Source organism: Diceros bicornis, chromosome 33 (genome assembly GCF_020826845.1).
Source record: "Diceros bicornis minor isolate mBicDic1 chromosome 33, mDicBic1.mat.cur, whole genome shotgun sequence".
Taxonomy (NCBI): Eukaryota; Metazoa; Chordata; class Mammalia; order Perissodactyla; family Rhinocerotidae; genus Diceros; species Diceros bicornis.
The window spans coordinates 32,142,586-32,263,510 of record NC_080772.1 but is presented as its reverse complement, the minus strand read 5'-3'; the positions used below and the strand labels follow the sequence as shown (position 1 = coordinate 32,263,510).

The 120,925-nt window shown below is 39.0% G+C and overlaps 4 protein-coding genes across 5 annotated transcripts; 3 read left to right on the top strand and 1 right to left on the bottom strand.

The window, feature by feature from the left end:
- Positions 1–17,159: 17,159 nt before the first annotated feature.
- On the bottom strand, positions 17,160–44,020 carry CHMP4C (charged multivesicular body protein 4C). The gene is made up of 5 exons (XM_058528945.1): positions 43,714–44,020; positions 25,201–25,378; positions 23,024–23,138; positions 20,210–20,375; positions 17,160–20,031 (listed from the first exon to the last, which is right to left on the bottom strand). Exons 1-5 carry the CDS (start codon positions 43,901–43,903, stop codon positions 19,967–19,969), a joined length of 714 nt encoding a protein of 237 aa, XP_058384928.1. The 5' UTR covers positions 43,904–44,020; the 3' UTR covers positions 17,160–19,966.
- An 11,425-nt stretch (positions 44,021–55,445) lies between these two features.
- On the top strand, positions 55,446–77,271 carry ZFAND1 (zinc finger AN1-type containing 1). Its single transcript, XM_058528944.1, has 9 exons — positions 55,446–55,504; positions 58,716–58,758; positions 59,698–59,737; positions 62,347–62,474; positions 62,562–62,653; positions 63,432–63,553; positions 74,412–74,567; positions 74,664–74,872; positions 76,854–77,271. Exons 1-8 carry the CDS (start codon positions 55,450–55,452, stop codon positions 74,832–74,834), a joined length of 807 nt encoding a protein of 268 aa, XP_058384927.1. The 5' UTR covers positions 55,446–55,449; the 3' UTR covers positions 74,835–74,872; positions 76,854–77,271.
- Positions 77,272–77,321: 50 nt separating this feature from the next.
- On the top strand, positions 77,322–81,606 carry SLC10A5 (solute carrier family 10 member 5). The gene has a single exon (XM_058528941.1). The coding sequence runs from the start codon at positions 78,586–78,588 to the stop codon at positions 79,897–79,899; it is 1,314 nt and encodes a 437-aa protein (XP_058384924.1). The 5' UTR covers positions 77,322–78,585; the 3' UTR covers positions 79,900–81,606.
- Positions 81,607–85,716: 4,110 nt separating this feature from the next.
- Positions 85,717–104,632, top strand: IMPA1 (inositol monophosphatase 1). 2 transcript variants are annotated; one of them, XM_058528943.1, is made up of 9 exons: positions 85,717–85,786; positions 88,686–88,803; positions 89,185–89,318; positions 91,133–91,237; positions 93,030–93,075; positions 95,371–95,479; positions 96,874–96,982; positions 102,217–102,368; positions 103,226–104,632. In XM_058528943.1, the coding sequence occupies exons 2-9, from the start codon at positions 88,741–88,743 to the stop codon at positions 103,339–103,341; spliced, it is 834 nt and encodes a 277-aa protein (XP_058384926.1). In that variant the 5' UTR covers positions 85,717–85,786; positions 88,686–88,740; the 3' UTR covers positions 103,342–104,632. The 2 variants fall into 2 exon arrangements, with proteins under 2 accessions (XP_058384926.1, XP_058384925.1); XM_058528942.1 differs by lacking the exon at positions 85,717–85,786 and adding an exon at positions 86,174–86,271.
- Positions 104,633–120,925: the final 16,293 nt, after the last annotated feature.

Sequence of the window (120,925 nt, the reverse complement as noted above, 5' to 3'; positions counted from 1 at the left end):
ACTTCCTTAGAGGCCTCATTTCCAAATACAGCCACACTGGGGGTTCGGGTTTCAAAATACAAATTTTGGGAAAGGACACAAACATTCAGTCCATAACAGCATAGGATGGATGTAACATGAAATGTTTACAAAGATATTCTCAGTTTAAAAGATTAAAGTAGATAGCCTATTCTTTCATTTGTTCATTCAACAAGCATTGAGCATCTACTGTGTGTCAGCTCTGGGTTATAAAAAATATTGAGAAGCACGTGATCCCTTCAAGGAGTTGAGAGTGATACGGCTTTTTATATAGGCTGGTCTGTACACTGTGCAGCATTGTGGTAACTGTGGTAATACAGGTATTCACAGTGAATTATTGGGGTGAGAGAGCCAGAGAGGACAAAGATTGGCAAGGAGTAGAAGTCTAGTGTTTCAGCTGCTTCTTAAAAGTGGAATAGAAGGGCATAAGGAGCAGAAGAGTCAGCTCCAGCCTGTGCAAGTGACAAGTATCACCAATTCTCCCTGATTCCTCTTCCTTCATCTCATGCATCAATTCTAGCTCCAAAATGCAGTAGAAGCCCACTTACCTGATGTGATAGGTCGAAGAAGGACACACAAACCATGATAGAAACCTTAAACATTGTATTTTGACTTAATGCACATGAAAGTATATTCATTCACCAACATTCTAGTAGAGGTTTGAGGCCTTTCTTTGGTATGGTTTCACGAATAAGAGTTTCTGGTTCTCTCTTACTAAGCCATAGGCCTAATGCATTTTCTGATTACTAGCTTTTGTTTCTGTAGAGTGAAGACATGAGACAACTATGAAGGAATCTGTGACAGAAGGCACAGTTTTCATTATTTTTTTTCAATCCTGTACTGCTCTCTCGCCTAAATTTTTACCATGCATTTCTTTCCAAGTCATCTGACCTAGTTTTCCCTAGAAATGATCGTTTGTTCTCATATTTCATTATTTCAACATACTGTTAATAAACTTATTTAAGATTTAGTTTTGTGGACAGCTGGTGCACACAAATTTGAAACAAAACTGCCTGGTAATCACACAACTCTCCTGGGAGGGAACAGGCGTGTGCAGGTGTTCTAAGAAGGAGCCAACTAGCCAAGAACATTCGGGGTGTCATGAGTGTCAGCGCATCTTATAGAGAAGATGGAGAAGATTGATCCGCAGGTTAATGAAGTGTGTATAGTGAGGTTGGGGAGCAAGAGGCTGGCTTACCTTATACCTTGAATCTATCCAACTTTTCATCTCCACTGCCACCACCCTGGTCCAAATCACCAAAATATCTCAAATGATCGACTGCAATAGTATATTGACTGATCTTCCTGCCTCCACTTTGCCCCACTGCAATCCAGTCTCCTGTAATAGCCATAGTGGTTTTTGTGAACACCTTAAATCACGTGTTTTTTCTCTACTTAAAAATTTTCAAAGGTTGCCCGTTGGGTTTAATATCATAACATTCAGACTTCTTTACATGGCCCCCAAATATGATTTCTCTCCGCCAACTGCTCTCCCTAATGCCAGCCCACATGGCCACTTTTCTGTTTCTTCAGTCTGTTAAGGTCTTCTGCTTCCTAGCCTTGTCATATGCCCTGTCTAAAATGCTATTTTCAGAACCCTAACTGGCTGGCTCTTCTCTTCAAGTCTTAGGTTAAATGTTACCTCTTCAAGCAATCTAAAAATAGTCCTCAAATCAGTCATCTTAATCTCAAATTTCTTATTTACTTTCTTATTGTCTGTTTCCCACCTGCCCACCTCTCCAGTGTTTCCCCCAAAAGGCAGGGCTTTGTCCATTTTCCTCTAATCCCTTCCCCCCTCCCAGCTAAGAAGAGGACCTGGCACACAGTAAGTGCTCAAAAGTATTTATTGAAAGGGGTGAAGGGAGTTATATATGGGGTGATGGACAAACAAAAATGTACAACTCAAAATTTCACAATGTTAGAAACCATTAAAACATCAATAAAAAAAAAAAGTATTTATTGAATGATTAAGATTAAAAAGCCCTGAAATAGGGAAATATTAGAGAAAATAGAGGTGTTTGGAAAGAAAATTTAAGTCTTGGAGATTGATACTCTCTGGGTAGATTGTTACGCTACTAAGGAAGAGACTGACACGGAGAGGAGGAGGGTTAGGGAGGCAGAGGGTGGATTGAGTTTGGGACGTGTTGGGTTTGAAATACTGTAGGCGATCCAGGTGGAACTCTCCAGCAGGCAATTGGAATACAATCATCCAAAATTCCGGGAGAGGCCTGCCTTACAGAACTGAAGTCGGATTATAGGAGGTATTACCCTCCTTGTTCTTCCCCTCCTTGCCCCTAGGACAATGGTCTATAACATATTAGGGACTCATATGTTGGTGGTACTGAAATGAAGACGACCAGAAATGCACGGCTCCATGTGCGCTATGGTGACAAGCGTCATGGAAATATGCCTGGTGGGCCCAGGTGTCTCATCCAGGTAATTTGTTTTTCATTCTGTAAGTAAGTTGTTATCGTAGAAGATCATGTTTTTCTTCCTTCAGAGGAGATACAATAATAGCGCAATATCATAAGCTTTTGTCTTGTTTTTTGCTTAATAATATTTAGTATTTAAAGCAAAGTTAAAGAAAAATAAGAAATTCAAATAGACAATAAAATGAAAAAAGTTGGATCTCACTAGTAATCAAAGAAATATAATTGCAGCTATAAGAAGACAATATATTGGCTGAGAATTTTTTTTAATTATATTTTTACTAGAATGTGAAGAAATGAAGGCTGTATTGCTGGTAGGAGTGTGAACTGGTTTAAGACTGGTATTTCTGGACCTAATTTAGCAACATACAGCAAAACCCTTAAAAATATTCATAGCCTTCAACTCAGCAATTACACTTCTAGGAACTTAAACTAGGGAAAGATATGTAGTGTGTAAAGATTTAGCTCAAAGGATATGCATCACATTTATCACAAATACTTCAACCAAAGTCCCCAGTGTTAAGGAGATTTGTTAATTATTTTATTTTAAATATTTTATTTTAAATATTTTGTACCCAAGGAAGTGACGTTGCAGAAGAATATTTAAAGATATTCATGATATACTGCTAATTGAAAGAAGCAGATTACAAAACAATATGATCTCACTTTTATAAGTATAAAGGTATACATTTATGCATTTGTATACAGAAAGAATAAGTGTAGTAAAATAATCGCCATGGTTACCTACTTGATGAAATTATGAAGGAATTTTATTTTCTTCCTTTTATGAATCTGTATTCTCTCAGTTTTCTACAATAAGCATGGATTACTTTGTAATTTTTAAAAATTATTTTCAAACTAATAACAACATGTATATTGCCCCACCATCTACTATCCATTTTCTTACGGCAAATTCCACAACCTGTCTGTCTCCTGTAAAAGGAAGATAATGCAACCCAAACTACAGCATTGTTGTGGCCTGATGGAGTGTGAAAATGCTAAGCCCAGTCTGTCACATAGTAGGCACTCGTAAATGAGCAGGATCTGACATCTAACCTCCTACACTGAACGCCATCATCATTGGCCATTCAGGAGTCCATCTGTAAACCTTAAATACAGTGGAAATCTTTTATTAAACTTATGTTGATGGAGGGACTGATGTTCATTAACTAACCATATTATTCCATCAGTTACCCTATATTTTAAATTTTGAAGGCTTGAATCAGCTCTACCTGGCTTCCAAATGGTTTTGTTCTAACCACATTTCCAAGTGATGCATTCGGTAAATGGTGGTTAATCAAACTACACTTAAGATGCCTTTTTAATCTATAAGATATTGGAAATTTGTATAACGTTTGCAGTGGGACCAAACAGTTTCCAACTGTTAATCAAACAAAGATAATGTAACGACAGATATTTATCTGGACAGACAGAGCTTGAGGGATCTGGACAGACAGAGCTTGAGGGAAGCAGTTTAATTAGAGATGAAAGTAAGTGAAGACTTTCATAAAGAATCTAATGGGAGATTTCGGGGCCAGCCTGTGGCTTAGCAGTTAAGTGCACGCACTCTGCTGCTGGCAGCCCGGGTTCGGATCCCAGCACACACCGACGCACCGCTTCTCCAGCCATGCTGAGGCCGCGTCCCACATACAGCAACTAGAACATACAACTATCTACTGGGGCTTTGGAGAGAAAAAAGGAGGAGGACTGGCAACAGATGTTAGCTCAGGGCCGATCTTAGCAAAAAAAGAGGAGGATTGGCATGGATGTTAGCTCAGGGCTGATCTTCCTCACAAAAAAAAAAAAACTGAACAGACCTAAGTTTGGATTTTGGCTCTGCTTCCTACCAAGTGGGACAAATTACTTTGTGTCTCTGAGCCTCAGTGCTCACTTAAAATGGAGATAATAATAGTGCTCACCAGTGCGGTTTTGTGAAAGGCATACATTTGAAAGGATGTGTCAAGGGCTCAGCTGTGGGCCTGGCGTCTCCCGTAGCCTGGATATAGCACCATAGCCCCAGGTTGTCAGGGATGTTGTGCTGGTGCTAAGTGAGGCAGCGTGCGGTTTTCTGTGCACACGTGAATTTGTGTGCCAGTCAGCCACTTCTGCGTCACCCGGTGCCCACCACACTGTGTTGCAAAAAGATAATTCAGTCACAGTCTGGAGACTTAAGAGAAGAAAGCTACCTGCAATGCTGAACGACCCATATCCCTGCCTTTCGTAGTCTTACTCAGTGATGGTGGAATCTCTGAATAGATATTTTCATGGAAATATATTTTTAATGCACACAAGTTGACAATAAATTGGATCTCACCTCTTCAACCTCATCTATCACTCTTCTTGTGCCCTAGCCATGCTAGCCCTTTTCAGTTCACTGAATGTTCTAAATACTTCCCCACCTCAAAACCTTCAAACATAACATTTTCTCTACATTTTCTTTCAATAGGAGAATAAAGCCAAAACTTAGAGAAATTTCAACTTCTGCTTCTGCAATCTTTCCAATAAGTCTTGTTCCATTAGTGATGCTTACAAATTGGTTTATAAAAACTGAAAGTTAAAAGGAAACTTCCAATGTAAATGCATGAAACAAATAAGCACATTATTTAAAGACACAAAGAAATAGAGAAATTAAGGAAGTTGATCTATTCATTGTCAGATATCAAATTCCCTTAAACTTATTCTTGGAAGCATTTTTCTTTTGGCTCAGTCTCACCTTTCAAATATGTTAGAGGAATAATATTTATTTAGTGTGCTGTCAAGGTGTAAAAAGCTGATATGGAAGTCACTTCCCAAATTTATTTTCAAGGTACAAATGGTCACCGTGACTAAGCATACAGTGTGCCTTGTGCCTTGGTTGGTTCCTCACTCGATTACATAGGGAGTTTTAAACTTAAAAATGTTTGAAAATAAACGTTATTTGAGCAACTTGATTCCACTTTTTTTCCACAAGCTTTTGCTGAAGTGGGAGGGGACACACTCTAAGAAAATTGCATTTTGAGATATGGAAATAAGAATTTCTTTTAACCAATCAATATACCTGTGCATGCTGCAATTTCTCCCCATGTCCGTGGAGTTTCTGGGAAAATGGCAACAAAAACACAAACTACACTGGCCTTGGATGCTATCAACTGGAAGATCTAAGAAACATTTTAGGTATTGCTCTCAATTACCCAACACCTTGTAATCTGTATACACTCAGGCATTTAATCAGCAAACATTATTGGCCGTCTGTTGGGTGCTAGGGCGTGTGCCTGACGTGTGCTGCCGCGAGCAAGACCTTTCATGACCCGCTGCTTCTCCAACCCCCACCATGAGCACTGAACTGCGGACACGCCACGTCCCAGCTCTGCATGGGATTTTCCCACCGGGGAGCCCAGGCAGGTAGACCCATGGCCCCTTGTCCTTTCCTCTAATAGAACACTGACTCCTTTGGGCTGTACTCATTTGTTTTAAGTCCATGCACCACATTAGACTCTAGATAGCCCTTTAGTGCTTGTCCCATAACAGTGCCAGCATATACATGGCAGGAGCTCCATAGGTATTTGTTGCATATGAATGGACTGTGACCAATCTTGGAATTAACATTTAAAGATAGGATATTTGGAACTCAAACCCTGGACAATTAATACTTTTTAAACTTCTCACAAGCCAGCTCTGGTGGTCTCGTGTTTAAGATCCTGTGCTCTCACTGCTGCAGCCCAGGTTCATTTCCCAGTCAGAGAACCACACCACCATCTGTTGGTTGTCACACTGTGGTGGCTGTATGTTGCAGTGATGCTGAAAGCTATGCCACCAGTATTCCAAATACCAGCAGGGTCTCTCGTGGTGGACAGATTTCAGCAGAGCTTCCAGACTAGACAAACTAGGAAGAAGGACCTGGCCACCCACTTCCAAAAAGATTGGCCACGAAAACCCTGTGAATAGCAGTGGAGCATTGTCTGATAGAGCGCCGGAAGGTGAGAGGATGGTGCAAAAAGACTGGGCAGGGTCCACTCTGCTGCACACAGGGTCACTTGGAGTTGGGGAATCCACTCAACAGCATTAACAACAACAAAACTTCTCACAAGCAATATGGACCTAGGGCCTCTATTATAACTGGAAGTACTTTTTTTTTTGCTGAGGAAGATTTGCTCTGAGCTAACATTTGCTGCCAATCTTCCTCTTTTTATTTGAGTCACCACCACAGGATGGCCACTGACAGATGAGCAGTGTAGGTCCACACCCAGGAACTGAACCCAGGCCGCCGAAGCAGAGCATGCCAAACTTAACCACTAGGCCACTGGGGCTGGCCCTAGAAGTACTTTAGAAAGTAGTTCATCCAAACTGACCCTCGGGCACAAATTCCCTTCATAACAAATCTGCCATTCCCTCAGAAGCAACTGTGATCTGGAAAGCTCTCCTGCAGTGGTTGTAGGGGGGCAGTTTGCAGACAGACTCTACCTGGCTAGATTAGAATCCAAGAACATTTATGCCTGTCAAGTCTTCTGCTCCAAACCCCTCGTATTACAGACAGAAGATTACATGAACACAGGGGGTGAGTGGTAGAGCATCATGGAAAACAAGGCTCTTTGGCTCCCAGTCCGGTGCTTCTTTATCTCACACAAATCCCTCCTGTGTTTGGTCATATCCATAAAGACTTCATGGAGGGTGGATCTTAGCCATTGTCTGTGAATTACAGTTTTCCACAGCCAGTGGAGGGAGAGATCTCAAATTTGTCCCCAGTTCCAGGTTTCAGTTCTACCTTTTGGGCTTAAGTTGACAAAGAGATTGGTGAAGAAGGGTCGTGAGTCACATTTTAACACTAACAACCAAGGGTCAACAACTTCCAGCCTGAGCCTGGCTGCAGGTATCTCCTCCACCTTCCTGAAGTCTTTGAAAATTACTGCCTTTTCCAATGCCTGGAACCTCCTAAGAAAGGAGAGCTGTTTCTCTGAATTAACTGAATTAAATTCACATTTACTGGAATAAATGTCACTCCGTGACTGCCAGTGTGCAGTGAAAACCCTTCTCTCTGAGGCTGCCAGTTAGAGAAGCTACCTCTACTGTGTGCATGGCTGAGCAAGATTGTTGGGTCTTGTAAATTCCTTGAGAAGCAGTAGTAGGCTTCCCAGTAGACCAAAGCATCTCCCAGCTACCGCAGTCGCAGGCCACCTGTCCTTGGGGAAGAGAGGACCACCCCGGGTATCACTGCAGCCCTGGTATTGTCACTGGCAGCAGCACCTTACTCGTCTGCAAGATGCACCCAAGTGTGAGATGAAGCAAAAGCAAGGATTCCAAAGACTGTTTACTTTCAGGCTGGCTCAGTTAAACCATATGGCCTGCCTTGTTGCTAGTTTATACAGAACCACTTTCAATTCTAAAGTTTCAATTAATAAAATCCAAACTGCTATGGGTGGGAACACAAACGAAGCTGCCTATGGCTGATTTCAGCTAGCTCTTACTCCTCGCCTTTCCCACGAGCTTAGCGTGCCGCCTAGCGGGGGCGATGAGTGGTAGCACTCGATAACACACTCCAGAAACAAACTACCAGGGGAGATGTCAGGATGCTGCAAATGGAAAAATCCCAAGGTCTCGGGAACCGGCTGCTGTTTTACGAGTTTGTCAGACCTAAAGGAGATCCATCCCAAGAAGCTTTATCTTGAGTGCCTCTCTCATCTAACAAAGTGTACTAGCTGAATCTAGTATTCATCCCACCTAGATCTCAAATAGCTCAAATAGGAGTGTATTTCATTTACTGTAGAATATTTTGGTGAATTTTTCCCTTTATCTTCATAAGATAGGCACATGAAATCGACCCTTACCTTACCCATTTTTATATATAAAATGCAAAGAGCCATTATCAACTATTTTTGAGTTTTAATAAATTTTTCAATGTTTACTTCTATTATTTTTCCTGTTTTTCACTACGATGCCAACTATACAACGTTGAAATATGTCTATTTCTAAATAAAAGGTATTCAATAATTCTGTACCAGAACTATTCCCTATATTACCTTTTTCATTTTCCCACATTCTCTTTATTCCTTTAAAAAAAAACTTTTCTTATTCTTTAGCTCCCTTTTTTTTTACTTCAGCTAGTTTTCTAAAAGTGGTATGTTTGATAACTTTTTGTCACCTTATTTTGAAAAAATAAAATTCTTCCTCTTTAGTCCATGTCTTCCTTTTGACGGGGAGTTGACATTCTGGGACAAGTGACTTTGTTCAAATAATTTAAAAGGTGGAAAGCTGCTGCTTGACTGGATGGAAATGGGACATTTTTCCATATGGTCAAAACATTTCATAGACGCTCAAAAACCTCCTGGATTTTCTGCTGTTCATCCACCTCCTTCTGCAGATGCAATTCCCATTAACTAGCCAGTCCTCTTTCATCCCAATCTCTTCTCTCTACAGTCGCAACTCTGACTCTTCTACAGGTTATCCTCTGCACTCCAGCCCTGGAATAATCAACTGGCACTAAAAACATCAACTTTGATGTCCCAAACCAAACTGATCCCTTTCCTCCCACCCCGGTCTGCTCCTCCTCCTAATATCCCTCATCTTATAGAAAAGGGCATCACCATCTGCTGAGCCACTGAAACCAGCTATTGGGGGATTTCTGTGACTCCTCGGTCCCCTTCGAACTCCCTCCACCGCCAAACCCTATTGCCACGCTCTCAGTTCACCACGGCCTCAGTGGGTCTCCCTGTATTCACTTTGCCTCTCTCCAGTCTATTCTCTATTTTTGTGATACATTGAACTTTGTCAAATGCGAATTGATCACCACTTAAAAATCCTCCATTGACTCCTCAACACCTTCAGCATAAATCCAAACTCCTACACCAGGATGTCTGAGACTTTCATCACCAGGCTGTCTTACACCCAATGTTCCAGCCATCCCAGACTCCAGCGTACCCTTTCACACCTCTCTGCCTTAGCTACTGCCCACTATGTCCTCAGGCTGGTTCATTCAGTGCTTGACTCCTGCAGCAGGTTGTCCAGGAGACCAGCCTAAGGTAGTGTTTCAACACTGAAGCACTTCTTACATTGCATCACACTGTCTTTTTACGTGTCTGCCCTCCCCCAACTAGGCTCCTTAAGGGCAGGAACTGTTGTTGCTCATTTTTGAAAACCTCATGCCCTACAGAGTGGTTGTTGTATTTATTGGAGAAGTTGTGAACAAGATGATGATAATGGAGAACTTTGTGACTTCTTACCATGAGCCACGCACTACAAGGATGTTACATGTATTGTTATATTTAATCCTCATATTGACCCTATAAAGATATTTTTAAAATACTTATTTTACAAAAGAAGAAAATGAGGGTCAACAAAGCTAAGTTATCTAAAGTCGCTGTGATGGAAGCTGTAACGTACCTTCCAAATCCCCCTTCAAGAAAGGACTTACCCCTTCATCTGCTTGAAGTGTTGTCTGTGGCAGCCCTCACCCGAGACTATGGCCCTCTTTTCAGGGCAGTCGCGTTCGATGACTTATCCCCTTGGGGATTGCCCTCACTCAGACCTCACCTCAGAACATCTCATAGAGGGCTAAGGCCTCCCTTGGGACTGCATGGCAGCTCAACTCCTTCTATCCAATCGTTCTTCCTTCCCTTTCTCTTTTTGGATGTTGATGCCAAAAGCACTTCTTAATAAACCTCCTGCACCATACTCTCCAGCTCAGAGTCGGCTTCCCAGGGAACCGGGCCTGTGACTTATTAGCAAGTCACACAGCTAATAAATGATGGAGCCAACCCTTGAACCAGATGGTCTAAATCAGCAGCTGTGCTCTTGACCTACCAGACTACACCACCTCCTGTGATAAACAAGCCTTGCTTATCTTTGTATCCCTGGAACTATGCGTAGGAACTCAATAAATATTTGTCAATTCACTTTTTTATCTGTTTTTTGGTATGGTTGGTTAAGGTCATTCATTTACAGTTCTTGCCCTGAAGAACCTCACAGTCTAGTCTACTGCCACGAAGGGCAGGCAAATTGTATTCCAAAGTTCATGATTTTAGGCTCAAGTCAATAAATGGTAAATTTAATTACTTCAAACAGTTGACAAACATTCACTAATTTTAGGCTTTGCTTTGTTTATCAATATTTTAGAAACTCAAAATTTTAGCAATTATGTTTCTACTCCTTCAACACAAGCCTGATCCAAGTCTTATTTAATAAACACCTTTAAAGTCATTAAAAAGAAAAACGTTTTAAGAGAAGGAGCTCACAAGCACATAATGATCCTGAGTCTACAGGGAGTGTCTCTGTCACAAGTTTAGCTTCTCTGCCCTTTAAAACCTGCACCACGTGACTTCAAGCACGCAGCCCTGGGAAGCCTCGGGCGATGGCAGGGTGCTTTAGATCCTGACAACAAACATCTTCAGGAAAGAAACCAGAGTAAAAAACAGCTCAAATTCCTTTAAACCTGAGTTTTAAAATATGACCTTGAACTCTTCCCTCTTGTCTAAGAAGGAAGCTACAGGAGGGCTAACTTTTCAAATAGGGTCTGAGAGGAGCATTCTTTCCTAGTGTTTGAACTGTTACTGGCGTAATCTTTCTGGCTGAGGTTTGCTTTCTTTCTCTGCCAAAAGGAGGACTATTCTTTAAAAAAAAAAAAAAAAACTATCAGAAAAATAAATACTTAAATAAATATTTAAAAACCCTGTCAATCTGGCCCAGTTTCCCAGGAGCTCGTTACATGGTTTTAGGCCTACGTAATTTTGCATTGTCCAAGTTAAAATAACCTTCTAGGAGCAATGCCAGTAGAGAAGGTAGAGTGACTTCACACTATGGCGTGCTCACGCCCTTTCACAACCCGGCTCCTGCTGCCCTCTACAGCCAAGAAACGGCAAGGAATGGTCCTTTCTTAGGTTCTGGAACTATTCCTTAAGGATTTTATGCCTGTGTCATCTTGTGAGGGAAGTAGTGGTAACAACAGAGATAGTTACCTTAACTTTAGGAAGAAGTTAAGGATATAGATATTGGACTAAAGGAGACCTGAATTCAGATTCTTAACCTTAATTTAGCAATTGTGTGGCCTCAGGAAGTTGCTTAATCTCTTTGAGCCACCTTCAATTTTACTGTTAATGGCTACTTAATTAATTAATACCTATTACATTAATACCTACTTCATAGCCCTGTTTTACAAACTAAATGAAACACTGAATAAGACCCTTTGCACTCAGTTGGCATACAGATAGCATACAGCAGATGGTGATAATTGTTACTTACAGTCCTCTGTTGCTTTGAGCATTGACAAGAGCAGGAAGAAAGCATTGATTAAGTATTAACTTTGTACCAGGTACCACACTCACTTTACATACATATTTCCATTCAACTCTCATGACAATCCAGTGAGATCATTGATGGTATTCCTATTATATCATTAAAAAACTTCAGCCTCAGAGAGATTAAGAAACTTCCCCAAGTCACACAGCTAGACTGTGACCTACCTAAAAGCAAGATCTGTGTCTTGTTTAAACCCACAACATCTGTCAAGTAGTCTTTGATGAATGACTACACGAACAAATGAACGAGTTGGGGAATGTATAAACTAAATATAAGCCTTATTTCCCATGTAGTGCAGATTTTGCATATGTCACATTCAAGGAAACAAGAATCTTACTGAAATGTTAAGAAATCATGTGGATTGTTATTATGGATTCACAAAAGGTGCAGAGAGTGTTACACACCACTTTATGCAGAATATATTGGTTTATACAATATATTTTATTTCCAGGTGCTTAAGGAAATCTGTGTCCAATTATTAGCTGACTGCTAATGGAACAGAGACTTCAAAGGGCACACACAACAAAGAATACAGACTTCACAAAATTAGTTCAGAAAAGTAACCAAATAAACAAGTACAAGAAGCAACAAAAACAAACACTAAGGGATGGCTTATAATATTCAAATATATAATATTCAAAATGTCCTGTTTTCAACAAAAAATTGTGAGACACACAAAGAAACAAAAAAGTATGGTCCATACACAAGAAAAAAAGTAATCAATAGAAACTGTCTCTAAAGAGCCCAGATATTGAATACTACACAAAGACTTTAAATTGACTATTTTAAATATGTCTGAAGAGCTAAAACAAACAATTTCTAAATTACTAAAGGAAAGCATGAGAACAATTTCTCATCAAATAGGAATTATCAATAAAGAAAAAGAAATTCTAAAAAGAACCTAAATAGAAGTTCTGAAGTTGAATAATACAATAACTGAAATAAAAAATTTACTGGAGGAATTCAACAGCAAATTTGAGCAAACAGGGAAAGAGTCAGTGGACTTGAAGATAGATCAATTAAGATTATCTAGTCTGAAGAGCATACAGAAAAAATGAACAGAGCCTAAAAGACCTGTGTGACAACATCAAGGATAGTAACATATATGTAATGGGACCACCAAAGCGAGAGGAGAGAAAAAAGGGCAGAAAAAATATTTAAAGAATAATAGCCAAATACTTCCCAAACTTGGTGAAAGACATGAATCAATACATCCAAGAAGCTCAATGAATCCCAAGTTGGAAGAACTCAAAGAGATCCACACTTAGACACATTATAATCACACTGTCAAAAGCCAAAGACAAAGAATCTTGAAAGCAGCAAGAAAGAAGAGACTCATCATGTCCAAAGGACCCTCAGTAAGATTAACAGTTGATTTCTCATCAGAAACCCATGGAGGCCAGAAGGCAGTGGAATAACGTATTCAAAGTGTTGAAAGAAAAAAAACTGTCACAAGAACTCTATATCTGACAAAACTATTCTTCAAAAAGTGAAGGAAAAAAATTAAGACACTCCCAGATAAACAAAAATTGAAGGGGGCCGGCCCCATAGCCTAGTGTTTAAGTTCAGCGCACTCTGCTTCAGTGGCCTGGGGTTCGGTTCCCGGGCACAGACTTACACCACTTGTCGGAAGCTATGCTGTGGCAGCGACCCACATACAAAATAGAGGAAGATGGGCACAGATGTTAGCTCAGGGCAAATCTTCCTTAGAAAAAAAAAAATATAGAGAATTTATTGCTCGTAGACCTGCCCTATAAGACACGCTAAAAGAAGTTCTTCAAATTACTAGACAGTAATTTGAATCAACAAAAATTAATAAAGAACACCAGTAAAGGTAACTATATAGGTAAATATAAAAGACTGTATTAATGTACTTTTTGTTTATAACTCGTCTTTTTTTCCAAGTTTACTTAAAAGACAAGTACATAATGCAATAATTATAAATCTATATTGATAGGCACGTATATATAAAGAGGTAATTTACATAGCATAAAGGGGAGATGGAGATATACAGGAACAAATTTTTTGTATACTCTTGAAATTGTTTGTATTAATCTGAACTAGTTTGTTATAAATTAATGTTTTATTTGTAATCCCCAAGGAAATCACTAAGAAAATAAAATTACATAGTAAAAGAAACTGCAATGAAATTAAAATGGTACACGAGAATATAGTTATTTAACGTTTATTTATTAACTTCCTTAAAGAAAGAAGTAATGGAGGAATTGAGAAAAACAGACATAAGACATAGAAAACAAGCAGCAAAATGACAGATAGCATAACTACATTAAATGTAAACAAACTCTGCAATTAAAAGGCAGTGATTGGTGAGTAGATAAAAAAGCAATATCTAATTACATGCTGTCTACAAAAGACTCAAGTTAGATTCAAACACAGACATAGATTGAGAGTAAAAAGATATAGAAAGATATTCCATGCAAACGGTAACCAAAAAAGAGCTGGAGTGGCTATACTAATATCACACAAAATAGACTTTAATGTAAACATGTTGATATTGAATAGATGGCAGGAAAACGAGAGGAAACCTCTAACTTGTGGTTGACTGGAGCTTGGGATAGAGGTTATAGCTAGAAATATACATGATGACAGGGACTTTGTTTTATCAAACTTTAATCCTCGTGCTAACTCAGAGCTTAGTGTATAAGAGGTATTGAATAAATTTTGGTTGACAGAATGAAGAAATTTATGTATGAACTCTAAGTCATTCCCATAGAAGTGACAGTGAAGCTATAATTTAAAATGAGATCTATGAAGAGTATAGAATGAAGAGAGAGCAAATAACTAAATCATGGAAAATGTGGGAAAGATTCATATTTATGAGGTGGGAAGAAGACTGAGTCATTCAAAGAGAAAGAAAGGCAAGAGTTGGGATTAAGAAAATACAAGAAATTTATGGAGGGCAAGGAGTAGCAGACTTTCAAAAGAGCGCAAGACCAACACATGTTGTATTAATACAGTGTATATATAATCTGTATATAAGCATATATAATCCATATACACACATTATATTACATATAATCAAAATAATCAACCACATACATGTCACTCTTTCAGTGCTCCACAGTGAAGCCTGAATTGGAGTTTTTTCTGCCTGATGAAAGGGAACACTTAATCCTTCTGATATCCTAAATAATAGTGTATATATAACCTTCAATAGCCTGTGAATACTAGAAATGTTCAGGAGAATCATTGATAAAAGAGGCATTGCCTATTTGCTCAGTGTTCGGACATCTCTCTTCTAAACAACTCTGCTGCTTTCCCCTGTCTGTACTCCCTTAAGGTATCCTAAGTCTTTTTCTTCTGAAAAATAGCTCAAATGTCTTGTATATATTGCAATAAAACTTGTGTTAAGCCAAGAAACAAACGATGCAAAGTGAATTTGAAGCTGGAGGATTTTAGCTATCTTAAGAAATGCTTTCTGCAGCAGGAACACTAATATCTGTCTTAAATTAAGGAGATAGGGGAGAGGAAATGGAGAGATGAAATAGAAATTGACTAACATTTCATCAATGTATTCCCTACGGCTGTAATGTAATAGTACCAAAATATCCTTATTAGTCCTAGCTTCTCTGGGTTTTCCCCTTTTTGTTCTTTCTTCTTGCTTGGATTGCTACCTTTGACACATTATGCAATTTGTTTTAGTAAGATGCATACCATTGTGGTGTATAATCTATTTGCCACTCCAGTTTCTACTAAATAAATCAGTGCTCAGAATCTGTTTGCCAAGAATGAGAAAATGCTGCAGTTCAGATTTAATCATTCTCAGTTGTTGAGTGAACATCTATCGTTCGAGTTGGTGTTCTTATGTTTTAGGTGGCCAACCTCCAAATCCCCTTCTTCAGGTGGGAGCAACTGATTGTGCTTTAGCAAACCTCCCTTCCTGCTTTTCAGGTCATGGGGGTCTAGATGTCTGACTCGAGAGGTAGTTACATGAGCCAAGCTTTGCCAATCAAATATTCTGGCTCTAGAATTTGACTCTCAGAACAGAATATCAGCTTGTGCAAAATGGTAGTAGCTCCCTTTTCCCTACAGTTGGCTGTTCAAAAGAAGGAGTCCCTTAGGTGTGGCTACACTGCATCCCAGAGCCTCTCTGGTTTCTGATCTTCCTCTAATTTACATTTTAAGTATTTTCTTTGGTTCTGAGAACTATCCAAATCACTTCCGATAAAGCCAAGTTTGAAGTTTGTCTCTTAAGTTATCTTGAATGTGCTTCTTACAACCAAAAGGAAATGAATAAAAAAAAAAACTAACTAATATACTGGAAAACATTTTATTTAAAAATGCCAAACATAATAAACTAACTATTCAGCACTACCCAAACTGAGGTCCACACTGAGGTGCCACTGTGATGGAGTGAGACCAATTTTTAGCAAACACTTCAGAATTTATAACTTCCAAACAAAGTTTTCCCATTCTCAGGATGCCTTGCTGGAAACACCTTCAGATGTCTGATTAATAGCTTTATTCTTTTTAACACCGCTTCAATCCAGGGATGATTTACTTTTACAAGTCTTCTCTCATTTCTTTTACTCCTTCCTCACTGTCAACAGAGGGGCAGTATTATAATTTTATCTCAAAGTATTTTTATTTCTTTTCAGAGTAAGATGTCACCTTTGGCAAAATTTCTTTTATTTTTAACACTTTAGTATTTTAGTACTTCATATCATACATTATCTGTACACTCATTGATAATGAGGAATTGATCTTTTTGCCCACGACTAACCAATAGAAATATAGTGTGAGACACGTATAATTTTAAATTTCCCAGTAGCCACACTTAAAAAAGGTAAAAATCAGGTGAAATAAATTTTAATAATACCTTTTACTTAACCCAGTACATCTAAAATAATATTTCAACATGAAATCAATATAAAAATATTAATGATATTCTGCATTCTTTTTATACTAAGTCTTTGAAATCCAACACGTTTTACACTTAAAGCACATCTCAATTCAGATGCAAATTTCAATCAGAAACACTAGGTCTGTACATAGATTTTATAAATTTTACAGTTGAAAAAGTAGATTCACATACCCAAGTTGTTCCAAACATAAAGTTTTCTTATAACTGAATTGAGTATTAGTTTTTAAATTAAATTAATTACAATTAACTGAAATTAAAAGTTCAGTTTCTCAACTGCCCTCGCCACATTTGAGGTGCTCAGGTCAAGTGGCTAGCGGATATTGTTTGGATCTTGTAGGTCCAGTGGAACTAACTAGGCACATGTGTTTAACTAGGTGGGGAGAGGTGTTTTAACATTTCCCAATAACTTTTATTATTGAAAGATATAAGGACTTACGCTTGAGCTATGTTGTGCTTCATTGAACTGTGAGTTTATAGTTTTCACAGAACTGGGAAATTTTTCAGCCATTATTTCTTCAAAGGTTTTGTCTACCTTACTCCTTTCCCCAAAGACCCCCCCAAACCATCCACCACCACCATTCCAGGACTCCAATTACCTACATGTTGGGCAGCTTAATATGGTCTCACACCTTACTCTTGCTCTATTTTTTTTTCAGTCTTTTAGAATAATTTCTGTTGCTATGTCTTCAAGTTCACTAACTTTTTCTTCTGCAGTGTCTAATCAGATGTTAATCCCATCCACTATACTCTGTATTTTTCATTTCAGATAACATATTTTTCATTTCTGGAATTTCAATTTGAGTATTTTTTTTATATCTTCCATTTCTCTCTTTATCATGATCATGCTTTCCCTCCTTTCTCAAACATATGGAGTATATTTACTATAGCAGTTTCAACAAACATGTGGAGAATATTTATAATAGCTGTTTTAATATCCCTTGTCTTATACTTCCATCATCTATGTCATTTCTGAGTCTGTTCCTACTGCTTGATTTTTCTCCTGGTTATGGGTTGTTTTTTCCTGATTCTTTGCACACCTGAAAATTTTTGACTGGATGACAGACTTTGTGAATTTTATGCTGTTGGGGCCAGGTTTACTTTGGTTGTTTTATTGTTGTTACTTGTTAGCTTTTATATTCCTTTAAGTACTTTAGAATTTTGTTCTGGGATGCAGTTAAGTTACTTGGAATCATTTCTTCCTTTTGAAACTTGCTTTTAAGCTTTTTAGGGTGGGCCCAGAACAGCCTTGAGTCTAGGTATAATTTGACCTCACTACTGAGGCTGTACCCTTCTGAGGACTCTGTCTGATGCCCCCTGTATTTGGAGGTTATTCCACTATGACTAGTGAGAACACAAGCTATTCCTGGCCCTGTGTGAGCTCTGGCAATTGATCTCCTACTTTTTCCCAGTGCTGTTTCTTGGCCTCAGTAGCATCCTCATAGATGTATGCAGATCAATTCTCAGCCAAAGACCTGAAGGGACCCCTCTGCAGATCTCCAGAGTGCTTGCTCTCTCTTTCTCTCTCTCTCTCTGTGTAGCAACCTCCATTCCAAGAGTCTTCTGCACAGATTTCCTCCGCTCAGTAAAGCCACAAGGCTCCGTCTGGGTTCCTCCTCACCTGTGAAGGCAGTGAGCAGGGGCACTGGAAATGCTCACTTCATTTGTCTCTCTCTTTCAGGAATCACAGTCTAGTGCTGCCTGTTGTCCAATAGCTGGAAACTGTTGTTTCACATATTCTGTCTGGTTTTCTAGTTGTCTGAGGGTAGAAGGTAAATCCAGTTCCTATTATTCTATCATGGCCCAGGAGATGTAAAAACTTAATAGTTGTTCATTTAGTAAATATTTATTGAATGCCTACTGTATAGAAGGAACGGTGCAGAGTACTGAGAAGAGATACAGTATTGAACTGAAAGAGATATGGCCCATGCCCTCATGGTTATGTGGTAACCATACAGGGAAGAACAATAATAATTAAGTAATCATTCAAGTAAATATGCAATATAAACCATGATGGTGATAGAAGAGAAAGCAGAGTGCTATAAAAGCATATAAAGGGGAGACTTGATTTATTCTGTACAATCGGGAAAAGTTTCCCAAAACAAAGGACACTTTAACTAAGATTTAAGGAATAAGTAAGATTTGGTATCTGAGTTGTGGAGGGTGGGAAAACTACTAAGAGAACAGCATGTGCAAAAGGCCTGTGGCAATATGGAACCATTAGAGATCATCAAGTCCAACCCTTAGATTTCCCAATGAAGAAACAAAGGCTCAGAGTTTATGACATGCCAGTCATACTGTCTTAGTGGCAGAACAGGACCTAGAACCCAGGACTCCTACCTCCAGGTCCAATGCTCTTTCCATTCCCCTATGTCACAAAGCAAATGTAGGGAATACTATAACATTTTATATAATATTTGTCATTTTATGGTCCATGATATATTATAGCCAATATATAATTTTGTAATTTACTTTCCTTTAAAAATAATTATGGCCAAAATTTTCAAGATATACTTTTAATTGCCTATATTTTTATGTATTTACAAAGAATATGCTGTAAAGTGTAAATAAGTGTACAAGAGAGCACAAAACAGAAAAGAAGGAACATTCACACATTTAGCACACTGAAGCCATAATGGCATCATAATGGCCCGGGAGTGTTAATGCAGCTCCCTAAGTGGCTAAATTATACCCAGGAGATGCCAGCTCGGCAGTGTAAGCTGTTAATGCTCTCAGACATTTTGGGTAATGCATCCATTGCCCCATTCCAAGCTTAATTGGCATAATAAATGTCAATTAAAGCTCCTTTAAGATTTTAAACTGCAAAACTTAAGTGAAACCATTTATGTATAGACTCACACAAGATGTCTCTACAAGTCTCTCCTAAAAGAGACGTTTTACATGGTGTATTTGCACTTACTGTGGGCCGCATCTCTTCTAACATGGATACACACAGCAGACGCATTTGCATAGAAAAGAGAGTGATTGTCTCCAGCGATTCTAAACCTATCATTCTTATATGGCTTATAAATTGTTATATGTTTTATATGTTCGTAGAATTCAGTTTTCTTTCAACAAATATATAGAGAGCACCAATTATGTGCCAGGACTGGAAATACAGTAGTGAACAAGGTAGAATTCCCCCTCCCATCAATATAGAGGGATCTTCTGAGACAGTAGGGAGCCCCTTTCCATCCCTGATTCTATGTCTATACATGCCTCGTTTTTTAACTTCTACTTATGAGGCTTAAGACAATTATTCATCCAGTGTAATTATAAAACAGAGTCTCTGTTAACTTCCGAACTTGACAAAAATATTTTTTATGTCTTATGTACAGCTGTTAACGTAGGTGTCAAAAAATTCCGTTTTAGCTTAAGTAGCCCAGGCTGACAATTGTTTGATATCATCATCTTCCTCTGCTGCTCTTCTGGAAGATGCTGGAATGTAAAATGGGAAAAAAATTAGTAACTGATGACATTCACACTTTCAGCACAGAAAACAAGTATGAATTATGTATGAAAAGGTGTACATTTATGAAATAAAAAATAAGTGCAAAAAGACCTGCTATTACTTTAGGCAACTATCTGAGCACAAATGATTGAGGTGGGGACAGACCTGCTCGGGATCTATGCGCAGTGGAGGACAAGCCTGGCAATCTACCCGGCATTCTATCTGGTTGTGCTGGGAGGGAGGAGGAAGGCACATTTGGAAGTCGAATATTTGTCATCTTCTTATTTAATTCTTCCTGCTCCAATTCTTCAAGTTCTGCCATCAACTCATCCTGAACATAAGAGAAAGAAAGAATTAGGGAGTTAACGTTTCAAGAAGTGGGTTTCCTCTAACACAATAACAAGAACACCTGCTACCCAATTGATATGTGAGAACCCAGTGAAACGGAATATTTATTTTAGGACTAAATCTTTTTTGCAACACTGAGCAATGATTAAAAAATGAATATTTTGTGTTGTGCAAATTTGTTGTAGTTAATCATATGATACTTCAGTAAACAGTTATTCCACTAATTTGTGCTAGCTGAATATACAACTTCCACAGTTTCTAGGAAATTTACACCTTGCCTGTCATTTTTCCAATGTGTCTTTTCTTTTCTCCTGTTAAACATTAAGAATCTGTGAAGCTTTAATTGGAGGAAATAAATATTTTCATTTGGGCTAACGCTATTGAAAATAAAACAACAGGTATAGCAAAACCACAACATATAGAAGGCAAAAAGAATCAAAGATACCATGGTTCCTGTGTTAAGTCATCAAAGCCAATACAAATCATGCTGTGCGTTTAGGGTAAGAAAACTTCAACTCAAGGTAGGTACACTGTATTTCTTTCTTTTAGCAATAGTCCCAGAGAGTCTGGTTTAATCCTAGTCTATTCTCTGTCCCAAGAACCTTACAGAGGTAAGACTAGTTTGAGACTTTAATGGTGTAAGTCACCTTATGACAGATCTGAGATGACTTGAAGTGGTTCAGATCTAATTGGCTCTCTGAGTCCTCAGGCCGAGTCCATCCCCCCAAGAGAGGTTGGGAGTCAAAACTAAATTTGTCATCATTGGAATTCTGAGGTTGTCACTCTCAGAAATAACCTACGACACTCTTATGTTCAACTAAGTAGATTCTTCATTTGTTCATTCATCCATCATTGAACAAATTTATTGAGAGCTCACACCTGGTCAGGTATTGAACTCAATGCTGGGGATACAAAGTTGACTCAACAGTCCCTACATTTAAGGAGCTTATGATTGAATGCGGGAGAAAGGCAAAAAACAAATAATTATGCTATATTAAAATAAGGGTGACAATACTATGGGCCAAGAGAGGAGATACTTACGCCAACTACAACATTTGATCAAGTCAGTGGGTATCAGACATGCAGCTAGCTGAATGATTGTCTGACCACTGTTAAATCTACCTCATGAAAAGGAAATAAAACATGAAAGGGTATAGCATTGGGCCGTGTGAAATAGTATAGTCAGTGTAGTTGTGTGCTTTCCGGCTCTCCACCGGCTATATGAATAAAGTGCCTTCAGAATGAATACTCTGATGTCCTATTCCTACTCACAAAACAATTAGGAACAAATATAGTAAATATCATAATGGTGGAACTCACTATCCTACACTGCATGTTTGCCCAGAATTGCTGAATAGTTATCAACATCACCAAAAAGGTATTATTTTCTTTAGTAAATATGACAACGACAGAACAATTATCTCCTCCATCCTTTTCAGCCTTCAGGCACCAAACACTTATTCAGTCATGGATAAAAGAATTTTAGAATTTAAGAAACTTTAGAGATAATCCAGTGATCCAGTAATTTTCCTTTTAGAGATGAGAAAACTAAGGGTCAGAAAAGTGAAGGGACTTACACAAAATTTGGTAAGAAAAGGCAGAACCCAGCTGTCCTCATGAGCCCAGAGATCTTTTCACCGTATCATAATGCACTCATTAGATGCCTATAAGTCTAACCAGAGCTTGGCAAACTTTTTCTGTAAAGGGCCAGATAGAGTATTTAAGGCTTTGCAGGCCATGTATGGTGTCTGTTGCACAGTCTTCTTTGCTGCTATTGTTATTGCTGTTATTGCGTTCTACAATCCTTTAAACACGTAAAAACTATCCTTAGCTCACAGGCCATACATAAACAGCCCATGGGAATGATCTGGCCTGAAAACCAAATTTTTCCAACTCCTGGTTTATATCATTTTAAAAAGGTGTTGACACCAAGTCTCATTTTCTGGGATTCCGTGGAAGTACATCTTACTCATCAGATGTATCATTCTTAATACCACGTAGAAGTAGGAAGTCAGATTCTTTTCCATGCTAATCCGAGAGCTGGAAACATTTCAAAATACGTACTAGTCCTACTTTCGGTGTGTTTTGAGTGGGACAATTGAAATTCACAGTGCAGACACAACCATTATAATTATAGTCTGTATTATTGGACTGATTAATCTAAAAGGAATGTGTGCATTAATAATGCCACTCCACGTTTATTTTGTTTTATAGCCTGAGAAATAAACAGAGGCAGCCTAACCTCTAATTTAACAACTACAGAGCATGATACGTCTGTTCCTTGCAGAGTGACACAGTCTGCTTTGTTTTGCCCAGATGTGCGAGCACTTCATTCCTCGTAACGGGGCTTCAACTATTAAAAGTCACTAACTTTACATAACCACATGCTGTTTTTCCTTAATAGCTGAAAACTTAATTAGGGGGCTGTTTCCCAAACTGTATTAATCTTTCCTTTAAATCAGAGCTACCAATACCTCATTTCCCTTTTAAGGGAAGTACATTTCTAACAAATATCATTTATTCTTTAGTGATATTTAAGAAAGTACTTAAGGAAACCTGCCTGCTATATACAGTGGGAGGCTGCCCTTTCTAGCAGCCACAATCCTCCATTCTTTATATTGTGTTACCCACCTCATCGAAGCCATCGCTAAATCCAATCCGCTGAGAAAATGCTTCTGAGATTTCTTGGGCGATATCCTGTTGCTCTGTGATCTCTTGCATCAAATCATCTATTTTGTTCAGGTCCCTGGGAAATGATATTTTGTTGAAATATTTTAGAATTTTATTTTAAAGTTATGAATTTAGATATAACCCCCCAAAATGAGTCAATTTAATATAAACTCTTAGTCATTTCAGTAGGATAACAAAAATTCCTGGTGGTAACATTTATCAACTTTAAAAATTAATAATCCTGTATATGCATACATAGGACACATGTGGGGCATATGTTAAAATTTAAATATATGCTGCTATGTATCAACTCTGCAGGAAATGGTGCCATGGACCACCAAGGACCGCCATGACAAGATAAGCTGTGGCAGCTCCCAGCAGTTGCTATCTGACAGCAGCCTTTTGTAGAAACTCAACTCTGGAGTGAGAGATCTATTTTCTAGAATTCCTAATAGCTCAGAGATCCTGACTCCCTGAGAGCTTTCCCACAGCTGCTGAAGCCCTGGGAGATGACTGACGAGAGCAGGATTAGGCCCATGAAGCCCTCAGAAGAATCAGCAATTTCAGCAAAGGAATCCAGGAAGCCACAGGCCCAGGATGCACAGCTGCTTCAAAGACAGTTTCTAACACCTGAGCCCCACTGGCACCTAACCAGCAGCCTATGCCGTCAGCGCCTGAATGCCTGGATCTGGATTGTTTCTCTGGTATCCTGTCTCTCAATCATTCCTCCGACTCTAAAACTAGGCTAAAGTGAGTGGATATCAGAAAACTGACAATTTTCCTATTATTAAGTAACCTGAACACTGAAATTTTGATTCCCAATAGAATAAATCTTTTGCAAGTTTCCCAAACTCTATAGGTAGGAAAAGCTGAGTATTTTGACATAACTTCATATAGTAATCAAAAAGAATACTTTTATCTTATTTCCAGTTCTTATATTTATAATGAATATACAAGGAATATATTTATCAAAAGTATGAGAAAGGTACAGCTAAAGTTTGGGCCTGGGGGTGAATTTTTCTCAAAAGGAACACAATGGGATGCTCTGCTAAACTACCTGGAGAGAAAGGCTATGATTCTGTAATACATTCCAGCACCCAGCTTACAGCAATGATAGAGGATTTTGACTCTGTTAACGAATCTAATGATCTTTCTGAAGTTGTCAAAATGACGGCTGGTTGTCAATGAATTATCAAGGCAAGAAAATGTTAGTAAAGATGTCTTTACTGACCCCAGCCTCCTCCTCTCCCACCTTTTCCCATCCATGGAAACTTCTCCACATCCCTCAGGCATTCATTGCTCTCATGCATCTTTGGCCCAGACTTCACTACCATATTTAATTTCAGGAAAGGGTCAGGTCCCAGGCATTGATTTCCCAGTATGAATATATACCAAATTGTCACTAGTCCCATTACCACTATGAATATTGATTACCAATTCCTTTCTTTCTACCAGAAACTATGCTAAGTGCTGTATATCTAGCATCTCATTGAATCTCACAATAACCACATGAGGGAATACTATTATTATCTCCAATTTATAGATAAGGATGCTGAATCAGGGAGAAGCAAAGTAATTTGCCCCACAGCAGTTGGTAGTGTAACTGGGATTATAACCCAGAAAATCTGACCCTCAAATCCATGCTCATAACTATCATTCTGTGTCAATGGCTCTCAAACATTGGTTAGTATCAGAGTCACCTGGGGAACTTGGTTATAAACAAAAAAGCCTAATCCCTACTCTTCTTCAAGGAGCCTGGGCATCTGTGTTCTCTTTAGTGTGATTTTGGTTCCTGCTGAAGTTTGACAACCACTATTCCATAGTTCTTACACCCTCACAGATGTCGACATTTAAGCCTTTTTAAAATTATGAAAGGAAAGCATTTACAGGTGGAGAGTCCGACAATAGCGAGGTGACTGGGAAACATTAAGGATGTAATGAATGTCTTTCATATTTCCATGGTCTTTTATTTTTGGCCATTATAACATCTAATCTTTCTGTGAGAGAGCATTCCATTCCAACAGGTCCAAGAGCCTCAAATGAGTAAGCCCATTCCTGCCAAAATCATCACAGAGTTCCAAAGGCTCTTCCCAACCCTGAGGGAATTTATGACTCAGAGGGAGACGGATGTCACTCACATGTTTTCATGAACTGCTTTCATCGCTTTTGCCGCCAGGCCCATGTTCCTTAACACCTCGGTGTTGCTGTGTGAGTTTTCCAGGGCTTCTCTTTGGAACTCAATGGTGGAAAGTGTGCCGTCAATCTGTGTGAGCTGCTTCTCAAACCTCTTCTTTCTCTTTAGTGCCTGTAATGCAGCTAAATAAGAGAGAAGCCACATTTATAAGGAGAGAGCCAAAGTCACTTCCTCATGAGACATTTGCTCAGCACCAACATGGACTCAGCATTGCTGATACCTACAAAGAGGGTACCAAATAAATCTCAGAAACTTAAGGGTAATATCTTTGCTTTCAACCATCTGTACCAACTACCACTCCCTCAAACATTTAGTTATTCTTTTCTTCCCAAGATCTGGCAAGTGTAAGAGAATGAGAAGTCAATTTTCATATTCCATAAAATATACCAAAGAAGCGTTTCTGTCAGTATAGGGTTTTAGAAAAAGGATAGACGAAAATATGAGTAAAAATCATGCAATAGTAAAATAAAACTTTAGAGGGAGAAAGGACTTTAGTGACTGTCTATTGTAGCTCCAATTCCTTATTTCAAAGGCAAGCTAACTGAGACCCAGAAAAGTTATGTGACTTGCTTGAAATGAGACAGAGAGTGGCAGCTGGAACCAAAACATAGGATGGCGAGCTGCATATCTTGGTCTGAAATGATTACAAGATGGCCAGTAAGGTGACTTCTAACCAAGAGTGTCCATGAAATCAACACTGCTAGTGTCTTACTCAAGGATTAGACGGCACACTGGTAAGAGAAAAGAGTGAGAGAAATGATATCCAAATACCCTCCCATGAGCACTTGAGCAAAATAACTTGCTTCACTCAGAAATCAAACAACTAACAAAGTCCTTCTGACTGTGGCGCCTTGGAAGGCACTCAGAAAAAGACCCTAAAATGTGAGTTTTGATAAGCATTTAGGGAGAGGGCATGAAAAGAGCAGCAGAGAAATGTTAATATAAAGATAAGTGATAATTAAATAGAATTGACGAAAGAACTCAAATAGTATGGTTTCAGAGCATGCAAGTTATCGCAACAGAGATTTCTGAGCAGCCTTTCTTCTGACTCTGTTTTAGTGCATTTCTTCTTGTATCTCAACAGATTTGTTTATTTATCCCAGTGCTTTTTGTTTGTTGCACAAAGACTCATAGCCATTATAGTTTCTTGGTGGATTTTATTGGTGATCAATAAGTAAATATTACTCTCTGTTCATTTAATCTTTTTTGCCTTAAATTCCATTTTGTTTTATATTAAACTAATATTTCAGCTTTCTTTTTTGTTGAAGTTTTCCTGTAATAATTTCATAGAGACCTCCATTTCAAAATTGTTTTTTATTTGCTCTTTTTTGGTATGCCTATTACAGATAGCATATACTTAGATGTTTCATTTGTGTGATTGCTTTTAATCATTCAGATAGTCTCTATCATCTTTTAATGTAAGATTTTAACTCACTCTTATTTATTGTGATAACTGATATGTTATCTAATATGGTCTTTTTACTGTCATTTTTTTGCGTTTTTCGTTTGCTATGCTTTTTGTTTTCTTCTTGTTTTCTTGTCTTTATGTAGATTGATCAAATTTTCTTTGTTCATTTTCTTCACTTTTAACTGTTGGATAGTTATATATATTAAATTTATTCTCCTAATAGATATACTTGTATTTAAAATATATACATAGTGTCGGCCCCGTGGCTTAGCGGTTAAGTGCGCGCGCTCCGATGCTGGCGGCCACGGTTCGGATCCGGGGCGCGCACCAACGCACCGCTTCTCTGGCCATGCTGAGGCCGCGTCCCACATACAGCAACTAGAAGGATGTACAGCTACCACATACAACTATCTACTGGGGCTTTGGGGAAAATAAATAAATAAAATTAAAAAAAATAAAAAATAAAAAAAATAAAATATATACATATAATTAAACTTAAGTTTTCTATCCATGTTGAAAATTAATCAGTATCTATAAAATTTATCACCCCAAAATAAGATTCCTTTATCACCCCAACCTCCCAATTTTTGATTGACATAATCTCCAATTTTATTAGTTCCAGATGATTACCAGGTTTTTTTTAATTATTCTTTCAATTTTTAGGGAAATCGTTCTTAACAATTGCATTAAGCTTCATAGACACAATTGCAACACTTATTTACACTAAACTATAGTGTTTGCTGGCTTATTATATTACTATTGTTTCTTGTATCTTACACTGTCCTTTCTCGGATTTTCTTTTTATTTTACTGGAGTAAATATTAAAGTATTTTTCAGAAAAGATGCAGAGATATAAATTCTCTAAACACCTATAGGTCTGAAAATGGCTTCATTTTGTTTGAAACTTGAATAATAGTTTGGATTTTTACAGAATTCTAGGTTCAAAATATTTCAAAAATTTTAAGACTCTATTCCATTGTTGTTGGATAGCCAACATTTCAAAAGTTTGATAATAATATTATCCCCCTCCCTTTGCAGAAAATCTGATTGCTTGTTTCCTCTCTGGAAACATTTAAGATTTTCTTTTATATCTTGGAGTTATGATATTTCACGAGTAGAGGTGCAGGCACCCACTTTTTATTTTTTGCTTTTCCCAACTAAGCATTCAGTGAGTGTTTTTATTCTAAGAATCAAATCTTCCTTCAGCTTGGGGAAATTATCTTCTTTAAATTTTTTTTGTTACTTCTTTCCCCTCCATTATTTCTGTCTACTTTCTTCTAAAATCTCTATTTATTCTTATATTATAATCCACACTGCTCCCCCTCAACCATTCTCTCTGTTTTCTCTCTTCTAATATCCCAATAAGATGGATATTGCAGTCCTTGGATCTATCCTTCAATCTACTAGTTTATCTCTCTTTTTGTTTTATGTTCTGGGAAATTCCTTACCTCTGTATTCCAGGTCACTAATTTAGTCTTCAGCTATGTTTAGTCTACCTTTTTACACTTTTCCTTCTTTATTTTTTAATTTCTAAGAACTTTTTCTTATTCTCTAATTGCTCATTTTTATGGCAGCACATTCTTGTCTTATAACAGCCTCTTGAATCTCCCTGAAGATACTAATACAAGTTTTGTTTTTAACATTTTTTATTTTCTACATTGTCTCTCTTCTCTTGGGTTCAGTTGTTTGCTTATCTTGAGCCTTCTTTTCCATACAATTGCTTTTCCTCAAAATTCTTCTGATCTTCTATTATAGGTTCATATTTATAAGTGTAAGACTAAAATAGTTAGTATAAGTAGCTGTATCTCTTGTTGATCTGTAAGTATGTTTTCCCGTGAAGTTTCTCTCCTGAAAGAGAACGTATCCCAAAGCTCTGTAGAAGAAGGTGGGGCATGCCCACAGGCAGGCTTCTTTCCACCGGTAGGGAGCAAATAGACAGGCTGGGGATTCCTACAGTCACCAAAGAAAGGCTTTATTTTGGGTGTGGATGATTTTTCTATATTTCCTTCATGAGTGGTCATTTTTCTTCCCCACCCCTCCCTGCCCGCCATAGAGGTCCAGGGTTATCTCAGGCTCCGCTCTGCTTCCCCCTCCAGGTGAAATACCACAACTTGAGTCCTTGCTGAACACCACTTACGCTTTATTTATACAAAAGTTTTTATTTGTTTAATCTGTCCTTCAGGAAAGAACTAAAAAAAAAAGCCATCTGGCATAAAGGCCTTTCTACAACATCACACTGTAGGGAGGCTCATTACACTAGTGACCAGAGCTGTATAAGGGTTCTCTCCCACACACAGAGAATGGCCAGTTGACCCTCTGTGCTATCACTCTGCCTGTGAATCCATGTCTACTGCTGCCTTTATCACACTGGATTATAATTATTTGTAAACTCTGTTCTACCTACCTCCCCTACGCTAATTAGAAGCCCTTTGAGGAAAGATATAGCATTTGATTCATCAGTTTTCCCAGCACCTCGCCCAGTTCCTGGCACATGACCAACAAAACACATAACAAAACCTAACATTCATTGAGTATTTACTATATGCCAAACTGGTGCTAAGTGCTTTATGCGCACTGTGTCATTAACTCTGACAAAAACTCCAAGAGCAGGTACTATCATTGGCCCATTTTACAGAAGATGAAGTGAATGAATATTAAATGAACAAACGTGATAACTTTGTGCACTATGACAGCATGGTCTAACAGAAAGAGCATGTTCTTCAAGGCCAGAGTGTGAGTCCTTGTTTCATGACTTAATAGACGTATATTCTTGGGTAAGTCGCTTCCCTTCTTTGAGCTTCAGTTTGCCCTTCTGGAAATGGAGATATACTCCCCATGAGGGTGGGTGATTGTTGTAAGAATTAGTGATAATTTATGGAAAACACCATATACAATCCTTGTGCATGGTAGGGACTTAGCAACTAAATTTTATTATTAATAATAGTGATTTATATAATATTCATTAATTAATGAGACTGTATATCTTTTTCTGAGATCATCGAGCAACAGGTTACCCGTTTTTTTCACCATAACTCATAATAGAAACATAATATTACAAAACAGCTCCACGCTTCAATAGGTGCAGTACATAATACTATTCAGCAGAGTATCCTCAGAAGCTAAATTCCAAATACACATCTCCACCCAACATACCCAGAAGTGGAATGTTCGAAGTGTGTCTCCTCCCTATCTTGTCAGGCCAGTTCAGTGTCTATACTTATTTGGAACCTAACTGGTACCTATGACCCAAAAGCATTTTCCTTTTTAAAATTTTTTGAAGTTCTCTGTTAAAAAATATGCCATATTTCCCAGTAAGAATTGATCTTAGATTACTTTCTGAAAATCAAGAAATGCAAGTTGGTATAAAGGATAATGTTATAGAGTCACTAGACCTACATTTTAATCCTACCTCTGCCAATTAATAACTGTGCATAATAACCTTGGTATGTGACCTTAACTCTTTTTAAGTGATGTTCCCTCACCTGAATGATGATAATAATAACAACAACAACAACAATACCTAGAAGACTACAACAGAACATTGTGCTCTCTGGAGACAGGTTGCCTACTTTCAAATCTGGGCTCCATCTATCCATAGATACGTGCCCTGACCTAAGTTGCTTATCGGAAAATATGGATATCACTCATTTAGTGGTTCAGGATTAAATAAAATAACATATGTAAAGTGTTTTGTGCAGTGCCTGGCACATAACGAGTGATTACTAAATATTACAGATCTTCATCATCATCAGACCTTCCTTCACAGGGTTGTCAGAACCATATGGTGGGAGCCACAAGGTATAATGCCTAACCTTGAAAATACTTGTTATTAATAACAATAAGTTCTAGTTTGAACACAGTGTTAAATGCCTATGTTAACATATGGTTTCTGCCCTTGAAAATATTGGGGAGAAATCTGAAAATTCACCAAGAGTTGAGATCTCAACTTACACTAGAATTCCCACAGCACGAACTACAGGTTGGTCTCCACTCAGAGGAAGCCAGGCAGGTGATGAAAATAAGTGAAGCAGAGAGAAACTAAGGGGAAAGGCCTCCTTTGTTTTCTCACCCGTGAGAGAGAGAGAGAGAGGAATGTTTTTCTATTACAACAATAAAAAATAGTGCAAGAGTGATGATAAATGGAGGTGGACACCGGCCCCAGCATCAGAGAGCCAACAGGAAGAAGAGGGAATCGGGTGAGCAGGAGAGCATAAGCCTGATCTAGTGGAAGCAACACCGCTGGGCTCCAGCCCACAGCTGCCATGCAGACTGCAGGTTCAGCCTTCCACATGTTCAAAAGAAGCAAAAAACCTGGATTTGCACGCAAAATCCCCCAAATTTAAAAGGTGATTTACATTTTTTTTTAAAAAAATCCTGATGTGAGCAAACCCAGTGATTTCTGCCTGGCTGGATCTGGCCCCTGGACACCTAATACTTCTTGTGACTTCTGCCCGGCACAGTAAGCTTCTCTCGAACACTAAGACAAGAGGCTTCTGCTCCAAAGAGTCAAGAAGTGAATGTGCAGAGTCTCCCCGTGAGCTGTGTCTCACGTGGAATGATGATGCCGCTGGCCCGCCAGGAGCTGGAAAGGCGTTGACTTGTTTTTTAATAAACAATTTAGGAAAGAAGCAACTGTATTTTTTCAAAGATACGCAAATACGCAAATGAAGCACTGCTCCTTGGCAAAAAAAGACATTTTCAGAACCATGTAATTTAACCTGTGTAGAAGACGCAATTCAATCTCCCAAACTCCTGTATGTGCTTTTAAGCAGCTGGTGTAACCTGGACAACACGCTTTCTAAAACAAAGGAATCTATTGTATTCCTCTGTGGGGGAGAAACAGCCAGGGGCTTTGTCTCCTCACATAACAGTGATGTTCCTTCAGCTGTGGAGTTGCAGAACAGTGTCCTGTATGCACCGCTGCTAAGGGAATCACGAAGAGCCCTCACTACAGCCCATCGAGGATTGGGACTGAAATGTGAGAATTACCCACTTGAACCAAAATTCAAATAGCCCTTTTCACCTTTACTCCACTATGCTGCCAGCAGAGCAAGGCTTTCAGTGACCTATAAAAATAACTTAAAACAGCAGAAAAGAGTTGCTGTTTCATTGATCATACAATGTATAGGGCATCTTGGTTTTAAAAGTCAATCTATTGTCCTTCACTCATTCAAGGTGTATGAATACGTGCATTGTTAATCCATTAGTTGGCAAAAAGGAAGAACCTTTTAGGAGCCACCATATCCAGTGACTATAGATAAACCTGTTTGTGAAGCACGGCCCCAACGGATGAATGGATAAAGAAGATGTGGTGTATATATACAATGGAAACTACTCAGCCATAAAAAAGACAAAATTGTGCCATTTGCAACAACATAGATACACCTTGAGGATATTATGCTAAGCGAAATAAGTCAGACAAAGATAAATACTGTATGATTTCACTCATGTGTAGAAGATAAATAAACACACAGATAAGGAGAAAAGATTGGTAGTTATCAGAGGAGAAGGGGGTGGGGGGAGAGGAAAAGGGATAAGGGGGCACATATGTACGGTGACAGATGGAAACTAGTCTATTGGTGGTGAACAGCATGCAGTCTATATAGAAACTGATATATAATAATGTATGCCTGAGATGTACACAATGTTAGAAGCCAATATGACCTCAATAAAATAATTTAAAAAACAAAAAGAAAAATGAAACTACATTACGACAGCTTTTCTCTCTCCCAGAAATGGAAGATCTCTAGAGAAGGCCTGAAAGATGAGACTCAGAAGAGTAATCCCAGAGAGTGCTTAAGACACAGATGTCACACATAATTGGTTGTGTCCTCTCTTGCTTTTAACTGGGAAGTCTCATAATCACATTTTTATGTGAGAAACTTGAATGTAAGCCCTGTTCTTACTCAATACAAATCACTTCATTAATTAAACAGTACTTTCTATTTATGGCACCTTGTTCTAGTTCTCAAAAAAACAATCTGAAGAAGTATCAACACAAGCATTTCACAAATGGAATAAAAACAAAACGTTGCTGTTCAAACTCACGGGTTAGACTAGAAACAGTTGGGAGAATACCAGAAAATTCTGACATTCATTTGGCCAGGGCCACCCCATTTTGAATTTCCCTGGCCTTCTTCACTTTTAAGACACATTCTTTATCCATTCATTTCCATTACCCCACAACTATGTACTGAAGATCTGCCACATGCCCGGCACTGGGTCCGGCACTGCAGGGACAAAGAAATAAGGCTACCATCTCAGAGGAGGCAAAATATAAAATGGGCATTCAATCACTTATTCATCGTTCAACAAGCATTTATTAAGCACCTACTGTGTTATAGGCACTGTGTGCAGGGATACTAACATGCGTAAGTTACATTCCTCACCTCCGGTAGCAGTGGAGACATAGAGGAGAATAAGAGACATGTACAAGGTAGAGGGGCTGCACAGAGGACTGTACAAGCTCTCTCTGGAGGCTCAGAGAAGGCTTCACAGAGGAGCTGATGTAGGGGAAGCCGGGGTGACTGTCTACACATCTACTCCAACACGCTGCTCAGCGAGGAACACAAATGACGAAAGGCATTCCACAAAGGATTCCTTCCAGCCCCAACCCTCTCTCCCACTGCAAATCTCCTACCAAACAATGTGAGGTTTCTGACTGAGCTATTAGAAACCAGGAACAAAAAACCTCAAAACGAGCAAATCACACCAGCTTGCCACACTAGCTGGATCTTCTGAGTAACCTCCATAGTTTCAGAGGTCTCACCAATATTAAAGGGCATAAAAAGAGGAAAGAGCAAGCCAGAAGAAGACTAGAAGACAGCAATGATGTAGGGGGATTATACAATGGCAAAGCAGATGCCTGAGAAAGCAATGAAAAGGATGAGATTGGAGAAAGTAAGTAAGAGATAGTCTGAGGAAAGGGCATTTGGAAGTGGAATATTGCTGTAAGCAAGCCAGTAACACTAGGCTGAATTTTCTGTAAAAAAAGAGATGGTCATTCATATTATAAAGTGTAAACTATAAGAAAGAAGATGATCAGCGCCCCCTTCCCACCTCCAGAAAGACAGCAAACGGACAAAGGAAGTTAAAGCTATTTTCCAACATTCTAAAGAGTTCACGGTTACTTTTGGGGATGAGGCAGTTCTGACCACCAGGACACTGCACAGAGATTAGTAGCGGAGGTAAATCGGAGAGAGGAAGGTTACGACCTAAAAGTGCTATCTGCCTTGTGTTGTCAAAAAAGGAAGAAAGGCTTGCATAAAAGACATTTTAAATACCCACTGAAATTCTTATTTCTTATACTAATTGCTTCCGAGGTCAACTGCCAGGCAAGAATTAACCTGTTATTGGAACGACATACCAATTATTAATTAAAATCAACTTGATATTCTTTGTAAAAACCCAACTAAATGTTTGACACTGGGCAGAATATATGACTAATTGAAGGAATGAGTTTTTTACTTGCTATTAATGTTATTAGTAACCTCACAAATTGGTAACCTTTTTGGGCCTGCTAATTGTCTAGAATATAGGAAAAATAGTATGAATATGAAACCAGCAAATATTAAACAGAAAAACTCAGAAATAGCTGATTATGCTTAATTCTACACATGTACTTATGGATATAACTCTATATTGGTTATATATACATGTGTATACCTGTGTACAGGTATACACATGTACTTATGGATATAACTCTATATTGCACGTGTATATGTGTATATAGGTGTATGTCGGTGTGTATGTACATATTGGTATGCATGTATATGTGTGTATGTGTATATATACATGTGTATATGTATATATGTGTGTAAGTGTATATGTGTGTATGTGTATATATATATGTGTGTATATTGTATGTATATGTGTATAAATGTGTGTGTGCTGTGTATAATATGGTTCTATTTTGTGCTTATAAACAAGTATTTCTTGTTCATTTGATGCACCAATATTTCCTACTACTGTGTCCATGGCTTGCAGGTGCCCCTGAGAACCAGCAAACTATATCCACATAGCCTCTTTCAGTTCTCATTATCTATAATGCTATGACTAGTCATTTGAGATCCTATGATCAACAAATCTTGGGGAATATATAGCTCCTATCCTCAAGGTGACTATTCCTATTTGAAATTCGGAATAAGTTTACCTTGAAATTGGTGATGAACTATAATATTCTTTCATTTTTCAAATATAAGTGGAACAACAGGACCCAGTAGAGCATGCTAGTTTACATAAATAAAAGTTTTCAAACTGCTCACAAAATGATAAAACATAGGCTCTTGTATATGTGATCTTTAAAATATGTATAAATTGGTTTAGCATAATCATAATATTTTTTCTTGCTCTGGTTAACACAGTAGAAGTTTTAGGTTAGGATAATATCTTTGTTCCAACTCCAAGGTTATATTTACTTTCACTTTACACGTATTAAACATACGGCAAGAAGTGGTACTGCAAATAGCACTGCCCACTGAGAAAGGTCTGCTGAGCAATGTTACTGCTGTAGCAAATAAGACGCACCCACTATAAACACGAAGCATATAACTCTTTGTGAAAGAACCAGAGACTCACTAGAAATTCATGTTCACATATAGAATAAAATGTCCAAAGCATATCAAATACTTGTTTGCAGAATTTTATTCCTCTAAATTTACATTTAAGCCAAATATGAAAGTATAAACTTTATTTCATTTAAGCTAGATGGTGGACATTAAATTTTAATTTTTAAATAAAGAATTTAACGTCTAATGCAGAGATTCCCAACTTTTCCCAATGGAGAATAATTAATTTTCCCTTCCTGTAATTTTAAACTCACCATTCTTGTTTGCTCGCTTTTCTAGGTTTGTTTGGTTCTGAGGGTTGTAACTACAGTGTTGATATTTAAGTCACTAGATTACCAGATTGAAGAGAGTTGATGGAGGCTTCACAGAGCAGATGACAGTGGGGGCTTCCAGCTGTCCCTCATCCTCTCCTGGAAACACCCACAAGTTAGAAATACCTGGGAAAAGGACTGAGCAGTGGGGGAAAGATCCCTAGTCCACACTTAGGAGGTCTTCCCGCTTTAATGCATGATCATATAAACTCTAGACTAGGTCCTAAATATTGCCTACAGGAAATTCCCTATTAGCACCGTTTGTTTGAGGTAAGGAATCAAAGTCTCTGGTACCGAACATCAGTTATTCAGGAAATGGCTTCCTACATGCTTTATATTTAACCCAGACTCTTGCTTTTTTTTGTTGTTCCTTCTTCTTCTGCCAACTTTTAAGCCAATTAGAACTTCTATCAAATGATAGTCAGAAAAAGTAGGAGAAACTAAAATTACCAGTATGTACTAAAAGTTCTGGTTACAGTTTACTAAGGCAGAAGATTGAGAATATGACTTTAAAAAATAAATATTCAATATTATCTATAAGTATCAGCAATAATTTTGTTTCTTAAAAACACAATAGATTCACATGTACTTAAGCATATTACAAAAAATGAATACCAAAATAGATCATTCAAGCCCTTTCCAAACCTGACCCCTAAGCAAAGCATCATAAACCTTAAAAACTCATGGGGCTGGCCCGGTGGCATAGTGGTTGAGTTCGCACGCTCTGCTTCTGGTGGCCCAGGGTTCGCAGGTTTGGATCCTGGGCGCAGACCTACGCACCGCTTATCAAGCCATGTTGCGGCAGGTGTCCCAAGTAAAGTAGAGGAAGATGGGGTGGATGTTAGCCCAGGGCCAATCTTCGTCAGCAAAAAAGTGGAGGATCGGCAACAGGTGTTAGCCCAGGGCTAATCTTCCTCACACACACACAAAAAACTCAGTGTTAGCTCCCTTGCCTTATATCTCACAGGTTAGAGTATCTTGTGTTTCTTTTCTGTTATCTTGACAACGAAATCCCCTCTGAAATAAGTAGTCCTAATTACTGAGAAACACACAAGCAATAATAAGTACACCTGAGGGCAAGCTCACAGAAATCTCCTGCCATAGTGTCGTGAAACTGTACAAATCATATGACTTTGGCAGAATCATGGTGTTGGTAATAAATTTTCTACCTTATTGTGGCTAATCTAATAAACTGCAAAATAGTATAAATCTAGGAAAATTATATTCTTTGTTTAATATAAGTATTTCCCAAAATGTTGTGCTCTATTATCCAGCTTTGTGGAATTTAAATGAAGAATAATAACAAACGTTCCAAAATTTATAATACTCCTCCAAATTAACGAAGGAAAAAACAAACTAGATGTAATGTTACATAACACAAGAAACAGTATCAATTATCCTTCTATAAGTAGTTACAACACATCAGCAAACTGTCAAAATCTGTGCCACAGATACTTGAAAGAATGATTCTAGAATAGAAATACTCTGCACTATAGTTTCTGAGGACTTAGAAGAAAATGGTAACTAGAAGGCAATATGAGTTCACGAAGATGGAAAATACCAAACTAATCTCATAGACTTCTTTAATTTGGGTTACTGGATGCTGACTCGAGGAAAGACCACAGACCATCACTGTCCTTCTAATCTTATGCACATCAAAATCATCCGGAAAGCTTTGAGTATCACAATCCCGAACCTGATCCCAGATCTCTTGAAACAGAATCTCCTGATGTGGCATTTTAAAAAGCTTTCCAGGTGAACCTGATGAAGCTAACACACTACCAGTTCACAAAACCAGCACTTCTGAACCAGAGGTATGCAAACATAGTTTGGTTTTAGGAATATAATTCATAAGGTTTATTGAGGCATTTTTTAGGGAAAAGAGAAAAAGTTGGAGAAATAAGATGCTACAGGCTAAAAACGTAGGTCAGGTGTATTCACAGCTAGAGGAATAACTGAACTCACTGAGCGTTGATCTGTCAAACTGGTAATCAGGCCTTACCTGAATGTTAGATGAAACATTGTTGCTCTCATGCAGAAGTTATCCTGAATGAAGTCTCTAGTGGCATGCCATGAGAGTCTGTCCTTGGTTCTGCCTTATTCAATATATTTTAACAAAGACTTTGACAACAACAAAGTCTGCTGATCAAATGTGTAACTGATTCAACTAAAAAAAGCAGCTCATATAAGATAATGAAATTAGAATTTTAAAAATCTTCAAGATTTCACTGAAAATGAGATGATATTTAATAGAAATACATATAAAATACTAAATGCAAGCTTAACATACTGATTTAAATAACGGGGAGGTGGGTAAATCTGCCTGAGATTTTTAACTCTTTCCAAATCCAATTGGGTAAAGCAACTGATATGGCCTCTGAAAAAGCATATGCAAACTGAAGCTGTATTAAGAGAACAAGAGAGATAACAAACTCAGGGCACTCTGTGCTGGTCAGTACCTAGGTGTGTGAGTGAAGGTGTACGTCTACGCAGGATCCTTGCCAGGGATCAGAGGGGAGAGGGAAGTAGCGGTGAAGGGACAAATTTTAAAACTACAGCCTAAGTGAGCAGGGCTCCCAGGGCTGGTTCAGATGTTTTGGGTTCCCCCACGATGGGGTGAAAGCCTAGGGGCAGCTCCTGAGGTCGGGGAGTAAAATCGGGGGTGGAAATTGAGGGAGGGTCACATTTCCATTGATCTCTCTTTTCCAGAAGAGAGAAGGGCAGTCGACTGGAGAATAAGACCTGGCCCAGATATGGGTTGTTAATGCCCCAGGAATAACACTCGTTCTTTCCCCTGGCCTCAGAATACACAGAGCGTGGTACAAAATGATCAGATCATCGGAGGCAAACGGAACACTTTACTGTAATGCTTGGTTGTAATTTGAACACTAGAGACCTCTGAGACCCTTCATAAGGACTGTGGAGTCGTAGTACCATAAGAACTTCCCTAAAGAAAACTAACTCAGGTGGCTAATGAGGACCTGTCAGAAGCTCCAGGAATGTTTCTTCGGCAGTAAACAGAGGGGAAGGGGGACAGAGATTTCTCATCCAGGTATCTGAGAGATGCAGGACAAGGAGAGGAACAGTAGGAATGGTGAGGGAAGAAAACAGAGCAAAGAGTAGTGGCTTCCAGTTTAACAGCTACTTGAATAACACATCATAGGTTCTCAAACGGCAGTGGGCATCAGAATCACTGAGTTATTTGTTCAAAGTTCAAAATTAGAATTTTTAGGAGGGTACTTGTGAGTGTACAATTTAATGAACATCTTCAAGGAATTCTGATGCAGGTGATCTGAGGACCGCATTTTGAGAAACTCTCTTAAGAAAGGAGGTCACCAGGTAAGTGATAGCTCCCAGGGAAATCTGCACCCCTTGGGGTCCTGCAGTCTCTCTGTCTCGTATTACCTGACCATGTTTTGCCCTCACTGCTTTGGCATTCAACGAGCTGACGCGGATGTGGTTCTCTTTACACAGAAAGCCTTCTGGTCCCCAGAGTCTGGGATTACAGAATTCAGGTCTATGACACCTATAATAAAAAGCAAACTTAAGATCCCAAGGAGGCTCCAACACCGAGCTAAACCAGTGGGACTGTGCACACACTCCGACTCCAAGGAAGACCAAGTCTGCATCATGACTGACAGCAAATTCACCCTTGCCAGAAAGCAGCCCAGGCTTCCAAGTGAGCCACATATTCAACTAGAAGACTCTCTGCCTTGGGGTCTCTCTCACCAAACAGACACCCGATGAAGAGGAGGAATGGCCTCAGCAGAGGTTTTCACTGGAATCATGTGTGATAATACTGAGTAGGCATCTGGGCCAAACTCACATCCTCCGTGTCTCAACCTTTCATCTCTATCGGCCCTGTGGCCTGAGGCCTCCTGATAACAGGACTGGATCCACCCCTCTTCACATAATTACACATTTGGTGTTCCTGCTCAGCCTGGGACAGGGTAAGCAACAGGTCCAGGACTAGGGTGAGGGGAAAGAGAGGCACCTAGGGTGCAAATTTAATGGGGCACTCACTCTCAGGGTCGCACAAGTGTGCGCGGGCGGCTCACTTGCCTCACCCCAAACTTCAGCACAGCAAGGGGTAACTGACAAAGTAACAAAGGTGGGGTCTTGGGACCAAGACTCAGAGAAGTGACTGTTGTCCCCAAATATGAGAAAAGTCTTCCTGTGACAGATGGAGTAGATTTAGTCCATGTTATTCCAGAAGACAAACTTTGGGCCAGTAAGTGGAATTTACTAGGAAGCTAGTTTCAGCTTTAAAAAAAAAATGCTACTGTTATAACATTGGCTGATATTTATAGAGCACTGCATGAAGGGCGTTACACAACAATGTCATCAATCCTCACAACTCTGAGAATTAACCTTATCATCACCACCATGCAGATGAGGAAAACGAGAATTAGAGATGCCAAGTAAATGGTCTGAAGTCACAATTTCTAAATGGTAGGGCAGGGCTGGGAATCACACCCGGGGCTGTCTGCTTTGAAGTCCAGGCTCTTCACTCCAACACTAAGTTACTTTCTATGAAATGTGTAAAAATTGGACCGAGATATTATATTGAAGCAAAATGCCTATGAGCAACTCAGCGATATTATGAAAAAAAAAAAGAAAAAAAAAAGACCTCATAAGGGACGTTAGAACAGTTCCCCCAAACCAGTGTGGCAGGAGGGGTTTGCAGTGTGCTAAGATATTGCTATCTTCAGCTCCTGAGGCCACCAGCCTGGGGCATCAAGAGTCGCCAGGCTGGTCTCTGGTTATCCCACTGAAGCATACGAATATTATCAGTGCCCACGGGTGCCACAATAGGAGAAAGGTTAGGAAGCACTGTAAGACTAAGAGGACTTGTATTTCTACCTCATTAACATTACTATGCAGTTAGGTTCCTAATCCTTAACCCCGGCCACAGGGCAGAATCGCCTGGGGGCACTTTTAAAAACTACTGATGCCCAAGCCTCACTCCAACCTATTATATCAGAATCTATGGGGAGGAGGGATGGGACCCAGGCATAGAGGTGACCCAAATATACTGCTCTAAATGACAGTGCTCAGCAGAAGTAGAAGAGAATTACGTGATGTGTAAAAAGTTGGCTTTTCCGCAAAGCAGATTACTAGCTATAACGCGGGAGTTCTAGCATAGTAATCTGGATAAATTGCATGAAGGAATCTAACCTCCTCAAGTTTTTAAGCAAACTATAAATCTTGCTCGACTGTTACTTTTTAGACCAACAGGACTTTGAAGGTCATGTCTGTTGAAAAACCAGTTTGGTGGTACACGCTCAAGTCCTTTTTGGTGGATTACAGTAACTGCCAAAGAATTCTGAAGCGAGAAGAATTAGCTACCACTGCACAACCTTGCTACGAGCTACAAAGAAAGCAGGTCTCAGACTAGGTTCTGCACCTGCACTTATTAAATAAACATACATTAGCGAGGCAGGCAAAAACAGTTTGCCGACCTGTTCCGTGAGCTCAATGAAGTCCCACCTCTATGTACTTTTGAGTTCAATACACCTTGTATGAAAGGCTCACTGGAGGCAGACAGTGACATTCCCTGGCAGAATGCTGTGCCGTGGGGGAGGGGCGTGCAGTCAGAATCCACCTGAACCAAGGACTGGACACTGCACTGATCTGAGATCGAGTCTCAGGTACCATCCTATCGCTAACTGAGTTATACACCTAGTACATTCTTATCGCCTGTTCTTGCATGAGGAGCAAGAAAGCGTCTCTAAACTATTTTAGCCAATCTACATGTTTAGAATACCCACAGTTCCACCAAGGAGATCCCATTTCTAACACTTATTATGCTAATTTAAGAGTTACTCATTTTACCAATAAAACTCATTTTTGACATTCAGAATGCTAACTGGCAAAACCTCTGTTGTTGTAGAGAAATAGATCTGAAGAATTTTTACTGGCTGGGAGTATGGCCCTAATACTAGCTGGCCACTCAACTAGTACTCTTGACAGCACGTTAGCTGACCAACTACCCTTAGAAGTAAAATTTGAACTGCACGTCTATTATGTCACTCTGATTATCACGTAAATTACAGCCATTCTAGCCCTGACATTGTGTAGCACAAGGCCCATTTAATACTAAGTATATTGGGCCTTATGTATGTGAAAATATTTCTTGGTGGCTAATGGAAAACAGAAACTAGGTGTATATGAAGTTACCTGGTTTATTTGGAAGATGCTGATACTAACAATGTTTCCAACACATGGTCTGTGATCAAATTCTTTCAAATGACCTCGTACTAACCAGCCTCTTGCTACCCCCAGGGCTGCTGTAGAACCAGGCCTGGGCTAACACCAATGAAGTTCCCAGGGATAAATGACAAAGAATAAAGGGCTTTTCTGACACCTATTGATATTTGGTGTACACCAAATATTTGGCACTTAATACTTGCATCTGTAACTTCTCTACTTTAAGGAAGTTAGATTGATGTTCTTAGTGTTGTCTTTAATTTTTTTTTTTTGGTGCCGTTATAAAGTCTACTTGTGTACACTTTAGTGCATTGCCAATGGGAGAACGTTTCTGTATTATTTTACATTTTTGTCTTCTGAAAGCAAATCCATATTTTTACCACTTCCAAGAAGCAGAAGTTCAATTTTTCAGATTTTTTAAACCAATATTTACTGAGGAAACACTGTAAATAAAGCCACACACAGATCCAAATGGATGACAAAACAAAAAATAAAAAAACCCTTGACAGACACTAAGCAAATGTCAGAGAACATATCAAACGAAAGAAGAAGGGCAGAGGAACAGAACCACCAGCGACTTTTTAGCAAGCCATAATGACACAGTCTCTCTTTAGAAATTGCCTTTCAATAACTTCCCAAACTATTTTCAGACATAAAGTAAAAATAGAAACCAGCACTTAACTCTAAAACATGCTATCATGTGGACAAAAGTTATATGCAGCAGCAGAGAAAAATGAAACTTGTCGTTCTTATTGTTGGTAATAAGTGGGTGCAAATGTATCAGGCACATTTTTATGGGAAGCAGCAGGGTTTTCAGGGTCAACTCCAGGAGACCTTATCCCTTTCCTGTGGTAAACAATGGCGGCATCATTCAGGCCAGCTAAATCTCCCAAGGCCTCATTATGACTAAAGAAGTCCTACTTAAGGAGGCAAGTTCAGGATCTGGTGGGGAGCAGAGTCCTGTATTGCCACTTCTCTGTCAGGGTCTACCAGGGACCTTGTGTTACAAGAGCAAATCACTTCGATTTCTCGAAGCTGGGTTTTTATACGCGCCATGGGTGCTGCTTAGAGCTATTCTGGATAGAGAGGCATGGACCATGAGGAAAGCAATTAACTTGGGCAAAGAGTAATATAGGGTTCAAAGTGCGACAGAAGCACCAAGAATCATTACTGACTCAAAGTCCCTCGTGTGTGGCAAAAGCCAGTGATGGGAAATTTAATATTTAATTCCTTGACTTTGTTTTTTTGGTATAATACCTCAACAGTACAACAGCCAACCAAAGTCTTCAACAGCGGAGGCGCAAGGTAAACCACAATGTACTAGAATATACTTTACTGGAGATTTATGTGCAGGTTAAAATGTGTGATTCAATATACAAAGACACAATAGAAAACTTGACATTTAGGTTGGATTCTCAGGGCTGGACTAGGGTCAGGCACACCAGCAGCAAAATTTAAGGGAGAGCCAAAAAACTCAGTCATCAAGATGAATAATAGTTTAACGAATATTTTTAAGACTCAAAATTAATATTTAAAAATCCATGATGAACAAAATATTACATTTTAAAAAGAATTTTAAAGATGTGCCGTGCCGAACACACAAGAGCCAGAGGCAAAAGAAAAAGAATCAATAATATCCATCCTGCCTTTATTTAAAATTTCGATCTTTTGTTCACCGTGGGTATTTTGCATTAATTCTGAGTTTTTTAAGTATTGCATAAAAATATTATTCATCTTGATTCCTGAGATTTTAGGCGCTCCCTTATATTTCTCATCTAGGAGCATCCCTTGCTCAGCTCACTCCAGTCCCAGCCCTCAGGGTCAGTGCCAGTTCCTAGAAAGGCTATGGGAACACACCGGGCGGCCTGGGGGACAGGTGCTGCGGCGGGACTGGACGCCCCCAGGGAAGGGCTGGAGGCAGGAGGGCGAGAGCTCAGCCTGGGGCCAGACCCCGAGCCTACCTCGCTTGTTCTGCGTGCCGTGCCTCCTGGCCAGGCTGAGTTCCCTCTGGATCCGACTCTCCAGGTACTCCTGTTTCTTGCCCAGCATCTCCTCCGTCTCCCGAAGCCGGGCCAGGGCCTCCTGGGGGCTGGGAGCCGCTCGGCTCTTGGAAGAGCCTCCGCCTTTGAAGAACTTGCCCAGCTTGCTCATGGCTGTGAGCGGGCGGCTCGGGCGCCCCGGGGCCGCGCCTGGGGAACAGGGGAGCAGGGGAGCGAGAGCGGCCTCCGGTCTCGGGGGCTCCGACCCGAGAGGCGGCGCTCCTGGGACTCAACAAGGCGTCGGGGCAGGTGACACACACTCCTGGGCATTTCCTGGCGGCCGGCTGGGCCCCGCCCCTCGGCGCGGCTAGGGCGGGGAGGACACTGGAGTCGGAGGTGGCCGGCCGGCCGGCGCCACCCGAGCCTCCCTCGGGGAGTTGAAGGAGAGCAGGGAACAGAGTTGAGAAGACCCACAAGACTGCGGCAAAGCTGCTGCCTTGTCCCCGCTGGGGATGCACCCAGGGCTGAAGACCTGGTTTGTGCATGGCTCAGAGAAAGCAAACAATGTTCCAGGCGTCTCGTGCGGGGCCTGGGAGCGTGTGGATAATAAGTGCGCTTTGCCTACCCAGATAAACGAAGTGCTTTATTCCATACGTGTTTTTGTTTGCGAGTGTGAGTGAGCACAGTGTTCCTGTGTTCGGGTCTCCGTCCTTGTGCAAAGGAATATTCAGGTGTGTTAGTCTAGGTGTATGTCGTGTGGGTATGAGTGCAGGGGCATGGGCTTCCAGGACATCTGTCTGCCACTACGATGGCGGTACTGGGCAAGTGGCTTCCTCTAGGAGCAGCTTGTCTCCGCACATGTAGAATCTGGGCAGGTTGATGTGTACCTGCCTGCCAGTTGGTGTAGGTCAATTCTAGATCATCCTTACATGGCCGTAAGTGGGTGAAAGATGGTGGTCATCTCTTGTCCTAATGTCGGGATTTCTGAGTGTGTTTGGTGGTTGCATTCAGTTCTGCAAGTAGGACTCTGAAGCATCAGTGTGATTGCCAGTGTATCGAAAACCTTTCACGGGGCGCCTTGTGTTTGGATCTATGTCTAATGCCTTTACAGAGACATCTAGGTAACAAGAAAGAGAGAATGTCCTAGAGAAAGGAAACGTTCTTTTGTTCATGCTCACTATCTCCGCAAGTAAAGAGTTTGGTAAATATATAGCAGCATATAATGATTATGGATGATGCAATACAACTGAAAACTTATGCTGAGCACGCTACAAAGAAGTAGAATGTGGAATTGGGTTTATATTCTAGATTTCAAGGGCTAGTATATGCCCCACATAATACAGCCCTATTTGAGCAACATTACCCAACATCACCAGAACCTATTTGTGATCTTTAGCTAACCACTGATTGTTAAAGGAGAAAGAAAGCACCATTACTATGACAAATACACTTTGATACCCGAGATCAATAACCCAATTTTGTCTGCCGTTACGCTAACACAGAAGCCAGGTTGATCCATTTTATCCAACATTGGTATAGTCAGCATCAAATTATGACAGAGAAATTGAACATTTTCATAGAAGGCTTACTAGTATATATCTTACACACACAAACATGTGAACTTATCATTTCCCAATAACTACAGCTGGCCACCTCTTATCATTTCCTGCCTGGATATCCAAAGCACTTTACACATATTTTGCTCTAATCTTGTATGATTGTAAACTATCGTAAGTATTGTATTTCATTATTATCTAAATATTTCATGCATCTGTTTTGAAACTTATTTTCTACCTTAGGTTATAAGCCCCTTGAGAGTTGAGAAGTAGCACATATTCTGCTATGGTTCCTATTGCTGGTCAGTTTAACCAACCTTTATTGAGAGTATTCTATACAGAAGGTACTGGGAATGCAAGTATAGTCTGCCCTCTAGGAACTTATCTGCTAGTGGTAGTAGTAAGAGCTGCCATCTTTTGAGCACCTACCATGCGGCAAGCACACTACATGCACTATTAATAATCTCTACATAAACTGCACAAAATAGGTATTGCTATTTCTATTCGACAGGTGAAGAACCCAAGGCTCAACTGGCAACTTGGCCAAGATCACACAGGCAGTCCAAGTGGAAGAAGTCTTTTGGTTTTAAAAGTTTGGTCCTTTCACTATTTACATGACCTTCTTTCCCTCTGTGTGGCTTGGTCCAGAGGAGAAACCCATTAAGTATTTAATTAAGTAATGTGGGGGTGAAGAGACTGGTATGAGGCATTAACTTTAAGGGATCCTACAAGCATTATTGAATTTATGGAGGGGTACATTTAAGTAAGAACTTCTCCAGTGTAGTAAAACATTCCTTTGTGGTTCACTAACCACTGTTTTTTTGTTGGGAGAATGTTGAACAAGTGGAACAGAGGGACTGAAAGTTATAATGAGGAGTTGCTTAACCATCCATCCATCCATATTTTTATTCAACAGATGTTTTTTGAGCATCTCTATGTTCCAGGCATTATGCTAGATGTTGGGGAGATGATTCAGAACAAGGTAGAGACATTTTACAGTTTAGAGAAGAATACAGGAGTTAAGCAAATTATCTCACAAATAATGGACTTTATAAGTTAAAGTTCTAATAAGTTCTATGGAGAACTTAGAAGTACAGAGAACTACAAGAACAAATAATAGAGAAATCTGATCTTGTCTTAGGAGTCAAAAAAAGGTGACCTGAGAAAATGACATTCAAGCTGGAATTTGAATGATGAGTAGAAGTCACCTAGGTTTAGAGAAGGAAAATTGGTATTCCAGGGTAAGTAATCATTCATTCATTCATTCATTCATTCATTTATCCATCATGTTTTCTGAGTACATGCTTTATACCCAACACAAATCTAGATGCTGGAGATTCAGCAATAAAGAAAGACTAAAACCCATGCATTTTTGGAGTCTTCTTTCTAGTTAGGGGAAGACAGACAATTAGTTAATTAAGTAATGTACTATACGGTTATATGGAGAAAATAAAGCAGGTAGTTTTAGAGAATTGAAATTGTAGACAATATGTGCAAAACTCTTGAGTCTGAAGTCTTCGAGTTTGAAAGAGACCAGGGTGGCTGGAATTGGAGACAGAAGAGGAGAGAGCTGAGAGATTGCCTTTAAAGGTAGGCAGAGTCCAGATCGCACATGGTCCACATGATGTGCTAAGGATCTTGTATTTTATCCGAAGAGAGAATGAAAATCAACCAGAAATTAAAACAGAGGATTTAGCCATTAATTTATAATTCAGTGGAAGAAAATCAATTTTACCCAATTTAATGAGTAGCACTTTTGGAAGCACATGCGGTGTGCAAAGCAAGATACATTTGAATTAAAAATCATTTCCTTCCATTAATACATAACCTCAACAGGGGAAAGATAATACTTGCAAGCAAGAAAACCATCCAAATATATATCAGTGTTTAATCCAGCAATGGGATATAGAGAATAAAGTTTTAAATCAATGATGTAGAAGCTGAAAATAACACATTAATCTTCATTCAATACTCATCCTACAAATGTGGTTTCATAAAGAGTTCTCAGCATCTAGTGTATTTTTCATTTTCTAATCTCGATTGATCTCAGCTAATAAGGAGGCTGTTGTTCAAAAGAATGATCTTGTTTAGGATGATTTACCGTGGTTAAGACGGCAAAGGAAATTGGAAATTTATAGATCTGTTAAAAAGACCTAGATGTCAGCCTAATTGATACATTTTGGCCACCCCTTGAAATTACATCCATTTTCAGAATGCCAAATGAACTCTCTAAAGCAACAGAAGAAGAATTACCCTTTAAACATACTGCAGAATCATCATCGAATAGTTATTTATTAAGCAGCTCAACAAGCATGTGCACATTCTTTTCATCAGCAGTTCTTTTTGTTTCTTAGAGCCAAATACTCATTGTATATAACACTCAATAATGAGTATGAATAATGAGTATGAAAGTAGCCATTATGAAAAATAATAATTTGGCAAAAATAAGTTTTATTGCCCTAATTTGTAATGAAGATATATGGTGCCTGTGACTTAGTTTTGCCTGCTTAGCTCTTTATCCACGTTTTCTCATATCTCTGTCCCTCCCTAATCAGAAAGAACTTAAAGAATCTAAGGGTTATCAGATTTGGCTGTAAAATGTTTTCTACACCGATCACTTACTGGATATAAAGTGGGATGTACCTCAATATCTACCTCAATATCATTCCTACTGCATAACTTACCCAAAGTTGATTCTTACACCTTCCTTTACCTCCAGAATTTCGTTATACCTGAGTACAATCACATGAAATTTTGTACCTAAGCGAGGAACACACAAATTGTCTCCAGTCCAGCTCCCTCTCTTCTCAGTTGATGATAGTTATAAAATTCCTTTTGCTCAGGCCAAAAACCTGACACCTTGACACCTCTCTTTCTCACCCCACATCCAACCCATCAGCAAGCCCCATGTGCTCTGATTACACTCGCCACCACCAACACTGCTAATACCCTGCTCCAAGCCACTGTTGTCTCTCATGGGTCAAAACCCACCATTGACTCCCCACCTCACTCCAATAAAAAGCCAAGGTCTTCACAAATGTCTTCAAGCCGCTACGTGAAGTGCTACCGACCCGCACCCTCACTTCACTGGTACTTTCCTGTCCACATTGCCTCCATTCCCCCCGGTCCACTCTGCTCCGGCCACGCTGGCCTTCCCACTCTGGCTAGGATGCCCCAGCACATTCACCGCACAGCATTTGCGCTGGCTGCTCTTCTGTCTAGAAACCTGTCCCCAGACATCCATTTTATTCACTCCTTCACCTACTTAGGTCTTTATTTAAGTGTCACTTTCTCATCCTATTTAAAATTGCAGCTCTCTCTCCTCATCTGCTTTCCCCCACAGAACTCCTATTCCCTTTCCCAGCTTTATTGTTCTTCTTAGCACTTTACTGCCATCTATCATATGCTGTTTGGGTTTGTTACTCTGTTTGTTTTCCATACCCCTTCCCCACTAGAATGCTTCGCATGAGAGCAGAGATTTTTTGTTTGTCGTGTTCACCAGTGTATTCCCAGGTCCTAGAACAGACCCCGGCACATCATGGGCACTCTGTCAATATTTGTTGAATAAACAAATGAATGAATGAAAAAATACACATAAGTGATAAAATATTCAAATGATGGTATAAAATATGAAAATACTGGGAAACAGATCCAGCAATCTGTGTCATCATTCTGACACAGAAGAGACATCTATGCTTCTAAATCTCTGAGACCAGTATGCAAAGGTTCTCACAAAATTTCTGGTCATCTTAACTGGGGCAAAGGATAAAACTCTGGACAAATGTTGCACCCAGCACTTGAGAAGGAAATTACATAATCATTTTCTCATATTAAAAATGTACTCTCTAGAAACTAATTCATATTTTAAAATACTTGATTCTGTTTCACTGGTGGGAATTTCAAGGAGTAAAGTTAATAGTAGCTGTTATTGCACCATCAAAACAATCCTATAGTTAATTAATTATATATGATTATCCAATTGGTGCCAAAACACAATTTAAGCCATCATTTCAAAATAATTTTGTGTATGCTTATCAGGACAACAAAAATTACCTCTCTAAAGAATAATTACCTGTGAAAATGTTACAAAGTTTCCTTCTGTAGCAAACTGTTGCTAAAAAAGATGCTGCTTTCCAAAACACACATATGCAGCGCACGCGCACACACACACATGCACACTCACACTGGCTGCTATGATAATAGTGGTGATGGTAGTCTTGATGATGGGTTTTTCTTTGCTTCACACCCTTCCTCAACTCTACAGATTAAGCCCTAAACATTATAAATGCTGTGGGTTTTTCATTCTTATCCATCCTGTTGCCTTCCTTTGAATATGTCCCCATTTGCCTCTTTCACGCTTGAAGTGTGGTACTCAGAACTAAGCACGTAATTCCAGATGTTTGTAACCAGTTAAGCAGGGTGAAACAAGCTACCATGTTCATGTTCCTTGTTCTAAAGATTCCATTTGTATTAATGCCAATTAAGATTATAAAGCTGTAGGGGCAGCTGTATGTCAATGTTGACTTGTTCATTTATTGATTCAGTGGACAGATATTTTTTTAGGCCTTACCATGTGTGAAGCACTGAACAGTGAGCTGGTGATATAATGAATAAAACACAGTCTGTTTCCTCTAATGATAAAGAAGAAACATATACTAATTAATATACACAAATATAAACTTGGAAATTTTATAAATGTTACAAAGGAACAATTCTGGAAAATATGAGGGTGTATACTGGGGTAGGTAAAATAATGCCCCCCCGCTAAGTTGTCCACATTGTAATCCCTGAAACCTGGGACTGTGTAACCTTACATGGCAAAAGGGACTTTGCTGTGATTAGGTTACAGGTCTTGAGATGGGGAGAGCGTCCTGAAATATCCAGGCAGCCAATGTAATCACAAGGGTCCTTAAAAGAGGAATGGAAAAGGGTCAGAACCAGGGGAGGAGAATGGTGGAAGGTGGAGGAGTGGAGAAGGACCGGAAAAGGCAGATGTTTGAGGACGTCACTTTGCTGGCCTTGAAGATGGAGGAAGAGGTCATAAGACAAGGAATGCAGGTAGCCTTTAGAAGCTGGAAAAGACTAGAGCCTTCGGAAGGAACACAAACACATTGGTTTTAGGACTTCTGACTTCCAGTACTGTAAGATAATAGATTTGTGTTGTTTTAAGCCACTAAATGTGTGGTAATGGTTACAGCGACAATAGGAAACCAGTACATATAACAAAGGACCTGATCCAATCTGGGGCAGGTCCTAGAAGCCTCTTTTGAGAGTTGAAAGATGAGGAGAAGATAACCCGGCAAGTCTGAGGAAAGGAGAAAGTACTCCAGACTAAGGGACTAGTCCTTGAGGTTGGGCAGGAGGATAGCTGGTAAGTACTGTTAGTTAAGAGGTCAATGGGGTGATGAAGGGGGACAGAGGTTTTAGATGCCGGGGACAGGGAGACAGAAGTTGCGTCATTTTTGTAAATCATTTTATGAAATGGAGATAGTATCTATCTTAAAGTGTTTTGTGAAGTTTAAATGAAATGATCCATTTATGAGCCTGGTACATAATAATCAAAGAATTTTAGCTGTTATTATTGTTACAGTTTGAATTTACAATGTTCAAGATTTTATTTAGAACATAGCATGCAAGATAAACCGATATAAATCGGTTTATACCGATTTATAAATCGGTATAATATAAAAAGAGACATAAATCTATAGAGAAGCGCATAAACATATAGAGGCAGATTAACAAAGAGTCACACGGTGAACATCTCTATAACCACAACCCAGGTCCCTGTCCTCATGAAGCTTACAGCTGAGAGGAGGAGACAGACATTGACCAAATAATCATACAAACAAATACAAAAGTGAGTCTGGGACAAATGCTTTGAAGGAGATACAAAGAGTGAATGTAACAACAAATATGCTAGTAACAAAAAAGAATTTCCTAAGGAAAAGATACTTGAGGTGATAGCTAAAGGAAATGCAGAAACGAACCAGATCAAATGGCTGAGGGGAGAGCAGTCTAGGTAGAAGGAACAGCACCTGTAAGGGGCCTGAGGCTATGGGGAGAGTGAAGAGGCCTTTGAGAGATGAGTGAGAGACAGATAAGTTGGGCCAAGATTTGAAAGACTTTCAATGAGAAGCAGAGACGTTCCTCCACAGACTATGTGAGCTCCTTGAGATCTGGGACCACATCTTATTCAATTCTGTGTCAAACCTAGAACAGTATCTGATATGTAATAGATGCTCAAAACACTTTTTGAATTGAGTTGAGTGCACACTTTATTTTGTAGCTAATAGAAACCACTGCAGATTTGTTTAGTCAGGTAAATTATAATACTGCCAGGTTAGTGCTGGTAAGAAAAGATGTAGCAAGTGGTACTAGAACCTAACGTCCCGGAGGACTGAATTTTGCCTTCCCAGGTGAAAGGATAACAGAATTACATTCTGAAGGTGAAGTAAGAGAGAAATTTGTTTCCCAAACTGATCTGATGATCAGAATGAATGTGAAGGCACTTGTTAAAAATATAGCTTCCTAGGACCCCACCCCAGACCCTCCAAATCAGACCCAGAGAGGAGTATAGGCAGCCCTATTTATTAACAAGCACTCTACCTGAATCTTATTCCCCAGAAAGTTTGGGAAACCCTGGAATAGAGAACATTCAAGGGAAAAGAAAAGGCATGTGCAAAACTATGAACATATGAAAGAGCCAGAAGGTATGTTCAAAAAATGGTTGGAGAGTGGGCAGCCTGAGGGGGAGTGGTTATTGTTGAGGCTGGAGATTGTGAAAAGCTTTACCAACAAAGCTTTTCCTTACTAAGCTAAGGAAACGTGTGAATAATGGAGAACCAATGCAAGATCTTAGGCAAGGAAGTGAGTTTTGGGGGATGAATTAACCAGGAAAACTGAAGAGTACAGGTTTGAGAGACATTTCTGAGGCATAATTGATAGCGTTTAATAGCTTCTTCCATGAGAGAAGTAAGAAAGGAGAGGTCGGGGATGAATCCAAGGTTCCTAATGCGGTAGACTGCCTTACTCAGGGAAGGGGTGATATGGTAAGAAAGCATTTCAGTTTGGACTTAAGTTTTACATGACAAATGACACCACGTGAATATGTCTAACCGATAGTTGGAAATAGAGACCTGCAGTTTGGGAGAAAGTTCTCAGGGCTGAGAATATGAATATAGGAGTCATTGGAACCGTTGGAATTTCACTTGTATGAGGATGTAAATTAATAAATAGACAAAAGACAAAATTATGGGGAAACAGGCATCTTTAAGTAGCACCTAGAGGAAAAATCAGCCAAGGAGACTAAACAGAGATGGAGGAGCTAGTGACTACAATCCTGACTACTCTGATTATCTAACACCTATACCCCCAGGCTAACGGAACTGAAAAAATAAAAACATTTCCATTATGATTGGACTGCTAAAATATATATTTGCCACCTGCCTAAAACACTCAAACACTTAGTAAAATTCTAGAAAACCTGCTATTGACTGACCCAATCAGCCAAAATAAACATACAAAATCCAGGTAAGCCACCGATTCTTAGGTTCAAGAATAAACAAGTCTTTGATACGTGGATTTTAGTCCTGGTTCTTCCACTAATTTGGGCAAATCATTTAAGTTCTGTGAACCTGTTTCCTCATCTTAAAGAAAGAAAAGCTAAGGAGGCTGGGGTAGCCAGAGGATATCTTAGGTTGCTTCCAGCTTTAAAGTCTAAATTTTCTCTAGAGACCCAAGGGAGTCTCAGATGGAAATCTTAAATAGGGCGATCTTGTTCAAGGGCAAATCCTGAAGGAATGACACCTGTTCTCCGGTCCACCCTTCCCCCTTCCCCATTGCATATCGATCTGGGGATACCCAGAGTCGTACACGAGGTGTTACTTCTCCTGTTCCTGTTGTCGCTGGCCCAGTACCCTGCCCAGGGCCCCGGGCCAGAGAAAGTGGGTCCTTGGGCACCCGCAGGAAGGAATTCAAGCAGGAGCCACAGAATAAGACAAAGACAGTTTTATTAAGCAATTAAGCAAGACTTGGGTAAGGGAAAGGGACAGGCTATGGGGAGCCTGGGCTGTCTTGGAAAGCAGAGAGAGCAGACTCGAGTTGGGTCATGGGGGATTCTTTATGGGACCTCAAAGGGAAGTGCTCACAGCAGTTGGGGCTTGGACCTCAGGACGCGTGACGAATTGGCTGATTGGTTCTGGAGCTGCATGCTCAGTTTGTGGTCCCTCTGCAAACTGTGTGGTTTGCGGCAGGCCCGGACGGGCTGCTGACTTGCTCCGTGTTATAGGAGGTGTGGCCAACTTCGGATGTGGCTTCTTGTCTGTGCAGACTTGTTTTAACCTAGGGCCCCACCTAGCCCACGAAGATGCCTGTCTCACTGTCATGAGGACAGGTTTGTCATCCATCCACCCTGAGTTGTGTCTATGTGGCATCAGTGGGGTGGCCTCCATCTGTACTCCATCTGGAAGCTCTCTCCTTCCTCAGTCCCTTTGCATCGGCTCATCCCACACATGAGCCACCCCCACACCCCACGAGAACCACTACACGCTCTTCTCAGGTGGTCATGTTCTGTGAGCCTGATACTGGTTCAACACAAGGTTGACATGAGGGGAGCCATATTGTAGAAAAGAAACCCTGTTGTAACTTTGAATGACCTCTGATTAACTAACCCAGACACGCTCTGTAGATTTTATGGCCCCTCCCAGCTGCTATAAGTTGATAACTTTGTTCTTTTGAGTTCCTTAGGAATGTGATGACCCCCAGGCAGAGAGTCTATGCAGATAGCCATCACCAATGACAACTGAAAGATCAGGGTATAACCGAGTTGCTCCAGTCCCTGATGCATATCCAGTAAAACGAAAGACTATCAGGAACTAAGACCAGATATCTGCCCCCACCTGGAGATCAGATGGATGCCCCCATCCAGAGTGTAGATGCCTCCCCCACCTGGAGACCAGCCCTCTATATCACTGGCCTGTAGTCTTTGTTCTATAAGATGGTTCTTTCAGACATTAGTTGGCCATCATCCTTCTTGCTAGCAAGCTGTAATAACAAGTCGTTTCTCTCCTACCTCCCTGCCTATTTGATACCGAACCTAGTGGGCTCACCTCCTGGTGAGTTAAATAAGACTCCACACCAGTGGAACTTGTCTCACAAAGTAAAGTGTATTTGCAGCAAATAGGAGGCCATGAGGACTCATTTCCAAAGTCATGGCATCCCTGAAGGAAGGGAAGCAGGAACTTTTATTTGGTTGGGGAATGAATATTCAAAAGGGATTGACGGGTATTCGCTTGCACAGGCTCAGTTGGAAAACCTGCTTCTGCATACACTGCAGATTATGGTAGAGGCTTAATCTCCTCCTGAAGAGATCTTTGTATGAAAATTAAGGCAAGGTCATGGGTGTAGCCCTTGTAGGGAGGCTTGGTTAGCTTCAGGGTGGTAGCTTGTGTCTTATAAAAACAGTTAAATGCTTCCAAACCCACCCTTGAGTTCCTCTGGGCACTAGTCAGTGACATCTTGACTACTGGCACATCTTATGGCAGGCAGGTAACAAGTCTGGGCTCTCTAAACTGAAGGTTCCCTACACATCGGACCTCAAGAGCTAGAGACTTTTTTTCTACTGGAATTAAAAAAAAACAAAACAAGAAAACTTCGCATTTTAAAAAGCCTAATGACTCCCTTGCAAGGGGCATTTAAACTATATGATCAAGTAACACTGGTGTGGCATGAATCAGGAGTTAACAATCCGTGTCCATCCCCTTCCCTCGATTCTTGCCCATACTTGTGCCAGGCCCAGTGCCGGGTCCCCAAGTTAGTTAATTAAGGCAACAAAAAGAAAAGGCAATCCTTGTGAGACCGTCCCTGATTCCATCTGCAGCACGGAGGGAACCTCAGCACGCACTCTTCCAAAAAGGCAGTTGAGCACTTCCTTAAGAACTAGACAGAGGCCTCTAGGCAGGGGAAAAGACAAACAGACCAACTCCCCTTTCTGTGGGACGCCTCCCTGGAAAGCTGCAGCACCGCCCTGGCCTCCTGGCAGCCCCTGCCGCTTCCGGCTGGAGCTCCGCCCCCACCTGCAGGCCCCGCCCCATTCCCGGCAGGCGCCGCGCATGAGACGTCGCCCCGCCCCTCCGGCACGCCCCGCCGCTGGCGGCGCCGGGAGATGGCGGAGCTGGACGTGGGGCGGCATTGCCAGCTGGAGCACTGCCGGCAGCGAGGTGATCGAGGAGGCCCGCACCCGCTCGTCCTCCGCAGAGCGGGGCGGCGAGTGAGGGCAGGCCGCGGGGCCGGGCGGAGTGTGAGGAGGCGGGGCGGGCGCAGCCCTGGTGGAAGAGACTTGCGGTCTGCTTGGAAGGACCCGCGCGGTTCCTCAAGACGTGCCGTGCCGCGCTCGCTTGGGTTTGCGCGTGCGCCTCGCCGAGCAGAGGCGCCCACTCCTCTCACAGGGGCGCGGGGAGCGGGACGCTGAGGTCCCGAGCGCCCGTCTCGTCCCGCCGCTGCTACGTTGGGCCAAACGTTTCTCAAACGTTTTCTTTGTTTGTCCGTTACTAGTCTGTCAGGCGAAGGAGTTGGGCGAGGCCAGTTTTTCACCTGGTTTTCCCGAGCTCCTCGGGAGAGGAGCTTCTGGTGAGAAGGCCCTGAGCTTTAATCAGAAGGGTGTTGATCCTCAGGCTGGTTCTCGGGATCATCTTTACTCTCTCCAGCTCTGTCATTCTTTGATTCTCGTCATCGTCGGTTTGACAAGTATTTAACGAGCATCTGTTTTGGTGCCGGGACTACTTCAGGGTATAAATACGGTGTTTTCCACAGAAAAGCTGTCAGCCTAGGACGCTGCGTTTTAGAGCGTTAGTAATAAGGTGACGTTTTCTCTCCACTGAACTGAGAGGCCTTGTGGTCCACACAGCCCGATCTGACAGCCAGTGGTAGTGTGGCCCAGGCGTTAGGATGTCACACATCTGGAACGGGCACGTTCCAAGCGTTAGAGCCGCAGGGAATGCTGTGTCTTTGTTACCCGGGTTTCCCTCCAGTGTGTCCTGTCACGTCTGGCTCATACCACGTGGAGTGACAGGTTTCATCTCCCGTTGCAGCTTCAGTCACTGGGGGCAGGTCCCTGAATCACTGGTGAAGGAATCTGAGGTTTAGTCCCGAGAGGGTGGGAGTGGCACTGTCGATTTGTGACACCCGCAGTGGGCCTGGGCAGAGGACGCTAAGCTAAGCTCTTGTTCCTTCTGGCACTCTGTATATGTATCTTTTCCTGCTGGCCATAATCGCTAACCATTCAGCTAAGAACCTGTTTCCTTGACGATCTTTCATGCAGAAGCTTAGCCAGTTGGGTTTTGACTGTAAGTTATGTATATCTGGTGTGTCTGTCTGATTACCCCTAATAAGTCCGTGGTATTTACCGTTTGTGACGAAGTTCATCTTCCTTTCCATTTCAAGTGTCTCTTAAAGTGTAAGTGTCTGAAAAGAGGCGAGAGTCTAGATCTTTTGGACTTCTGGAGAGGGGTTAAGCTTTAGGGTACTATGTTAGGGGAGTATCCTAAGTTTCATTTAGCTTCTGGATGGATAGAAGGATGGTGTCAGGTGTCAGGAAATTATCCTAATCTTAAATCTTTCCCCTGGGCCCTCCTGGTTTGCATCTAATATTTAGTTGGTCACCAAAAGCCTCAAAATAGCAAGCATGTACAATTTTTCCAATTTGAAGGAGACATAAAAGGTTTGGGGGTATTATATACTTCAGTTGCCTTCTCTTGTTGACAAATATCTGCATACTTTCTTGGTGTGAAACATGCTCACAGTATCACGCTTTCAAAACAACAGTGACCATTCGTTAAGCCCACTTCTCAGGTAGAACTGTATTCGGGCCCTCGTGTCCCACAAGCAGAATTATCCAGGGGTTTCTCTGGGTAATAATAGGACCTCTTCTTTCTGTTTCAGGTTAAGATACCCTGTAAGATGAGATATTTGGGGGACAATTGTAGCTTTCTCCAAAGTGCTGTGCGTTTTGTTTGCACCTGGTAACGGTGTGATTGGCTATATCCAGCCTCACTTGGCTGTATCCTGTAATTTCATATGAGGTACCTTGAAAACCGTTCAGAGAGTGACTGACTGTATCTGGTGACTAATGGTCAGTTGCCGCATCTGAGGATGGATACTGGCATGTGCTTTCCAAAATCTCAGTTCCTGACTTAGTTGTTACTTAGTCCTACCTTAGTTGTTCCCAACAACAAGGAGGGAAACAATTCAGGACTAGATTTTGCGGTATCAGTCAATGCATCTATTGAATTTCTTTGAAAACATCTCCACTTAGTGACCACAGGATTTTTCTGAGTTGAGTATCTTCAAAATAAGTTAACTGTAGTTATTTTTATTATAGTCACCATCTTACTATTCTTATCTTTCACATATATCTTATTTGGTTGTTTTTTTGTGTGTGTGAGGAAGGTCAGCCCTGAGCTAACATCCATGCTAATTCTCCTCTTTTTGCTGAGGAAGACTGGCTCTGAGCTAACATCTATTGCCAATCCTCCTCCTTTTTTTTTTCCCCAAAGCCCCAGTAGATAGTTGTATGTCATAGCTGCACATCCTTCTAGTTGCTGTATGTGGGACGGGGCCTCAGCATGGCCGGAGAAGCGGTGCGTCGGTGTGCGCCCGGGGTCCGAACCCCGGGCCGCCAGTAGCGGAGCGCGCGCACTTAACTGCTAAGCCACGGGGCCGGCCCTCTTATTTGGTTTTTAAAATTACCCTGTGAAGTAGATGTAGCATATAGCATAGATAGAGATATATATACACATATATATGCACACACATATACATACAGACATTATATGCTTGTATCTATTTATTTCTATATTACCTAATAATAGAACTTTGGTTTTGTGTGCATATAAGTGGATATATGCATTACATACTATATCAAATAAATAATAAGTAGATAAATAGATAGATAAATATACATATATATAGATAGTCTCCAAAGTTCTACCATTAAGTAACTTGCCTAGCATTGCTAGGTTAATTAGCAATGAAATCAGTATTGAAACCCAGGTTTTTCACTTCAAATGCAGGATTTTTACAATATACAGTCCTCAAAAACAATACCTAGTAAATCTGGGAAACAAACAAACAAAAAAAACAAAAAAACAAGTTGTAAATCTGGGAAACAAACAAACAAAAAAAACAAAAAAACAAGTTTTTTTTTTTTTCTGATTTAGCATGTACATTTACCTCCTGATAATCTAGTTACTTTCTTTCAGAGTGCTGGAGGTTGCGATGGCTTTTGTTTAACCACTACTTGCTGCACCAGGATATTGCACTAGGATATTCCCCTTTAGAGGTGGTTCAGTAGTTTAAGATTGTTTTTACTTAAGAAAACTAAATCAAAATCAGATACTGACCAGTGCATATAACATTTTCCCTCAATTTTAGATTTTCTTCCGTTTGTATGTGATGGTTGTTCGGGAATATTTTGGTAAGTTAAGTTTTTATGGAGGATTTGGGAGTAATTTTAGTGTTTGTAACATGAGGTTTATTTCTGGAAAGCAGAATGATTTAAAATAGTTCTTACTTGAGCCATTGATATTTGATATTATGGTAGTTACTTGGGAGAAGAAAATAGACTAGTCATAGGCTCTGATTACTTATACATATATGTGCCTAATCTTTAAACTTCCAGAAATGGGGTTCTGTGTGTGACTTTCATGTAAAGGTTATATTTGTGTCTTTTAAACACAAGGAGAGAACATATCCACCATATAAAGAACCAGTTACGATTATTACTCTCATTTGAATTAATAAAATGAAAAGAGCCCCACCTATCCATTTCTTAAACTGGATCCATGTGTCCTCTGCACACACATCACATGCAAAGTGAAACTTGAGAACTAATCAAGGATTTTGGAAAATGTATTTTCTTTGCAATTAAACTTTCATATATCTGCCATTTAATTTATTAAATAGAGCACTGAAAGAACAAATTCTTTTCAGAAGATAATTCAGAAAGATTTATTAGAAGTAAATAAAAGTAATACCTATTTTTAAATCATTCAGAACTAGAGTGCTCCTTTGATGTTTTTTTACTGATGGTCTTTGAGAAATAAAAGGAATCAAAAGCTTCTTCGTATTTTCTCACACCTTAAAGCACTCAAAGTAAAGGTGTTTTAGAGTAGTGAATTGTTTTTACTTATATTGAAGTTGAACAGTTGTGTTTTAAAACTTTTGAGACTGTAGATGCTCCATCTTTAATTTATCTGACATTTCAGTTTATTCTTATATGCAGAGTTCTTAATGTAGTGTGATTGTAATTAATCTTAAGGGTACTAACCTTTAAAATGTCTCAAATTACTGCACTTATCTGTAAGTTCTTTATTTGATCTCATTTAAATAAACACTTTTTTTTAAATCATTTAAGCCTTGAACACAGAAGCAGGGAGTCACATGGCTGTCCTGAGGTATGTTAATAATTCTCCTGTCTAATAAAACATGTTTCTATTTATGTACTTTCGTTCAGCATTTGATTAGATTTAAAACCAGTCAGTGTGCCATAGATTAAAATTTGGCGTACTAAACTTATTATGTAAAGAGGCTCTTACTGCATTTATATTATTTTTCTCAGTTTGTTTTAAAGCAAAATTAGTCTACTTGGTATTTATAAATTTTTATTCTTATAATTCTTATTCTTTTACATTTCACTTCTGTTTAGTTAGGTAGCCCACTTACAGCTTTAGGCTCTGTATTTATAAATCTACAATGGAATTAACATCCTCATCATATACTCCTCCCAGTTTTCCTTCATTTTTGTGTTCGTTTTGCCTGGTGCCTGGTGTTAGGATTCTATGGTATTAAATTGTTCTGACTCAATCAGCCTTGGACCACCAGAAACAAACCTGTAGTCCAAGAAAATCCCCACCCTAAATCTGACCAAATTGAGAGATTAAAAAAGACTAGCAGATAGAAGCCAAAATATGATATTTATTACTGATAAAGGATAAATTGAATTATGGAGCTTAATGTAGAACCAAATGGGTCTGCAAAGGAAATCCAGAATTTGGCAGATTTGCCCACCAGTCGCAGCAGTGCTGGACCAGGTTAGGCCTCCTGCTTGAGGGTGTTTCAGTTCCAAGAGGGAAAAAGAGAAAGCTGAGCCCGCCATGCCCAATGTAATTTTCTCAAATTGAACAATTAGATAAGTTGCTCTACCTCCCTTGGGTCAGAGAGAGGCGGGAAGTTAAACTGAATTTGCTCTATGTGGAAAGAAGCATTTGCCTCACACTTTTCGGTTGGTATTTATTCCTGCCCACCATTTACCAAGTGCTTTACCAAGGATTTTTACGTCTGTCCTCTCAGTTATGGAAAATTAAAGTTAAATGAGTTTCAGTCAAAATCTGGCCCCTTGAAGTTTACGGGATTTATTTGAGGAAAATAAAAATTAACTAACATGTTGGTATTTTGCAGAATTAATTAGAAGGAAATACTCATTTAGAGTTATATAGTAAACATTCTGATGTTTCTTTTTTTTTTTTTAATTTTTTGTTTATTGCAGTAACATTGGTTTAAAACATTGTAAAAATTTCAGGTGTACATCATTGTACTTCTATTTCTGCATAGATTACATCATGTTCACCACCAAAATACTAATTACAACCACCCCTCACCACACACATGTACCGAATTGTCTCTTTCACCCTCCTCCCTCCCCCCTTCCCCTCTGGTAACCACCAATCCAATCTCTGTCCCTATGTGTTTGTTTATTGTTGTTATTATCTACTACTTAATGAAGGAAATCATACGGTATTTGACCTTCTCCTTCTGACTTATTTCACTTTGCATTATACCCTAAATGTCCATCCATGTTGTCACAAATGGCTGGATTTCATCGTTTCTTATGGCTGAGTAGTATTCCATTGTGTATATATACCACATCTTCTTTGTCCGTTCGTCCCTTGATGGGCACTTAGGTTGCTTCCAAGTCTTGGCTATTGTGAATAACGCTGCAATGAACACAGGGGTGCATGTACCTTTACAAATTGGTGTTTTCAAGTTCTTTGGATAAATACCCAACAGTGGAATAGCTGGATCATAGGGTAGTTCTATCCTTGATTTTTTGAGGAATCTCCATACTGTTTTCCATAGTCGCTGCACCGGTTTGCACTCCCACCAGCAGTGTATAAGAGTTCCCTTCTCTCCACATCCTCTCCAACACTGATGTTTCTTATACAGCTTGTAAATCTGCCCTGTGCGTTCCTTTTTCTTATGATATAATTTGATTTCTATGAATGTCTCTCATGGAGTGTCTCTTAATTAGATCTTATTATTTAAATAGTGAGGTAAAAATTTTACTTTTAGAACATTGGAACAAATTTGGAAAAATTGTTAAGAAATTAATTCTAATAAGATGTAACTATCATTTATATAGATTATAGATTTGGTTATAGATTTCAAGAAATTATTTCCCTAAGTTCATTCAACTCTAGAAATCTAGTTACTTAATACTCAAAATATACTGGTTGATTTGGATTTTTTTTTAATCTTATAAAATTTTGTCTTTCTCTGGTGTAATATTTGCTGGTAATACAATATTAAATACAGCATAGAGAATAGTATATCATTATGAAAACTGTCTTTAACCCTCTGTATCATGGATAAACATAATTTTTAAGCATCCTCTTATATACAGGTAACCACCTAAAATTGGTGTAGAAAGTAGGTATGACTTGCTGTTTGAGGCTTGATGAGATGATTACCTCAGCATATTATTATGCGAGCATCTTTGTGTGGGACTTTTACAAAGTGGAAGACTAAAATTATAAAAAGTAAGTGAATAGTCATTTTAACTTGACTTGGAAGATAAATATACAAGAGTAGGGAAACTGAAAAGGTAGAGCAGTCAGCACAGCAATCATTTCTCATGCAAGCGTTTATTAGAATCTGTTATGTGACAGTCTGTAAGTTGCTCTTATAAGTTATGCAAAATGCAAAAATGATATCAATATCTAAAATAGATTTGTTGATTTGCTTTAAATGTGAAATATAATGCCATTTCCCCTTGTTACATTTTCAGGTGACTGTAATCAATGAGAGACTAAAGTCAGATAAGCGTACATCTCACCCATGCTTGTTCAAGGCCTGTGCTGAAAGAGAGCTTGTGCCAGTTATGTGTCCTTACTGTGAGAAGAATTTTTGCCTGAGGTGATCACTCAGAGGATTCAAACTCTGTATATGTGTTTAAGTCATATGCAAATACATGAACTAGTGTCACTCTTCTATTGCTTGTAGACACCGTCATCAGTCAGATCATGAATGTGAAAAACTGGAAATCCCTAAGCCTCGTATGGCTGCCACTCAGAAGCTTGTTAAAGACATTATTGGCAAGTATCTAGAAAGCTTGTTTTGTTATTTCCTTACTGCTGTATACTCTGTTAGTTCCAGGGCTCCTGTCTCTTATGTCAGCTTGCCAGTTATGGACGGTCTTATTAACAGCCCTGATGGTTGTAACTTGCTATAGATTTTTATGACATTCTTGTGACATTATTTCTCACATGGCCTACCTAATCAATGAAAATTCGGAAATCCTTTGGAAGTACCCTACCAGATGTCTTTTCTGGGCCACTTATATCAGCTGGTTAACCATCATGGCTAGGAATGGTATTCATGAGGCCAAAGTAGTGGTTTGCATTCTTTAAAGACTCAACTTTAAGCCTAGTCAGCTGGCCTATGAATGCCACTGATAATCTGAGGTCTGAGGAAAGAATGTATCTGTGACTTAGTCCAGTCTCTCTGCCAGCATGTTAGTTCATTAGAATTTTCATTCTATATTAAGGATAGTACTTTTATTAAAATTTTCTATAACCAAATCCAAAAATTCCCTGTAGAAGTGTTAGTGATTGCTTTGGATTAAATAGGCTTAAATTGGAAAGCACACAACAGTGAGTTTTTGGATGTTTAGAGTACTTAGGTCAACTCAGTGGTATTTTTCCATGGATCATGTAAGTATAATACCTACAAAATGAATGTGGTCTCTGTATATCTCTATTATGTGTAATTCGTGTATGTTTCAGGGCTGTAATTAATAATAATAATAATAAAACTCTGAAAAATGTAATGTAAAAGTATGTATGTGTTTATACGCTTATACCTGTTTCTTAGATTCCAAGACAGGAGAAACAGCAAGTAAACGACGGAAAGGTGCAAAAAATAGTGAAACAGCTGCAAAGGTAGCACTGATGAAATTAAAGATGCATGCAGTTGGAGATAAATCATTGCCACAGGTGGGTCTTAGAGATTTTGCAAAACAAAAAACTTGCAAACATAGTTTGAGCCCCCATTTTACTCTTCCCTGCCATCAAATAACAACCAACCTGAACCTGATGTGTTTCATTCCTAATATTACATGGTATATGTCTGCCTAAACAATACATAGTTTTGTGAATTTTTTCACTTTATAGAAATGGCAGTGAACCATGTGGATCTTTGTTTAACTTATTTGTTTTTTCACTTGGCATCATGTTTTAACATTTGTCCCTGCTGATATGTTCAGTCTAGTTCATTCATCTTGATAGCTGCACATTATTCCATAGTATGAATATACCAGTTTATCTGTTCTCTTAATGAACATAATTCAGATTTTTTTCCCCTGGTTTTTGCTATTATAAACTGTTTGACAGTGAACGTCCTTGTCTACATGTGGGAACATTTCTCTAGGGCAGTCCCTTTAAAACTCCATAATATCAATTACATTTTATATAACAACCCAGTACATATAAACATACGTGCACATTCATACCTACATATCTTAACAAGGTTTAGTAAGTAATACCTAGCCTAATAGCTATATGTCATTTACTCTGATATTTTTTATTCTATTTTATTTTAAAGATTGTTGATTTTATAACCCCTGAAGGATTGAGACCTCTAGGGAATATACCTGGAAATAGAAAAGCTGGGTCATGGGGTGTGCTCATCTTCAGCTTTACTAGATATTGTCAACTTTCTGTTGTCAGCGGTTGTACTGATCTATCTCCTTCCTGTAGCATCTGAGAGTTTCAGTGTTTCTTGCCAACATTGGGTATTATGCATTGTTACCGATCTGATGGATGTGAAATGATATCTCACTGAGATTTCAAGTTGAATTTCCCTTGTAACTAGTGAGGTTCAGCTACTTTGCATATGTTTATTGGGTATTTGACTTTCTTCCATGAATTAATTGTTCATATCCTTTGCCCGTTTTTTCTGTTGGGTTGTTGGCACTTTTTTGTAGGTTTATAAGATTCTTTATATGTTCTGAATTCTAATCCTTTTTTGATTAAATATGTTGCACATATCTTCCCTCAGTCTGTGGCTTGTCTTCACTTTGTTTTTGATCTCTTTAGTGGTCCAGACTTCTTAAATTTTAATATACTCAAATTTATTAATGATTTTCTTAGGATTCATGCTTTTTAAAATAAGTTGTTTTAAGATATTTTCTTATATTTTCCTTTAAAATTTTAAAAGTTTTATTTTATTTTTTTGTTTAGCTCTTCATTCTATCTGGAATTTAATTATAAGTAAGTAGAGATAGAGATTTCTCCCCCTGCCCAAATGGGTTACCTGTTGTTATAAGATATTGAAGAGTTCATCCTTGTAATGCTACCTCTGTCATACACCAGACTGTTCTGTGGGACTAGTTTGAGAATCTCAGTTGGGTTCCTTTAGTCTATTTGTCTGTCTGTGCATCAGTATCAAACTGTCTTCATTATCGTAGCTTTATAATCAGTAGGACAAGTCTCTCCACCTTCTTCTTTTCTTTCAACTATGTCTGTTCTTGGCCATTGATGCTTTTATAAAAATGTTAGGGTCACATTGTCCTGTTCTGCGAAATCGTGATTTTGATAGGAATTGTGCTGAATTTTAGATTAGGGACAGTTGACATGTCTATGGTTTTATCTTTCCAACTTTATTTAGGTCTTTTTTTATGTTTTTAAGTAACATTCTATGATGCTTACCATATATATTTGTATATCTTAGGTTTATTCTTAGGCTCTTCATAATTTTTGCTGCCATTGTAAATGATAACTTGTTTAAAAAAAGTGTGTTTTGGGGGCTGGCCTGGTGGTGTAGTGGTTGAGTTCGTGTGCTCCACTTCCGTGGCCCGGGTTCGCAGGTTTGGATCCCGGGTGTGGACCTACACACTAATCGTGAAGCCATGCTGTGGCAGTGACCTACATACAAAATAGAGGAGGATTGGCGTGGATGTTAGCTCAGGGCGAATCTTCCTCAAGCAAAAAGAGGAGAATTGGCAACAGATGTTAGGGCCAATAGCACAGGGCGATTCTTCCTCAGCAAAGAAAGTATGTTTTCCTAATTGGTTATGGCTGGTTGTCATATGTTGTCCTTCTATCCAGCAAATAAACTCCTAATAGTTCCTGTAGTTTGTAGATTTTCTGGAATGTTTTCTGTATAGTCATATCTTCTGCAAATGACAGTTGTTTTGTGTTTTTTCAAATTTTCTTTCCTTATACTTCACCTCCTTCTTTTTCTTCTTCTTTTCTAAGAAAGCGCATTGGCTAAGATCTCCAAAACAACGCTGAATAATATGGGTGATGGCAGGCATCTTTGTTATGTTTCTGACTTTAATGCAAATGGTTCTAAAGTTTCATCATTAAATATTATGTTTGCTGTAGATTTTCGATAGTAGCCTTTATTGGGTTAACAATATTTCTTTCTCTTCCTAGTTTGCTAGAAATATATATCATGAATGGGTATTAAATTTTACTATAAGTTTTTTTCCTACATCTAGTAAGATGATCATGTTGTTTTTTTTCCTTATCAATGTGGTAAAGTACATTGGTCGATTTTTCTGTTGTTGAATCACTCACATATTCCAGAATGAACCATTTGACTCTGTTATATAATTCTTTTAAAATGCACTGCTAAGTTGACTTGCTAATGTATTATTTAATGTTATTTAGTGACATTCATAGCAAGATTATACTCGTAAAATTAGTTCCGTAGCTTTCCCTCTTCTGTTCTTTGAAGGAGTTGTAGAAGGTAGGGCTTATTTGTTCTTGAAGGTTTGTTAACGGTTGTTATAACCTTCGGATCTGTTGCCTTTTTTGAGGGGAGAATTTTAAATACTATTTCAAAGTGTTAAGTAGTTCTTGTTTTATTTGGACAATCTATTTCTTCTGAAATAAATTTTGGTAAATAATATTTTTCTTAAAAATTCCTATTCGATGTGGATTTTCCACTTTGTTGTTATAAAGTTGTTCAAGTTATTCTCTCATGTTTTAAAATCTCTATTAAGTCTTTAGTCATTCCATTTCATTCTTAATATTTTTCATCTGTACTTTTCTTTGTTTTCCCCTTGAAAGGTCTTGCTAGAGGTTTGTGTTTGTTTTATTTATTTATATTTTAGTCTTTTCAAAGAACCATATTTGGTTTTATCGACCTCTATTATTTCTTTGCTTTCTATTCACTAAATTCTGCTCTGATATTATTTGCTTTTCTCTACTTGGTTTATATTTTCTCTGATATCCTTTTTCTCACATTGAATGGTGAACTTATCTATTGTCAACCTACTTGTTTTGGTGTGTTTTTTGGGTAGCTTTATTTTGATGCAGTTTCAAACACAGAAAAGTTGCAAGATAGTACAAAGAATTTTTCCATATCCTTCACCCAAATGTACCAGTTACTTACCTTTTGCCCTATTTGCTTTATATTTGCAGTATCTCTCTCTGCCCATGTGTATACATATGTGTGTCTGTGCTTGTGTGTGTGTGTGTGTGTGTGTGTGTGTGTGTGTATACTAATTTTTGGTTTGCTGATCTATCAGTTTCTGAGACAGATGTGTTAAAATCTCCTATTGTAGCTGCTGTTTTGTCAGGTTTTTTTCTTGTAATTCTAATGGTTTTGCTGATTTGTGTATTATCAGCTGCATGAAATTCCATCATTATATCTTCCTTAATGAATTTTGCCTTACATTCTAGTTTGAATTATAATAATATTGTTTCGCTAACTTTCTTTTGGTGAATGAATATTTATTATGTCTTTTTTTCCTCCCTTTTATATTCAACTTTTCTGTGTTGTTTTGTTTTAGGATGTCTCTTGTAAGCAGCATATAGCTGGACTTTGTTTTTTTAATCCAGTTTGATAGTATCTCTATTTTATAGGTGAGTTGAATCCATTTATATTTATTATGATCACTGATACATTTGAATGTATTTCTTCCATCTTATGATTTTTGCTCATCATCCTTTTCGTTTGATTATTTCTATTTCCTGTCATCTTTTCTGTTGATTGCATTTTCTATATGCCCTTTTAGTGTGCTGGTTTAGAAACCATTGATTGTAGTCTTCTTCTTTTGGTAATTATCTTTACTATTTTCTATTTTTGAGATCTTCTTTATTTGATGTTTTTAAATTTGCAAAGGTACCCTAACGTTTGTAACTATTAAGAGATATAAACAGGAAAATCCAAACACACCCTCCTGGGCCTATTCCCTTCCTGTTAAGGCACTGGTTCTCAACTGAGGGTGATTTTGCCCCCCCCGGGGACATTTGACAATGTCTTAAGACATTTTTGGTTATTACAACTGGGGATGGGGGTGCTATTGATATGTAGTGGGTAGAGGCCAGGGATGCTGCTAAACATCCTACAATGCACAGAATAGTGCCCACAGTAAAGAATTTTCTGGTCTAAAATGTCAAGAGTGACAAAGTTGAGAGGGCCTGCCCTAAAGTATCCAATAACATTATTCACATTACAATTATGTACTGCATAACAACGTTTCAGTCAGTGAAGGATCACATATATGACAGTGGTCCCGTAAGATGAGTACCATATAGCCTAGGTGTGTAGTGGGCTATACCATCTAGGTTTGTGTCAGTATACTCTGATGTTCGTACAATGAGGAAATCGCCTGATGACACATTTCTCAGAACACATCTGCATTGTTAAGTGATGCATGACTGTACTTTGCAATTCTTTTGTTACTTAAAACATAACAGTAAAAACTTCTATAGCACTTACTTTTGTTCCAGTCCCTCTTCTAACACCTTTAATCCTCACAACAAGCTTGTGAGATGTGTCTCTGTTTGACATATGAGAAAACTGAGGCGCAAAAAGGTTAAGTAACTTGCTAGTAACATAGCTAGTAAGTGGAGAACTACAAATTGAAACCAGGCAGGCTGGCTTCAGAGACCGTGTTCTTAACATGCTTAACACCTTGTCATGGAGCAGTCCTCAAGTCTGTAGATATAACCTTTTCCCCTGCATCGTTCATGTTTGTGTGTGTGTGTGTTTATAGTTGTATGTACTTACACATAGTATACACACACACACCCATGTATATGTGTGTGTATACATGTATATAACTTTACATAAATGGAAATGTGTTATATTTGTGTGTGTATGCAAAGACATAAAGGAGTGTTTTTTCATTATTTTATAAAAATGGCATCATATTCGTTTAGTCAACACACTTTGAATACCTGCTATGTATCAGGCTCTGAGGTTACAACAGTAAATAAAACAAAATCCGTGCCCATATGGAGTTTATATTCCAATGAGATGATACAGATATTAAATATGTACTATGATGTTGGATAGTGATTAAGGCTATAAATAAAAATAAAGTAGATTTCAGGTAGATTATATATATTTATCTCTGAATATCCTTTTCATTGATGTCTAGCAGAAATTCCCTCAAGTGAGCTGGTATGGCTGTAAATCATTTTCTTTCAGAGCTTGATGATATTTGTGGTGCGATATGTACTGTGAATTATTTTGCTATTTTCCTATTGTGGAACATTCACTTCGTTTCCAGTTTCAGCTACTATGCTAACTAGCCTCAGTCTGGTACCTTTATTTCTGTGAGATAAATTCCCAAGAGTGTATTTGCTGGCTTAAAGGGTATGTGTATTTTACATTTTAATAGATGTTGCCAAGCTGCTTTACAAAGAAGTTGCAAGAATTCACATTTCTACCAGCATTTATTATAATAATCAACCTTTAGTGACTGATTACAATATGCCAAGCATTGTTTTGTGACTTTGGATTTTTTATCTCTTTTAATACTCACGACTCTTCTGTAATATATTATTATCCTCATCTCACAGATGAGTAATCTGAAGTTGTGTTAAGATCACTCAGGTGGTGAGAGCCTGCCCTCCTACCCAGTTCAATATACTGCCCGTAGTGGCCATACATGAGAGTGCTCTTCTCCTCCCATGGTTTTCCAGTAGCAGTTTCATTCTTTTGAAATGTTTTCCAGTCTGATGGCTGTAAAAAGATATCTCCTAACTGCTTGCATTTGTGTTTCCTTGACTACCATTCAGTTTGAGCATCTTTTGATATGTTTGTTGGCCATTTGGAATTGCTCCTCTTTGAAATGCCCATGCATGCTTTTGATCATTTTTCTTTTGGGTTGTCTTTTTATTTTGTTTGGTCAACTTATGGAAACTCTTGGACTATAATAGACATTAATCCTTTATAATCAATCTGCTTTGCTTTTTAAATCTATCAAATATATTGGTTTGTATCTTATGTATCTCATTGACACTTATATATCTCATTGACATATCAGTATTTTAATTTTTTCTAAGGTATGTCTTTTCTTTCATTCCTGTTGAGGTTTTCTTTAGGATTTTTGGTTTTTGCATACGTCTTTAGTCCATCTGGCATTTGTTTTTAGCATATGATATGAGCTAAGGACCCAATTTTATTTTCTTCCAATTGTGTAGACAGTTTTGCCATCACCAATTATTAAATAAATCATCTTTGCCCTATTGAATTGAAATACCAAAATATCACTTTCATGATAAGTTTAAAATTTATTTATACCAGGTCTGTTTTTGGATTTCCTATTCTATTCCACTTGTCTGTTTTTTTACTCATATGTTAATACCAAATTGATTTGATGCAGTAGCTTTATAGAATGTTCTAATATGTGATAATCCCAGTCCCATCCATAGTTTTTCCATATTTTTTCTTAGCAGTTTTTTTTTTTTTTTTTTTTTTTTTTTTTTTTTTTGATATTTTTTTTCTTTTTTTTTTTTTTTTTTTTTTTTTTTTTGTGAGGAGATCAGCCCTGAGCTAACATCCGCCAATCCTCCTCTTTTTTTGCTGAGGAAGACGGCCCTGGGCTAACATCTGTGCCTATCTTCCTCCACTTTATATGGGACGCCGCCACAGCATGGCTTACCAAGCAGTGCGTCGGTGCGCGCCCGGGATCCGAACCAGCGAACCCCGGGCCGCCGCAGCGGAGCGCGCGCACTTAACTGCTTGCGCCACCGGGCCGGCCCCTCTTAGCAGTTTTTTTTGCTTTGTACATGCATATGAACCTTATGATTATTATATCCAAATTTAAAAATATATATCTCTTGGGATTTTTATGGTTGTCGCAATGGGACAAGGTTTTGAGTGACAGACTCCAGCAGATACCGTTAAAGAATATAGGCTCTTTAAAGGTAAAAGTGGAGACACTGAGAGAAATCATTCTCAAAAGCAAGAGGTAACACTGCGTGGTCCTAGAAATGTGGCTTGCCATGTCCCCCAAAGTTTCCCAGGAGGATGTAAGCTGTGAGTAATAGTGCCTACAGGAAGTGAGGATTCTACCCTTTCTGAGAAGCCCCCTTTGCCATTCTCAAGAGAATTGTAGACCTGCTTAGTTTCTTCCTCTTTGTACTGGGCGTTCTGGCTCCCTCCCTGCTCACCAGGAGCAAGTAAAGGAGCGAAAACCTCCTCAATATATTACTGAGTGACTTCTGTGAAGTGAGGTGAAGTAAAATTCAATGTCCTGGCAGCATCTAGTAGCATGTCCTGACTGAGGACCATTCCTGAAGGATTCTTATTAGATTTGCATTGTATGATATATATTAATTTTGAGAAAAAACACATTGTCTTCCTATCTAAGAACCTTAAATGTCTTTTCATTTATTCAGATCATATTTTATTGCCTTCTGCAGCATTTTATATTTTTTTTCATTTTAGTCTTATTCCTTATTTGTCTTCATTCCTAATTATCTTATGGGTTTTGTTTCCATTGTGAACTGAATATTTCTCCCCACCTTTATTTCCAGGTACTAACTGCTAATATGGAGAAAAAAGGTCTTGATTTCTGTAAATTTATCTTATTTAGTCACATACTAAATTTTAAAACTAATTTTAGAAGTTTCTTTTTCCCTACTAGTGCCTTTGATTTCCTAGGTATACAGTCACACCCCATTAACAAATAAATATAGCTTTAATTTTTATTTTTCAATAATTACACTAGTTATTTCATTTTCTTATACAATATTATCTAGAATCTCCAATATAATGTTTTATAATAATAGTGATAACAGGCGTGTGCTTACATCTTTAATTTTTAATATATGTCATTAAATACCAGTTTTTCTCTCAAAATCTAAAATTACTTGGTATTATATCCTCTTGAATAAGACAAGGAACTTGATAGGCCTATCCAGTTGAATATCTCCCATTCCATCATCTTTGTTCACACATAAAGATTATTTTTAAGTCAATAGCTATTTAAATTTACCAACATATTTTTTGAGTTTCTCCTTTCCTTAGGACTCACTTTTATTTTTGCTAAAGTACGTTCTTTAGTTCATTCATTAAGAGTCTTTGTTGCTAAACTCTTTTAGTCTTTTTTCTCTGAAAGTGCCCTTATTTTACCTGCATTTGAGCTAGATTGTCTCTTAGACTGTCTCAACTCTTGCAATATACTGTTCGTCGGCCTCTGTAATCTGTTGTTGGGGAGCATCTGCTGTCTGTCTTATTCTTGTTGCTTTATGGGTAATCTATCTTTTTTAGGTAGCTTTTAAGATTTTATCTATGATATTTTCCAGTTTCAGTGCCATGTTTCTAGATGTGGATTTATTTTAATTATCTAACTTAGCCCTTGAGGTATATTATTAATTTTGATTTATCTCTTTACTTTTGGAAAATTATAGTCATTTTCTCTCTGTATATTGCTTCTCCACCATTCCTTTTCTTCTCTTCTGAAACTGTTTTTTTGGATTTATATTTTGGAAATATGGAAACATATATATGGGATTTATAATTTCTATTTTTATGTCTATTTGTGCTGCATGCTGCAAGCTGGATTCTCAAATCCATCTTCCAATCAAGCCTTTTTATTGAAGATTATAGAAGTTTATCCTGTTTGATTTCTCATTTCAGAAACTATATTTTTAATTTTTATATTTCTAATTGGATCTTCATAGCTTTTCTTATTTCATTTCTGCCTGTTTTGGTTTCATAACTTCTTGTTCCTTTTTTATGGATATTATTCCTTAATTTATATCATTGTGCATCCTAAAGAACTCTTTAAATGTCTTTTTATAGTTCGGTTAGTTTCACCTGCCCATAGTAAGTTAACCTTTGATTTGTTTTGAAATTTCGGTTTACGGATTCTACATGTCGGTCTTGAGTAGGAGGTTCTCTCTGTGTCTCTCTCACTGTTCTCGCTCACCTCTCCCTATTCAGCAATTTTGCGTTTTCTTCTGCTGGCCCACCTACCCAGGACCTCCATTCCAAATCTTAAGTTTGAGATTGGCAGTTTGTACTTATGCTCTACAGAAATTTTCGGATTATTACAGATCCATTTACTGAGCTGGATGACCTTGGCTTTATTTACTGTCAAGAGTTTGTAACTCTGCTTTTGTGCCTCTTTAAATATCGTTCTTTGTAAGCAGTAGCCTAAGTCGTTGCTCAGCACTTTGTTCAGCTGCCTCCTTCAGCTCCCTTTCCTGGAGCGCAGGTGCCACACTAGCCTCTGCTTCTAGCACCCAGGTGCTTCATCTCTACGCAGTGCTGTTGTTCCCCGTTAACCCGCGAGCCAGCCTCCTCACTCACCGCCTCTTCCTCTGCTGGAGCCCTGAACGCCTGTGGCTCAGCCTGCCTAGCACTTTGCATTTCTGTTTCATTTTTGATCCTCAGACATATTTATCTTTTTTTTTTAAATGAGGCTATATCTTTTTAACATTCTCTTATTTATACTCTTGTTATTTTGTTTTTGGAGCAGGGATTATTAGGTTATAGAGTTGGCCCAAAGCTTGAATTTCCAATGATTTCATATTTTTCCTCTTAATACTCGTTATCTGTAATAACACACTCCACTGGTTTTCAACAAATTTAAATTCCTTAGTGCTAAGATGAGAATTGTGTTGAATCTAATACTTCTTAAAATAATTATGATCTTTCCTCTACAACTTAGAGGTGCACCTGTTATACCAAAACTTTTATTGTAGCAAGAATTGATCTATAAAGCCAGCACTATTTTAAAGCAATTTTTAGGAACTAGGGAAGCTCAGAGGCCAAACACCTTTACTCCTATTCTTTCTTTCCTGCAGTTGTTAATTTAGCAAGAAAATGAAGTATAAGAAAGGATATAAGGTATAGAATACTAGAGGAAGCATCTCCGAATCTTTCTCTTTTGTTGATATGGTACTTGTCTTTTTTTTTTTTTTTTCAGTTTCTTTGTTCTCAAACCCTGCTGTCTCTAAATACGTGGTGAGGTCTCTCACATGAAAAGAAATGTTATATGTGTCATGGATCTTTCAATTGCATGTGACGGAAGCTTGATACCAACTAGCTTAATCAAAACAATATTTTTTTTCATGTAATGGGGAGTGGCATTGATCTAGTCTCAAGGGATGACTGAATTCTAGGACTCAAATGCTGTTGAAAGAGTCTGTTTGTTTCCTTGACTTCTCTCTGTGTTGGACTCCTTCTTTCCCATTTGAGGAGACTTTTTCCACATTGCTTCAGGAATGGCTGAGAGGCATGGGGGATAGCTGCAGGCAACGCCGGGTTTAATTCAACAAGACTTAAAAAACTCCAAAAAAAAAAAGTACCCCCTCTTCCCCCTAGCTTTTGAGCGTAAAATCCCGGGAAAAGACCTTAATTGGCCTAACTTAGGTCACATGCCTGTCTTTGTACGGATCACCCTGGCCAGGGTCTGGGGTCCTGTGCCCGTGCGTTTGGAGAGATGCTGGGGTACCATGATTGTTATTCCCACTAAAAGCTGCATCATTAGAGGGAAATCGTTCTCTGACCAGAAGAAGAGATGAAGAGATGTCACCAGACAAAAACAGATGTCTATTTCATATATATAATGTGTATTGTAACTTTTTATTTTTACAGACAGAAAGAATTTATTTTCAAGTTTTCTTACCTAAAGGGAGCAGAGAGAAGAGCAAACCAATGTTCTTTTGCCGCCGATGGAGCGTTGGAAAGGCCGTAGACTTTGCAGCTTCTTTAGCCAGTCTTAAAAATGACAATAACAGGTTAACAGCTAAGGTAACAACTGGTATAATAATTTTTCCCTAAAAATTTTAGGACACTCTATGTAAGCGTGTTTATTTTTTACAGTCTGGTGTATTTCTCTCTTAACAGAAATTAAGGTTATGTCACCTGATTTCAGGAGAAGCCTTACCCTTGGATCATACTTTGGAAACTTGGATTGCTAAGGAGGACTGTCCTTTATATAATGGTGGAAGTGTTATCTTGGAATATCTTAATGATGAAGAACAGTTTTTAGAAAATGTTGATTCTTACTTGGAATAGTCATTCAAGGATTCAAGCCAGAAATCATGAGGAAAATTGTATGTTAAATCAATTTCTTTTACTAAAAATACTATATATTTTCTTTTCTTTTTAAAAGTTGCTTTTTAACTTATTTCCATTATGTCATAATTTACAGTATCAGTTTGTATTAAATTGAATTTGAGTTTTTGTGTTTTAAAGTTTAACTATAAACTGACCCTCAATTATTAGCAAATTCTTGTGTTTAATTAGCTTTTATTAGGTTGTGCTGTAGTGACAAGAGCAAAGGTATTTTTCTCATTTGATTAATGTCAGCTGTTGATTGCCTGTGACTGCTCTGTGTCATCTTGACTCCAGGATCCAAGCCAAAGGAACAACTCCTTTTTAGGACATTGCCATTCTTATGGCAGAGGAAGAAAGAGGTGACTGACAGACATGTGGGTTGACTCTTAGAAGATACATGTATCACTTTTGCTTTAAGCAAGTCACATGACCAAGCCTGGCATCATGGGCCCGGGAAGTATAGCCTTCCTATCTACCTACATCATGATGTATAAATTGATGTGTGTACATGAATCCTAGAAACTTAGAGGTCATCTCGTTCACTCTTCTCAGTTTTTGGATGAAGAATCTCAGGCCTAGGAAGGAGAAATGATTTTCTTGGTGTCACCTAATTGCTTTGGGGTATATCTCTGTTAAAGAACCCCCCTCCAGTGGGATTCACCTTTTTTTTTTTTGTATGAATGTATTATAAGTGAGAAGATAGATGGGGTAGCTCAACTTCCTTAGAGGCTCTTTATATATACCAAAGCAAAAATGTGCCAAACATAACTACATTTTACCAACACATTAAAATTAATGCTCCTGACTGATGTATTCCATCTGTACTCAACAAAGAACTACTATAGAGAAGGAATAGAAACTATTTCTATTTGTTCTTTTTCCCTTTTCTATTTTAATTATGGTAGACACATATTGTGGCTTAAGGTTTAATTAAAGGAATAAACGCAGAATGTTCATTTCATCTCTAATTCTTTCTTCATATTATTTTCATGCAAGGAATGGAGATAACATCTCACTTTCATCAAGGCTTATACATTCATTTATTAACATAGTTATTTGAGTACCCACTAAATGTAAGGATCTGGATTCTGATTGCCATGGTGGATACAACAGAGATGTATATAGTACATATTCATAACTATAATACAAATCAGTGTGGCAAGTGCCAAATGAATAGATAGTAAATAAGTGTAACTATATTCCAATAGTTTTTTTTATCAGAAACTATAACACTAGAAGTGGAAATAATCCTTAAATATATTCTCAGATACCAGAAAGTTTTAATACAAATTAATACCTTAGCATCTGTCATAATTAATTGCACATAGTAGGTGATCAACACATGTCTTATGAATTGAAATAAAGCTAAATATATGAGAAAAAAATACCTATGGGGCTTGAGAAGGCAGGGAGGTAAGGCTGGCAGAGATTCAGTTAAACCTAGGGAGAATGAAGAAGAGGTCCTGTTAATGATTAGACGGAAAAGACACAAAGTGGCATGGAAGGAATGACTTAGGTCACTAGTGAGCTAGGTCAGATCCCAGATAGTGGAGCAAACTACTCTGGAAGAGACCCAGGTACTAGCATATTCAGGGTCTCTAGGGACTAGGGGCTCCAGCATGAGTAGTCTCCTGAAAAGAACAAGGTTGTGGGTGAGAGAGAAAGTCCCTCTACCTTCTCATTTCCAAATTACTCTGAAATCACACAACTTTCTCAGGCTTTCGTTTAGGGCTTTCAGTTGAGTATGCTTAATGAAATTTTAGGGTTTGACTGCCCCCACTCCACCCTACTATCTTTCCACCTTCTGGCGGACAACTAGAATTATAAGTAGAAAACCCACAAATAGAAAAAAAATAGTTTTAAATTCAGATAAATAGTTGTAACAATACTATGGTACAAATGAGCTTCAGTTTAAATGTAATCAGTCAGTAAATACATGTGAATGATAGATTATTAACCTTTTCTCATATCTGTCAGATTTTATTCCCTGCAGTTTTCAGAGGAGGAGGAGGCTTGGAGAACCTGAAGAAGGGGAAAGGTTGCAGAAAGAGGAATCTGAGGGAAACAAAATTTACATTCCTCACATCTTTTACCTGGGCTACAAAAATTGTGAACTAAGATATTGGGTAACATAACTGTAAAGATAGATTTGGTTTCATAAAGTTTTTGTTTTATGTTTGTTTTTTTTTTTTGTCTTTTTAAACCAGGAAAGTTCCCTGGGAATTTATGAGATACCACACAAACATTAGTTCCATTCCCTGTGTACACTGGTATAATGTATCTTGTTTTCTTGATGTGGTACATAGAAATACAATTTATGAAATGTAGAGTCTATTGCATTTGAAAGATTAACCTACATAAATAAAATTTTTAAAAACTTGTAAAAATGTGCAATAAAAAATTGCTTTGAAAATTTTTGAGGAGCAAATATTTTATGATCTAAAATACTTAATACAATCTGTCATTGTTGCATTTAACACAGATTGTGTCATGATTACATAAAGGATCTGCTGAAATGGTTATATGTTCAGACTACCAGATCTGTAGGCTCAGTATTAGACAGTTGTAGTGGGTTTTTTTGTTTGTTTTCTTATTCTTTTTTTTTTCTGCTTAGCATGAGAATGCCCCCTTATTTGGGAAATACGCAATTATGTGAGTCTGTAGTCTGAAGTCTAAAAACCCAGAGATTTCCCTTTATTCCTGGCAGCCAAGGCACAGGCATATGACCTACGTTGGGTCAACTGAATGTCCTTGCCCCTCGCTGTGAATAGGGAATAGTATTACGAGGAAGGAATAAGAGATTAGAATTGGTGCCAGTGGCCTTCCATTGCCCCATGGAGTCAGGGTCCAACTGTCTAGCAGCAGTGTCCCCTTAACCAGGCTGTGCCTTTGGCCATGAATCCAGCCACCTGCTTTCCTTAGGTTCCCAAGCTATCTGGTAACCATCCAGGAAATTGTTTTTCCACATAAGGATACCAAAAACAGTTTCAGTTTTTGCCTAACTGTTATAGTCACTCTTTAGAGTTGTAGGAAAACTACTAGCAGCCTAAGGATATATCAAGGCCAATTTATGAGCTCTGTAGTTTTTTAAGTAATGATAAGGGGCCATGTAAGTAGTGATAAGCGGTGGTGATGATAAGACGAAGCTCCAGGAGGGCAGAGATCGCATCTGGCTTGATTACTGTGGTAATCAGCCCGGAGCTCACTGCCCCAGCAAACATGTTCAGTAGTTATTTATTTGATTTTGACTTTAATGAATAAAATAATAACACCCAACCCTAGGCCTCCTCAATATCTATTTTAGATTTTTGGATCCTGACTGCTTTTAGTGTAGATTTTCCTTAGGAAGGAAGAGAACTCAAAGTGATGACGCTAATGTTTTAAATGCAGGTAAATAAAAGGCTGTTTTTTCATTGACAGAAATGAGGAAGTCAACAGGAAAGAGATCAGATTTCTACTTTGATAAATTGAACCTATTAAATGTTTTGGCTTTTACCATTTTCATAACTACAGGTTAAACAGGTTGTGTCACTCACTACATAGCTTTGTATTTGTTTGAAAAGTACAACAGTCCCTCCTACTGGACTTTGATCCAGCAAAAACCACTGTTACCTAACAACCTCAGACTGTCACTAGAACACCAGTACGAAGAATCTTCTCTAGTTATTTTTAAACATTTTTGCATATATAATTTATTTAAGCTTCCAAAATGATTAGAAAACTTCTTATTGTCCTGCTTTTGTCGTTTGTGACTCTGGGAGAAGCAAGGAAATCATTTCTCAGTTTTCCGAATATAGAAAAGACTGAAATACTATTTTTCACAAAGACTGAAGAAACCATCATTGTAAGATCAAGTTACAAGGATAAATGGCCAAACTCTAGTTACCTCTTCGTGCAACTAGAAGATCCTAAAATGCTGCGAGTGGTGAATGTGACCAAGATCTTATCGGATGTTACAAACTTTACCATAAACCTAGTGACAGAAGAAGATGGGGAGACAAATTTGACCGTTCAACTGTGGGATTCTGAAGGTAGGCAAGAAAGACTCATTGAAGAAATAAAGGATGTCAAAGTCAAAGTGCTCAGACAAAGAAAAGACAATGTTTTCCAGGCATCAATGCTTATTGATAGAAATATCCTAATGCTTTTTCTACCAGTGATACTGTTAAATAAATGTGCATTTGGTTGCAAGATTGAATTGCAGGTGTTTCAAACAGTATGGAAGAGACCTTTGCCAATAATTCTTGGGGCAGTTACACAGTTTTTTCTTATGCCCTTTTGTGGATTTCTTTTGACTCAGATTTTGGCATTGCCTGAGGCACAGGCTTTTGGATTTGTAATGACCTGCACATGCCCAGGAGGGGGTGGGGGCTATCTCTTTGCCCTGCTTCTAGAAGGAGATATCACTTTGGCCATTTTGATGACTTGCACGTCAACGTTATTGGCCCTGATAATGATGCCTGCCAATTCTTATATATACAGTAGAATATTAGGGTTATCAGGTACATTTCATATCCCTGTTTCTAAGATTATGTCAACGCTCCTTTTCATACTTATACCTGTATCAGTAGGAATAGTCATCAAGCATAGAATACCTGAAAAAGCAAACTTCCTAGAGAGAGTAATTAGACCTTTGAGTTTTATTTTAATGTCTGTAGGGATTTATTTGAGTTTCAGAATAGGATTAATGTTTCTAAAAACAGTTAGCCTAGAGGTGCTTCTCTTGGGTGTCTTGGTTCCTACTTTGGGTTTGTTGTTTGGGTACTCCTTTGCTAAAATTTCTATGCTGCCTCTTCCTGTTTGTAAAACTGTTGCTATTGAAAGTGGGATACTAAATAGTTTCTTAGCCCTTGCCATTATTCAGCTCTCGTTTTCACAATCCAAGGCAGACTTAGCTTCTGTGGCTCCTTTTACAGTGGCCATGTGTTCTGGATGTGAAATGTTACTGATTCTTCTGGTCTATAAGGCTAAGAAAAGATGGATCCTTATAGAAGAGAAAAGAAAAAAAATTCCCCTGGTCTAACAATTAAAGCATTATTGAATTCCTACTCTGAATGAGGTACGCTGGGAGACTCAAAAGAATATCTAAAATGATACCTGCCCTCAACCCACTTATGATTGAAAACTTGACATTAGGGGTGAAATATATATGTAATCATGTGTGCTAAACACCCAAAGAATAGTGCAGTCAATTAATTGTATGGGAATTCAGAAGAAGGAAACCACTTTTCAACTGTTGGTTTGGAAATGGTTTTACAGTTGGATTTGAATATGATACTTTATGATGGTCTCTTAAGTGGTAAAGGGCAATTAAAAAAACTCCCCCTGTAGTGATTATGATAATATCCCAAGTATTTACAGAACAAGTGTCCACATAATAAGCATTCAATAAATGCTCCTGCAGCGAGTGAATATGTAAATTCCTATTTGGACTCTCTTTGGTTCATGATGTCTAAAACTAAATGTAGCATCTCTGCACTTACAGCCATGCTTCCTCTCGTCTTCCGCATCTCCCACTAAAGACATTACCGTTTACTCTGAAACACAAGGTCATCTCTTCCCCTCTTCTCCTTTCTTCCCTCTTCTTTCTTTATAGTCAACCTATTGCCTACAGAAAATTCCCCATAATATCTTTTCATCAGTCTCCTCTACATTCCCAGTACTGCTACTTTTGTTCAGTCCTCTATTGCTTCTTCCCTAAACCTTTCTAAACTGGCTTTTGGCCTCTGTCCGCTCTCCAATCACTGTCAGATTAATCTTACTAAAATCTAACTTTGATCATGTACTTTCCCTGCCACAAAGCCTTTTTTTTTGCTTTTTGAATAAAGTCTGTATTCCTTAGTGAGGCATTTATTACGCTCTGCTATATGACCTCAATCTGGCTTTCCAGTTTCATCCTCTCTCCCACTTCTGTACACACAGCCCTTGCTCCAAGCAGGATGACTTGGTATCTCATGAATATACCTTTGTTCACACTGTTCCTGCAACTTGAGGGGCCCGTTTCATCTCTATCTAGATTTTAACCACTCTTACAGACCTGGCTCAAATATCACCCTTGCTGTGAAGCTTTTGTTAATCCCTCTTAGCTACCAGTAAGTTGAATTTTCTCTAAATTCTCATAATTTTTTGTACTCATAGTATTTAGCCAGTCTGGCTTGTTTTACAGCTGTGTTCCTGTTTTATCCTTTCTATTTTGCTGTAAATCCTTAAGCATGAGAATTATAAACATTATATATAAACAATATAATATGGTAATATGAACAATATTCATTTTGATAGTCCCCATAATATCTTAACACATTTCCTACATGCTTGTTCAAATAAAATATTGAAGCACAGACTAGGGCCCAAATGAATAGTGTGCTTGTTTTTATACCACTTTTGAAGTTTCAATGGCAATTTTTAGTATTTAGTTCCAGTTTGCACTCTTCTCCAAAGAGAGTGTGGGCATCAAGAATGAGAAGTATAAATCTAAATAATCCTGTTGCCCACATTTCCTAGCCCTGTAGTTGTAGGCTAATTACTTAATCTCTCTGTAGTCCACTTTCTTCATCTAAAAAATGGGGATAAGGGTGTAAACTCCATCAGACTGTCGTCGGAAGTAAATGAGATCTTACTTACAATGTACTTACAACAGTGCCTGGCACACAGGACGTGCTCAGTGAGTGTTAGCTGCTATCAGTATTTCATCAGAGTTTAGATTTCGGACCCTGATGTATCTGCTGTTGGTTCGAAACCAGTCTGATGGCTACATGTGAAAGCTAAATCTTTGAACTTTTTCCTGTTAGTATTATTTACCATTTTATCCATAGTATGAGGGCATTTTTGTTTACTTTGCTAGCTGATAAGACAACCAAAGTTCTTTTTTCTAATTTCACCAAATTCAGTATATGAATATGGAGATTTATAACAGACCTAGTTTGGCATGGTGGTGGATGGTTCTTATTCACTTTATAAAATGATAATTACCTGCGTGGAATATTTCACTCCTGAGTCCTTCAACAGAAATCTCCACTTAGGGGATTTAAGTATAATTAAGTTTGCCCAAATTTAACTTACATACATTTTCATGAACATATTTTACTAATTGGGAGACAAAAAGCTGCCTTTCTAGTTGCACTTTATCATTAACCTTGTGACCCCAAACAAGACACTTCTCTGTACTTCAGTTTACAAATCTTTAAAATGAAAAGATTCGACTGAGGCTTGAGATCTTGCTTACCTCCTTAAGTCTGTGGTTCTGGCATAAAATTGGGACCTAACCCCATGGGCAGGGTGATGGGGTAAAGTGAAGAAGGTTCAGGTTGACGAGAATAACCATGCACAGCTGCTGCCTTCTAGTTAAGGCAATAACCCAAATTCAAGCTTCTTGAGTGCAGGGATCATATATTATTATTTTATTTATTTATTTATTTTTGGTGAGGAAGATTGGCCCTGAGCTAACATCTGTTGCCAATTTTCCTCTTTTTGCTTGAGGAAGATCGTCCCTGAGCTAACATCTGTGCTAGTCTTCTTCTATTTTGTACGTGGAACACCGCCACAGCATGGCTTTGTGAGTGGTGTGTAGTTCCACGCCCGGGATCCGAACCTGTGAATCCCGGGCTGCCAAAGTGGAGCGTGTGAACTTAACCACTAAGCCACTGGGCCGGCCCCGTATGTTGTTCTTTGAATTTCCTTCAGTGTTTCTTTGAATTTCCTTCAGTGTTTAGCACAATGCCTTGAACAGAGTAGGTGCTCATTAAATGTTATTTGAATTAATCAGTGATATCTATAAACGTCAAGATGGTATACTCTGGAACCAGACTATGCCTGGGTCTGCATTTCAGTTCTGTCGTTTACCAGCTGGATGACATTGGTCAAGTTACTTAATCTCTCTATGCCTAAATTCGTGTGGAAAGTGGGGATAATGATAGTACTTACTTCATGGTATTGTTGTGAGGATTAAATAAGTTAATATGAGTAAGGTCCTCAAAACAATGCCTAACACATAGTAAACTCATTACTGTCACTCTATGCATATTTGAATGACCTTCCACCTTAAAAGCAGTTGAATATGCATGGATGGAACTTGGAATATATTTTATTTCTCTTATAGATGTATTGTAGAAAACTGAGATTTTTACATAATAAAATTTGTCTAATTTGGATTGGGATGAAGTTACTCAAGTTATTCTTTTTTTAATAATGAGATGCATGAAGCATGCTAATTGGTTAAGTTCATACGATGCCTTTTACACCACCATGATGGGTTAGAAAAAAGATCCAGAGGTAGAGGGGTTAGGCTAGTTTTTTAAAAAGTTTGTTTCCAACCCTTAAGAGGGATGATTCTATAATACATTGCTCCTGGAATAAAAATTGTATGATATATATTTTTATATCTGGGAAAGCTGTTGGCATTACAGGGGCATGTCAGGATGTTAACCAATATCTGCAACTCCAACCTGTGTTAGGTCAAAACATGAAATCTTGTTGGGGATCCTGGAGACTCCACCTCGAGAACCTGCAAGTCGTGTATGTAGATTTTATCATTTTTAATCAAAATCCACTAAACAGCTAACTGTTAACTGAGGAAGTCTTGTTATGTGGAAGCTGATGTTTTTTTAGTGAAAGGAGGTGCCTTTTAAGAGAAGTCAGCTCCGGAGACTAAGTAGAGGTGGCAAGATACCCAAGACTGCTGCGGGAGGAATCACCTTGGTGGTCCCTCTTCATCATGCAAATACAGGACAGTTGGGCACCTTGCCCATACAGAAGGATGACCAGACCACTCTGTGGCTTGACAAAGGCCATCCTTCCCCAGAACCTTCTCCGTGTATCGTCACGTGTCTGGGAAGTGGCAGGGGCATTGGATCTCACCTGTCTCCCATTTTGAGGTTTAGTGTAACTAGAACCTCTCTCATGGATGGAAGTCAGCTGGCAGGAAAGGATGTCAAAGGCCCCCAGGAGAGAACTCGCCATTAGGGAAGGCTAGAACCCTGACCTGGACACCACGCCAGGGAGGAGGTTTTGTCCTGGCACAGTGTATGGCTGAGGCTGGAACCTTTCCTCTCTCTACCTCCCAACCACCTTGGCGTGGCAGATGATTTTTAGGATTGGGAACAGTGAGTGCAGATGTGACTGGAGCTTTAAAAATTGCCCGTTTGGGAACCTAAGAGCAATGCATCAGGTCCTGAGGACTCTGCAGCCATCTGAACCACTCACCGCACCAGACAAAAATCTTCTGGATTGTGTAGGACCAGTTTGCAACACTGCCAGAACCGGATCGGAGCACTGGAGGATTCTCCATTTCACTCTCAGTCAGGCCTTTGGAAGCTGAACGGCCTCTTTGGACTCAAAAAACTCCAATTATTTGAGAACAATTGTGAGGTAGCAGCTGAGGCCCTTAAAAAAAAGATTGGACTTCCTGTACATCTGAGGTGGGAAGTTTGAAATGGTTTTATTTGAAAGAATAAATACTTGATCTGTCTTGTCTCATTGCTTACACTGATTTTAGCAGCTTTATCAAATCAGCGGGACCACGTTCATTTAAAGGAGGTTTAAAGAGGACTCTAACGACATTTCTGCAAATGCCTAGAAAATTTTATTTGGTTACGAATCAACACTTTTCAATCACGTAGTTGGCAAGATTTTTATTTTAAGATGACTGATAATGAATAACCAAAAAGCTAATTTCTGAAGTTTGTGTTGTTTTTTTTTAAATCAAGAAAACAAAAGCATCATTTGCTAGACAAATCAAGGTATCCAAATCAGATACTTAAGGCATCATGCTTTAGAAGAATGAAAACAAAGTTCTGGCTCTTCGTAAGGTTTGAGAAGTGGTCCCGCCGTTCAAGTCATTCATCTTGGAGAACTGTTTGATTTGTAACACGTTGGTGACAAGACCTTCACTTTTGATCAAATTATGGGAAGCAATCACTTCACAAGTAAGGAGCTTTTAACCCGCTTTCCTGGTCCTGTTGTGGCCAGGACATCTTATATTTGTGCAGCGCTTTTTGTGTTATAAAAGTAAGACTTTATACACCATAATGCCAGACCTGTTATTTCAAGAAAAGGAAACATTTTAAGGAATAGAACAGTCCTTGTCTCTCATATAATGCAACCTCATCGTGCCATGTACTCTGTGAGCGTGGACTTTGGAGTCAGCATATTTCACTCTTTGCTCGTCATGCATTCCGATCCGAGGGCAAATCACTTCTCTGAGCCTCAGGCTCCTCATCTGATGAAACTAATCACACCTTTCTCATGGAACTGTTGCAACGTTCAAGAAAATAGCGTATAAAAAACACAATTGCCTGGAGCATGGTAAGTCCTCAAAAAATGATAACCAAATGAAGCATTGAGAATAGGAGCAGTTGGTTCTGGCCATCAATTTATCTGTCTATATAGCTATCATCAATTTATCTAATATCTAATAATCTAATATCGCTTTATCTACCTATCATAAGTTTACTATAGTGTGTATGTATATATGTACAGTACAAGTTTACCTAGTATATGTTTAGCAAATAAAAGTTGCAAAACTGGAGTCATACCTCCAATTTGTGTTTTGTCAAGAGTAGTATGGAATAAAAGAAAGAGAAAAAGAAAGTGAAGTGGGAAAATGGGAAGGAATGGGCAAAATAAGGAAGAAAGAAATTTTTAAAAAATTTACAGAAGGAAGTGCAGGCAGCAGAAAGGAAGTTAGAAAAACCGGAGACCAGCTTCCGGAAGCCTGGGCGGGCCAGGATAAGGAGGGGCGGGGCCGGGCAAGACTGCTAGGGGGCGGAGCTAGGGGGCGGAGCCCGCGGCAGCCACGCCCTCGTGGGCGGGCCACGGGGCGGGACTTCCTGTCCGGACTTGCCCCGCTCCCTGCGGAAGAGCGGAGCCGCGGATCCCGCGGGTTGTCCAGCGAGCCGGGTGCCCTGCAGCCCGAGGTGAGACCTGCGTTTCCGGGACCCCACGCCGCCCTCGTGCGGGCTCGGCGGGCGCTGCGGGCCTGGGCGGCCCCTCCCCGCGGGCGGCCGCCGTGGGTGGGCGCGGTCGGCGGTGCGGGCGGGCGCCCGGGGGCGGAGGCGGCGGTGGGGGCGCCTTCATGCTGAGCCCCGCCGCCGGGTGACACCGGGGACAGTCCCCACGTGCTGTAGCGGTTTCGCCCACGCGACCTCCCTGAGCCCGTGCGGCAGCTTCTGGAGAGTGATCCCCCCTTTGGCATTTTGCCGATGCCGGAGAAGCTCAGAGAGACCTGGAATATTCCCAGCGTCACCTGGTCCCACAGGCAGCCCCGGATCCCTGCTGTCGCGGTCGGGCTGCCGGGGACAGGCACAGAGGAGGGTGGCACGGCCCCCACCGCAGGAAGGTCGTGACTACGACGGACACAGTTGGAAATGTCCCAGGTGTTTGTGTTTTTGGGAAAGTGAAGGTGAATAAAATATGCCCCCTTCAAACTGGTTGGGAAGATAAGGCATGCACACAGATGACCTGAATGTGAGGAAGACGTTGCGGGGGGCCCCAAGAGTAATGTGCAGAGGTTATGGGGTCTTCCAGGCCAGGGCGTCCTCCGAGCTTCTCACTGCGTGTTCCCTCTTAAGGAATGTCATTCAGCCCCAAGACTCACTTGCTGCCTATTCGCATGACATACATTTATGTCTGCAGGCCATACCTCTCCTCTGAGCTCAAGATCTCTATATTCACTTGCTTCATCGACATCTCCTTTTGTTTCACGAAGGCCCCTCATCCTCAACTAATTAAACTCTTGATCTCCCCACCTCCTCCCCAAATCCCAAACTTGACTCTGTTCTGTTGTTCCACCTCAGTAGATGTCACCATTATTCATTCACTTGCCCAAGTGAGAAATCTGGGCATCATTGAACTCTGCCTCTCCCTCATACCCCATATCCAGTCTGTTGCTAAGTCCCCCCAACTTGACCTCCCAAACCAAGTATCTCTTCTCTTGGTTCCCTCAACGTCTCTACCTGCCACCCTCCCCCAACAGGCAAGGTTTAAGCCAACAAGTCAACCATGAGGTGTTTCTCAGACTACTGCATCCTAAATCTAAATCTCCTAACTGATCTACCCCCTTGTGTCTTATTTACCCACACCCACTCTCCACTCTCCACTCCACCCTCCAACCCATATGACTCTCAGATCTTCGGTTCAAGCCCTGCACCAGATGATCCCCACTATCTCCCCAGTTTTGTCTCTCGCCTTTTTCCCTGGATCTCTGAGCTGTCACTCTTAGGCCCCTCAGTTACTCTTCATGTTCCAGGCGTCCTGCGTTGAGTGAGTTAATGCCTGTTCACTTGTCCTTCAGATCTTGGTTGATTTGTGTCCTCAGGGAAACCTCACCTGATCCCTAAGACCTCGGCAGAGCTCCCCTGTTATCTGCTTCCCGTTGCAGTTCTCCTCCTTAGCCCTTATTACATTTGTGATTTGGCTTGTAGTCTGTGAGTTTTTTGATTAATACTTGACTCCCCACTAGAGAGTAAGTGAGAATGGGCCTCTTTTTCCTCATCATGATGCGTGTGCATCATGTAATAGGTATTCCACAAATAGCTATTGAGTGATTAAACAAACAATGGCTCTGGGTGGAGAATTCCTAGAAGAAAGGGCAGCTTTTGAGATGGGCCTGGAAGAATTGGTAGGAGTTGTATCAAGTGCTGTTAGAAGGTGGAGGTAGGTGTGGCTTGAGCAAAGTCTCTGGCGAGAAAGCAGATGTGTTGTGAGAACATCTAGTCCTGTTAAGCCTAGAAGAGAGGAATGGGAGTAAGAATGAAAAAAAGAGTTTGGGAACAACTCTTGAGGCACTTGAAACAGTTACTTCTGTAACTCAAAAGGCGGCTTCCTTTTTAAATGTTTTTAAATGCTGGTATCAGAAACAGCTCGCTGTATCTGTCCTTTGCCCTCCCCTCCACTCCTCTCCCCCTTCCTATACTGTAAGCACCATGGGAGGGATTTCTGAGTAATCTTCAAGGTGGAACTCTGTGTCAGTTATTCTGTTATAAAGGTGCCAAAATGGGGTTGCTTTATAAATGATGCCATATTTTTCTGAGTCTAACAGCTTAAAAAGCTTCTCTGTCCTAGGTACATTATTAGAGTGTGGTCAAGCCAGTGGTAAGTTATTTTAGTCTCTGTTCAGAAGTCAGTGGAAAGCTGGAAAGTTCAGAAGACAAAAATACGTTGTTTTTTTTCCCCCTCTCTGAAACTCAGGGAAATAAATTTCTTTTTTCTTTATTATTTTTTTTAATCTTGGCATTTTCTTTCCTCAGAATGTTATAATAGAAAGAGCAGTGGACTTTAAAATCAGAATTGAGTTCAAATTCTGTGTCATCTGTCTTATAACCTTGGACAAATTATGTATCATATCTGAACTTAAGTTCTTTATCTTTACAAACTCATTTCAAAAAAATTCGCATGTGTAAAGCATTCAACTGCCTGACATACACTTAGTACGTGTGCCGCTCTCCTTGCCTTCAGCTTCTTTAATTCCAGTATCCCAGTGTTCTTTCTCTTATTTTTGCTTTATTCTGCACCCAAACACGCACTTATCTTTTAAAATATTTCTTGTGTCCTTTCTTCCCCATACCCCAAACCAGTGTTGTTTTTTCAAATGTGATATGATGTGGGCCCTTTGGGAGACACTTCCGTAGAATATTTTTTGTTATGAAAATGTTTCTACAATAGAAGTGAGGAAATTTAGGTAAAAAATGTTTTTTAATAGACCTATGAGTAAATCTTGAAAAAAATTGAACTCCAGAATCAGGAAGAGGGTGAATCATGAATGACAGTATTTTGCTAATTGAGATGTTTTTGTGAACTAACTGTTCTGTAGTTAAGACTTTCAGCGATTTGTACCTGCTTTGTCCTGGTGTGTGTTAAGTCTGTTCAGAAGATGGCTGACCCTTGGCAGGAGTGCATGGACTGTGCGGTGACACTAGCAAGACAGGCTGGAGAGGTATGAGCTAAAATCTTGCCCGCTGTAATGCGATGGATGTGAGCAGCGTGTGGCTGCCTTGTTCAGTGAAACATGTATTTTGATTAATCCGCATATGGTTTCATTTTACCCAACACTTTAAGTGGAGAGATCACTCTGATTTTATGTCATTAAACTTTTTGATGACAGTTGTGAATCTGAAATAGGATGTAAGATTGTATGGTTTTGTACCTAGAAAGTCATAACCACTAAAGGCTTATTTTATATACTACGTGGTAAGAAAATTTTAAGAGTATCGTTTACGACAGATGGAATGTTTTAAACCATTTCTACATCTCATCTTTTAGTTTGATTTAAAATGACTAATGCTTTTTCTGTTTGCTTACCAAAAAATCTTTTTAGGTGGTTCGTGATGCCCTGAAAAATGAAATGAATGTTATGATTAAAAGTTCTCCAGCTGATTTGGTAACTGCTACTGACCAAAAAATTGAAAAAATGCTTATCTCTTCTATAAAGGAGAAGTATCCATCTCACAGGTATTTCTTATTTCTGTTTCAGTTGATAAAATAAAACCTAGTTTGGAGTCAATATACTAGATACAAATTTTGATTCTTGATGTAGAAATTGACTTCAGTTAGCTTAAGCTGAACAGAAACTTTATTTGGAGGCTGTCAGGCATCTCAGGAGCCCCGAGAGCAGGGCTCAGGCAGGGACTGGGGGGGGGGGGGGCAGAGCTAGATGCCTCAGGAGCCGTTGCTTTGGATGCGGTCGGTAGCCTCACTCTTGACTCTGCTGCCTTTGGGTATCTTTACCTCATTAGCTCAAGAGTACAGATCCAAGGCAAGAATATCTGCTTGCTGAGCTCAGGTTGTTTTTCCAAGCTCCAGCTGCCAGGGAGCAGTGAGTAGGGGATATGTGGACTCCTTCATAGTAGGAGGAGGGTTTGGGTGCTAGGAAGCTGATGTGACCAATATCTGCTGTAGGCATGATTTAGAAGTTCAGTTTTCTTCTCTCTATTGCAAACTCGTTTATGTGGGAGAGTGGTGGTAGCTTTAGGGAGCTTAAAAGAAAATACTAGATCAGAGCCCTCTTACAGGCACAGAAATATAGCAAAAAAACATTCTCATCATTTTAAAGCTTTAACACTGTCATTCCCTGCTTCTTGGTCATGCCATTGGCCTTTACTGGTGTTTTAGCCATTGAGAAGAAAAAATGTTTACGGCTGTAGCTAAATATACTGCCTCTCAATAAAAAGATTTATATCCAAGATAAAAGAAAGTCATGATAATGATTATTAGGACAGTTCAGTATTGAATAAAGGAAATGAAAAAGAAAGTAGGAAAGGAAAGAAGAAAATCAGTGAACTCAGACACAATTACTGAACTCCCCTGAGATTTATTGCACAGCGTGTGTTAGGAAGGCATGTAGACACAGTCATTTTGGTGGGTGATTTGCTCTCTCATTGACTTATTTAACGTTCTCTATATTATTTATTGCTGCCTAGCAAATTACCCTAAAAACTTAGCAGCTCTAGACAACAAACACTTATTATCTTGGAGTTTTCTGGGGTCAGGAATATGGGAGTGGCTTGGCTGCATAGTTCTGGCCGGGGTTTCACAGAGTTACAGTCAAACCATCGGTCAGGGCTGCGCTCGTCTCAAGGCTCAGCTGGGGCCGGCAGATCCGTTCACATATGTGATTGTTGGTGACTTCACTCCTCATGGCTTGTCTGCTGGTGGCTTCCCTTGGTTCCTTGCCAGGTGGGCCTCTCCACACAGCAGCTCATTACATGGTGGCTGGCTTCTCCCAGACCAAGAGAGGTCAGGGGAGGGAGGGAGAAATAGAGTGAATAAGATGGAAACCACAGTGCCATTTTGTGAGCGAGTCTTCAGAATTGCCCACTGTCGCTTCTGCTTTGTTTTGTTGGTTAGAAATGAGTCACTAATTCCAAATTCACACTCAAGGCAAGGGTTGTTAGGCCCTACCTCTTGAAGAGAGGAGTATGAGAGAATTTGTGGACTTGGTCTTAAAACCACATTTCCTTAATAAGTTCTCATCTGCAACAAATGCCCTTTTCAGATGTGTGTGCACACACTTGCGTGTGCCTTCACTTCTCCTGGTATTGCATCTGAGAGTTGTGAATTCTGTTATTTTTCACATGACTTTGCTCTGGGGGAAATAAAGCTTTCTCACTTTCATCAGTCTGAATGAAAAAGGAACAACAATAGAAAAGTGTGGTGTATAGCCTTTTGTTATGTTTTATAGTAGACACTGTAGCTAAGGAAATGTTAAGATTTTAAAATTGTTGAAAGCAGTGTAGAGATTCGAAGTTTGTCGTTCTTGCTTTTAGTTTCATTGGTGAGGAATCTGTGGCAGCTGGGGAAAAAAGTGTCTTAACCGACAACCCTACGTGGATCATTGACCCTATTGATGGAACAACTAACTTTGTACACAGGTATGTTTTTAAAATTTTAGTATTGTAGTTACTGTGTGTGTATTAAGTGAGTGGACACTTAGAGTACTCTGTTCACAAACGTATGTACTTTAGAGAATTGTGTAGTGTGTGGAATAAAATGTGTTGTGCAGAATTTTCGTTAGATATGGAAGAGGTGGTGAAATGCTAATGTTGTGGACCTGTCTTGTGCAGTGAAGTGCCCTGTTCGCCATTCTTTCCCTAAGTGTTGGCGCCGTGTAAACATGTAGACAGGCAACACTGCTGCCCTGAGATCAGTTGAGGAACTAATGGGGTCCATACTGGCGTGTTGTCTATATAGAATGGGTTCAATCCAGGAGAAGAACTGTTTAAAAGAGCATGGGTTTTAGGATCAGCAGACTTGGGCTTGAATCTGCAGGCTTTTTTGTAGGCTTTGTGACCTCGGGCAAGTTACTTAATCTTTCTAAACCTTAGTTTTGTTGTTCTTTTCTCATCTGTAAAATGGGCATATTAATGGTACCTGCCTCGTAGAATTGTCTGTTGTTGGGGCTCAATGAGTAGTACATTTATATAAGAACTTGTTTAGTGCCTGGCACAGAGTAAATCTATAACTCATAAGTATATACACTAGAAGAAAGCCTGATGAAGTTGCCAGTGAGAGTTAAAATCAGCCGCCTAATTTAGTGGGATTACACCAAGGTGTTACATTTCCAATTGCCACGTAGCTGTAGATATCTTTACTACTAGAGAATTGTTCAAGTCTATAAAGCTAAGATTTAGAATCTATATCTGATAGAATGTCAATGTGGAAAGATGCTCATGATATATTGTAACACAGAGAAGATTATAATACAGTGTGTATAGTACGATCCCATTTTTGTTAAAATAAAAACTCTTAAATATTTTTAAAAGTTTTTCTTTTCAGTAGTTATGTGAATCCATTTTGTCTGTTTTCTTCACCTTGATTCTCTTCTGAGTCAGAAATTACAACCTCTGTGTTCAAACTGTCATGTAGCCGTAGCAATAACGTGGCTAACACTTTACTTTTCAGATGCGAAGCTCCAAGTTTGATGTTAGACTCGAGACAAGTAACAATGTATTCTGTACAATTTAACACCTGTGTTTATAAGTCCTGGCTGTGGGAGAAATAACCAAAGAAAAGAGACTTTTCTTTTTAACCATGATCAATTAAAAATGTTTCTTTTTGGTTTTGTTTTGTTTTTTTGTGAGGAAGATTGGCCCTGGGCTAACATCCGTGCCCATCTTCCTCCACTTTATATGGGACGCTGCCACAGCACGGCTTGACAAGTGGCATGTCAGTCTGCGCCCGGGATCCGAACCTGCGAACCCCGGGCTGCTGAAGCAGAGTGCGCGACCTTAACTGCTATGCCACTGGGCTGGCCCCAAAAATGTTTTTTTTTTTAATTTTTATTTTTTGAAAAAAATATTTTACATAGTTACTATATTAGTGGTATTCGACATTCAAAAGATATAAAATGGCATGCAGTGCAAAGTGTCCTTCCCACTTCTGACCCCAGTTTCTCAGGACCCATCTCTGGAGGTGACCATGTTGTCAGTTTCTTGTGAATCCTTGCAGAGATGTTTTGTGCCTGTAGAAGCATCCTGTGTATATATGTCTATATATCCTACCTGCCCCCTATCCCCACTGTTTACACAAAGGATTGCATACTATGCACACTAGGAGAGGAGGGATGAGACTGTTCCTATGAAAAATTTTGTAAGCAATTATATTATGAAAAAACATTGAAAATAAGTTCTATCACGGTAAATTTGTGTGTTTTTTCTTTTAAAGATTTCCTTTTGTAGCTGTTTCAATTGGATTTGTTGTAAATAAAAAGGTATGTTGTTTAAATTTATGGTTGGTAAAATGCCTTGCTGTCATTTTCTGAGAAAGAGTAAACGTGTCTCCATAATAAATTTAGATTTGTCTCTATATTCAATTTATATAGCTGCGTTATTTTGAAATAAGCTACAGGACTGTTAAAATTATCATGATACTTTTTCCAGTGAAGAAAATGTGATGTTTTCTGAGAAGCAAGAGTTATAAGGAAAAAAATACATACAAGTAACTGAAATATAATTCAGTACTTAATTACCATTATATATGTGATAGAGTCAGATGTGCTGGGAATTGACATGTGATCTAACATACTTAATGGAAGAACTGAGATTTGAGCTAAGAACGCTTTAATAGGTATTGGTGAAGGGGGCCATTGAAAGACCAGGAAGTAGTGGTGGGGACCATAGCATGGCTGGAAAATGCAGAGTATGTTCAGAAACCCAATACTGGCTGTATCTAAAACCCAGGAGAGTATAATCTCTAGCTGTTGCATTTCCTTGTTGTTTGGCTGTTTGGTCAAACAATTAATGATATTTATTAACATCTTACATACCTGTCTTCAAGGAGCTTGTCATATATTTGATCAGCATGTACACAAAAGAGTTAAGAAATCTCTGAAAATAAAAACGCAAGTTAGTGCAAATGAAATCTTAGGCATAGGGTTGTGTTAATCAGTGAGAAGATCCAAAAGGAGGTAAGTGAGCATTTAGCCTGTAATCAGCCCTGGGCTCTGTGCCGTCCCCGCCATTGAACTCCCAGTTCAGTGCAGAGGTTAGATGTGTGAACAGATAAAGATAACATGTGGTGGAACTATGGAAAAAAATACTGTGAGAACATGAAGAGGGTGGGACCAATTCTGCCAAGAGTGGGTTGGAGAAATCTTCACAACAGAGGAGGTCTTAGAATTTGGTCATATGAGTTGGGTCTTAGAAAATTAAGGGTTTGCCAAATAAAGAAGGAAAGGAAAGCATTTTAATTAAAAAGAACAGCTTGGAGAAGACCATGATGTGTGAGGGGACAGTGAGATGGTCATCGTGAGTGGAGCTCTGGAAGTGGCAGGAGCAGAATCGATGAGCTAAGTTAGTTGTGGTCTTTTGTGAGATTGTGGCCTATCCATGCCGGAACATTTAGGTTCTGTTTTGAGGTGGTGGGAAACCACTAGAGCTTTTTAAGTGCAGAGTGATAGATAATTCCAGCAATGAAGAGCTTATACCTGAGAGGCGAGTGATTCTGACCTAAGATGGGGCAGTGAGAATAGCCGAGGAAATGCCAAAATCAGGAAGTACATTCAAGGTAAAATTTGAAGGAGGAGACTTACGGGGAAGAACTGAGGCATGATCAGGCAGTGAGTGATTTTGGCCCTTTTGGTTGAGGTTTCGAGAGACTGGGCTCTGAAGCACATGTTCTTACCTGTGGTGACGGGGGTGATGGGAGCCGCAGTTAGAGGGGGTAGTTGACTTTGTGGACTGGAAAGAACAAACCTGTAAGAATATAGAGAGCTAAAAGGGAGACGGAAGAATGAGAAAACCCTGAGGTACACATCTTTTAAGTGTTAGGCAGAGAAGAAGCTCCTAAAAAAAGTGACACCAAGACAGATTAATGAGCGAGGTCGGAGGCCTGAGAGCACTGCCGTGAACACGGAGGTACTGGATTGCGTGGTGAAGAAGCACCATGGTGGCCAGCAGTCGACACTTCTTCAGAGAAGGCATCTGGCCCCTAAGAGTGCAGCAGTGATCTCTTTGCAGGGAGTTTTAGAAGAATGCTTGGTCAAGGCAGAAGCCAAATTGTAATGTATTAAGAGGAAAAGAGGAGATGCAAAGTGTAGACTGCTCTCTGGCAGTGAAGGAAGAAGGAGAAGGTAACATTCTGAAGGTTTTGTAAGGGAGGGAGAAATTTAGTGAGAAGGTACCAGAATTGATATCCAAGAGAAGAGGGGCCAGTTGACGGAGCCAGTTTTCCGAGAAGTGTGAGAGGGTAGGAATCATAACTCGGGAGGAAGGATTCGCCTTAGAAAATAGGAGGGATCTGTCCTCCTCTGAGGCGAGAGGGAGCGAGGTCAGGGTGGGTGCACTTAAGTTGAGAAGTGGTGGGATGAGAGCCGGGGATTCGAGTCTGAGGACCCCTTTCCTCTGATTAAGCTGGAAATTAGCGTTTTAAGTATCTCACAGGTTAGCCATTTGAAAACATTATTAGTCAGTATTCCAGATTTTCCCGTTACTCTCACAGAAAAGATATTGATTTCATGAAGAAAAGCACTCAGATTTGGTAAGGGAAACTTGCTTTCCTTCTGCAGATGGAATTTGGGGTTGTGTACAGCTGTGTGGAGGATAAGATGTACACCGGCCGGAAAGGGAAGGGGGCCTTCTGTAACGGTCAGCAGCTGCGGGTTTCACAGCAGGAAGGTAGGTTTATCCTCTGATTTTGGGTGTGATTGATGTTAGGTACTCATATTTTATTGTTTTTGAATGTTAACCTGTGGAGTTCTCCAGGTGTTGAGTGACTCATAAGTTGTGTTTATTTTCTCTGCACTTTTTATTTCCACCGCAGTCTGGGATGTGGTGATGGAAGCAGGGAGGCAGGGGCACCTAGCAAACAGCGCTGCAGGCCCCGCGGCTTGCTCGGTGCTGGGGAAAGGGCTGTGAATGAGAGTGGCTCCCTGCCCTCGTGGAGCTCACGGTCTGTTATGGCAGCCACTGCGTCTCAGATTCTTTGTAGAATTCCTCTGATCTGATGCCACTGGGACCAGTTATTAGGCAGTAAACCTGAAAAAAAAAAAGTTTGTTGAAGTTGGAAATCATGAAAAATGATGCATATACGTGATTGGCATTTTAAGTCTCTCTGTGTGACAGCTGGTTGAGGTTGGAGTCCCCTTTCTTCCGTACACCGTGTCCAACATTTCCCATAGTTTGCTCTTCAGATTCTAAGTGCAGCAAGAACTTACACATGCTTGCAAAGCAACCTAAATTCAGAATCCTCCTACACTTTATAATCTTTCTCCTCAAAAACTTAGTTTGAGAACAAATTTTTATTTTACTTCCTTTTTATTGGACTGTAAGACCCCGAAGATTGGAAGTTGCATCCTTCACATAAAGACGTGCATTTTAGAATTGAAGGAACGTGGTAGCGTTCATAGAAACAACCCTTTCCATTTTTTATAATTTTTTTCACTTTGCATAATATTTAATTAAATTGTGTGATAATTAGAAGAAGTACAGCAGTTGTAAACATGTTCAGAACCAGCTGGTAAGCATACTTCTCAACTGGTGGGAGGAGATGAAGTGGAAAGTATTCTAGAGAGTAGCCTGTTAGCCCAGAGAGTTGAGTGTGTCAGGAATTTAGTCAAGAGGTTTCAAAGAAGGAGTGGGAAGCATTGGATAATCTGTCAGGTTAGTAAATGGAGGTCAGATAAGAGAACTACCACTTAGTTTTAACTTTTATTTCAAATCTATATATAAATTATTTATTGCATTTAATTTCTAAATTCCACTTTTAAATATTTAAGGTATTTACTTATTTCCCACTAATGATATCATGCATGCAGGGAAATTGGTTATATTCTGCACCTTTTGGGGGATTATCTAAGAAGCTAGACTTTTTTTGATGATTATGAAACAACCACTTAGGGATAATAAATTTACCAGGACTTTAATATTTAAAGGCTTAGAAGGAAACAAATGTGATACAACTAAGAAGAGGGATAAAAATGTCCTATTTTATTCTGAATTACAAGTGTCAGGTTTTTTACTGGAATTCTTATTATTAAACTGTAGTGATTATTTAAAACATTTTCTTTTAGATATTACCAAATCACTCTTGGTGACAGAGTTGGGCTCTTCCAGAACACCAGAGACTGTAAGAATTATTCTGTCTAATATGGAAAAGCTTCTTTGCATTCCCATTCATGGGTAAGCCCTTTTCATTTCCCCCTAAAGTTCCAGATAATGTAAATATTTTAAGGAATGAATTTCCTTTAGAAATGAAATTTTTTATTAATAGACATGGGATCAGTACCATAATTCTAATTTTGTAATGTTAAAAACTTTTATTTGAAAATAATTTTAAACTTAACAAAATTTGCAGAAATAAAATAATACAAAAAAACAATAATATACCCTTTACTCAGGTTCACCTATTGTTAACATTTTACCCCATTTGCTTTATCATTTTATCATTCCTTCTGTGTGTGTGTGTGTGTGTGTGTGTGTGTGTGTGTATGTACGTACATGCACACCTTTTCTTCCCTAAACTGTTTTAGGGTAAATTACTTATGTTAATGGCACTTTGCTCCCAAATATTTCAGTTTGTTATTTCCTAAGAAGAGGGAGATTCTCTTCCATAGCCTTAGTACATTACTGACTTCATAAATTTACTTTTTATCTAATCTACCATCCATATTCAGTTTTGTCAGTTGATCTAATACTATCTTTTGTAGCATTTTCTTTCCAGTGCAAGATTCAGCCTAGGGTCAGGGCTTACATTTAGGTGTCAAGTCTCTTTAGCCACCTTTGATCTGGAATATTACCACAGCCTAAGAAATTACCCACTTCCTCTAAATTTTCAAATTATTTGTATAGAGGGATGAAAGGTAGACTCTTATAATTTATTTCTTGTTTCTCTGTATTGGTAGTTATTTCCCCCTTGTCACTTCTTGTTTTGTGTATTTGTGCTTTCTTCTTTATTAAAATCTTGATTAAATTACTTAGTGGTTTTTCTATTTTAGTTTTTTCAGAGAACCAGGATTTTGATTTATTAATCTGATCGACTGTTTTTTTCTTCTCTCTCTTATTGTTTTCATCCTTGTGCTTTCTTCTGGTGCATTTTGTTGTTTTTGTTTTGAGTAGAGAATTTATTTATTTTATTCTTTGATTTTTATTGATATAAATATTTATGTGATGAATTTTTTCTGACTACTGCTTTAAATGTATCCCATAGATTCTGATATGTAGTGTTTGCATTATAATTATACAAAATCTGTAATTTCCATTTGTGTTGTTTGTATTTCCCCTTTCACCCAAGGGTTGTGTTCTTAAATTTCCACAAGGAAATTTTTTTTTTAATTTAATTTTTAATTTGTAGTTTCATTACATTGTAATAAATCTACCTTACGGGACCTACTGATGTTTTCTTTGTGCCTTAGTACATGATCACTTTTTGTGAAAGTTCTATATACACTGAAAAAAAGTATATTCTCTGTTATCAGGATGTAGTATTTGATATATAGCCAAAGATCTACCTTATGATGTTTATTTTTTTGTCTATTTGATCTGTCTCATACTGAGAGTGATGGTCAAGTCTTCTGTTATGAGTGTGTTTCTCTGTATTGCTCCTTGTAACTCTTGTAGCTGTTATTTTATGTAGGTGGAAGCTGTGTTATTTGATGCCTCTTCATAGCTGTTAGACCTTCTTGTGTAATTTTAACATTAAACAGTAGCCTTTGTCTCATTTCATGCTTTTGGACTTGCAGTCTACTTTGACATCAGAATTGCAATCCCTGCTTTCTTACTGTTTCCATTTGCCTGGTGAATCTGTCCACTCTTGTTTTTAGCCCTTGTGAATCACTGCATTTTCAGTGTGTCGCTTGAATGCAGCATAATGTGCAGTTTTACTTATAATCAATTTGAAAATGTTTTCCTTTTAATAAAAAAGTTAGGCCTATTCCTTTGTTGTTGTGACTGTTTGGTCTCAATTCTGTCATGTTACCTTATGTTGTAATTACCTGTGTATTATGTTGTAGTTGCTGTGTTTATTTGTGAGTCTCCTCTGCTTTTTTTCTTTTCGTATTTATGAAAGGTTAAATTTTATTCTAGTGCGTTTCTTTGGTATTAAAACTTTTTATAATGCCCCTAATACTCTCTTCTTACTTAACTATTTACTGTCTCTAAAGGTTCCAGAATTGTTTGGCTTCCACCTGTTGCCTATATAACAGTCAGTGATTTTACTCTACTTTTCCCTTTTTCTCTCTCTTCGTCCTGTTTTCTAAGTTGCATTATTTCTACTTTGCCAGAACATATCATTATTACATATTCTTCAACCCAGGGTGCCACCTTTTCATCTTAGTTTTTCATTTGGCTTTATAAAATGCTTGTAGTCCTCTTCTCAAGTCTCCCTGTCTCACAGTCCAGCCTGATTTGTGGGTGAGCTGACTGAGATCCAGAGAGGTGAGGTGGCTGCCTGAGATCACACTAGAGATCACACTCTGCTAGAGGGCAGAGTGACTGGCGCCCTGACTTCCAGACTGTTTCTCTTTCTCCAGTATTAGACTTTTCTTTTGGGAGTCAGACGCTTAATGTATAGTTTGGCCATTGTACAAACAACAATTCTAGGCTATAAATCTGTGATCTATATAGTAATGACTAAGTGAAAGAGAAGAGTCGCTGTCAAGTAGCTATGGAACCTCCCAGAATGGTGTCCTTGAGGGGAGAACAGGATGATTAAAAAAGCCAGCAGCTACAGTGTCCTCTTTTGAAGCGTGGACTTAAATTTGGGCAATAAAATGATGATGTTAGCCATAAAAGAGCTGGAAGTGCTTTACAACTTTAACCTTTTATTTTTCCGTTGACTGAAGTAAAAATAAACAGTAACCTTTTATTTCGGGATCTTTTCGAAAGTCTAACCAGGAAAACGTTACCAAGGAGAGTACTGATTTATTGATTTGTCCTGATCTTTTGCATTCAGCTGATTCTTCAGTATTTCATTGTGAATTCAGAAGGGTTACTCATACAAAACAAAATGAAGCTAAAGAGCTTCATTCACACCTGATGTGAGTGAATGCCTTAAACAAGTAGAGACAGTCTTCTAGGTTCCTAGTTAGGAAATGACATCTATGAGGCATCATTATGGGTCCATTTCCTTTGTTTAAGTTTGGGGATTCATTTAGATGAAATGCATGCAGTGTCTGTTTACTTATATGTTTTCTGGCATCATGGTTTAGGGAATAATTTCATCATAAACAAAGCTACTCTTTATATCGAGGCCCTTTTATATGCCCTCTGCTAGATGCTTTACATCTGTCCTCTATAATCGTTACAGCAGTGGTCCAGGGTAAATTGGAATCCCCATTCTGATGCCAAGAGCACTAAAACTTGAAGAAGAAACTTTTCAAAATTACAGTTTTTAAGCAGCTGAGCAACCTCAAATCTTTGTGATACCGAAGATAGTCCTTTTTACTCTATACCAAACTGGCTCTCTGGGAGGATTAGACTAAGATATGATTCACAACACATATGCAAAATCTAGACCACAGCCTCTGTTGTTGGTAATTAAGTGCTCTCTTTGGTAATATTTGTCCATAAAAGAATATGCTGTCCTGACTGCCAGAACGCTTGCCGAGAGCCCATGATATTATTAGAAGTAGACAGAAGTCTTGCCAGTAGGTATCGTTATTTTTCTTCTAGCCTAAGATTCTATCTCTGAATAGAAAACCAAGGGATTATTTGTGAAAGATTTTCGTAATTGCTTTCTATAACCTGAGATATGAACTATCACATATCCCATCTGAAAAGGGGGAAAATAATACCATTTATAAACTAAAAAATCCCCTAAAGTTAATTTGGTTTTATGTATTTGGAAAGCAGTCAAACATTGTGGAGATTTATTGCAGTTGCTAGTTCGTTCTTAAATTTGACGTGCAGTAAGAACATAGGCAGTAAAACATATTTGAAATTAAAGGCATCATGTGATTCTAATCCTTTTTTAAAAAAATTGCTTTGGCATGAAGGATGTACTCAGGTGCAATAGTTTTTTATTCTTTAGGTATAAAATCATTCGTCATTAATTTCCCATTGTTTCTTTAAAAATGAACTGTGAAGGATCTCATTGAACAGACCTCACTGCCTTGTTTTCAGAGGTTTAAACAATTACAAAAGTAGTTTGAGTAAAAACCGTTTGCAAGTAACTTGCAGACATGATGACCCCTTTCTCTTAAACACTTCAGTGTGTGTTTCTTTAATAAAAGGGGCATTTTCTAACATAACCACAATACAATTATAAAAATCAGGAAATTAACATTGGTACATTACCTAATATAGTGATCTATTCAAATTTTGAAAAAATCAGACCCAGGAACCAATCCAAGAACATTTATTGCGTTTAGTTTTCATTTCTTATCAATTTCCTTTAATCTGGAGCAGTTGCTTAGTCTTTATCTTTTATGACCTTGACATTTTTGAAAAACGTAGGCCAGTTATTTTGTAGTGTCTCTCGTTTTGGGTTTGTCTAGTTATTTCGTAGTTCGTGTCCTGTTTGGGGTTTGTCTGGTTATTTTGTAGTGTGTCTCTTGTTCTGGGTTTGTCTGGTTTCCTCATGATTAGATTTAGGGGATGTGTTTTTGGCAGGAATGCCCCAGAAGTGATGTGTCCTTCTCAGTGGATTGTATCAGGAGGCACATGATACTTTTGTCCTGTCATTGGTGGTGTTATCTTTGATCACTTGGTAGCGGCAGACCATTGTGGAGATGCTGTCTTTCCCATTGTAGTTATCATGTATCTACTACAAAGAGGGGGAGATACTTTGACACTGTCAATATCGATCTTTTGCTGGTTCATTTTGGCATTTATTGATGATTCCTCCCTGCATCAGTTATTACTGTAACGGCTGTCAGGTAGTGTCCAGACTTACCTTACTTGGTGTATTTCCAAGGATGAGGTGCTGTGAGAAGGCAAACCTGAAATCTCTTATCAGGCAAGCCAGGTCTAAACAGAGCCAGGCTTGCTGCTGTCCCTTTAGTCACGGGTACTGACCGCATGCAATGGGAGTGACCATTAGTGGATTTTACCCCTCCTAGAGACTACCTGTATTGTAAGGCTGTGGTCCCTGGGTTTACACAAATATGAATATATGTGCTTGCCATTATACTAGAATTATAGCATTTTCTTCCTTTTTTTCCCCCTGAAAATATCATTGTTTTAATGTTTACCTTATTAAATGATTGCTTTGTGAGGATTAATTATATAGTGCACCATGATAATTAGATTTTAGGTATTTTTATTTAAAAATTTTTATTTTAAAAACGGCTTGTTTTTACATTTATTGTCTGGATTGGTTCAAATTATCTCAGTCAACACCTAAACTGAAGTTAAGGAGGAATACCTTCTTTGAAAGAATAGTTTTTTCCAGTCTTATTTGTAAATGTTACTGTTAGGATTCGAGGTGTTGGGACAGCAGCTGTTAACATGTGCCTCGTGGCGGCCGGCGTTGCGGATGCGTACTACGAAATGGGCATTCACTGCTGGGACATGGCGGGAGCTGGCATTATCGTTACTGAAGCTGGTGGAGTGCTCCTGGATGTAACAGGTAAAAGGATGAGACAGGAGAGCATTTTTCTCTTAGTTGGACTTTCCTCCCTATATGGCTGTTTTCTTTTAATGTTTGATATATGTTATGCTTCCACTCTTAAGGGCAAAACAAGCCATGTAATTTTCTGAAAAATCAAAATAAACATTAGGAGATAGAGGCAAGTATAAGACACTAATGGTAGTGTGGGAGTGATGATAAGTGGCTTGGCCTCTGCAAATGTGAGTGTCGGGAGCTCTTGAGAGGCTATAGAAAAAGTCTAGAAGGTCATGAATCTGAGAGTTGTACCGAGAGCCCTTGGAATGGTGACCGAGGTGGTGGTTGACGGTGGACTTCCTCCACCATCACTTTCTGCCTTGGGCCTAGAGAGCTTAAATACTTTCTTTGTACTGATGGTGAAATTTTTAAAAGTGAAGGATGAGCCTGGGTTGAAAGAATTCACCCAGTGATCTGGGAGAAAGACAAGAAAGAAATAAGGAACTGGGAAGGGAAGTGGTATGAAAATGCATTGGAGTCAAATTTCCAGTCCACAGATTCCCAGACATTAAAGAGGTAGGAGGGTAATAAAAAGAAGAAATAAAAGGAAGACATAGAAAAAGATGACACTTTTCTGATTTGTATGATTGAGACCCCCCCATCCCTCCAAAACTGGTATAATATTACTAAAATAAATGCTTAGGAAATCATGTATATATTGCCAAGTCTTAAACATTATGGTATGTGATGGAGTAGATTTTTAAAAGATAACTGAAAGTATTAAAGTGTTATGATTGACCATAGTACATATTGCTATACTGGTTTAAAGAAATTATTTTTGTACAAGATATAATCGTTTCCCATATTTGGTTTGATTTTAGGTGGACCGTTTGATTTGATGTCACGAAGAATAATTGCTGCGAGTAGTAAAACATTAGCAGAAAGGATAGCCAAAGAAATTCAGATATTACCTTTTCAAAGAGACGATGAAGATTAATTACAGCAGACTCATATGTTCAATGACAGTTGCATCTCCCCAGGTTTTGCTGATGCACTGATGGGGTTACAAAATTTAGGACACCTGTTTCAGATGTATAATATAATTGGTTTAAATTGTCATTGATGTCCAGATTAAAAAATTGCAACTTGTTTTATATTTTACTAAACTAGGTATGAAAAAATAGATGAAATGTTTGTTTTATTGCTTTAAAAAAATTTTGCACGGAAGAATGTACTTTGGGAAAAATACGCAGGCAGTTCATGAGATCGGTGTCATCAACTGAGACAGTCAGTTAGCAACGTAGCATTTCTAAGTATATATGAGCCTCTGAAGTTTTGACTTACTATTTATACACATAAGCATTCTTAATTAGAAAGTTAACTTTTTGGAAAAAATTTTCTCTGTAGTGCCAAAAGCCATATTTGATTAAATTTGTAAGAATATAACGAATATTTCCTAGACCAAGGTTTCTTTGTTTGCAAAGAACCTGGTTGTGTTCATCAGTGGACACATAGCACTTAACACAGGACTTGTCCAACATAGACAATCCAAAAGTAAGCGTTGAAAGAATGACTGTTTAGAGGGTAGCAGTTCCTAGTTATAACAGACACATAAAGTAATGAGCTCACTGTCTGTAGTTTTACTTCAGGTTTTGAAATAAAAATTATCTAGTCATCCTTTTCATCTTTCACATTACCATTCCTTCTAACATTTCATATAACCTTACCATTTCAATTACCCTAGCGCCAGATATCATTCCTAATTGTGGGCATTTCTGCAGTTGATATGGTTTTCAAAACACTGCGTTACAGTATTTGTTTGGATTCCTTTAAAGTCCCTATGTAAAAGCAAAGAAACTGTTTCAAAAAAGCACCCTCATCAGGTGTCTGATATAATTAGATACAGTAAAATTTTTTTTTTATTTTGAGGAAGATTGGCCCTGAGCTAACATCTGTTGCCAATCTTCCTCCTTTTTTCCTTTTTTCTCCCCAAAGCTCCAGGAGATAGTTGTATGTCATAGTTGTACATCCTTTTCGTTGCTCTACGTGGGACGCGGCCTCAGCAGCATGGGTTGATGAGTGGTGCATAGGTCCACGCCCAGGATCCGAACCGGTGAACCCTGCGCCGCCAAAGCGGAGTGCGCAAACTTAACCGCTACAACACCAGGCCGGTCCCTCACTAAAACGTTTTACTAAATTCAGGATTTATGTTTTAAAGGTGTTCAGACTGGTCCGGTTGTGCACAGGAAACCTAGAACCTGCAAATATACTGTACTGTTAATATTGAACTATTTGTTTCTTCCTTATTTAGCTTTGTTGACACTGGATTCTGTTCAGCCCTTAAATATTCCTTAATAGTCTCTGGCTTATCAAACTCAAAAAGAAAATTGTTCTGGTTCATAGATATTTTTAAAAGATTAATTTATTGCTTAGCCTTGCTCCTTGGAAGTGAACAGACTATTATGTTTTGTCATAGGCTCATGTGAGCCTTGTATTTGATGAAATGAAAAGTGCATCATAAAGTCTCCAGGGTCAGGGGTTATTTTATTGTTGTGTGCATCCAATACATTAAATGCGTATGATACTAAGATTTGAGTATTATAATCACTGGATTTGCACTGTTGGTCATGTGCAGTAAAAACATCTCATACTGTATTATTTCAAGACAGGTTGTTTTTGCAATTAAGTTTATTTTAATTGAGATTATCATGAATAAAATTTTAAATTAAAAGTATAATTGCTATTTATGTGATTAAAATTTATAGTTTAAACTATTTTTAGGAGTTTTGTGTTGAGGTATAAATATTTGATACTTGCACTTGTAATTGAATGTATGTTCTTGTTTTTTGCCTATAGTTCTCCCAAGTTTTCTAAAGACTTTTAAAATAATTTTTCAGTAGGTAGCTTTTTTTCATCATTTTTTTTTTTTTTTTTTGTGAGGAGATCAGCCCTGAGCTAACATCCGCCAATCCTCCTCTTTTTTTGCTGAGGAAGACGGCCCTGGGCTAACATCTGTGCCTATCTTCCTCCACTTTATATGGGACGCCGCCACAGCATGGCTTACCAAGCAGTGCATCTGTGCGCGCCCGGGATCCGAACCAGCGAACCCCGGGCCACCGCAGCGGAGCGCGCGCACTTAACCACTTGCGCCACCGGGCCGGCCCCTTTTTCATCATTTTTATTCTAAATGCAGTTAGATGTTTTGTGGCTGAAATTTCTTTAGACATTGAAAAAGGGTGATTGACAAGTGAATTATCCAACAACAGTTTAAAAATCTTTTTTTGAGTAACAAGACTTCTTAGATGTAACGTGTAATATATGTTATAGGCAGGTTATATAGTCTTCCTGTATGTGTAAACACACACACACACACACACACATATGCATAAAATAGACACACTTGAACACCATTCCCCCTTTCTGTAAACAAAACGAGCTCATTCTGTCATGTACTTATTTGTGAAGCCTTCTTTGGCTTCCGTTTGACTCACTAGTGTCCCTGGATATGGTTGCAATGTCTGGGTCAGTAGTTGGCCTGTGATATATATCATTTTGACTCAGTTGTCCTTAGTTTCAAGATCTAGTCTGGAGCCTAAGAGATCATGTTTAACGAAAAGAATAATCATTTCAAACTGTTTCCTTTTGCTTCAAGTTCATAGACCCCTATCTTTGCCCTGCCTTGTTTTAGAAATGTAAATACTTTCTATTGTTATCTAGTTAATACATGTACATAGTTTAAAATTTCAAATAATGTACAAAGCTCAGACTGAAAAGCAGCATTTCCCTGTCCCATTCCACCCCACCCCTGGGTCCATCTCCCCAGATTACTGTAGCAGTTTCTTCTGGTATTCACTTCCGTCCTTTTGGAGACAGATATGTTCTGCTACCTCCTCATTTATTGACTTGATTCATCATCTGTTAACCCGCTATTATGGAAGATGAGATTTTGTGCTCTTAACTCACCCTGTGAGTTACCTTTACTCCTTTCCATCCTACTAGTATAGTAATATCTTGTTGTTGTTAAATTTATGCTCAGTGTTTAGCATACGACTTTTAGTCACTGATGAGCTAACTAGCTGTGTGTGGGGATTACATTTCTTTCCTGTGCAACTTTTGTTCTTCCTCAAATTAACAGATTTTCCACGAGATTGTAAACCTCTTTATTTTCCATTCATTCAACCACAATCGGGTATTCGTTCTATTAGTACTATTTTCTTTTCCTCCTGAAGATACGTCTTTGGAGCCCTTTCCTTTCCTTGCAGTCTGACTGGTTACTGGCGGGGTGTGCTGCGTCGTGGTCCTTCTGAGGCTTCCCTTGGGTTCAATCATTTGCGTCCTGGATCTTTCGTGGCTTATTCTCTCATTTTGGTGAGCCCCTCTTCCAGTGCTTTCTGTGGAAAGGTCCTTGGGAGGTGACCTTTTGAGATCTCCCCTGTCAGAAAGTGTCTGTTCCTTTGTGCTTCCCTGATAGTTTGGCTGAGTCTAGCATTCTGGGTTGAAAAAAGTTTTCCCCTCAGAATTCTTTTTTTTTTTTTTTTTAGTGGGGAAGATCAGCCCTGAGCTAACAGCCATGCTAATCCTCCTCTTTTTGCTGAGGAAGACCGGCTCTGAGCTAACATCTATTGCCAATCCTCCCTTTTTTTTTTCCCCAAAGCCCCAGTAGATAGTTGTATGTCACAGTTGCACATCCTTCTAGTTGCTGTATGTGGGATGCGGCCTCAGCATGGCCGGAGAAGCGGTGCGTCTGCATGGCCAGGATCCGAACCCGGGCCGCCAGTAGCGGAGTGCGCGCACTTAAGCGCTAAGCCACGGGGCCAGCCCCTCCCCTCAGAATTCTTAAAACATCACCCCACGCTCTTAGGTTTAAGTGTGGCTGATGAGAAGTCATTTCAATTGTCAGTCCTCTGAGATGTAGTTTTTTCTCTGGAAGATTTTAGGGTTTTCTCTTTATTTCTGGAGTTTTCTAATTTCCCTCTGAAAAGCTCTGATTTGTCTTTTTTTTCATTCATTGTGCTAATTATTCCTGCCTTTTCTTGGAAAGTCCTCAAGTCCTTTAGTTGTTTCTTTCATAACTTCCTCCCTTCCTCATTCTCTGTTCTCTCTTTCTGGAATTTCTGTTATTCAGGTGTTGGGCCTCACACATTGATCCTTTGATGTTCTCTGTTTAACATCTTTTTGCTTTTGAGTTTGAGGGATTTTGTTAACTGTCTTCCAACCCTGCTATTAATTTTTTTTTTTTTTTTTTTGGCTATCGTTTTGCATTTATGTATTCTCTGGTCCTTTTTTTTTTTTGAAAGGACCCTATTCTTGCTTCATTGATTCAATATGTTATCTTTCTCAGGATATTCTTTTTTTGTATTATTTTAATGTTATTCTATCCCTTTATTCTATCCTCTGCATTGTCCTTTTCTTTCAAGTGTCTCAGTTTTCAGTTTTTTTGATTTGATCTCTCTCTCATTTTCAAGGATTCTCGATTATCTGATGATCCTTTGTTATGAAAACATAAGATTAAACTTTGTGGGCTGCAGGTCAAGCATTGCTTATAGGGAAGTCTAGAGTCTTAAATGCAGAGCAAGGAAACAGTAGAAGGATTGACAGGGAAGAATAAAACTAATTCAGTCTATGTGATTGTCCACTTAGAAAATCCAAAAGGACCCACAGACAAACCAGTCCAATGAGTGTCTTTAGTGATGTCACTGGAGGTGAGGTCAATGTACAAAAATCAACTGTATTCATATAAGCTAGCAACACATAAGATAGCACTTAATGAAGATACCATTTATGGTAGTATAAAAAGAAAGCCATCAGATACCTAGGAATTAGTTTAATGGAAGATGTGCAAGAGCTCTACACAGAAAAGCTGCAGAACATTACTGAAATTTTAAAAAGATCTGAATAAATAGAGTAATGTACCATGTTTATGGTTTAGAATACTGAGTATTGTTCAAGTGTCAATTCTTGTCAAATTGATATTGATTCAATGCAATCCTGATCAAAATTCCAATAACGTTTTGGGTGAGGGGGTAAGGTGGGAGGGTTAGCAACCTATATGGAAATGTAGAGAGCCAATAATAGCAAAGACTATCCCAAAGCAAAAGATCAAAGTTAGAAGATTACACCACCAGTATCAAGACTAATTGTTACAGAGCTACGGTAATTAAAACAGTGATATTAGCACGAGGATAGACAAATAGACTGATGGAATAGTGTCCAGAAGTAGACCCGAACACATAGAGCTGTCTAGTTCATGATAAAGGTGTCACAGCAATGTGGTAAAGAAAGGATGGTCTTGTCAATGAGTGGTGTGGAATCAATTGGATATTCATATTAAAGGGGAGAAAAAAGAATCTTGATCCCATCACACTATGCACAAAAATTAATCCAGATGGATATTTAGATTTCTAAATATGAAAGGTAAAACAAAGCTTCAGGAAGGTAGCATGGGAGATTGTCTTCCTGACCTTAGCAAACAGGACTTGGTAAATAGGGCACAAAAAAGCACTGTCTGTAAAGGAAGATGATTAATTGGGCTACGTTAATATTAGCCTATCATCAAAATACACCAGTAAAATAGAGGGCAATCCACAGAGCTTGCAGTACATACGTCTGACAAAGTATATCCAACTCCTACATATCAAGAAAAAAGATAATCCGCTTACAAAATAGGCAAACAACTTGAACACATACTCCACAAAAGAATATATTCAAACCATAAGCACGTATAAAAGTGCTCAGTATCATAAATTATCCAAGAAATGCAAATTAAACAATGACGAGTTACCCCTACATACAGCAGAATGGCTAAAACAGAACAAAAATCCAGCAACAACAAAAACAAACCAAGTAACCCCCCATGATACCCAGGGTTGATACGGATGTGGAGCACCTGGCCCCCTTTATCACTCCAACGGTTCCGTGCTCTTCGAAGTCGGCAGCGATGTCCTCATTTACAGAAGCCAACTCTTTTGTGCCTTTAACTTACTCTCTGCAGTTCTTTCCCCTAACCTGTTCTCTGTGTTTTTAAAATCACACTTTTAAATTTCTCCCTTTTGTCCACTTCTCGACCTCCTTTGCTGACTTTCCTTCTGGTAATATTGTTCCCTAGGTGCTATCATTTGTCCTCTCTTCCTTCCAGTCCCTCAGGGAACTCATGTATGCCCATGACTTCACCTACCACATCCATCCTGCTGACTCCCAAATCCTGAATTGGGGCCTGTATTTCCCTTCTGAGTTCTATTGTGACTGTAAACCATCTGGGCAGAGGGCTCAGAGCCGTCCCGTAAAGAGCAAGTGTTTGGCTGGAGTATGCGATGGGACTATTAGGTGGGGCCATATTATGAAAAACTGGGTTATGACCAATTGGATATGGGGGACTAGGGGAAAGGAAACTTCAAACACAACAGGTTCTGATTTGAGAGGGCGTGGGGAAGGGGTGCATACGGGAGAGAAGCAGAAAATTCTGAACAACAAATTAACGAGTTTGGTTAGAGACATGAGATGGTTAGATCACAGGTCAGGGCTTCCCAGAAGTAACCGATTTCTTACAAGTAGCCGACTCACCCACCCACTTACTCCCCCGCCTCCACAAACCTCAGAGGGCTTCGTCGTATAATTTGATGTCTTAAAGTTGGAATGTTGCTTTTGAGTCTTCCCTTTGCCACCTGGTGAGCTTGATTTGAAAATTATTGTACCAGCCTTTTCAATTCCGCGGATTAACACTAGATGGCAAACTACACATAGGAAATCATCTTATGTTAAGCATTTATACTTCTGAAACATTTTATTTTTCCTCCAAATAACCTCATTAACCAATTTTCGAGTTGAATAATATAGTATTAAGACCATGGTAATTTTTTCATAAATTGAATTACTCTACATTGTGGATCATCTCATATTGCCTTAAGTAGAGCCATAGGTACCTTGTATCTACTATGGCCTGAATTTTAGTCATCTTCCAGTTTTAGCTTTAAAAAGAAGTTCACTTGGGGCTGGCCCGGTGGCTTAGTGGTTAAGTTCCTGCACTCCACTTTGGCGGCCTGGGGTTTGTGGATTCAGATCCCAGGCACAGACCTATGCACCACTCATCAGCCATGCTGTGGTGGCGTCCTATGTACAGAATAGAGGGAGATGGCCACAGATGTTAGCTCAGAGCCAATCTTCCTCACCAAAAAAAAAAAAAAGGTTCATTAATCATAAACATATAAAATGAAATATTTGTCTTTCATTATCATACTTGAGAACACGTTTCTACCAATAGATTTCAATGTCCCTGTTGAATAATTGACCCACTAATAAAAACGTTTGCAAATGTCCTGCTTACCTTTCTTAGGGAGCTTGTCGCATCTCCAGCCTGCAAGGCAGGAGGTGCTTAGACAGTATTATATGCCTACTTTTCTGTTCCTTAGAAACAGTGTTTGCCTGGATGGTGGAGATACAGAGGCGGGGTGTGTGAGGAACAACATAAGAGAAGTATGTTAATGTGGTCATTGATCTAGAATCTCACAACCAGCAAGGCATCTTCACATTCCTGACCTGGAAGTGGCAGCATTGGTCCAGCCACCTCTAAGGTGAGGCACCCAGGGCAGCCAGCACAGGGTACATCTGTGGAGCTCCTTGGGCTTTTCCAAGAAGCACTGGGGTTCTCCATTCTAGATTTCTTTCACTGCTTTAGGGTTTCAAGTGGTAAACAATTATCTGAGCTTGCACACGATGAAAGATGATTGGAGAGATTTAGAGGCTTAAGTAATCTTTCTAAATGCAAATAAATGATCACCAGCTTAATGGCTCCCCAGTGCTCTTGGGGTACAGTCTAAGTTCCTTAGTATGGGTTAGAAGACCATTCACGATCTGGCTCCCTCGCCTTCTCTGTCAACATTTTCTCCCTCAGTTTCACATATACCATGTAGAGGTCGGATTGGATTCCCTTCAGCTTCAGCAACACACCTTCTGTCTCATGAATGTTCACAAGCTGGGAGTTTTTTTGTTCACATTCTCTCCCACCTTCCATTTTGAACCCCATCCCAACCCATGCTTAACCTACCTTCACATGTTTAACTTTTCCCTACATATTATAATGGTTTTAACTTTCATGTAACTTCCTCCAAGAAGCCTTCCCTGACCACCCAAGTATAGTTTTGTTTCCTCTCTCGTGTGTTCTGCATTTCTGCCTTCAGACTACTTACCACACTGTGTTATAGTCACCTCTTTTCTTGTGTGTGAAGATGAGACTGCAAACACCGTGGAGGCAATCTTGATTATTCTTAAATTCTCACCGTCTGGCTCGGGGCTTGGCAAATACCAAGTCCTCTACAGATATTTACTGAATAAGTGAGTGAGGCCTCAGTATCTAATAGCACCCCTCTCATGCCATTTTGCGCCCAGATTTGAGGGCAGTAACTTTATGCACACCTGCAAATAATAAATTGTTTAAAACCAGCACAAATTGTCCCTTTCCTAGAAAAACAAAAGACCATCTTATCTAATTCTCGATTTATTTAAAAAAACAAAACAAAATATGTATGAAGCACCCCAAAGTCTTGCAGATTCACTTCAGATTTAAGGTGACAAGATGTGAGATGTGAAAAACATAATAAAATTTGTCTCTTTTACGACAAAATTAAGTGAACAGAACTCACATAAAGTTCCTGTGTATTGAGAACTTGACTACCTTGAGAACTTCAGATGATTTGGGTCCACTAAGAACAGATCTGGGTCTTCACAAACAGCAATTTCCATAAGGATGATCTCACATCCTGCCATTTCCTCTCTCTCTGCCTCCTCCCTTGAGCACAATTCAAGCCTGGAGGATAACACAATTCCTCAAGAAAAAATTTAAAAGATAACATTATTGACTAGATAACATTTCTTCAAAACCACATTATAGGTTGTAGATAAACCTCAGTGCTGACACAGCTCTGAAGCTTGTATACTTTGCTGACATATTTACCAAGGGCTGCTTAATTTTTGACTCCATATAAAGATAATGGGATTGAGTAGATATAAAATCCTTTTTAGTTTCTATCTTAGGTCAAGCCAAACTGGCAAAAATCAAGTTCCTGGAGAATATTGTTATGTTTTTTGCCCCCTCTTTACCAAATCCCAACATAATTACTTTCACATAACTATGTAAATGCCTATTTTGAAGGTTATTGTAAGCAATGGCCCAAGAACCTCTGAAACTCATCTTGAATCTCCGTAAGAGTGTTTTGTATTTCACAAGGGTCTCTTTGTCATTCCCTAGAATAAATTCCTCTATAATCTTAACATCAAAAATAATTGTTCTTGTCTTGAGAATGTGGTTTGTTTTTATCTGAGAGATCAATGGGAATGTGTTGAAATTATAAATTCTAGGATTTCATGTCAGACCCACAGAATTTTAAATTCTTTCAGTGAGGCCTGAGTGATTCTAGTTTTTATAAGCTCTTTGGATGATTCAGATGCAAACAAAAGTTTGGGAATCCCTCCCATAGATGAGAATTATGTAATTGACTAGGTTTCTCTTTAACATTAGCCACTGGAAATCTTAGAGGCAAATTTACGGTTCGCTGGAAGCAGGTATATAAATCATTATATTATGCTTTTTAATTCTTTTCCTGTCTCCCCATGTTTTCATCTTTGGTTTGTTGTTATTTCTTCTTTCAGCTCACTTCTAATTTAAATTCTTGTCATATTGCATATCCACATAAGCCATCTTAAATCTTTTTTGGAACATGACAAGAAACAGATAGGTAGATAGCCAGACAAAATGTAAATAATTATTACACTCAGCTTCTGTAGAGAAAAAAATATTCTTGGCAATTCGTGCAGAGTAAGCACATTTGGAGTCAGTCCTCTCAAACCCTGCTGCTGCCTTATCAACTAAGTTTGTGTAATAATCTAAATCCTTTGTTATCATTTCCACAGTCTTCACAGCATCCTCACCAGTAGGTTCCATCTCAGGAAACCACTTTCTTTGCTCATCCATAAGAAGCAGCTCCTCATCCATCAAAGTTTTATCATGAGATTGCAGCCATTCAGTCACACCTTCAGGATCCACTTCTAATTCTAGTTCTCTTGCTATTTTCACTACATCTGTAGTTATTTCCTCCACTGGGATTTTGAACCCCTCAAAGTCATCCAGGACGGTTGGAATCAACTTCTTCCAAACTCTTGTTAATGTCGATATTTTGATACTTCCCATGAGTCACAAATGTTCTTAATGGCATCTTGAATGGTGAATCTTTCCCAGAAGGTTTTCAACTTACTTTGCGAGAGGAATCACTATCTGTGGCACCTATAGCCTTACAAAATGTACTTATTTTATTTTATTTTATTGAGGTCATATTGATTTATAAGATTGTGTAATTTCAGGTATATGTTATTATATACAAGTTTCTGTATAGACTGTGTCGTGCTCACCACCAATAGTCTAGTTTCTATCCATCACCATACATATGTGCCCCTTTACCCCTTATGCTCTCCCTGCACACCCAATTCCCCTCTGGTAACCACTCATCTGTTCTCTTTATCTATGTGTTTGTTTATCTTCCACATATGACTGAAATCATACAATGTTTGTCTTTCTTTCTCTGGCTTAGTTTGCTTAACATAATACCCTCAAGGTCCATCCATGTTGTTGCAAATGGGACTATTTTGTCTTTTTTTATGGCTGAGTAGGATTCCATTGTGTATATATATATATATATATATATATATATAGACCACGTTTTCTCTATCCATTCATCCATTGATGGGCACTTGAGTTGCTTCCACGTCTTGGCTATTGTGAATAACGCTGCAATGAACATAGAGGTGCATAAATCTCTTTGTATTGTTGATTTCATGTTCTTTGGATAAATACCCAGTAGTGCAATAGCTGGATCATATGGTAGTTCTATCCTTGATTTTTTGAGGAATCTCCATACTGTTTTCCATAGTGGCTGCACCAGTTTGCACTCCCACCAGCAGTGCATGAGGGTTCCCTTTTCTCCACGTCCTCTGCAACATTTGTTATTTTTTGTCTTTGTAATTATAACCATTCTAACAGGAGTAAGGTGATATCTAATTGTAGTTTTTATTTGCTTTCCCTGATGGTTGGTGATGTTGAACGTCTTTTCATATGCGTGTTGGCCATCCATGTATCTTCTTTGGAAAAATGTCTATGCATATCCTCTGCTCATTTTTTGATTGGGTTGTTTGTTTTTTTGTTGTTGAGTTGTATGAGATCTTTATATATTTTGGAAATTAACCCCTTGTCAGATATATGATTTGCAAACATTTTTTCCCAGTTGGTGGGTTGTCTTTTTGTTTTGTTCATGATTTCTTTTGCCTTGCAGAGGCTTTTTAGTCTGATGTAGTCCCATTTGTTTATTTTTTCTTTTGTTCCCTTGCCTGAGTAGACATTGTATTCAAAAAGATACTGCTAAGAGCATACTGCCTATATTTTTTTCTGGGGGTTTTATGGTTTCAGGTCTTACATTCAAGTCTTTAATCCATTTTGAGTTAATTTTTGTGTATGGTGTAAGATAATGGTTTACTTTCACTCTTTTGCACTTGGCTGTCCAGTTTTCCCAATGCTATTTATTGAAGAGACTTTCCTCTCTCCATTGTATGTTCTTGACTCCTTTGTTGAAGATTAGCTGTCCATAGATGTGTGGTTTATTTCTGGGCCTGAAATTCTTTTCCATTGATCTGTGTGTCTGGTTTTGTGTCAGTACCATGCTGTTCTGATTACTATGGCTTTGTAGCATATTTTGAAGTCAGGGGTTGTGATGCCTCCAGCTTTGTTCTTTTTTCTCAGGGTTGCTTTGGCCATTTAGGGTCTTTTGTTGTTTCATATAAATTTTAGGATTCTTTGTTCTATTTCTGTGAAGAATGTCATTGGGATTCTGATTGGGATTGCATGGAATCTGTAGATTGCGTTAGGTAGTATGGACGTTATAACTATGTTTATTTTTCCAATCCATGAGCACGGGATATCTTTCCATTTCTTTATGTCATCTTCGATTTCTTTCAATAATGTCTTATAGTTTGTGGGTATAGGTATTTCACCTCCTTCGTTAAGTTTATTCCTAGATATTTTATTCTTTTTGTTGCTATTGTAAATGGGATTGTATTCTTGACTTCTCTTTCTGCTAGTTCGTTATTATTGTGTAGAAATGCAACTGATTTTTGTCAGTTGATTTTGTACCCTGAAACTTTGCTGTAGTCATTGATTATTTCTAGTAGTTTTCTGGTGCATTCTTTAGGGCTTTCTATATATAGAATCATGTTGTCTGCAAGTAGTGAGAGTTTCACTTCTTCCTTTCTAATTTGGAGACCTTTTATTTCTTTTTCCTGCCTCATTGCTCTGGCCAAAACCTCCAGTACTATGTTGAATAAGAGTGGTGAGAGTGTGTGCTCTTGTCTTTTTCCTATTCTCAGAGGGATGGTTTTCAGTTTTTCACCATTAAGTATGATGTTGGTTGTGGGTTTGTCATATATGGTCTTTATTATTTTGAGCTACTTTCCTTCTATACCCATTTAATTGAGAGTTGTTATCATAAATGGATGTTGGATCTTGTAAAATTTTTCTCTGCATCTATTGAGATGATCATGTGCTATTTATTCCTCATTTTGTTAATATGGTGTATCACATTGATTGATTTGTGGATGTTGAACCATCCCTCCATCCCTGGTATAAATCCCACTTGACCATGGTGTATGATACTTTTAATGTATTGCTGTATTCATCTGCCAATATTTTATTGAGGATTTTTGCATCCATGTTCATCCGTGATATTGGCCTATAATTTTCCTTTTTTGTGTTGTCCTTGTCTGGTTTTGGTATCAGGTCGATGTTGGCCTTATAAAGGAGTTAGGAAGTTCATCTTTTTCAATTTTTTGGAAGACTTTGAGAAGGATAGGTATTAAATCTTCTTTGAATGTTTGGTAGAATTCTCCAGAGAAGCCATCTGGTCCTTTACTTTTGTTTTTTGGGAGGTTTTTGATTACTGTTTCAATCTCTTTATTTGTGATTAATCCATTCAGATTCTCTATTTCTTGATTTAGTTTTGGGAGGTTGTATGAGGCTAAGAATTTATCCATTTCCCTCTAGGTTATCCAACTTGTTGGCATATAGTTTTTCATAATATTCTCTTATAATCCTTTGTATTTCTGTGGTATCCATTGTAATTTCTCATTTTTCATTTTTCATTTTATTTATTTGAGCCTTCTCTCTTTTTTTCTTAGCAAGTCTGGCTAAGGTTTTGTCAATTTTGTTTATCTTCTCAAAGAAACAGCAATTAGTTTCATTGATCCTTTCTATAGTTTTTTTAGTCTCTATTTCATTTAGTTCTGCTCTAATTTTTATTATTTCTCTCCTTTTTCTGGCTTTGGGCTTTGTTCTGTTTTTACTAGGTCTGCTGGTGTAGTTTGAGATTATTTGAGATTTTTCTTGTTTGTTGAGGTAGGCCTTTATTGCTATAAATTTCCCTCTTAGTACCACTTTTACTGCATCCCATAAGAGTTGGTATGTCATGTTTTCATTTTCATTTGTCTCTAGGTATTTTTTGATTTCTCATTTGATTTATTCATTGATACAATGGTTGTTTTGTAGCATGCTGTTTAGTCTCCACATATTTGTGACTTTCCCAGCCTTTTTCTTGTAGTTGAGTTCTAGTTTCATAGCATTGTGGTTGGAAAAGATGCTTGAAATGATTTCAATCTTCTTAAATTTATTAAGGCTTTTCTTGTTTCCCAACATATGGTCTATCTTTGAGAATGTTCCATATGCATTTGAGAAGAATGTGTATTCTGCTGTTTTTGGATGGAATATTCTTTATATATCTATTAAGTCCATCTGGTCTAGTATTTCATTTAAGGCCACTATTTCCTTGTTGACTTTCTGTCTGAATGATCTATCCATTGATGTAAGTGGGGTGTTAAGGTCCCCTACTATTATTGCGTTGCTGTCACTTTCTCCCTTTAGGTCTGTTAATAGTTGCTTTATATACTTTGGTGTTCCTGTATTAGGTGCATATATATTCATAAGTGTTATGTGCTCTTAGTGGAATGTCACTTTTACCATTATATACTGCCTCTCTTTGTCTCTCATTGTCTTTTTTATCTTGAAGTCTGCTTTGCCTGATATAAGTATGACAATACCTGCTTTCTTTTGCTTGCCATTTGCTTGGAGTATCATCTTCCATCCCTTCACTCTGAGCCTATGTTTGTCTTTAGAGCTGAGATGTATTTCCTGGAGGCAGCATATTGTTGGGTCTTGTTTTTTAGTCTATCTAGCCACTCTGTGTCTTTTGATTGGAGAATTAAATCCATTTACATTTAAAGTGATTACTGACATATAAGAGCCTAAAGCTGCCATTTTGTCTTTTGTTTTCTGGTTGTTCTATATTTCCATTGTTTCTTTTCCCTTGTATTTCTGACTGCCATTTCATTTTAGTGGTTTTCTCAGTTTTCTCTATGATTTGTGGCTCTGCTCTGATTTTTTGTTTAGTGGTTTCCATGAGGTTTCTATAAAAGATCTCATAGATGAGACAGTCCATTTTGTGATAGCCTCTTATCTTCATTACCCTAAGCAGTTTCCATCCCTTTCTTCTTCCCCTTCTGAGTTATTGTTGTCACAAATTATTCTTTTTTGTGTTGTGAGTTTGTGAATAAATTGAAATGTTTACAGTTATTTTTGATGCTTTCCTTCCCTTTATCTTTTATGTTATAATTAAGTGTTTACTAACCTATTCTGATATAGAGCTGCAATTTTCTGATTCTATCTGTCTGTTTATCTCTGTGCTCAAGGTTTCATAAACATTTGCTTTTTAGTTTCAGATGGGAGGGCTCCTTTCAACATTTCTTGTAAGGCAGGCCTAGTGGCAATGAACTCCCTTAGCTTTTGTTTATCTGGGAAAGCTTTTATTTATCCATTGAATCTGAAGGATAGTTTTGCTGGATAGAGTATTCTTGGCTGAAAGTTTTTACTTTCAGTATTTTAAATATATCATTCCATTCTCTCCTCGCCTGTAAGTTTTCTGCTGAGAAATCCACTGAAAGTCCAATGGGGGTTTCTTTGTAGGTTATTTTCTTCTATCTTGCTGCCCTTAATATTTTTTCTTTGTCATTGACTTTTGCCAGCTTTAACATATGCCTTTGAGGTCTTTTTGCACTGATGTAATTAGGTGTTTCTTTGGCTTCGTGTACTTGTAAGTCCGGTTCCTTCCCCAAGTTTGAGAAGATCTCAGCTATTATTTCTTTGAGCTCTTTGCTCCTTTCTCCCAGTCTTCTCCCTCTAGAGTACCTATAATCCTTATTTTGCTTTTCCTAATTGAGTCAGATATTTCTCAAAGAATTTCTTCATTTTCTAAAAATCTTAGTTCTCTCTTCTCCTCCACTTGAAGCATTTCTATATTTCTATCCTCTAATTCACTAATTCTGTCCTCCATAAAATCAGCTCTGTTTGTATGGTTTCTAGATATTTGTGTGTGTATGTATGAGGAAGATTAGCCCTGAGACAACATCCATTGCCAATCCTCCTCTTTTTGCTGAGGAAGACTGGCCCTGGGCTAACATCCATGCCCATCCTCCTCTACTTTATATAGGACACCACCACAGCATGGCTTCAGAAGCCGTGCATTGGTCTGCACCCAGGATCCGAACCTGCGAACCTAGGCCTGCTGAAGCAGAGCACACAAACTTAACTGCTATGCCACCAAGCCGGCTTCCCTCTAGATTACTTTCTATCACACTAGCTGTGTTCTTCATCTCCAGAATTTGTTTGTTTGTTTTTTAGCGCTCCAATCTCTTTGATGAAGTACTCCTTCTGCTCATTAATTTTATTTCTGAGCTCATTGAACAGTCTTTTTGAGTTTTCTTGTAATTCCTTGAGTTTCTTTGTGACAACTATTTTGAATTCTCAGTCATTTTGATTGTAAATTTCTATGACTTCAGGATTGGTTTTTGGAGACTTGTCATTTTCCTTCTGCTCTGAAGTATTACTGTACTTCTTCATGGTGTTTGATGAATTGATCCTTTCCTGGCACATTTGCAGTGGTATCAGGTCACAGATTCCACCTGCCACCACTGGGCGGGGGTGCAGGAGCTGTGTTTTCTGATCCCACCCCCTCTGCTGGAAGTTACGCTGGCAGGGCTGCTCTGAGCTTGCGCGGCCTGGCCACAGCTGCTTGTCGAGTCACACGCGCACACGCAGGCCGGCTTCTGTGCTCCGCTGTTGGGTCTCTCTCATGTGGGTTGGAGTGTTGAGCTCGGCAGGGGTCTGGCTGAGGTGCTGTGCTGGGTGGGAAGGGAGGGGTGCTTTCTTCCCACGTGGGCCAACTCTGTGCTCACAGGTGGCTTGGCTGAGCCACTGTGCTTGGTGCGCAGGGCTTCCTCACGAGAGCTGAGCTGCCACCACTTACAGTTGCGCCAGCTGCTGTGTGAGGACCCATGACCTGGATCACTGCCGCCGGGGTTGGGGAAGGGTCTGCTCACCAAGTTCCACTGCTTCCTGGGGATCCCTTCCACCCATCTTCCGATGTATGGCTGCATGGGTCTCTTAGGCATCCTGTTGTGCTGTGAAGGGAATCCTCTTTTGGTTAATGACTGTTTAGTTGTAACTTAGTGGGGTGAGACAAAGGGAACAAGTCACTCTGCCATGATGCTGACATCACTCTCTTCAAAAATGTATTTTTAAATATCTGCCACAAACCTTCAATTTGTAAAAAATGCAATATCTGCAAAGTGCAATGAAGTGAAGTGCAATAAAATGAGGTATGCCCATAACTATAATACCAAGAAGAAGAAAATAAGGAAAGTATGGTGGGAGAAAGACCAACAATGTGCTGTAAATATCTGGAGAAAAAACCTCACAGGAGGGATTGGAAAACTGGCTCTTGAACCGAGCTACAGGTCTTAAGGAATGGATGCAATAGGGAAAGATGGTGTTGAGACTGGCAGACCATGAAGAAGAGACAGTGTAAGAAATCACCTGGCGGCGTGAAGGACTTGTTAGTGTAAGGAAGGTGAGAACTCCAGTTTAGTAAGCATCGAGCGTTGCTCTAAGGGCCCACCAGGAGGACCACATTGTGAAGAGCCCTGGATGCCCGGCTGGGCTGAGGAATTTCTCTCTAATTTGTTGACGGACCTCTCAAGGTTGTCGGGTGGCAGAGAGATTAATGGCAGTTGCGCTTAAGAAGACGAATAGCAGATTGCATACAGGAGTGGTATTTGGAAAGCACAGAGGCCAGTGGAAAGAGCTTTAAAGAAGTCCAGGAAAGAAAGAGTGAGGGCAACTTGGCTGTGGGCAGCAGGAGCTCATAGGACGGGAACAGATCCAAAACAATTTGTAGAGAGTTCATCCTCAGGACTTTGGCAATGATCAGGGGGATTAGTAGCAGACTTGGGGATGAGTTCAGTTTGGGACATCTTGAGCTTTGAGGAAGAGTAGGAACTCCAGCTAGAGACGCCCAGAGGGCCGTTGGAATAGCCGTCTAGAGTGTGGAAAGGGAGGATTAGTAAGACATGAGAGATGTCTGCATAGAGGTGCTAGTTGACATGATAGGAGAAGATGTGATTGCAGAAAGGCATAAAAAAGAGATCAGAGATAAAAGATATTC

What these genes read in the sequence shown, in the direction of transcription:
- ZFAND1 (XM_058528944.1), top strand. Translation starts at nt 55,450, where the DNA reads ATGGCGGAGCTGGACGTGGGGCGGCATTGCCAGCTGGAGCACTGCCGG. An exon ending in GGAGCACTGCCGGCAGCGAG is followed by an intron (nt 55,505 to 58,715) that starts GTGATCGAGGAG and finishes CCTCAATTTTAG; the next exon opens with ATTTTCTTCCGTTTGTATGT. An exon ending in GAGATAAATCATTGCCACAG is followed by an intron (nt 63,554 to 74,411) that starts GTGGGTCTTAGA and finishes TTATTTTTACAG; the next exon opens with ACAGAAAGAATTTATTTTCA.
- IMPA1 (XM_058528943.1), top strand. Translation starts at nt 88,741, where the DNA reads ATGGCTGACCCTTGGCAGGAGTGCATGGACTGTGCGGTGACACTAGCA. An exon ending in ACAACTAACTTTGTACACAG is followed by an intron (nt 91,238 to 93,029) that starts GTATGTTTTTAA and finishes TTTCTTTTAAAG; the next exon opens with ATTTCCTTTTGTAGCTGTTT. An exon ending in GCGGGTTTCACAGCAGGAAG is followed by an intron (nt 95,480 to 96,873) that starts GTAGGTTTATCC and finishes ATTTTCTTTTAG; the next exon opens with ATATTACCAAATCACTCTTG.
- CHMP4C (XM_058528945.1), bottom strand. Translation starts at nt 43,903, where the DNA reads ATGAGCAAGCTGGGCAAGTTCTTCAAAGGCGGAGGCTCTTCCAAGAGC. An exon ending in CGGCACGCAGAACAAGCGAG is followed by an intron (nt 25,379 to 43,713) that starts GTAGGCTCGGGG and finishes TCTCTTATTTAG; the next exon opens with CTGCATTACAGGCACTAAAG. An exon ending in TTAGCGATGGCTTCGATGAG is followed by an intron (nt 20,376 to 23,023) that starts GTGGGTAACACA and finishes TCTTATGTTCAG; the next exon opens with GATGAGTTGATGGCAGAACT.
- SLC10A5 (XM_058528941.1), top strand. Translation starts at nt 78,586, where the DNA reads ATGATTAGAAAACTTCTTATTGTCCTGCTTTTGTCGTTTGTGACTCTG.